Raw genomic sequence first — 139,361 nt, forward strand, 5'->3', positions numbered from 1 at the left:
GAACCACCTGCCAGGCAGGTCAACAGGACAGGTTATGGGAGGCAGGGGTGGCTGTGAGTGACAAGGCCCCCGGGCAGCCCCCCTGGGTAGCATTCTGGGCGCCCACTGGGGAGCTTGGCCTGCTCTCTCAGAGGCAGAAGAGAAGTGAAACCCGAGCTGGAAACACCCTTGCACCCAACCCCTGGCCCCACCCCAAGCTAGTCCCCAGAAAGGGGAAGCAGATGGTCCACTGAGGGGGCCAAGGGGGCTGTTGGTGCTCTCTGCCCTTGGATGCTCTTGAGGTGGTGGGCCCCTGCCCTTGCTGGAGATGGAAAGAAAAGGACTTTCCATTTTAAAGAGGAGAAAAGTAAGGTTCAGGGGGCTCAGCCAACCAGTCCAAGGTCACACAGCTGGGAAGTGGACAGGCCTTGTCGAGTGCTCTTTTCTGGGGAGAAAGGGTCCTTGGGGGAGTAGGGGTGAGGTGCAGTTTATTCCCGGGCTGGGGCTGCTTTGGAGCCAGAGAAGTCACAGTGTGTGATTGCGGGTGTGTGCACACTTGCACAGGCAAATGCAGGTGCGGCCCTAAGCCGGTGGGCGGGGCTACACCCTTGAGTCTGGAGAAGCTTCCAGGCCATCCTCAGGGAGGGGGCCACCTTGAGGGGGGACCAGAGTGCATAGAGTGCCGCTCTCCCACTGGACCGGCTAGCAGGAAAGGGGGGATGGGGGAAGGGCACTGGAAGTCACCACGCAGAAACCCTCCCTGGGTAGTAAGGAGGGGNGGGATAGACTGGTGATGGGTAGTAAGGAGGGCACGTATTGCATGGTGCACTGGGTGTTATACGCAACTAATGAAGCATCAAACTTTACATCGCTGGGGATGTACTGTATGGTGATTAACATAATATAATAAAATAAAATTAAAAAAAAAAAAAGAAACCCTCCCTGGCACCCTCCCCCTACTCCAGGCTCCCGCAGAACGTTACACCCCAGAGACCAACCGGCCCAGCAAGTGTAAACCTCTCCACCAAGGACCCTGGATTTGGAAGTGTTCTCTCTGTTTTGTTGTCTATAAAACATTTTACAAGGCATGGAGGAATTAATATTTTTTTTTCCTGTATGCATCGTCATGGGACTCCGTGTCCTGCGTGGCTCACGGGGCAGTTTCTCCTTCCAACCAGAGCGCTCCAGTCCACCTTGTCCCTGGGAACTCCCCACACGCCCGTTTGTCCAGCCTCGCTGGGTCGACCCACGACCCACGGTGTAGGGCGGAACCCCGACCCACACTGGCAGGAGCTGGGGACAATGCGCTCACCCTGGCCGGGGGGCCACCACAGCTGCCACAGGCCTCAGCCTCACCCTTCATCACACGCCACCTGTCCGGACCACCCTGGCTTCTGCAAACCAGGCTCTAGGGTGGGCACCTTGACTCTCCCATTGGTCCCGCTCTCCCTGGCACTTGGGGATCTTGGCTTTGAGACTCCCAACTTCCAGCAAGAAACCCCTCCTCCCCCTTCCCCTCCCCATCCTCCTGTTACTGTCCCACCTGCGGTTCCACCTGTGGCCAACGAGCTGAGGGGCAAGAGCTGACAGCGTTGGGCTTTCCGCAGCACAGCTCGAGGGCCAGGACCAGGTGGTGGAGCCCCTGAGGCTGAGCTGGCCAGAGCATTCCATTCCAGCCCCAACTCCCTCCCTCATTCGTCCTGCCCTGCGGTCCAGTCTGTTCACCACTGGTCCGGGCACCATCCAGCCAGGCCATTCGTTCATCTGGCACAGATGAAGACTGAGCCATCCCTCCTTCACCACCACCCCCTCTCCCCCGTCCATCCAGAGCCTACATAGACACCTACCACACAGGTGAACATCAAGGGCCCACCAGAGAGCGGAGTCATGCCGCAAGGACCACAGAGGCCCCTCCGTCTCCCTCCTCCCTGCCACAGTCCACCGGAGAAGAAAGGGACCCAGAGGACAGAGCTAAGGGGTGGGGTGGGAGGAAGGAGCAGGCACTCCACCCCCCACGTCCCTCCAGCAAGGCCCCGAAGTAACCAAGTAACCAAGTAGCCAAGGGGCAGGAAGGTAGGCAGGGGATGTGAAACCAGAGGAGAAGGAGCTTGGGACGGGACTCTGTCATGTGTGAAAGTGACCAGAAAGTTAACCAAACTTCCTGAGGCATCACAAAGGCTGCAGGTGGGAGGCCGGGCCTGGTGGATGGCAGCGGTTGGAGAAAACGAACCGATGCCACCTTTGGGTTTGGGAATGATGACTTCGGGTGTGTAAGCTTGCGGGTGGGAGGCTGGCGAGAGTGGAACTGCTCTGCCTGTGACAGGGAATCCTGGGTTTCCGAAGCCCCCTGCAAGAGGGGAGGGGAAGCCCCTGGGTGACCGGAGGGGGGTGCAGGGAGGGAACAGGGTATCCCCAAAAGGTTTGGAAGAACAGACTGATCGCGGTGGCCACGTGAAACTGTCTCTGTGACCTCAGGATCTTTAGTAAATCCTCTGCTCACAAGTATTTGTCAAGAGCAGGATTTTGTAACTGAAGAAGAGGTGAAGTTTCACATGAGTCAGCACAGGACCCGCAGAATCACTGAGGAAGCAGCAGGAGCCGTGGGGGCAGGGGAAGTGGCGAAAACATCAACGTCCAGGATCTGAGAGATCTTCAGAGGGCTTCGGACTTGGACTTGGAGTGAAGCAATGGGATTAAAGCATCAACTCTGCCCTCCCCGCAACGCCGTCTCACACGCAGCCGAATAAATAACAGAAGACTAATCTGACACCCCCCCCAAACCCCAACACACACATCCCTAAAACCCGGCACTTGCTCTCAGGTTAGAGACCCACTGCCTGGCCTGGCCTCCCAAGCCTCAGCAGTGGGGAGGGGTGTGTCTACACCCTGCCACATTCCAGATCTCAGCACCCTACACACAACAGACTGGCTTTCACACCTCAAACGGTTCACACCCTGACCACAGGGCCTTTGCACATACTGTTCCCTCTAGAACTGCTCTAGCTACCCCCAGTTAACTAACTCACCCTTTAGGACTCAGCTCAAGACAAGTCACTTCAAACCCCCTGACCATGTCATTCCCTCATCTCGGAATTCACCTCCGGGCCTGCACTGGCAAAGAGGAATGGCATTACCACAAGACAGCTTAGAGTCCACGCCTTAGACCAATCCTGATTCATGCCCTGGCCCTGGGCCCACCTTCCCTGAGCACGTTTTCATCTGAATCCTGAACAACTTGGGAGTCTGTCATCAAGGGGCAGGGGGGAGGCTGTGGAGTAGACACGCAACATATCCCCGGGTTACCATACACTACGTACTCTCCTACTCCTTACAGAGGTGGAGGGGGCTTTTCAACATTTCTGGAAGGCGAGGCATGGGCAGAAGCATGAGTGAACTTGCCACGTCTGGGGGCTGGACCCAGACTGGCCTGACGAGACTGGGGGATATGTGAGATATAATGGAGCCTCATTATTGGGCAGCTTGTTTTTAACGCAGGTAAACTACAGGTCAAATCATGTCCCCTGGGACACACACACAAAAAAACCCATGCGGCAAAACTTCTCACCTCAGTTAGCAACAGGTAAGGCTTTTTTGTCTCGCCCTCCAAGAGAAACCTGGTAAGGACGAGTGCACAGTCAGACTGGTGGTGCCATCCTGCTAATCAAGTCCGGTCTTTGCTTGCATGCCTCCATTGATGGGACACTCACCACCTCCCATGGGAACCCATTTCACACACGCTGACCCATCAGTTAAGCCTTAAACTCTGACATATTGTTCAGTGTGTACTGGGTCTCAGTGTGGGGTGATGGAAAAAGTACAGGAGCCGGATGGTGGTGCTGGTCACACAACAGTATCGATGTCCTTAATGCCACTGAATGGCATGCTTAAAGGCACAGCGGTTAAGCGTCTGCCTTCGGCTCAGGGCGTGATCCCAGCGTTACGGGATCGAGCCCCACATCAGGCTCTTCCGCTATGAGCCTGCTTCTTCCTCTCCCACTCCCCCTGCTTGTGTTCCCTCTCTCGCTGGCTGTCTCTATCTCTGTCGAATAAATAAATCTTTTTAAAAAAATGATTAAAACGCTCGATTTTATGTTATGTGTATTTTACCACAATGAGAAAAAAAAAAGCACCGCCTCTGGGCTTCACAATCTACAAGCTGTGTGGCTTTGATTACTTTTTAAGTAACCTTTTTAAAGGTCACTTTAAAAAAAAATCGAACTGGTGGTTAAGGCAAACAGACACACCGCCACCCTCTTTGATCCTGATTTCCCTTCCTTGGTCCTGTTCCCTCAGCTCAGAAGGCGGGGCTCAGTATTCCCAGCCTCCGTCCTCCCTCTGCCCCTGTGACCCTGCCGGGCTCTGGGCTAGGCTCTGAGGACTGAGCTAGAAGCCAGCCACAGCCTTTGTCTTCCCAGACACACAGGGAATGAGCAGATTTTTCTTTCCTTTTCCTCTTTAGTCGAACCAGGGCGCCAGTCTCCATGAAACCCAGACCAGCCACTAAACTCCCCAGGGACTGGACCATGATGACCCGTCCCTGAAGACCTTGCTTGGGTGGAATGATGACAATAGCACAGATGAGCGCTCAGCACACATGGTGTTGGCGGGATGAAGTCTGTGGCCCCCCGGGGAAGGCCAGGTGACACAGGGCAGCTTGGGGACGTGCCAAAAACACAGGAGGCAGGAATGACCATCTCCGAAATCCCCTCCTGGGTCAGCCCCACCTAACCCCCCAGGAATCACAGACCAATCAAACAGAGAAGCATCTGGAAAGCAGGAGGGAACCCAAAACCCAGAGCTCTCAAACTGGCCGCCCAACAAGGGCTGTGTGACGTCCCCTAGTGATTTTTTTTTTAATGGAGTTTATTGCCAGTGTTTGAAAAACAATGTGAAATCTCTCATTTCTCTTTAAAAAAAAAAAAAAAGAAAGAAAAGAGGATGTCTCACATGGCCAAGAGTTGGCTGGAGCTGAGTTCCCACTGCCCCTGATTTGGGGCATGTGGGGCCCCAACTGGCTTTACTCACTCACACTGCCCCTCAGGCCCCTGGAGGCCTCCGAGGTGTCCCTCATCACAGAGGCCCTTGAGGCAGCCCAGAGGGGCAGTGACTTTCCCAGTAAGTAACTCATCGGGGGGCCACCAGCACCCACTCCAGGCCTCCAGAGAACCTCTGAGGCAGCTTTCATGGGGGGCAAGGTGGGTTCACCCATGTGGCTCGCTGGGAAGCCCAAGGAGACGGCCAGGCCAGTCCGGCAGGGGGTGGGGGGCACCCTGGTCAGCCCCACACACGCTCCCCTGCAGGGGGGACACAGTGAGCCACAGTCTTCATCCCTTGCCACCATCCTGCCTCCCCTGGTCTAATCCTGATCCCGGTCTCTCCTCGTCCACTCTGTGGACCCCAGTTCTCCATCTGTAAAATGGGGGTACCCCTGCGGCAGGCAGAACCGAGGCCCCTCCCCGGTAGGTCTGGAAGCAGCAGGCAGCCGGTTTGGTGGCCAGGGGGGCAGGGTGAGAGGCATCTGGGGAGGGGCGTGGGGAGGAGGTGGGCTGGTGCAGGTGCAGAGGGGTGGGGGAGCGGAGGCTGCCCTCTGAGGGGGAAAGGTGGGAAGGCAGAGCTCAGTTGAGCCACAAGCAGGTGGGCGCCGTGATGCCGAGGTCATAAACAAGCCCCCCTCTACTCCAATAACAAAGCGATTCTTTTTGTTTTCCCTCCCAGTTTTATTGAGATGTAATTGACCTATAACTTTGTACTAGTTTAAGGTGTGCAACGTGATGATTTCATACATGCGGACATTGCGAAATGACCACAAGTGTAGTTAACATTCATCACCTCACAGTTACACATCTTTTTTTCTTGTGTAGAGAATTGCTTTTTGAAGATTTATTTGTCAGAGAGAGAGAGAGCAAGCACAAGCAGGGAGAGCGGCAGGCTAGGGAGAAGCAGGCTCCCCACCGAGCGAGGAGCCCAATGCGGGGTTTGATCCCAGGTCCCTGAGATCGAGACCTGAGCCGAAGGCAGTCGCTTAACCCACTGAGCCCCCCAGGCGTCCCTGTGATAAGAATTTTAAAGATCTGCTCTCTTAGCGACTTCCGAATAAACAAGACAGACCGGCTAACTGGAGTCATTGTGCTGGACACAACACCCCCAGAAAGGGTGGTTTTCCGTGCACAGGCGTGTCCATGGCGGGCTGGCAGGGAGAGGCACTCGGGGACCCAGGTAGGAGAAGAAGCCATCACCCAAACACTGCCCGTTCCAAGCCAGAGGACAAGACCTGTGCGGGGTCTCACACTGGCCACAGGAAGCTCAGGCCTGAAATTTGACATGAGTCCTCCTCCCCCAGGGGAGGCAGGACGTACAACCCCATCCTTTACCGGGGGTACATGGAGAATGACCCCCCCCAGGGCCTCTGAGGAAAGAGGCTGCTCTTCAGGCACCACTCACAGGGTCCACGGCGTGGACAACGCCCCTGGAGTCATGCACCCCAGAGTCCTGGGCCCCGTGGAGAATCCTGGGACACTCAGGCTTCGGGCCACGTCCTTCCTCCCAGGGCTCACTCCGGTTCAAGCTTCGGCCTGCCCACTCTTAGCCTCCTCTGCCTGCCTCCCGCTCCCTCCCTTCAGGGCGTGGGGAAGCAGGGAAGTGGTAAGGCCCGGGCACTTTTATTTGTCAGTAATTAGAATTATTAAAACACATCCATGAGAATAATTACTTTTCACTGAGCCATTAATTACAAGCCAGGCACCACGCTAAGTATTTGACATGGATAATTCCATGTCACACAAGCCTAGGAGGTAGGTACCATTACTATCCCCATTTCACAGATAAGGAAACCGGGGCCCAGAGAGGTTAAAAGACTTATTCAGGTCACGTGACTGATTACTAATGAGATTCAAAGCTGTGTCTTACGTGTTTAACCACCAGGCTTTACAAGGAAGAACAGCATTGCTTATATTAATAGATCCTGTTTTCCTTTGTTTAATGAACACCCCCCCACTTGACACAAAGGCGCTTTTCCTGTCCTACACAATCAGTCACAGGCCTGATAAAGGCAAGTGACAAATCTGGTACTGAAGGGCGCCTGGGTGGCTCAGTCCGTTAGGTGTCTGCCTTCGGCTGCGGTCACGATCTCAGGGTCCTGGGATTGAGTCCCACGTCGTCATCGGGCTCCTTGCTCGGCGGGGAGTCTGCTTGTCCCTCTCCCTGTGCCCCTCCATCCCCCAACACTTGCACTCGTGCTCTCTCAAATAAATAAATAAAATCTTAAAAAAAAAAAAAATCTGGTACTGAAATGCAGCTAAACCCTGCCACCGACTAGCTGGGCTTCAGTCTCCTTGGCTCTTCCTGAGATGTAACATGACCTTATGGCACTCCGGCCAGGAATGTTCCACCAGAATCTAACCACGAGAAAAAAAAAGACAAATCCAAAACATGGGGCATCTTCAAGGCAACCGACCTGTCTCTTCCAAACAATTCTTCCAGAGTCAATGCCACGAGAGACCTAAGATGACATGACAGCAAAAAGGAGGGCATGAACCTTGACCGGATTCTGCAGGTCCTCCAACGGCCTGTTTCGGGGGGATCCCTGGGAAAGTGTGACTGTGTGCTGACAGTAAAGGACGTTAAGGCGTCAGCATTATGTCTTTCCTGTGATGAGGACAACACAGACGAGTCCTTGCTCCTACAGGCGAAGTGTCAGGATGTCCGCAGCGTGCTCTCAGAGGTTCTGGAAAAGTGACAAAGAGAAACGGAGAAAGAAACACAAAAGCAGCCAATCGCCGACAAGGTGTGACCCAAGGGAAAGGTGTGTGGCGTGCAGTGTGCTGCCTGTGCCGGCTTTTTAGGAGATCTGGCATTTTTTTCAAAATACAAAGGGAGAGAGGAGAGGAGACTGTCACAGTGAAAAGGACTGGGGGTTAGGGCTTCCACACGTGAATTTGGGGAGGGACACAAGTCTGCCTCTCACAGACCCTAAGGCTCCCCGCAACTTTACCCCAAACTCTACAGGGGCACAAAGAGGCCTTTTCGGGAAATCACACTTCTCCCCACAGAGCACGGAGGCTGAGCTCCCGGCAGGAGGGGCTGCTGCAGGCACCTGCCGGGGGTGGGGAACACGCAAGCTTCCTTCACCTTTGACACCACCACCATCACCAAGCTTCTCACCCATTCCTGCCACCTCTCCCCACCCCCGCCTCCACCCCTCCCCACCCCACGCACACACCCCACATACACGCAACTGCCCAGTCAGCTGCTCAGGGGCAAAGTCATGCCGACCAACCTGTGACAGGGCTCCTCCCAGCCCTGGGTGCAGGGTAACAGCCCTCCTCCTGAAGCCCCAGTGTCCGTTCTCCCTGCCTTGGGGGGGGGGTCCCCAGACCCCTCGGTGCCTTCACGCCCAGCCAAACAGCACCCCATCCTGCAGAATGCTGGGGCGGGCCTTCCTCCCGGCTGTCACTCGAACTGAAGCAAACTGTCCCCCGCCTGAGCCCCAATGGCAAAAGTCATATTTACTTGCTGAGTTTGAGACGATTCCTTTTCTGGAACTCTTTGTTTTGCTCCCAGCCCACCTAATTTGACTCTTGTCATGCTCCTAGGAGGCTGGGGGCTTTATGTGAATCCCAATCAGTCACAGTTGTTGGCAGAAACAGCCTGGTGGAGAATGATAGTGTCGTGGTTTTTCATGTATAAAAAGATGTATGTGATCAACAGAGAATAAAATTTCCTTTTGTCAAAAAAAAAAGTCATATTTACTATAGAAACGTGAGAAATAAAGTTATAAAAAGCAATCGTTTGCTTTTGCCTATAATTAGGTAAAAGGCTCTAAAAGCCTTTCTCTTGGAGGGGGTGGATGCTTGGATGGCTCAGTTGGCTGAGTGTCTGACTCTTGATTTCAGCTCAGGCCATGATGCTAGGGGTCCTGGGATCGAGCCCCACATCAGGCTCCCTGCTCACCGTGGAGTCTGCTTCTCCCTCTCCCTCTGCTCCTCCCCCTGCTCCCTCTCTCTCCTTCTCTCTCTCAAATAAAATCTTTTTTTTAAGAGTCTTTTTTTTTTAAGATTTTATTTTTAAGTAATCTCTATACCTAATGTGGGGCTCAAACTCACAACCCCGACATTAAGAATCACATGCTCCACTGACTGAGCCACCCAGGTGCCCCAAAACTCCAAAAGCCTTAAAAACAGTTTTATGCTTCAAAAAGGGGGGGTGCCTGGGTGGCTCAGTCGTTAGAAGTCTGGTTCAGGGTCCTGGGATCAAGCCCCATGTTGGGTTTCCTGGCTTCTCCCTCTCCCACTCCCCCTGCTTGTGTTCCCTCTCCCGAGGTCTCTCTCTCTGTCAAATACATAAATTAAAAAGTTAAAAAAAATAGTTCTATGCTTGGCCCAGTAATTCTGCTCTTGGGTTTCCATCTAAACCCATAATCAAAATGCAGGAAACACTTTGCCTGAAGATCTTCCTTTTGCTGTTATTTACAACAATTTATAACCCAGTGTGTGCTTCCATGGTACCCCAAATTCTAGGTGTTCCCTTTAATTAGGAAAAAGGGAAAAATCCCTTTTTCCTAATTCCCAGGAAAGGTCCCAGCCGCACCCACCCGCCAGGGCACCTCTTGTCGGGGGAAGTCACTGTCCTGAGAGTTCCCCTCTTGTTCCCCTTGCCTGCCTCAGATCCCTCCTCCATCTCTTCTCTGGGGGCCTATTCCTTCATTCCCACGCGGAAAGCATCGGAGCCCTTGTGAATGGTAGATGTGACTGAGGACCACGGCCGTGCACACTGCCCAGGCAGCGGGAGCTGGCATTAGCCACGCCTGCCCGCAAGCCTAGGGGCCATTTCTCACCCCTGGCCTTTTCTCACTGCTCACTTGCTCACCCTAGACCCCAGCTTACCAGTAAGGATGCATTCTGACTTTCATGGGCCCAAGGCACCTTTGTCTTTGAGAGCCCTCTCCTCCATTAAAAAATAATAACAATAATTAAAATTATTTGAATTTGAATTTAAGGACTGCAATAGTATAAAGATGAATATATTCCAGACTGGATTCATTATTCTGTATTTGTTATTATTGTATTCTTTGTTTTCTTCTGATTTTATTTTATTTTTTATTATCTAGTTTTTTAAAGATTTTCTTTATTTGAGAGGGTGGGCGTGCACACAGGGGGAGGGGCAGAAGGAGAGGGAGAAGCAGACTTCCTGCTGAGCAGGGAGCCCCACTTGGGGCTCAATCCCAGGATGCTTGAGATCATGACCGGAGCAGAAACCAAGAGTCAAATGCTCCACAGACTGAACCACCCAGGCTCCCTTGTTTTCTTCTGATTTTAAAAGAAATTCAAATTAAAACATTTCTGCTCGCCCCCAAAGCAAGCCCTTAGGTAAGCCTCAGGGAGAAGTCAGCTTACCGGCTTTCCAGCATCTGTTGAAGGTCCTGGTCTCAGAAGTCCCGCACCGCCCACCCGTCTTCCTCCTTTGTTTTTTTTTACCTTTCCTTCCAGATCTCGGGGAAGAGGGGGAAGCAAGCAACATCTGTTCAAAAATAAAAAAAGACAATTCTCTGATATGAAAGAAGCCCTTCCCCTAGTATGCGAAAGCCACTGAGATTGTTTTAAATACTCCTTATCTTTCTCCTTCAATGGGAAAAAAAAAAAATCGGAAACAGCCCAAAGGTTTAACAGTAGGCCCCAGGCACTCAGGATACTGTGTTGAATGAATGAATACGTCTCCTGAATGGATTTTTGTGAGGCCTTTGAGATAATGCTTACAAGGGCCTTGTCATAATTTGGGAAAACAAGCAAAAGGAAGACAAAGGTTTACCACAGACATTATGATCACAGCCATACAGAATTTGCATAGAAAAACAGCTATTTCATAAGCTACCTCCCATTATCACTGTTCCTTACCCAGAATCATACTGTACAATATACCCCTTTGTCAGCATGGTAGAGTTGATTACTTCTTTAATCCTCCAAAATACACTAGAATGTGAACAATGGTCGTCTGCATGTTGGGGGTCATAGACGTCCACCCAGGACAGTGGCCAGGCAGCATATTCTCACTAATTAGGGGATAAAAATGGATTATTTAAAATACAAACACACACCCACGGAATGCCATCAAGTGAAGGGAGCTTCTCTCTGCCCCTCCGTTTGAAGATGGGGACACTGAGGCTCCGCCGGGCAGAAGGAAATAGTGGGATCATTCAGTGGTCCGAGGACCCTCCCAGGCCGCTACAGCCGTGGGAGTGGCGGCGTCACCGGCTCTAGGTCACCTGCTCCCTGAAGCCCGGCCGCGCTGGCGGCTGCTGGCGCTCAGCTGGGTTCCGGGGACAGGGGTCCGGGCGGGGACGGCCCCCCGCTGAGTCACCCTCTGCCCGGCAACCCTGCCGCCCTTTCCTGCTGAGTCACGCTGGCAGGCTCTGCGCGGAGTCACGGTCGCCGGTCTGTTTTCTCTGAGTCACGGTCCCGAGGTCCGCTTTCGCTGAGTCACGGTCCCGAGGTCCGCTTTCGCTGAGTCACGGTTCAGAGGCTCCGGCTCCCTCCCCGGGGAAAAGTCCGGGCTGCGGCGGCGACTGCGCAGGCCCGCAGGTCCGGCCGCGCCCGCGTCCCCCACCCCGCTACGGGGGTCCTCGCCGGCCTCCCCAGCCTCATTTTAGGGACCCGACCTGCTCAGCGCCTCCGAGGGCCAGGGCTGCAAACGGCCAGCCCAACAGGGTGGGCGTGTGATCCCACCAAGGATGTCTTCGAACAGGGGGTCCAGCGCAAACCAGCCCCTTCCTAGCCTCCCAGCAGCAAGCTCGTTGTCACCAGCACGCTAGGACAGACACGAGTGGTGGCCTTCCACGATGTCAGCTTTATGGGGTCATCAAGCAACATTACCATCATTACAGAGCCGGTTCAGGATTCCAAACTCAGTGGCATTGGAGGACGTGATTGACTTGGCACACAAAGCGGGACACGGGACAAGTCACACAATAAACAAGATAACCAGGCATGGTCCGTCTGTGGGCGTGCAAGAGAGATAAGGCCTGGGTGGCGCCTGGGTCCGTGCTGGGCACCTGCTGCTTGTGATGTTCAAGCAGTGGAGGGTGTCCGCTCTGTTTGGAGATCAATCTGGCAGGGCCTTCAGGGACGGGTGCCTTTTTTAAGTGGTTGGGGGGGGGGGTGTCACGTCTGAGGGGTCTGACCCTGTGCTGCCAATCTCCTCCCTTTCTAGACGGATTTCAGCAGTCCCGGGCCCCTGTAGACCCACTGTCCTTCTCCCTGCTATCAGTTCTGGGTGTCAGCTGATCTGGTCTGGGGATTTCTCATAGCTGCGGTACCCTTAGCGGCTTGTGTGGTTGCTAGGCACAGGCCCCTGCTAGATGTGAGTGACTCCATCTTGCTCTCTATAGAAGCAGGGGGGCTGTGGACGGGAGAGGAGCGGGGGGGCTCAATGCAATGCAGGGTCTGGACTGGAACCCAGGCTGTGGAAAGAACAGTTGGGGGGCAATTGATGACGTTTGAATGTAGGCTTTCTATAATGTATTTGTGCTGAAGTTAGAACCCCTGATGTTTAATAACCATACTAATTGTACTGTGGTTACAAGAGGCTGTACTCGGGTTTAATACATGCTAAAGAATTTGGGGGCAAAGGCGCAACTTAATCTCTAATAAGCCAAAAATACATGTATATATGTATATGCGTGTGTAAGTGTATATATACACACACACATACATATGTTATAGTTTATATATGCATATAAAAGAGTGCATGTATCTATAATCGAGAGAGAGAATGAATGATAAAACCAATGTGGGGCGCCTGGGTGGCTCAGTCGTTAAGTGTCTGCCTTCGGCTCAGGGCGTGATCCCGGATCCCTGGGATCGAGCCCCCGCATGAGGCTCCTCGGCTAGGAGCCTGCTTCTTCCTCTCCCACTCCCCCTGCTTGTGTTCCCCCTCTCGCTGGCTGTCTCTCTCTCTGTCAAATAAAATAAATAAAGTCTTTTTTTTTTTTAAAGATTTTATTCATTTATGTGACAGAGAGACAGCCAGCGAGAGAGGGAACACAGCAGGGGAGAGGGAACACAGCAGGGGAGAGGGAGAGGAAGAAGCAGGCTCCCAGCCGAGGAGCCCGATGTGNCGGAACCCCGGGATCACGCCCTGAGCCGAAGGCAGTCGCTTTAACGACTGCGCTACCCAGGCGCCCCATAAATAAAGTCTTTTTAAAAAAATAAAATAGGGGCGCCTGGGTGGCACAGCGGTTAAGCATCTGCCTTCTGCTCAGGGCGTGATCCCAGCATTGTGGGATCGAGCCCCACATCAGGCTCCTCTGCTATGAGCCTGTTTCTTCCTCTCCCACTCCCCCTGCTTGTGTTCCCTCTCTCACTGGCTGTCTCTCTCTCTGTCAAATAAATAAATAAAATCTTTAAAAAAATAAAATAAAATAAAATAAAATAAAATAAAATAAAATAAAATAAAATAAAACCACTGTGACAAAATGTTAACACCTGCTGAATCCAGGTGAGGAATCCTGTGTACTATCCTTGCAACTTTTCTGGACATTTGAAATTATTTCAAGGAAGTTTACTTATTGAGGAAGAAATTAAGATGGAGACCCCAAGGTTCTGGTGGGGTTTTGTTTGTTTGTTTTTGAGAAAGTGAGCAGCAGGTAGGGGTGGAGGGAGAGGGAGAGAAAGAATCCCAAGCAGAGCAGAGATTGGAGCTGAGCATGAAGCCCCAGGCCAGACTCGATCTTAGGACCTGGAGAGAGTGAACTGAGCCAAAATCAAGAATCAGATGCTTAACCGACTGAGCCACCCAGGCTCCCCAAGGACCCTGAGGTTCTAAACTCCCACATGAGAGCAAGGTTTGTGAGATTTTAGGGACCCCAACCCTACTCAGAACCATCCAGAAGTTTCTAGGTTCCTAGGCTCTGGGGGAATCCTGAAAGGGGAACTGGATGCCATTCTCTGACCAAACAGAACAGGGAATGCTTAGTGAGGGCTTCCTCTTCCCCGGGCCCCATTCTGGGCCTCTTACATATGTTTAAACTAATTTAATCCTGACCACATCCCCTGGAGCTGATGCTGTTATTACTTATCAATTTGTCCTATGGGGAAATAAAGCTTAGAGGGTTGACGTGCACTCATGCACTCCGTGTGCTAAGTCCTGGATCCTGGACTTGATGCAATCTCTTTCAGAGTTCATTGCTTAACCCCGTCTATGCCACCTGGAAGTGCCTTGGTCCTGCCAACCAGGTTGAACCAGGTCGTGGAGCCAGAGTCAGGCTCCATATTGGCCAAGCTGTCCTCACAGCCTGAACTCTCCAGAATCAAGACGGCTGCCTGGTCTGGTCACCGGTCCTCAGTCACTGGATCTGCGCAAATAGAAGCTGGACGACGCCTAAGAAAGAGGTTGCTCGTTCTACACCCTTCCCTGCGCCAGGCCCAGGGTCTCCAGACAGCAGCTTGCTATAGAACTTGAGTGTGCTTGAAGGTGAAGGGGAGCAATATGTGTCACCCCAAAATATGCCACTTCGGCATACTGATTATTTTGAATTAAAGTTACTTAAGAAACAGCCAGTGCCAAGAACCCTCTGAATCCCCTTTGTCCCCCTGAAAGCAGGAAATAGATCTCCCGTGTGAAAGGTGCCCTCCCTGTACCGAGAGGGTGGAAGGCATCCTTATCGCCAGAGATAGGGCATTCGAGGCGGAGAAGACTGTTAAACAAAGCTTGTTACTTCCCCCAAGTAACTACTCCAAACCCCGACTTCCTTGGCTTGTCGATTGTTCACAAATTTATTGTTTCTTTGTCTGAAAGGTAGGAAAGCTGCCTGATTTGGTCATTTCTTTCTTGTTTTAAAGATTTATTTATTTATTTTAGAGAGAAAGAGAGGGAGAGAACGTGAGCATGAGAGCGTGTGTGTTGGGGGAAGAGAGGTAGAGGGGAGAGAGTCCCAAGCAGACTCCACGTGCCGCACAGAGCCCAACACGGGGCTCGAACCCGTGACCCTGAGACCACGACCTGAGCCAAAACCAAGAGTCAGACGCTCAGCTGACTGTGCCCCCAGGCGCCCCTGACTTGGTCATTTCTTAGAGTCCCGTATTTTTATAGGCTCTCGTGTGTATAAAATTAAATTTGTTTTTCTCCAGCTGATCTGTTTTATGCCCATTTAATTATCAAACCAGCCTAAAAACCTAGAAGGAAATGTTTTTCTCCCCTACAAGAGATGGTTACACCTGGCCTCAAGTCCCAGGTGAGCTGTGTGACTGCAGGTGGGGAGTTCAACCCTGCTAAGCCTCGTTCGTTAAATCCGCAGCATCTGCCTGCCGAATGCTGGGCCCTGGGCCAGTCCTTGTCACCTTCGTGGGGCTCACAGTTGGAGTGGGGGGCAGCTGGGACACAGGAAGCTCCAGGAGGGGCCTTATAAGGTGAGGGGGAAGGGGTGCCTGGGTGGCTCAGTCGTTAAGCGTCTGCCTTCGGCTCAGGGTGTGATCCTGGAGTTCTGGGATCGAGCCCCACATCAGGCTCCTCTGCTGGGAACCTGCTTCTTCCTCTCCCGTTCCCCCTGCTTGTGTTCCCTCTCTCCCTGGCTGTCTCTCTCTGTCAAATAAATAAATAATATCTTAAAAAAAAAATAAGGTGAGGGGGAAAACTTCCGGGAAGCCTGGGCTCAGTCTGTTTGGTACAACTTTATCATTTTTTTAAATTATTGACATGTACTTGACACAAACCCTACATAGGTAAAGTATATAATTTCATGAGTTTTGACGTAAGTATACCCGCCAAGCCATCTCCACCACCAAGATAATGATTGTATTCGCTACTCCCAGAAGTTTCCTTGTGGTCCTTTGTTTTTTGTTGTTGTTTTGTTTTTAAAGGTTTTATTTATTGAGAGAGAGAGTGAGTGAGTGTGTGTGTGTGTGTGTGTGTGTGTGTGTGTGTGTGTGCAGGAGCAGGGGGAGGAGCAGAGGGACACAGAGAACTCAAGCAGACTCCAGGCTGAGCCCTGAGCCCGACCTCATGGTCCTTTGTAATCCCCCACTCCAACTAGGTAACCACCAATCTGATTAGATGAGCTTGCATTTTCCAAAATTTTGTAAAATCCTGTATTCATTTTATATATAATTTTACATAAATGTAATTAGAATTATTTTCTTTTAATCTAGCTTCTGTTACTCAATATTACGATTTCGAGATGCATTTGTCTCGTTGCACAGAACAATGGATCTTCCTCTTCATTGCTGGGAATCCAGTGTATGTTTATACCACAGTTGTTTCTCCATTCACCTGTTGATGGACATACGGGTTGTTTCCAGTTTGGGACTATTAGCAATAAAGCCACCGTGAACACGGGTATACAAATCTTTGTGTGGAAACACACTTTTATTTCTCGAGGGGAAATACCTAGGGGTGGAATGGCTGGGTTGTATGGCAAGTGTTTGGTCTCTTAAGAAATTGCCAACTCTTTTCAGAGTTTGTAGGAGAGGTAGTTTCCTCTACTCTCCCAGGTTTTGGAGCCGGGGTCTTAGAAATTAAAATGACAAAGACAAATTAACAAGCCACAGTTTTTTAACGCACGTAGCACACATGCGCAGGGGAGAAACCGTGATGAGTAACTGAAAGGAGCCCAGGAACCGGGGTTTATATAACAACTTAACAAAGAACAATGCAGCTGGGGCACGGGGACACCCCACACAGCTGAAAATCCGTGATAACTTTGGACTTCCCCAAAACGTAACTACTCCTAGCCTCCTGTGGACCAGAAGCCTTGCTGGTAACACAAACCATCGACGAACACACATCTTGTATGTTATATGTTAAAGTAAGCTAGAGAGAAGAAAATGTTATTAAGATAATCATAAGGAAGGGGCACCTGGCTGGCTCAGTGGGTAGAGTGTGCCACGCTTGATTTCAGGGTTGTAAGTTCAAGTCCCACATCGGGAGTAGCAATTACTTAAAAATAAGTAGCGCAGTCGTTAAGCATCTGCCTTCGGCTCAGGGCGTGATCCCGGTGTTCTGGGATCGAGCCCCACATCGGGCTCCTCCGCTGGGAGCCTGCTTCTTCCTCTCCCACTCCCCCTGCTGTGTTCCCTCTCTCGCTGGCTGTCTCTCTGTCACATAAATAAAAATAAAATCTTTAAAAAAAATTTAAATAAATAAATAAAAATAAAGAAAACCTTATGCAAGAGAAAATACATTTACAGTACTGTACTGTATTTTTCAGGGAAAAAAATCCCCGTATAGGGGGGCCACCTGCACAGTTCCAACCCGTGTGGTTCAAGGGTCAACCTTACAGTACATTTGCAGAGAAGTGAGCAGGCAAAGGAAAAGGGGTTGAGGTTTTTAGGGGCAGCAAGCAGCAGGTGTGGGTGAATACTTGGGGGAATTTTAGGAAAGATAAGGGTTAATACACTAAGCCTTATTGTTTTGATTCCTCTGGGTGCCATCTCTGAGTTGTTGAGTCTGGCTTCATCTCAGGTGATGATGAGTCTAAGCCTGCTTTTAGACAAATAAGGCTCAAGACAGATTACTTTTTTTTTTGGCATTTGCTGTTTCTCAATTGTCTTTAGCTCAAAATAACCCTCATGCAAAGTGGCATATTCTGACCCCTACGGGTATCATTTTAAGATCCCCTCCTCACCCCCGCAGAAAGGGAAGGTTCTGGTTGCTTTACACTCAAAACAGCGGGTGTGTGTGTGTGGGGGGTAGTCTGTCTTTTTATTTTTAGCCATTCAAATAGGTGTGGAGTGCTATCTCATTGTAATTTAAATTTCCCCGATGACTCGAACATGAACTTGAACATCTCGCCATGCACTTAGTTGGCACCCATATATCTCCTTTGATGAATTGCCTGTTCAAACTTTTTACCCATTTAAAAAAAATGGCCTGTTTGCCTTCTTAATATTGAACCGTAGAAGTTCTTTACATATTCTTGAGACGTGGCCCTTGTCGGATATGTGTTTGTAAATAATTTCTGCTAGTCTCTAGCTCGCCTCTTATATTTTATTTTATTTTTATTTTTATTTTTTTAAAGATTTTATTTATTTATTTGACAGAGATAGAGACAGCCAGAGAGAGAGGGAACACGCAGGGGGAGTGGGAGAGGAAGAAGCAGGCTCACAGCAGAAGAGCCTGATGTGGGGCTCGATCCCATAATGCCGGGATCAGGCCCTGAGCCGAAGGCAGACGCTTAACCGCTGTGCCACCCAGGCGCCCCTCGCCTCTTATATTTTATAACAGTGTCATTTAAAGAGCAAAAGTCCATTTTGATAAGGTCCCGCTGATTAATACTTTTTCTTTTACATTTTGTGCTTTTTGTGTCGTATTTGAGAAATCTGCCAAATCTAAGGTCCCTGAGGTTTGCCTTTGTAATATATTCTATGTTTTTATAGGCTCAGTCTTTTGTTGAGGTCTGTAATCTGTTTCTGTGCTGGGTCTTGAGAAAGGAATGACTTCGCAAAGGAGTGCAAGAGGGGGGTGTGTATTCTAGGTGGGAGGGACCACTCTGAGCAAAGGGCCAGAGGGATGTGTTCCTGGATAGTTGCAAGGGGGTATTTCTGAGAGTGGCATGCAAGGTGTGACGGAGCAGGTGGGGTGAGGCTCTCCTTGGGGACAGGCGGCCAGGGCCAAGGGCGGAGGACCAGGTGTGCCAGGCGAAGGAGCTTGCATGTTACTCCAAGGGCAATGGGAGCTACTGAAGGGTGTTGACCAGAGAGGGGTGATGTGGTCACAGTCGCCTTCTCTGCAAAATCCGGGGCCAGAGGAGCGAAGGAGATAAGGAGCGGAAAAGTGTTCCAGGGGCAGGTTGGAACCTGCCGTTGGCTTCCCAGCCCTCTCAGGAGGCTGTGATAAGCACCCTGAATTAAATGTTAACATTTCCTGGTGACTATGTGTCCTACTGCTTTGGGGAGCTCTTTTATGACTGTCAAAAACCAAAATTCAATGGAGTACCTTTCAAGATCAAATTGGCTTTATTCAGTGATTTGGGAATCAGGCAGCATCCCATCTAGCAAACAGGAAGGAGCTCTGAAGGGTTTTTATAGGCAGAATGGGGGAGGGGCAGTGAAACAAGGCATGGATTGTTTCAGGCGAGGTCACCTTCCTTTAGCAGAAGGTGTGGTGAGGGGGATCTACCAGGCTGATCACCTCACTGGTCCAACCAGGGGACTCCAGACCGACTGGGTAAAAGTAACATTCCTGGAAGAGGCAGAAACTGAAATGAGGTCAGACGTTAGCCTTGGTTTGCTGACTCGGGGCTTAGCGCAAGTGACTCCATTTGGGGCCTGTCTTTCTTCTTTAACATTAGGAACGTTCAATCTCTTGTCTGTGACATGTGTGGCATTTTCTCCCAGTGTGTCGTGGGGTTTCAGCCTTGCGTATTGGGGCGCTCGTAACCCAGAAAGCGTCTGTGTTTTGCAGTCCTGTCTGAGAATGTTTTTATGGTTGGGGCTTGTCTGCCTTGCTGAGAAAGGCCACCCCTCCCCGCTGGGCTCCCTCTCCCGGCCGACCCCTCCGCTGGGTCAAGGGCATGTCCTCTTGGGTCTTTGTGGATTAGGGGGCCGTCAGGACACCCTGTGTCACCTTGTTAACTTGGGATGCCTCCTGCCTGAGGACATCCGGGAGGGTCTCCTGCTTCTCCCTGAACACCATCCGGCCCAGGCCAGACACCCCGTGTCCCCCAACCTCAGCTGGGGTCTCACCTCTGTTTTTCACCATTAGAGCCTTGGGAGACGGCCGGCCCGCCCTCTGTCCAAAACCACTTCTGTTTTCCAAGCGAGCTGAGCTGCGGGCGGTGCCCACAGAGTGCTGAGTCGAGATTTCCACATTCCCCTTGAGCAGCTGCGTTTCTGCTGAGTCACTGTTGGGAGGGGGGCCCTCGGAGCAGAGGGAAGGCGGATTTTGCTGAGTCACCGGCTGCTTCCTTGGCCTCCCTCGGAGCCGTCTTGGTGAAAGGGCAGCTGTCACAGCAGTCCGAAAGAAGTGAAGCTCCCAGAAAAGAGCAGAAGCCTCCAATTTCTTTCTAGTCTTTGCATGTTGTTTGCAAAGCCCTGTCCCAGGCATCTCAAAGGTGTTTTGTCCCAGATTCAGCTGCCGATTGGCCCTCGTGGCAGTAAAAGGGCAAGTCCAAGTCCTCCGGAACTCCTCTCCATCCTCACATCCCACTTCCTATTCTTCTGACATTCTGGATGGCTCTGCCTTTAGAATGCGGAGGTCCTTGGCTGCTTCTCAGCCTGTCCTGTGCCAACCCTGGATTACGGTGCTGGGCAGCCTTCTGCCCTCAGCATCCGCAGAGATCCATCCCAGGGGAGACCTGTCACTCCCCCTGCAAACCCTGCAGCCTCGCCTACCTACAGAAGGTCCTTGCAACAGCCCGCAGACCCCGCGGGGCTCTGTCCCCGGCTCCCCCAGCTCAGCTCTCCTGCCTGCCCCTCCCTCTCTCTGCTGCCTGATTTGTCCCCCCAGTGGGCCTCGGTCCTGCCTCTCCCCTGCTGCCCTGAACAACTTTCCTCCCGCACCTCCCAGCCTGTGAGTCGGCCCTGACCTGACCCTGATTGAACACTGCGATCCCCGAGTCCTTCTGACCCTTCATCAGACTTCTCCTACCCTGTCTCTTCTGCCTCCAGGCAGGGAAAGCTCTCAACCTTCAGGATCCCAGAGAATCCAGCAGGTTTGCCCGGACTGTGAAGTCTGTAACCTTGAGGACAAGTGCAGAGGGCAACGAGCCTATTCCACCAGTCACATAACATAGTCCCAGGTTCCAGGTAGGATTGCACGGGCATCTCTGGGGGGCTGTGATTCTGCACACCGCAGAGGAACGCCCACCTCCTGGGTTTGGTGAGGTTGAAATGAGACCATGCTTGGAAGAATGCTTGGCTGACGGCAGACCTCTGGATTTCTTTCCAGTTGCTACCCACGTTGGTCTCCCGGGCCCCCGGCCCCCATTCCGGATCATTTTCTCTTGGTCCCAGGCTTCTTCCATTAGCACCCTGAGCTCACAGGCTCTGTCGAGGTGGGCTTCCAGCCTCTTCAGCCTTGCATCTCTAGCGCTCCTAGGAAACCGGCCCATTCCAGCCGCTCAAGCATTTGACCCCGAGGGGAAGGCGTGGACACGAGAGGATGGGTTCTCCGAGGAAATCAAACTCTGATGGTGAAATGCTGCATGTCCTGCTGGGAGATGACAGAAAGGAGCCGCTGAAGGGGACCCCCCAGGGTCGCTCTGTCCATCTGTGTCCGGCTTCCCGAAGCTGAGCCTCTGTTCCCTAGATGAGGAAGACAGGCCTTGAGGGGGGCCACCCTCCTTTCCTGTTGCTGTTGTAAAAATTCTTGCAAATGTAGTGTCATAAAGCGACACATGTTTATTGTCTAGAGAACCGGAGGCCAGAAGTCCTGAAATGGGTCAACAGGGCTGTGTTTCTTCTGGAGTTCTAGGGGGAAGACTTCCTCACCTTTCCCAGCTTCTAGAGGCCTCCTGCCCTCCTTGGCTCATGGGCCCTGACTCCATGTTCGACCCCAGCATCTTCCAGTCTTGGTGTCCTGTTTCTCTTTTCATGTCCCGTTCTGTACTGTGACCCTTCAGCCTCCCCCTCAGAAGGATTTCTGTGATTACATTAGGCCCATGAGGATAATCCTGGATAATCTCCCCATCTCAAGATCCTTAAATTAACCACATCTGCAAAATCCTTGTTGCCATGTAATGTAACATATTCAAAGGTTCTGGGGATTCGGATGCGGACATCCTTGGGGTGGGGGGAAGGCGGTGGATTATTCAGTTTACCACAGGAGGAGAGAGAATACTATTTGGAACATTCCAGTTGCTTGAGGACAGGGAAGGGGAAGTCAGGAAGCTGAATCAGCACACAGAAGGACCACAAACTCAACACTGGGACAGAGGAAAGAGCCAGATCAGCTCTGCCCCGGCCTCCTCTGCCCTGGGGTTGTCGGTGTGGGGGTCTGTTCAGGCCAAGTCCAGGGCTCTTAGAACAGCAGTTAGAATGAGAAGCAAGCCTGGACTGGGAGCCAGGAACCTGTGGTCACTGAAAGCTCTGTGTTGTCACAGCCTGGGCAAATGGTCCCCACTTGGGGCCTGTGCTCCCCCATGTTAAATAAGAAGGAATCAGATCACACAAGCGTTACTTTCTGGGGTTCCTGAATTGACAAGCTCTGGATGTGCTGAAGGGAAGTTCTCAGACCTTGACACTCTTATCCCCCAAACTGCGGGGGCACGGATGTGCCCCTCTGTGACGGGGCATGTGACGAGGGGGTCAGGAGCAGGGGCTCTGGCTTCAAAGCACCGTGGGTGGAATCCCAGCTCTGCTGTCACTAGTTGTGTGACTTGGGAAAGCTACTAACCTCTCTGCGCCTTCGTGTCTACGTGGACGAAATGGAGATGAAACCGACAATAACCTGGAAGGCCGATGCCAGGATTAAATGAGATCCTGCACGTAAAGCCTCTGCCCATGGAAAGTGCTCCCTAAAATTGGTTAAGATTGCAGTTTGTAACTTGATTCCAGCCCTTTCGGGGCAGCCTAGTAATATTATCATGTTTACAGAAAGACCTTGTGGTTTATCTATTCATTCTTTCCAATCAATCAGTGCTGACCGTATGCTACCTGCCAGGCATTGTTCCAGACTCCCGGATTTACAGAACAAAGCAAAGTCCCTGCCCTCCAGGAAACTTGCATTCTAATGAGGCCGTTGGTTTCTAATAGCCCTCATTTCTAGACAATTCTTGGCCACAATTTCTACAATTTCTTTTTTTTAAGATTTTATTTATTTATTTGAAAGAGCGAGCGAGCGGGCACACACAAGTAGGGGGGAGGGGCAAAGAGAGAGAGGGAGAAGCAGACTTGGGGCTGGATCCCAGGACCCTGGGATCATGACCTGAGCTGAAGGCAGACGCTTAACCAACTGAGTCACCCAGGTGCCCATTGACAACTTCTTTTTTTGTTGTTTAATCTTCTAGTAGCTATGGCTCTACTTCTGACCTCTGTGAATCTTGTCCTCTCTCGGAGAGGACACCTCACCTTCAAGGTTTGAAATCTTTGTCACAGACTGCCTGGGTTCAAAACCTTAACTTCTGTGCCTTGGTTTTCTCATTTGTAAAATGGGAAGAATAATACCAACCTTATGGGGTAATTGTGAGGACTAAATGAGCTAATGTATGTGTTTAGAGTGTCGCTGGTGCACAGTCTGTACAGGCTCGGTGAATATTAGCTATTAGTATGGTGACTACTGTTCATAGAATCAGAGGTGGTTCAATAGTTTATAGACTAGACTCTTTGACATAGCCCCTCTTTCTGGAAGCTCAGCAACTTCCCGATCGCCGGATTGATTTGGTGACTGACACTCAGGTAACTGACCCTGGAAGAGGGGGCTCATGGGCCAGAACTCTGACCTCGGATTAGAGGCACCCACTGCCCACTTCTCGATGACTGTGTCCAAGCATCAGGGCCTCCTAGACATGCACGGATGGAGGGAACAGCAGGACTCAGCCACCGCAGTCCCCCGGGGGGGAATCCATGCTGACAGGCCATGCTCAAGCCTGACTTGCATTTTTTCAGATGTGGGGCGCTTGCTACCTCCATTTCCAAACAGCATCCCTGTCCTGAGCCAAAGTCACCTTTTTATCATTGGTTTTCTGTTTGTGTTTTTGTTTTTTCATTTGGAACCCAGAGTGGTGGCACTGGGACAGGACTTCTGGAATCATCCCGTTTTTCTCACCGGGGCTCACCACGTGACCTGCTCTCCCCCGGACTGAAGCGATCCATCTCCTGCAGACCTAGTTCCACAGCAGCTCTGATGGGGCTGGCCCTGCGAAGAGAGGAGTCAGCTGTGCCAAGTTCTGGAAGCACGCCCTAGGCACGCAAGCAGGGATGTAGTTTGTGTGACGGGCATGGCTCTCAGGTTGCATGTGTAGCAAGTGCTAAGACAGCTTGGAGGAGGAGGGCAGACTTCGACACACTCCCAGGTTTGGGTCCCAGTTTCCTGCTTTATGTGTGACCCTGGGAACGCCATTTCATTACCCCCTGCCTCAGTTTCCCTGTCCGTAGAGGAGTGGTGATCTACCCCACAGAATAGTTGTAGGGATGAACCATAAACACAGTACAGTCTCTAACACTTAGTAGGGCTCAAAAAAAAAAGGCCCTAAATAAAGTGAGAATGAGGAGGCAGGCTGTCAGCAGAGGGTCCCCTGGGGAGAGGTGACATCTAGGGAGAGCAGGCTCCCAGCACGGGGCGGGGAGGAGACAGCAGGCAGGGTCTGGGGCTGTTAAGTCCCGGCCATTGCCCACTAGCCTCCTACTCTGAGATGCACGCCTCCCAGCTTTCTGGACCTTTCAGAATCCTAGGGTGCGCAAGCAAGTCCCATCCGGGCTTGGGGGACGCAATCACAGGGCTGCTCATTTTTCCAGAAGAGTGGTGTTTTCTTTGTGTTTTGTTTTTTTTAAGCGTCCTGTTTTAAATTGCTTTGTTTTCCTTGGGTCATATGACCGCTCCCCCTCCACCCCCGCTGGCCTAGGGCGGGCGTGGCGCGGGTGTTGCAACGTCGGGCTGAATGTGGGGATCAGCTGCTGGCCGCCGCCACGTGACCCGCTCCCGGGGATAAATGGACGGCGCGGCCGCGCTCGGCACCGTCACTCTCTCGCACGTCCTCTTGCGCGTCTGGAGACGTCGGAGCCAGCACCGAGCGCCGCAGCATGGAGCGCCCGCAGCCCGCCAGGCAAGCGCGGGGCGCAGGGAGCCACCGGGGCGCGGGGGGCCAGCCTCTCCCGGGCGTCTCCAGTCCCTCCCTGAGACAGAGCGGAGAAGCCTCTTCGCTGAGTCCCTTGGGCTTTGGACTGAGGGAGGAGCCGGGTTTCCGTCTCGTCCGGTGGGGTCGTTGGAGGGATGAAAGGTGATATACACGTCCAGCTCCCTGGCACCGGGTGGGTGACCAGATGGGAGTGTCTCTATGGTATCCATGTTTTTATTATTATTAATTATTATTATTATTTTATTATTATTATTATTTTGGACTTTTTAATATCCTTGGAGGTGCTCTCTGCTTAATCTAGAATCCCCGGGGCTGCCGAGGAGCCTGGGTGACAGTGGCTGGCTCTCTTACCAGAGCCCCCTGGTGGCCACGTCTTCCTCCTACTAGCGGTCCAGTATCTGAACAAGACACCACCGTGGCTGTCCTGCCCCCATTTTACAGATGAGGCCTGCACAGTGCAGGGAGGCAAGAAGCCCAAGGGCCCCCGGCTAGCAGGTGTCGGTGCTGGGATTGGAACCACAGTCTGTCCACCTCCAAGTCTGGCTCCTTCCCTTCTCCCAACAGTTGAATGAGCATGTGCAGAGCAGGGGTGATGTTTCTGGAAAGGGTGCAGGAGAGAAAGGAGAAATGACAATTCCGTGGGAGGTGGAAACAGACATAGGGCAGAAACACTCCCACAAAGGGACTTTTTCTTTGAGTAAAACAGAGTTTTGCAGAGTTTTTTTTTTTTTTTACTCAAACGATTTATGATGAGCATAACATGATAACGGATTTATATCTGAAATGTCAACAGAGTAAATGAATTAAATCTTGGGTCTAAAGCCAATCAAAGCAATTATGATGTGAAATATGAATGTTCATATTGCCAGGGCTACTTCTCGCTTGGCGTTGCAAGCTCTCCTCCCCCCCCCAACAATAACTGGTACCAGGATTTCCCAGTTGGTCGAATGACTTGGAGCGGGTTGATGGGGCTGCGTCCTAAGGCAGTTGGGAATGTAGCCTGTGTAGATGGCAGGCTGGACTGACTTCTTTTTTTTTTTTTTTTTTTAAAGATTTGGTAAGCTTCTTTTATTATTATTATTATTTTTTTTAAGATTTTTTTATTTTTATTTATTTGACAGAGATAGAGACAGCCAGCGAGAGAGGGGACACAAGCAGGGGGAGTGGGAGAGGAAGAAGCAGGCTCATAGCGGAGGAGCCTGATGTGGGGCTCGATCCCATAACGCCGGGATCACGCCCTGAGCCGAAGGCAGACGCTTAACTGCTGTGCCACCCAGGCGCCCCTGGACTGACTTCTGCAGAGAAGCCTGATACCGCTGGAAGGCCTGCTGATAGGGCAGGCAGCACCCTCAGGAGCTCAGCGTTGGGAGGACCTCTGCTCAGAGCCACGCTTGTTCACCCTCCCTCCCTCCCCTCTGCAGCATGCCCGAGGATTTGTCAGAGGCCCTGAAGGAGGCCACCAAGGAGGTGCATGTCCAGGCGGAGAATGCCGAGTTCATGAAGAACTTCCAGAAGGGCCAGGTGACCCGAAAAGGCTTTAAGGTACGTGGCCCGGTGGGACCAGCCCTGCTGGAGGGTGTGACGGGTGTGAGTGTGTCCGAGGCGCTCAGGCCAGTGGTTTAAATGGGGATTGGGACCACGGATGCTGAGGGACCAGATGGGCATGTCCAAGGGAATCGTTTTGCAGAGGACATTGAGGCTTCAAGAGGGCAGGTGACCTACTCAAGGTCACACAGCGAATTCACAGGCTGCTAGGTAGGGCCGTGGAGGGGCTGGGACCCTAGAGCCATCAACTGCGCACCTGTTCTGGGCTGGGCATTTTAGGCACTTCATGTCTAATCTGTGCCTCAGCTCTGGGTAAGGAAGAGGAGGAAGGGCAGGCCCAGAGAGGTGAAGTCGCTGGCGGGAGTCTATGGGAAAGGCTGACATCCAGCTGACGCTGCTCTCCCATCAGACCCGGGGCTCCAATTCTGATGTGCCTCTGAAGGCACGGGGTGGCATGGGTTCGAGCCCGAGCACAACCTCTTCCTCGCAGTAAGATTGCGGGCATCTCCTCCGTGAAGTGGGATTGTGACCGTGGGCCCTTGTTAAGCACCCGCTCCCTGCTAGGCACGGATTTTGCTGTTTCCCAGCACGACTGAGGAATTCATGCAAATAGAAGGCAGGCATTTGAAGAATCAGGCAGGTGTCGCGCGTTCAGACATCGTGTGAGGAGAGGTGTGTTCAGATGGACCAGAGGGTGCTGGGGTGGGGAGCTCGATCCCCCGACTCCTCACACCTCTCCGTTTTGCAATCTGCACCCTCCCCCTGCTTCCAACCGGAGACATGCTTCCGTGACACGTGTCATGCCTTTCTAGGGGGTCGGGCCCTCGGCTACCTCCTGTGACTTCTGCGTCTAGTCTTGGCTCCCTCTCCCCGTCCTCCTCCTCCCTCTCTCACAGAGATGGCATACACCCAGTTGTTGCGCTGTGGCTGGGGGCAGCCAGGGAGGTGGCTGCCGGGGTATCCCATCCCCAGCCACTGGGACTTTGGATCTTGCCTCTAAGCCACTGAGTTCAAAGTAGGCACGAAGATCCGGGCGAGAACCCAGCGCTCACATAGATACTGCTGATGGAGGGGACATTTATCACCGCGCCCTTGGAACTGAGGGCCAAGGGCCAGCCTGTGTCTACTGCTTGGCCTTGGGTGTCACATCAGCCCCCTTTAGGACATCATTGTCCCCTTTGGCAGGGAGGGGACCAAGGCTTGACTTGACACTCAGCCCTTCAATCACCTGGAGAGGGTGAGTGGCTTACCCAAGTCACATAGCCCACGATTGGCTGAGCCGAGGTTAGAGCCGGGTGGGCACACTCTATAACCCAGGCTGTCTTGTGTCAGGCTGCCTGTCTTTCTGTCCCATTGAGAAGGTCGATGGCTCAGAAATAACTCGGAAACCTCAACTGGAACATCTAAACTTTGTCCTCCTTCAAACTCAGACTAGAGGATTAATGTGTAACGGGAGATCCGCAAGCCAGGGTGTGCTGGGCCGGTCCCCCCAGCCCAGCCTCTGGCGGTGGTGGAGTTCAGAGTGGGTCTCTGGGAAGGAGAATCATCCCCACAGATAGTTACCCAGAGGTCAAAGTCCAGAGGCACTGGGAGGCTCCCGTGAATGCTTTCTTTCAGATCTTCCCTTGCTCCAGAGCTCTGCTGGCTCCTAGCAACGCCTGGGCCTGACTCCAGTTTCATTTCTTGCTAGCTGTGAGGTCTCACCATCTGCTATCCTCTCCAAGCTTTAGTTTCCTTTTCTGTAAAGCGGGGATAGCATCTCCTCCTTTGGGTTTTTATAAGGAGTAAGTTAGGCTGCGTGCTCATCCAGTGGAATAAAAGGCTTTTAGGTTCAGCAAGTGCATGGTCGAATGTTCCCCTGACCCGCCCTCTGTCTGCAGTGCACAGAGGGTACGGAGGCCCAGCAGGAGGTGGGAGCCCCGCCTGGGGAGGTCCCGAGGGTTCTGGCCAAGGCAGCAGCGAAGGGGCTGGATGGGGTTCTCACACACGGCCAGCAGCCTGACCTGCCCGTCTGACCGTTCCAGCTGGTGATGGCCTCTCTGTACCACATTTACGTGGCCCTGGAGGAGGAGATCGAGCGCAACAAGGACAACCCGGTCTACGCCCCCCTTTACTTCCCGGAGGAGCTGCACCGCAAGGCCGCCCTGGAGTGGGACATGGTCTTCTGGTACGGCCCCCGCTGGCAGGAGGCCATCCCCTACACGCAGGCCACGCGGCGCTACGTGCAGCGACTCCGGGAGGTGGGGCGCGAGGAGCCAGAGCTGCTGGTGGCCCACGCCTACACCCGCTACCTCGGCGACCTGTCGGGGGGCCAGGTCCTCAAGAAGATCGCGCAGAAAGCCCTGGACCTGCCCGCCTCCGGGGAGGGCGTGGACTTCTTCTCCTTCCCCAGCATCGCCAGCGCCACCAAGTTCAAGCAGCTCTACCGCTCCCGCATGAACACTCTGGAGATGACCCCCGAGGTCAGGCAGAGGGTCCTCGAAGAGGCCAAGACTGCGTTTCTGCTCAACATTCAGGTGAGGGGCTGGTGGCCTGCAGCGGCCGCTGTCTCCCCCCCCATCCCCCCGCCCCGGGGCTCGTGCTCCTCCACGGCGGGGGGGAGGGGGGGCTGCGGGCTGTGGGTAAGCGCGTGGCCTCCAGTCCTGCCACCGACTAGCAGGGGGAGCTTACCTCAGCGGCCCCACCTGTAAAACTGAGGATCTCCTAGGACCCACCTCTTCGAGTTGTCGGGAGGGTCCAGTGAGTTTCCGCCGATCCAGTCCCGATGGCAGGAGCCGGCACAGAGCCAGCCCGGTCATGTTCATCGTGTTCTCTGGGGATATGACGGGCACAGTTGTACGACACTGACGTCGTGTGTGCACGGGTGTGTGGCCCGGTGGGCACCGTGGGGGTCCCAGGTGGCGCAGGTGTGGCCAGGACACGGGAGAAGGGCATGATGCATAGGGTGTCCTCGCGGCAGGATGCTGGCTACCTGCGAGCACGTGGGGGAGCCGCCAGGTGGCGCAAATGCACCTGTCGCAGTTTCTCTTCAAAGCCGGGTGACAGGAATGGGACGGCTCAAGGTTTTTCTTAACGATTTCGTGAAGGCCTCAGCCTTTCCTAGCACAACTTAAAATGCCACCTTGGGCCAGGGCCTGGCGCCCTCTCTCACCGGGGCGGGCTTGCGCGTGTTCTGTCTCTCAGCTGTTCGAGGAGTTGCAGGAGCTGCTGAGCCGGGACGCCGAGGACCGGAGCCCCTCGCAGGCCCCGGGGCTGCGCCGGCGGGTTGGCAGCAGGGCGCAAGGTGAGCCCCCCACCCCACCCCGGGGATGGGCTCTGCGGGAGGGGAGCCCGGGGCCCAGCTCTCTGTGCCAGTACCTCTTGGCTGTCCCGTCTTCTGAGTGTTCTAAATGAGAAGGAAGGCGTGGGGGCCCGGGGCTGTCCTTCCGAGTGTGGCTCAGGCCCAGCTCTGCGGCCTCTCCACACCTCAGTCCTTCCCCATCTCTAAAATCAAGGGGGTCGCCAAGTTCTAGTTCACTGGCTAGAAGTACAGACGTGCCCACAAAGGACCCGCAGAGGTCATGGGCAGAGCCTCTGTGTGTGTGTGTGTGTGTGTGGAGCCCGACGTGGGGCTTGAACTCGCGACCCTGAGGTCGTGGCCCGGGCTGAGATCAAGAGTCAGATGCTCAACTGACTGAGCCACCCAGGCACCCTATGAGCAAAGCCTCTTAATTTAGGTTCTTTTCTCGGCCCCATCCTTGTTCCTGAGCAGACCCCCTGATGTGGGGTGGGGTGTCTGGGACCAGTTCTAGCTATTACCGTGGCATGGGGCACTGGGAAGACAAGGAAAGCCAGGATCTTACTACGTGTCAGTCCCTCCCTCATGTGCCTCAGAGAGGGATATGTGCTGAGAGAACATCTGGAAAACTTCCAGAAAGACCAAAGTGCTCCAGGAAATGTACTCTCGCCGAACCTGACACACGTGTGGGTGGGATGGGGGCTTTGGGGGTGGCAGAACAGAGAGGGGAAGCCTAGCCGCCTGCTTGGCAGGTTACTGAGGACTTTGCTCCTGGAGCCACCCTCCCCCACCTGCCCTGTGGCTTCCCCACCTGAGTCGGGACCATGTGGAACCCCCTGTTGGTGGTGGAATTGTGCCTGGGAACGTGGGCATGAGGCCGGTCCTGACGGGATGGGCTACTTGGTAGGGAGAGGGGTCTTTACCCTCCTGCAGCAGTTCTCAGAGCAGGCTCCCCTCGTGCCCCTGGAGGGGGTGTTCTCACAATGTGGGCTGGCTGAAAATGGAAAAGTGGACAGCTTGGAGAAGTAGTGAGCTCCCTGTCTTTGAAGGTATCCAAGCAGTGGCCAGAGGGCTCCTTGAGGTCCTTTTGCTGTGTGTTTCTGTGACCTCCCACACCCCCCACCTCTGTCCCCCTGTTGGTGACATTGCCCCCCCTCTTTCTTTCAGACTCAACTCCCACGGAGGCTCCCAGAGGGAAGCCCCAGCCCAGCCTTCTGTCCCAGGCACCGCTTCTCCGATGGGTCCTTACGCTCAGCTTTCTGGTGGCAACGGTTGCTGTGGGGCTTTATGTCATGTGAATGCAAGGGTGCTGGCTCTTTACGCTGTGAACTGTGTCCAACTGAGGGGCCTCCTTCTGGAGAGGGAATGTCTCTCGGCTGGCTTCCTTACCTTAGGCATGGGGGGCTGTCTGTGCCCCCCGCCCTGTCCCTGCATCCCTCTCTTTGGAAGGGGGGTCTGTGGCATCCTGCCCAACCAAAAGCGCATCCAGCTCACTGATGTGAACTTGCAGAGTGGGGTCAGGCATCCTGCCTGGCCCCTGAGCACTCCAGTTCCTGCAGCAGAGCCCAGAAGACGTGGCCAGAAGTGGCAGCTGTCTTGAACCTCTCAGTGCCCTGGGTTCACGGTCTCTGTGACGTGCCATGACCGCTTTCTCTGTGGGCCGTGGCGAGTTTTATATAAACGTGCAAAGATGTTGTGTCTTGTGTCTGTCTTGTTTTTGTTGGAGCCACTCTTTGTTCCTGACTCCACCTGAACTGTGGTATTTTGTTATGTTCTGTTTTTATAGCAGAGATGGGGTGAGTTTTCGGGGGGGGTGGGTGGGGAGGGGGAGGTGTTTAACAACACTGTGGCCTTGGTCTCTAACTTTCGTGTGAAATAATAAACTCCAGTGCCTCATAGTAACTTGAAGTGTTTTTCTTGGGCTCGGTTACCCTTGGGGCGCTGAACTTGTCCCCGCTTGTGTCTTGAATCCCTGGTGGGGAGAAGGGGTGAAGGTGGGGGGGGTGGAAGGGACCAGTCTCGGGTGTTGGTCTCTGTTCTGAGATTGTGGGGGCTGAGCTTTAGGCAGGTGGCGTGTGAATCTTTGTGTTGAACCTTGTGTGATGCAAGACTCAGTCTTAGGGAGGACGGCATTGCCCTGGTAGGCTGAAATGAGCCAATTCTGGGATAAAATTGACCTAGTTGGTACAGTGCATCTTTGGGACTCCATTGAGATCCCTGGGTTCCAAACCCTGCAGCCCCTCTGCTTTGTAGCTCCGCCTTTGAAGTTAGTTATTAACCTCTCTGGGGCTCAGTTCTGTCACCTGTAACATGAATACAGGGAGACTCCCCTCACCTGCCTGTCTTTTGAGAAGTGAATGCGATGTGGGTAAAATGCCACTTCTTACCACATTAGCTCCTATTATGACATGAGGGCGATCCCGGCTCTGTGATGTCTGCTAAATGATTTTTGTGTTGTGCGTGTGAGTCACTTCCCCTGTGTCCCCCTCATTTAATCCTGGCAGCAAACCTGTGAGGGGTGTTACCATTCCGGGGGGTAGGAAGGATTTAAACCAGGTCTGTGCAGCTCTAAAACCCACATTTCCCCTCCCCACCCTCCACAGGCCTAAGTCGGGAGAGCCACTGAAATATTAATAGTGCGGCTTCCCAATTTGGGAAAACGAAAACCCCTCCCTGAAGGTGTAGTTGGGAAAGCAGAAGACAAAGCGTCTGTCTTTTTTTTTTTTTTTTTAAGATTTTATTTATTTATTCGACAGAGATAGAGACAGCCAGCGAGAGAGGGAACACAAGCAGGGGGAGTGGGAGAGGAAGAAGCAGGCTCCTAGCGGAGGAGCCTGATGTGGGGCTCGATCCCAGAACGCCGGGATCACGCCCTGAGCCGAAGGCAGCCGCCCAGGCGCCCCAAGCATCTGTCTCCTTAACACCGCGAGTACCTGAGGACAGGGAGTCAGGAGAGCTTTGTGCCCAGTCCTGGCTTTGTCACCAAGCCTGGAACCTTGGACGAGTCGCTCGTCTCCTTTTGTTCACCTAACACACCTACGTCCCACAGCTGGTGGAGGGCCTAGGGGTGTCTAAATGCCAGTGTGTGGACGGTGGCGTCAGAATCACCAGGCGACCTTGGGCCCCACCAGAGAGTTTCTGAGTCTGCAGACCTGGGGCAGGACTCTGGAATTGTGTTTGTGAAAAGTTCCCGGAGAGATTCCGAAATGCGACCAGGCCCAGGAGCCACGGTTTATGAGATTATGTTTGCCAAGAGCAGTCTTCAAACAGCCTCTGTAGCTCTTCCCACCCTAGGCCCACTTCCCAGCTTTCTGTGAAAGGGACATGGATGTTCATTATTTGTAGTGATAAAGGGAAAGGAGGGAGGGGAGAGACAGAAGCAAAGCACTTTGATTCTACTGGTAGTAAAATGCCAAATAGTCTGTATTCTATTCACACTATGGAGACTCAGTAGCTGTTAAAGAGGATGAGTTGGGCGCCTGGCTGGCCTGTCTCCAAACCATGCAACTCTTAATGTCGGGATCCTGAGTTCGAGTCCCACACTGGGTATAGAGATTACCAAAATAAATAAATAAATAAATAAATAAATAAATAAATAAATAAATAAATAAATAAAATAAATTGAACGAGTTAAATCTGTTCTGTCCTCAGAGGAACCTCCACCAAGTATTAATGAGAAAAGCAAGTGTTAGATTCATTTGTTGATTTTTTTTTTTTAAGATTTTATTTATTCGACAGAGATAGAGACAGCCAGCGAGAGAGGGAACACAAGCAGGGGGAGTGGGAGAGGAAGAAGCAGGCTCATAGCGGAGGAGCCTGATGTGGGGCTCGATCCCATAACGCCGGGATCACGCCCATAACGCCGGGATCATGCCCACAGCTGAAGGCAGACGCTTAACCGCTGTGCCACCCAGGCGCCCCCATTTGTTGATTTTTTTTAATACACTGTAAAAGTGCACGTATTTTACACACTGCGCGTGCATGTTTCCGTGACTGTGGCAAAAGGAATAAATTATTTCCAGTTGTTCATCCTGGACGGTGGGACTGGACAAGAAGGGAAGAGAGAAGACGCTGCCGTCCTTGCTGCTGGAGAGTTTTGCCACATCTTGCCGTTTTTCAAGCTAGCCTGGGTATCTGATCGGGAATTTTCGCGAATCGTAAGCATTGCCAAGTAATGACAAGTCTTCTACAACGAAAAAAGGTATCACCCTTTGGGTCTAAGAAAACATCCCTGAGTCCCAAGGTTGGGACGATTTCGGGCCCAGAGGTGACTTATTTCTGAGTCCTCTCCGACATTCTGCGCGCGTGTGACAGGGAGGGCTCGGCGCAATGGGCAGCAATGGCTTCTGAACCCCCAGGTCTCCCAGCCCCTGGCTCTGCGGGCGGTCATTTTCTCAGGAGACTTGTAAAAAGGCCCGAGTGTAAACGGGAAGCCCTCACACACGCGCGCAGCTCGGGGCCGAAGGCCGCCCCTCCGCCATCTTTGCGCCCGCGCCGCGCCGAGCCGCCCCTTCCCCCCGGGTCAGAAGTTTCGCGCCAAATTGTCCCGCCTGCAAAATGGAGCCCGGAAGGAGGCCTGGGACATGACGTCATGCGCCCCGCAGCCAATCGGCTCCGGGGGCCGGTTCCGGGAGGCGGTGCTCGCGGGCGCAGAGCGGCCCAATCGCTGGCTGCGGGACCCCGGCCAGCCAATCGGGGCGCAGCGGCCGCGGCGTCCGAACGCCGTGTCTTGTTTTTCCCGCGAAACTCGGCGGCGGAGCGTGGAGGTTCCTGTGTACCGGGGTCCGGGAAGTGCGGGCAAGGGGAGGTGAGACCGGCGGGGCTGGGGGCGGGGGCGGGGGAAGGGGAGTATGCAGGCGTCCGCACTTGAGGGCGCAGCAGGGTGGGCAGGGTCTCTCCTGGGAGGGCCGGGGTCTCCCCGCCCCGCGTTCGGAGTCGAGCCTCCGGGCATGCGAGCCGAGGCTGCGCGCCGCCGCCCCGCTCCAGCTGTTTGTCCCCGCGCCAGGCGCAGTCATGTCGGGCTTCGACGACCCCGGCATCTTCTACAGCGACAGCTTCGGGGGGGACGCCGCGGCCGACGAGGGGCAGGCCCGCAAATCGCAGCTGCAGAGGCGCTTCAAGGAGTTCCTGCGGCAGTACCGAGTGGGTACCGACCGCACCGGCTTCACCTTCAAATACAGGTGCGGGATGGGGCGGGCGGAGAGGAGGGGTGGGCACGCACACCCCCCAGTGGGGAGCAGACGCGTCTGCACTCAGAGTCTTTTAGTGTTCTAGAGCACGGATGGGGACAGGGGACCAGCGAGGGGAAGGAGCCTGTCCCAGGTCTGAGGATTTGGGTTCCAGCCGAGCTTCATCCCTGCCGCACTCGTGTGGCATTTGGTTTTGTATCTTTTATACCCGAAGTTAACTTTTGAGTGGCCACCTGTTGAGTGGGCCCCTAACGACCATCTAGAATTTCTTGGGCCCTTCTTTATCCAGGACTTGTTGCGGTTCACTTGCTTCTTGTTGGTTTCCTGTGTCATGTCTCTTATGCCTCCTAAACTCAAGTTCTCTGTGTGTGCAAAAGGTGAAGATGGTTGGCAGGATTTATTTCACTTATGCATTCGTTCCAATCTTGCAACTTCTGTTGATCAGCACCTGCTGTGTGCCGGGCACTCTTCAGGGGCTGGCAACCCACCCAACCCGCTCTTCGTCATTGTCTAACCGAGGCATCGTGCCAAATCCTTGTAGGCCCAGCCTCTATCCCTCCCACCTTAAAATGCAGAGAAGGTGAATTTGTGGGTCCAGGCTTGGGCGTGACCACTTATTAGCTGAGTGACTTTCAAGTGGCCGACTCTCTGTGTCATCAGTAAATGGATGTCAGCAATTCTGCCTTCCATTTATTCATGTACCAGACAACATCAACCATGTGTGTGCCAGGCGTTGTGCTAGGCACTGAGATATGAAGATGAAAAGAGAGGGTCATAGGTCAGAGAAGCTCCTAAGTCAGTAGAGGCTAGGCATAGAGGTCAACAGATAAATTACAAGGTGACAGTTCTCCCAAAGGAGGAACATAAAAGAGGAGTGAGGGAGGGCTTCCAGCGGAGCCTGAGTTGACCCTTGGCTGAGAGAAGAGTTTCAGGTGTGGAGGGCATTTCCTATAGGAGCAGTTACATGTCTGGGTGGAGGGGTATGGGTGGCCTGTTAGAGCAAGGTGTTTTCTGGTTTGGGTCAGTGGTCCCTAAGTGGTTTTGGGACAAGAGTCCCTTGTGATGCTCCGTAAAAAGTCCGTTTGGTGGTTGATAAGACAGACACAGTCTTTGTTATCTGTGGTCTCCAGATTTGAGCTTTGTGCTTTGTTAGTCTCCGGGAGAAAGTAAAAGGCTCCAGGGGGTCCTGCAGGGAAAGAAGGGAGTCTCCCAAACTGACCTGTGGGGACAGCCCTGTCTCTTGAGTGTTGGAATCTCCCGCAGCCATCTTGTGGGCTGTTTCTACGGAGCTGTTTTTGGAGCATGTCTCTGTGGGCTGCAGGGAGCCTCTGCAGGGCTATGTCCCAGAGCCACCTGGAACTTCATAGGTGTTTGGGAAAAGGAGTGGGGGCAGATTGGGGGTACAGGCGCCCCTCAGCCATGTTTGATTTCCTCTTCTCTGCACTCCGCCCCCACCCTGCCACCTGCCCACACCAGGGATGAGCTCAAGCGCCATTACAATCTGGGGGAGTACTGGGTCGAAGTGGAGATGGAGGACCTGGCCAGCTTCGACGAGGACCTGGCTGACTACTTGTACAAGCAGCCGGCTGAGCACTTGCAGCTGGTGAGTGGGACCCCGTCCCTGAGTCCCCCAGGGCTGGTCCTGCTCTGGTCACCAACAGCTGTCACCTCCCTCTTCTCCAGCTCGAGGAAGCTGCCAAGGAGGTGGCTGATGAGGTGACCCGGCCCCGGCCTACAGGCGAGGAGGTGCTCCAGGACATCCAGGTCATGCTCAAGTCGGATGCCAGCCCGTCCAGCATTCGTAGCCTCAAGGTGGGTCCACTTAGGCCAGTGGGAGGGTGACAGTGGCTGCTGCACGGTGCATAGGAGCTTCAGACACAGGCAGACCTGAGTGCCAGCTGTGTGACCCTCAGCTCACTCAATCTCTGAGCCCGTTTTTTCCTCTGTAAAATTAACTCATTGGACAAGTGAGCTCCTCCTGTGGGCAAGGCATTGAGTTGGGTCATGGAGAAACAATGTTGAACTAAACGACTGCTCCTGTTCCTGTGGACTTTATATCGCCCCCCCCCCGAGGGGTGGGTGTGTGTGTGTGTGTGTGTGTGTGTGTGTGTGTGTGGAGGGCACCCGAGTAAACCAGTGAATGTCACTTGTAATGGTTGTGGATGACTGTAAGTGCAGTGGAAGAAATCAGGGGGGTGGCTCCCTGGGAGAGACAGAGAAGGCTTCCTTGGTGGAGAACAACCTGAGCGGGCAGATAGCTGGGAGAGCATTCAGGGAGGCCGGGTATAGCCCATGAATGGCCTCAGTGGCAAGGAAGGCGTGGTATACGTTCAAGGCCATGTTGAAGGACAGCCAGCGTGGCTAAAGAGTGGTTGGGAAGCAGGAGCACTTGGCAGAGCCAGTCTGTCATCCAGGTGTTTGTTTTCTTGAAGATTTTATTTATTTATTTGAGAGAGTGCGCAAGCAAGCTTGAGCGCAGGGGATGGAGCAAGGGACAGGGACAAGCGGACTCCCCACACAGCATGAAGCCCGAAGTGGGGCGGGTCATGACCTGAGCCAAAACCAGGAGTCGGTTATCCAGCCAGCCGAGCCACCCAGGGGTGCTCTGGGTATTTATTTGTTTTAGTCAACAAATACTGAAGGCTGGTACGCTCCAGGTGCTGGGCTAGACCCTGACTATTAACAGACAGGACTTGATTCTCACGGAGCTTATGGTGGGAGAGACAGATAAGGGACATTGAGATGGCTTCAGGAGCCGTGTATAGTCGTGAAGAAAAGAGAAGAACAAGGTAAACATGACAGTGGCCGAGGGACGTGGATGGCAGTCAGTAGAGGCCTCTGAGGAAGTGACGTTGGAGTGCGTCTGAGTGATGCAGCATCAGCCTCGTGACAGCCCAAGGGAAGAGCGTTCCAGGCTCAAGGAGAAGCAGGTACAAAGGCACTGAGGTGGGGACAGCGGCATGTTCCAAGGAATAAGAAGCCAGTGTGGCCAGATCCCAGTGAGCGTGAGGGCTGGGGGAAAGGAAGGGGGGGGAAGAGGCCAGAGGGCCAGGGCCTTTCCAGCCATGGGAAGGAGCTTGGATTCTGTAGGAAGCACAGTAGGAAAGCAGAGATGTTCAAGTAGAATAGGCTGAATCCATTTGCAAACCATCCCTCTGGCTGCCAGGTGGAGAACTGGTAGAATAGCGGGAGAGCGGTGAGCAGGAAGTGACGATGGTCAGGACGCTGGTGGTTGTCATAGGGCTGTTGTTAGAGTCTGGGGAAGTGATGTGCGTGCCTGTGCTCGGCCCACTCTGCAGTGGGGCCCGAGTGTCACCCATTTGGCTAATGGCACCTCCTGGTCACGCGTTGCCCCCACAGGGCCGTGCTCTGGTCTTTGCTTGCATCCCCACATCCTGCAGCTCTCTTGGGGCCCCTGTCAAGCCTCCTGTGGCTCGCACGGTGGCAGGTCTGTTCCAGAAGCAGGGCAGTGGGTTCTGGAACTTGTCAGCTTTATCTCTGTATTCCCAGCAGCAGGGAGGGGCTCCATGCTGATGTTTGGAATCAAGCTCAGTGTCACGTGTTTGTTTCTCTCTGGAAGTGGCGCTAGATCTGTTTTGTGGGGGCAGCTGTTTCATGAGGGAGCCAAGCTTCAGCTCCCCCCAGGGACACGCTTCCTACTCTCAGACTTGTGGGAGGACACAGTGAATGGCCTGCTTTAGGTGATGGGTTTCCTGTGATGGGGAGGAGCCCTCTCTAGAAGGATCACTTGTCAGGATGGCTTGGCGGGGCTGAGGCAGCCCCCGTCCCTCTTTGGGATTCTGGAGTGCCAGGATACCTGCAGCTTTGTAGCTCGTGTTCCAAAACACGTGCTCCCTGGTGGCCCCAGCAGTTCAGTGTCCCCGGGTCATGGTGGGCACATGTGCCCCTACGTACCACAGGGGGGCCAGCCTCCTTCCTTCTCCACCCCCCATGTCCCAGGCTGCGGAGGGGGTGCCGGCGTGAACCCGTAGCCTGCCCGTCCCAGAGGAGCCACTGGGAACCGGAAGAAAGTGATGAAAGGAACTTCTCTTGTTTTTTGTTTTGGCTTATGGAAAATTACACACGGAGATAGAATAGTGTAATGAATTTCATGTACCTTCACCTGGGTTTAAAGGTTAACATCTCGGGGGCGCCTGGGTAGCGCAGTCGTTAAGCGTCTGCCTTCGGCTCAGGGCGTGATCCCGGCGTTCTGGGATCGAGTCCCACATCAGGCTCCTCCGCTGGAAGCCTGCTTCTTCCTCTCCCACTCACCCCGCTTGTGTTCCCTCTCTCGCTGGCTGTCTCTCTCTGTCAAATAAATAAATAAAATCTTAAAAAAAAAAATAAAAATAAAGGTTAACATTTTGGCTTTTTTGCTATTTCTTTTCCTTCCTTCCTTTCCTTCCTCTCTCTTCTCTTCCTTTCCTTTCCTTTCCTTTCCTTTNCCCTGTCCTGTCCCTGTCCTTTCCCTCCCTTATTTGAGAGAGGGAGAGCAAGAAGCAGACTTTCTGCTGAGCAGAGAGCCTGATGTGGGACTCGATCCCAGGACCCTGAGCTCATGACCCAAGCCGAAGGCAGGATGCTCAACTGACTGAGTCACCCAGGCACCCTGCTATTTTTTTTCTTTTTCTTTTCCTTTTTTTTTGGGGGGGGGTAGTTAAGTATTTTATTTTCATTTTTTTAAAAGATTTTGTTTATGTGAGAGAAAGAGTGCACATGCACGAACAGGGGAAGGGGCAGAGGGAGAGGGAGAAGCAGACTCTCTCTGACATGCATGGAGCCTGATGTGGGGCTCGATCCCAGGACCCCGAGATCATGGCCTGAGTCGAAGTCAGACACTTAACTGACTGAGCCTCCCAGGCACCCTTGCTAAGTTTTAAGTAAATTGCAGAAGTGCCACGTTGTCCCTAAATACATTAGCATGCATTAGAAAAAGATTTTCTAGAAAGTATTTTGTTTTCTTAATTAAGTAGACTCCATGCCCAGTGTGGGGCTTGAACACAAGACCTGGAGATCAAGAGTCACATGCTCTTCGACTGAGCCAGCCAGGAGCCCCAGAAAAAGATTTTTATCCCAATCTCCGCTATGTCTGTGTCCCTTTAACCAACCACCGTCTCGATGGCTTTGTTGCAGTCAGACATGATGTCGCACCTGGTGAAGATCCCTGGCATCATCATCTCGGCGTCCGGGGTCCGCGCCAAGGCCACCCGCATCTCCATCCAGTGCCGGAGCTGCCGTAACACGGTCAGCAACATCGCCATGCGCCCAGGCCTGGAGGGCTATGCCCTGCCTCGGAAGTGCAACACGTGAGTGGGCCTTGCCGCTGGGCCGGGGGTGAGGTGGGGGAAGACGGGAAGGGTGAGGACCAGCCGGTGCGCCGGGGCTCCAGGGTGGTGTTCTCCATTGGCGAGCTCTGTCCCTGCCAGTACGCCTAGACAGGCTTTGGAGAACCTGGGGTTGGGAGGGAAAAGCCATACAGGGGAATGAGTCTGTCTGGAGTCTTCTGAAGCCACCTGGCTTGCTGGAGCAGCTGGCCTGGGAACACGGCACGCTCGTGCATTTACACACTGTCGCTGACCGCATTTGCAGTGCAAGGGCAGAGAGTCTTTGGCCTCTTGGCCCCTAAAACTGAATGTTTACTCTCTGGCCCCTTACAGGAAATGATCTCCACCCCTGATCTGAAGGGCCCGCCCCCTCTCTCAGGCTGCTCCTTGGCCTCTGCTGGTCCCCCTCGGCTTCCTGACCTAAATGTTGCAGTTCCTGGGGCTTAGCTCTGGTGTTGCTTTTCTGCATTCGCTCCCTGGGTGATCTTAGGCTTTCAGTACGGTCCATGTGCAGAGGACTCTCCCACGTGCGTCTCCCCTGAGCTCTAGGGTCGGATCCGGCTGCCGGCTGGATGTCCCCATGTAGGTGTCCAGTGGATGTTGCAGATTGAACGTGCCCCACACAGACTTGACCTCCGTCGCACCCCCAGATCTGCCCTTCTGCAGCCCCTCCCCTGCACCCCAGACGGAAGTGCCATCTTTTCAGGTGCTCAGGCCCAAGTCCTTGGTCTCAGTGTTTCCTCCTCCTTGCATCTGGACAACCGGGAAGTCCTGTTGGCTCTGCTCCTAGGCATGCACGTAGAGAATCCGACCCTTTCTTAGCACCTGGCACTGCTGCCTTGCTCCATGCTGGTGTTCTCTCTCACCTGGAGTGGTGCTCCCCCGAGCCCACCCTCGTCCCCTAGTCTGTTCTCCACCCACAGCCGGTGGAGAGGACTCTTTGCCCTGCAGGTGCCCTTCATGTCACCGAAAGTCAGGTGCTGTCCTGGCCTGCACGGCCTTCCATGGTCCTCCTCCCTCTCTCTAGGCTCAGCCTCACTGCCTCCCTCCTGTTCCTGGGATCGCTGAGCACACTTCTGGCATAGGGCGTTTGAACGTGCTGTTTCCTCTGCCCTCCACAGTCCTCGGTCTCACTTCTGTCAGTTTTCTCTTATGTCACCTCCCAAAGGTTCCTCCACCTTACACTCCGTGCACGCGTACCCGGCTACTCTTCCCCACCTGCCCGACAGCACGGGGCACTGCCGTCATTCTGTCATGCAGCCGTTTGCCAGCTGGCTTTTTCAGTCTCGCCTGACCCCTGACTTGAACGTGAGCTCTGTAAGAGCAGGGACTTCTGTTCCCTGCCGTGTCCGGGCCTGTAGGATGGTGTTGGGCACGTGGGTGCTTTGCAGGAGCACAGCTGTGATGGTTGAACTATGACTTCATTACGTGGAAGTAAAAAGAGGCCTAGACCCTGAGAACGGTCTCTAGGTGCCCAGACCCTCACTGAGAGATCCTGGGATTTGAGTGGGTGTTTCGTAAGGTCATTGGTGATTTGGTCCCTCTACCTGTGGGGACACTGAGACCCTCCTGGGGGTTGAGAGTATGACTTGTCTCGTCCCATAAGTTAATGGAGGAGCCAGGCCTGGAGCAGACCTCCCCACTCCTGATCTGGTTCATGGTCCCCCCCAGAGCTGTACTCCTTTTAAGGGCCTTGTCCAGCTTGTCCTGGAGACCCTCAACTGGCTGCTGGCCAGATCTTGTCCCCGACTGCTTGGATGGACTCCCTGGGCTTTGGGTTCTCGGGGGAGCTCTGGTGACCCTTTCTCCTCCCACCATGCAGGGATCAGGCCGGGCGCCCCAAATGCCCACTGGACCCATATTTTATCATGCCTGACAAGTGCAAGTGTGTGGACTTCCAGACCCTCAAGCTGCAGGAGCTGCCTGACGCGGTGCCTCATGGCGAGATGCCGAGACACATGCAGCTCTACTGCGACAGGTGAGGCGGGCTGGGGGTGGGCATCCACGCGGGAGGGTGGCCCTGGCTGAGGCCCGGTGAGCGTGGTGGGAGAGAGGATGGCTTGTTCTGGAACACTTGTTCCCTGGAACGCTCGTGCTTTCCATACATTTTTGCTTGCTCCGTCTTTCCGGAATCTGCAAAGGCTTGTGTCCCCCGCTGTGCAGTTCCGGAGTCCCCTGGAGCTCTGAGAGGCTGACTGGCTTCGTGTGCTTTGAGCCCGGGCCCTTCCTGGAGAGTCCCTGCAGCTCGGAGAGCCTCTGCCAGCCCCCCTGCCCTGCCCGTGCCCTGGGCTTTCTTTTTTTTTTTTTTTTTTTTTAAAGAATGTTATTTATTTATTCGACAGATAGAGAGCCAGCGAGAGAGGGAACACAAGCAGGGGGAGTGGGAGAGGAAGAAGCAGGCTCCTAGCAGAGGAGCCTGACGTGGGGCTCGATCCCATAACGCCGGGATCACGCCCTGAGCCGAAGGCAGACGCTTAACCACTGTGCCACCCAGGCGCCCCTGGGCTTTCTGATAACGTTCTTCCTTGGAACAGTTGGGAAGGAGGAGAGGTGCTCAGCTAGAGTCTGGCTCCCTCAAGATGTGAGCTGGAGATGTGAGCTGCGTTCCTCACTTGGGCTTGCACACCTGGGTGTGCATGCAGGTGTTCTGTGCTGCGAGTTTTTCTGAGGGGTGGATCCATAGGTTTTGTTAACTTGGTCAGTGACGGTGGAAATGTGTAGGAGGCCGACTGGAGCAAGTTACGTGAGCTGGTGAAGGCTCAGTTTGTTCAGCAGTAAAATGGGCGTAATGACTGTCCTTAATTTCTAGTCAGGCTGCTGGGAGATGTTAATTGGAAAATGAATGTGTTTTGTACAGGTCCTTAAAGATTTTGTTTATTTATTTGAGAGAGATGGAGAGAGAGAATGAGCGATAGGGAGGGGCAGAGGGAGAGAGAAAAGCAGACTCCCCGCTGAGCGGGAAGCCGGACATGGGCCCAATCCCAGGACCCAGAGATCAAGACCTGAGTCGAAGGCAGACGCTTAACCGACTGAGGCATCCAGGCGCCCCTGTATAAATTAAGTATTTGGTGTGGTGTCCATTCGGTTATTCTCCAGGCATTCTGATCCAGACTTAAGAGGTGGTGCTTTTGGAAAGTGCGTCCGGGAGGCTCAGTCAGTTAGTTAAGTGATTGACTCATGATCTCAGGATCGTGAGATTGAGTCCCGCATTGGGCTCCGTGCTGGGCATGGAGCCTGCTTAAGATATTCTCCTTCCCTCTCTCTCCAAAATAAAGAAGAAAAAAAAAGCAGTGCATAGAAAGGGGCCCCCTAGAATGCTCTCAAGGCCATGACTGTGACTCTGCTTTGTGGGATGTGACTCTGGCACGTAAGGCACGTTTGGGTCTGTTTCCTCACTTGATCCCATGACAGTTGAGCAGGTCCGATCACTTTATCACTGCCCCCCGCTTTCGCCAAACTTCTGAGTTTGACTTCACTGAGGTCACGCAGCTTCTAAGTGGTAGAGTGCAGATATATGTCCCCGTGTCCCCCTGCACCGCACTGGTTCTCACTGGAGCGACTCCTTGTTTCAGTGTCTTAGTTTTGAAAAGGGGACGTGGACGTCCAGGGGCAGGAGGTGCCCAAGCTTGTGGAGCTCTGAAGAGGCAGAAATGGGGGGGAGGCCTTTGCAGAGAGGCTGGGGGCCTGAGGAAGGCTTCCCCCAAGGTGGCCGAGAGGAGCCCCGTGGCGAGTCTGGCAGCAGATAAGATGGCAGTGGGGCTTCTGAAGCCTGGGATGGGCTAGCCTCCCCTGTGGCCCCAGCCAGCAAAGCAAATGAACCCTTGAGGGCAGGGAAGGGTCAGGCCACCACCACGACCAAGGGTGCTCAGCGCCGTCTGTCCTGCGGGCAGCTGAGCCCTGCGTGCTTGGAGTGGGGGCCCTGAGGGAAGGAGAGGTCTGGAGTACCAATGCTCAGGTGGACCGTGAGTGTGACGGTGGGTAAGAGGGTCGGGGACTCACTCTCCTCTCTGTCTCTCCTTCCCCCCAATCTCCTCAGGTACCTGTGTGACAAGGTCGTCCCGGGGAACAGGGTCACCATCATGGGCATCTACTCCATCAAGAAGTTTGGCCTGACCTCCAGCAGGGGCCGTGACAGGGTGGGTGTGGGCATCCGGAGCTCCTACATCCGTGTGCTGGGCATCCAGGTGGACACAGATGGCTCTGGTGAGTTGGCGTTGGGGCCCTAGCTGTGCCGTACCCTGGACCAAGCCCCTGCCATCTCGCCCCAAAGTGATGGTTGGGCCTCCTGCTGTCCCTGTCCCCACCCTTCCCGCTGGTCCCCAAGGGCCTCTGTCGTCTGGCACTCTAGCTCCTCAGACGCGCCTTCCCCTCGCTCACTGGAGTGCAAGCACAGGCCCACTCCCGACGGGGGGTCCTGGGGTGTCTCTCCTCAGGCTTATGCCCTCCAGGCTCTGAGGTCCTTCCCTGCAGGGGTCCCTGACTGGGCTGGCCAGGGTCGGCCTCACACAGCACTCACATCCTCTCCCTCCCTTCCCCACCCAGGCCGCAGCTTTGCCGGGGCCGTGACCCCCCAGGAAGAGGAGGAGTTCCGGCGCCTGGCCGCCCTCCCCAATGTCTACGAGGTCATCTCCAAGAGCATCGCTCCGTCCATCTTCGGGGGCACAGACATGAAGAAGGCCATTGCCTGCCTGCTGTTTGGGGGTTCCCGGAAGAGGTGGGGGTCCAGTCCCGCCATACCTGGGGAGGGGACGGGTGACTTGGCCAGCAGGAGGATAGCCGTCGATGGTCAGGATTTGAATGTTCTCATTTTCCTGGGTCCCTCAGCCTTGCCTGCTACTCCCAGGCCCCTTCGCCAGCTCCCAGGCTTGCTGTCAGCTGGCTAGTGGCTAATCCATGCTCTCCTACCTGGAGGGATCCCCTCACTCGGGCTGGGGTGGACTGAGGGAGAGGGGCTAGCAGGTGTAGTGGGGAGAGCTCTGGGCTTGGGATCTGGAGACCAGAGATTAAATCTACTTTGGTGCTTATTTCCTGTGTGACCTTGGGTGAGAGACCCCATCTCTCTGGACCCAAGTTTCCATGGGAACAGGACAGGTGAGAACCCAGCCCTTGCAGGACAGCACGTGTCCTCTTGAAACTAGAAAGTAGCAGAGCTAGGGAAGATAACATTACCAGCAGCTACCACTTAACTGGGGTCTCACCGTATACCTGGCTTTCTTGCAAGCGCTTTCGTGTGTCTGACACCTGGCCAGTCCTCACAGTCACCCTCAGAGGAAGCTCTGACCAAGCCCACTTTGGAGGTGAAGAAGTTGAGGCACGAAGAGCTAAAGGGACTTGCTGAGAGACACATCAGCAGGGCCCGGATCCTGTCCATCCAGTGTCTGTCACACTGTGCTGCCCCTGGGCTGCTGGGGGCCCCCCTTTCCTTTCCAGCCATGAGGTCTGTCTGATCAGACACTTACCATGTGTGCACCTGCCCTTAGTACTGTGTTGTGTCCTTGGCTGTCCCTGGCCTGGAGGTAAGCGCTCTCCTCCATCGTTACCACGGGTGAGGCTAGTGGACATGGCTGCGAATGAGGGTCTCACCCCAGAGCCCCTGCCTGTCTGCGGCTCAGGGTCGCGATGCAGGTTGTGAGGCTGACTGCCAGCTCGCCCTGTGACCAGCCTGAGTCCCAGCCTGGCCCACCTGCCCGTCCTCCCCCAGGCTCCCTGATGGACTCACCCGCCGAGGAGACATCAACCTGCTGATGCTGGGGGACCCGGGGACAGCCAAGTCCCAGCTGTTGAAGTTTGTGGAGAAGTGCTCTCCCATCGGGGTGAGTGCCTGGGACACGCTGCTCTGCTTGGCCGCTGCCTTAGGAAGGCAGCTGTAGACAGGGCCACCTGGTGCCTGGGCCTTCCTTGGCAGACCAGCTCACCAGAATCTCTTCCTTGTGCCTCTTGGCTGCGGTCAGGACAGCACAGAGTGGAGGAAGGGACTGATGGGGGGGCGGTTTGGGGTGGCAGGTGCAGTGTGGCCAGAGAGGCAGCATGGGCTTTCGGTCTCAGCCTGGCCGGTAGCTAGCTGGCCGTGGACCTTGAGCAAGTTGCCTCGTCTCCCTGAGACTCCGTTTATCCACCCACTAAGTCGTGACATTGGTCATCACGCGAAGATCAAGGGCCAGGCACTGTTCACAGCTCGTTGTGTAGATTTACTGGCCTCGTGGTCTGCTGCCTATGCAGTGGGTGCTGTGACCCCTTTTAAGGAGGAGGAAACTGGGGTACAGAATAGCTCAGTCTTGCCCAGGGTCCCACAGTGAGTAAGTGGGAGCGCAGGGATTTGACCCCGAGTGTGTGGTAGGCGGGGTCCTCTGTGCAGTGATCAGTAGGGTCTGGGGGCTCAGAGTGGGGGAAGATGACCCGCGGGACAGGGTTGTGCGGGGGGAGGTGTGGTCTGGGGGGAGATCGGAAGTGCCAGACGTTGATGCCACAGCCACGTGATAGAAACACACGTGTGCTACTGTCTGAGCCACGGGGGTGGTTTCCAGTTTTCTGGTAGCCCTGGTAAAAACTTAAAGGAGCAGATGAATTTAATTTTAATATTTTTATCCAAAGTGTTACTGTTTTAGCCTGTGGCTTAATATAAAAAACACCACGGTATGCTTCACGTTCACTTCCGTTAAGCACTTAAGTTTGAAAGCTTGTGTATTTTACATTCTCAAGCTGACCTCACACCGGACCTGCCACTGTGGCAGCTTGTGGCACGCGGATCTGTACAAAGATGACGGGACTGGGGAGGGGGAAGCTTTTTCTTAGCAGTCAAGAGTCCCCATCCCAGCCTTGAGACCTCCTGGATGTGTGGCATTCCTCTCCTCTGGGCCTCAGTTTGCTCATCTGTGAGCTGGGCCCCCAAGTGCTGCTTCTTAGGGCTGTGGTGGGGCTCAGGTGGCCGTGGCCGTGGACACCCCCCTGGTGGAGAACCTCCTGGCCAGACTGGTGCTGGGGCAGCCTTCCGACGCAAACGGAAGAGCATGAGTTCTGTTCTGAGCTCTGCAGCTAGCTTTGATGCGTGACCTTGGGCGAGCCCCGTCAGTCCGGGCCCTGGAGTCCGTGGGGTCAGGGCCTGGAGCTGGGTCATGTCCTGATGGCTCCCCCACCCCCAGGTGTACACCTCTGGGAAAGGCAGCAGTGCGGCCGGCCTGACAGCCTCGGTGATGAGGGACCCCTCGTCCCGGAACTTCATCATGGAAGGCGGAGCCATGGTGCTGGCTGATGGTGGGGTCGTCTGTATTGACGAGTTCGACAAGGTGGGTCTGATGGGGAGGTGGTGGCCAAAAGGTTGGTGGCACCTCGTGTTTGTGGGGCTGGAGGCGTGGCAGAAACCACCTCTGACTCGGACACTGGTGTTAGGTCCTGGGCCTGTCACTAGAGAGAAGTAGTTGAACCTCTCTGAGCCTTAGTTTCCCCATCTGGAGAGTGGGGACAGGAGAGTCAAGCTCACATGGCTCACTGTCACCAGGGCGAGAGGCCGCCTACTCCTGCCGTGGGCCGGGTGGAGTCGGGACTTGGGACTGGTCGGCACTGTAGTTTTCCTGCTGCCTCGCTTCCTCGCCTGGGTCTCACAGACGTTTCTGCCCCACACAGATGCGGGAAGACGACCGAGTGGCAATCCACGAGGCCATGGAGCAGCAGACCATCTCTATAGCCAAGGTGAGCAGCTGCCGTCCAGCCTGGCCCAGCCACGCGGAGGGTGCTGGCCCGGGGCTGCGATCTGGCCCCAGCCTCAGGCTGCTTGGAGCAGCCCGGGCTGGGGCTCGTTTGCCCGTTTGCCTGGTCTCTGCTGGCGGCAGCAGCCGGCCTGTGCGTGTGTATGCACAGGGGAGACACGTGCCCGGGTTCTCATCTCTGCCGTCTGCTCCCCTCCTCCTGCCTCTCAGGCTGGGATCACCACCACCCTCAACTCCCGCTGCTCCGTCCTGGCTGCCGCCAACTCGGTGTTCGGTCGCTGGGATGAGACGAAGGGCGAGGACAACATCGATTTTATGCCCACCATTTTGTCCCGCTTTGACATGATCTTCATCGTCAAGGATGAGCACAACGAGGAGAGGGATGTGGTGCGTCAGGAGCTGGCTGGGGCCATGGGAGCCAGGCCTGTGGTTCTGGGGGAGGGTAAACAAGGGGCTTGGCCCAAAGTCCTGCCCGTCAGACTTGCCTGTAGGCAGGCAGCCCCAGGGGTGTGGGGTGGCTGCGGCCTGCAGAGAATGCTGGACTAGGGGTCTGGAGTCTTGCCTCCTGCTGGGGCTGTCCTGTACAGTTGGGTAAATCATTCTCTCCCTGGGCTCAGCGCCTTGTATACGAGACAAGGGAGTTGACCTTTGCAAGTGATAGAATCCCAGCTCTGGTCAGAACGTCTCTGGAAGGAATGGAACGGCTTATATAATGGACAAGTCTAGAGGTGTGAGGCCCATCGGATCCGGGGCTCGCTGTCACCAGAGCCCTCTGTTTCTGCCCCTCTGCTCGGCCTCCTTTGCCAGAGGCTTGTTCTTAGGCAGCTGCAGATTAGGCCCCGGCAGCTGTGGGATTTTGTCTAATCAGCTCATAGCTCACAAGGAAAGAGGCGGCCGCCTCCTTTCCATGAGTTCTGGCCCTGCCTGCTCCCCCCTCCCTGCCTGTCGGCTTCGTTGTTGGTACCCAGGCTCGGGAGAGACTGTGGGCTGACCCAGGGTCCCCTTTGTCCCCTCAGATGCTGGCCAAACACGTCATCACTCTGCATGTGAGTGCACTGACCCAGACCCAGGCCGTGGAGGGTGAGGTCGACCTGGCCAAGCTGAAAAAGTTCATTGCCTACTGCCGAGCGTGAGTCCTGCACGCGGGCCCTGTGGAAGTGGGGTGGCCTGGCTTTCCTGGGGTGGGAGAGAACCCTGAAGCCTGGGCCTGCTTCTCACTCAGGGTGCCTGAGATGAGGCCCTTCTTAGGGTTTTGGCTTTGCTCCTTTCTGACCTTGCACAGGTCACTCTGTGGCTCTTGGCCTCAGTTTCACCATTACTAAAACGAGGGTGTAGGACCTAGAAGGTCTTGCAGACCTCTGGGACTCTCCCGTGCGGGGAGACAGTGCAGTGCGGGCATCGTGGACATGGGCTCTGGGTAATGTCCACCGCCACTGTGTGACCTAGGGCAAGTCGGTTGACCTCTGAGCCTCGCTTTCCCTGGACTGGTGTGGCCTAGGGTTTTCGTGAGGACTGCACAGGTGATTGAGAGCTTGGCAGAGCCCTGCACCGAGGAGACATTCAGGAAATGGCAGCTGTGCCTTCTAGTCTTGTTTCTCTCACAGAAAGCCAATAATAGTCATCACGTGTATAGTCACTGCTCTGTGCCAGGCGTTCCTGAGTGTTTCATGTGCAAATGAGCTTTCGCCCTGTCCCGATCGATGCCTTTGCGGGTGCTGTAGTAAGCAGCAGGTGGGACTGAGGCAGAGAAGCGGAGGGAAAGTAGGGTTAGGTGACGCGTCCAAGGTCCTAAGTGGGAGGTAGCAGAGCGAGGATTTGAACTCAAGTACCTGGCTCTAGGGGCTGTGCTGTTAAGTCTGGTGCTAAGAACCTGCACGTGGCCTCAGTTTCTCTTGGAGGTAAAACCTGAGAGCGGGGGAGTCTTCGCGGGCCCCTCCATGGGGAAGGGAGGCGCTGTAGTCAGATGGGTCTCGAACTCACCCCTCCATTGGTGTGCTGAGCAGTGCAGTGCCCAGCAGTCCTGGGTCCTCGTCACGGTTCTGAGCTCCTTCTGGCCCCGTCGTCCGGGGCTTGGCCCCAGGTGTGTCTTGCCCCACCTCGATGCCAGGTCCTGGGCGGCCTTGGGGAGTAGCTTCCCTCCTCTGGCCTCTGTCCTCTCATCCTCAGGATGAGGGTGAGATTAGGTGATACAAGCATTTCCCTGAATCAAAGACTGTCTCTCGGCCGGGGGACACAGTGGGTGCCCCCAGATTCCTTCCTGGCCTCACGCCAGCTGCTCCTTACCGTCCTGCAGGAGATGTGGCCCCCGGCTGTCGGCAGAGGCTGCAGAGAAGCTGAAGAACCGGTATATCATCATGCGGAGCGGAGCCCGTCAGCATGAGAGGGACAGCGACCGCCGCTCCAACATCCCCATCACCGTGCGGTGAGCGGGCGCGGGAGGGCCGGGCGCGGGAGGGCCGGACGGGCTTCGGTTTACAAAGCAGGGTGTGCCCAGCCAGCCCGGGCCCAGGGTCGCCCCTTGCTGACCACAGTGCAGGCCCGTAGTATGGGCTATTAGTCAGGGAGGCTTTTGGGAGTAGAAACAGTGGCCTCCCTGATTCTGTGTATTTCTTGGCTCGTTTTAAGGTTGGGAAAACTTGGAATCCTGTTTTGTGAATTTTGTCTGGCTTCCCTCATTGCAGGGAAGGCTGCGAGTGCAGGAAGGGTCCAGTCATGGGAGTTTACGAGACCTGGGTCCTAGACTCTGGCCCACTGTGTGACTGCAGGGAAATTGCTTTCCTTCTCTGGGCCTCCACTTTTCAGAGTTCTTATCTCCTCATTCTTGTGAGTTTATACAGTGGAGAATAGTGATTAGGGGCTTGGCCCTACCTGGGCTGCCTCCTGCCTCTAGCACTGAGGAGTTAGAAGTGAATTTGGCTGTGTGTAATGGAAAACCCAAATAAAGTAGAGTAAGCAAATTGGGAGTTTATTTCTCTCTCATGTAAAAATGTTTGAGGGTAGGTGGTCCAGGACTGATGTGACGGCTCCTCAGTCATTGGCAACTCAGGCTCATCCTCATAGTCCAAGATGGCTGCTGGAACTTCAGCCCTCACCTCTGCATTCCAGGTGACAGGAGAGGAAGGAGAAGGAGGGCCTCTCTTTGTAGGACATTTCCTGAAATCCCCACAAAACATTTGAGCTTAGACCTAAGGCCACACCTTAGTCGCATAGACACATCTAGATGTAGGAGAGGCTGGGAAATGCCTTTAGCTGGGTGCCACATGCTGGAGCCAACATCGGTTCCATGACTGAGGAGTAAAGGGAGGTGGATCGTGGGGACCGCAGGCAGTCTCCCCCGTGGCTTTCCTACGTTGGGCAGGCACCTCCCTGACATGGCGCGGGGCGGGACGTGAGCTGAGGCCGCCCCATCGGCCCCATGCAGGCAGCTGGAGGCCATCGTGCGCATCGCGGAGGCCCTCAGCAAGATGAGGCTGCAGCCCTTCGCCACGGAGGCCGATGTGGAGGAGGCTCTGCGGCTCTTCCAGGTGTCTACGCTGGACGCGGCCTTGTCCGGTACTCTGTCAGGTAAGCATGCGCGGGCACGTGGGCTTGGTGGGCTGAGGGGCCCGGCAGCATCCCGGAGGCCTGGAGCGTTCGTCGCTTCTGTGCGGTTGTGCGGCGTCTCTGAGCTTCCTCTGGGCGGTCAGCCGCCTTCCCCGTTCTCCCTGCCCAGCCATCTTCCTCGCAGATGAGAACCAGCAGCTTCTCTTCCAGAGGCTCGAACACAGCCCTCGTGACCCCATTAATTGTTAAGGACTGTAACTTTGTCATTGTCTGTGAACGGTAGCACTCCTGCTTGTGAGCTCAGCCATTCTGAGCTCTTCCAAAGCTCTTTCCCTCATGGACTTCCAGCTGCCGTCCAGAAGCCAGCTGGGCCTTTAGAAATAAGACGGACACTCAGAGGCCTTCTCGTGGTGCCAGCCTGGCCGGTCGCGTAGCTGGAATGCAGTTCTCTTGACCCGTAGCCACTGTGGGTCATACTGCTGTCAGTCCCACTGCCTGTTTCAGCCTCAGTCCTCCAGCAGATTGTTCTGGAGCACAGACTGTGTGCCAGGGTCTCCTGGGATAGATTCATTCCTTCCCCCGGTGGGGTGTGGTATTTACCAGATGCTGTTCCAGGTGTTGGGGTGTAAGAGGGAACAGATTTCCCTGTCCCTGCCTTGTGGGCCTCTCCTAAGTGGGGGGAGACAGCAAAGGCAGGTAGATCAGGTTTAGGCAGTCAAAAGTCGGGGGGGCGGCAGGGGGATTCTGGCAGGCCCGATATATTGGAGGATAGGATGCCTCCCCACTGGGGGTGGTCAGGACGGCCTCTCTGAGGAGGTGACATTATAGAGGCAGCGGTGTGAGAGAACATAAGGCTCTGTGTGTTGGGGAGGTGGTGGTAGAGAACTCTCTAGGTAGAGGGAAGGCTCAGTGCCGTGCCTCTAAGGAGGGAGCAGGTTTGGCGGGTTCGAGGGCCAGTGGGGCTGGTACCTGGGGTGGTGGAAGGGGCCTGATCACCCCCACCCTCCCTTTGGCGAAGGCCGTCTCTGCCTAGGAGGGGATTTCTGTCCCGTGAGACATTTGCTAATGGAGAGCTCTCTGGGATGCTGATGCATGGAGGTCAGGTGTGATTTGGGACAGTGGAATTGGAGTTGGGCCTTGTAGGCTGTGTAGACCCCTTTCAACCTGGAGCCTTGAAAGCCGTCCCAGTGGCTTTGCTGACCATGCCCCACCCTCTCCTTAGCTGAAACCCCAAGGCATCTGTGGGCCTTGGTCTGCAGGAGAGACTCACCCGGCAATAGGAGGGGAAAGTCAGGAGCCTCCCGCTTGCCTGGCTTCCCTCCTACGTCGCTGGTGGCTTCAGCTCTCTGAGCTCTGCTTCTCCTGGAACTTTGTCCCTGCTGCCTGACCAGCCAGATGGGGTCCACGTGTAACCGGTGTTCTCACAAAGTCAGCTTCTGTCCCTCCTCAGAGCCCTCCATGGGCCTCTCCTCCAGAATCAAAGCAAAACTCGTGCCATGGCCTGCGGCTCTGACCTGACCCCTGGTCTCTGGCCTGGCCACGTCCCTAGCCCCTGGGCTGGGTTTTGAGCGAAGTCGGGTTTCTACCTCAACGCCTTTGCACCTGCCATTCCCTCTGGCTGGAGCATCCTTCCACACAGGTGTGCCTCGGCCCCTGGCTTCAGGGCTCTGCTGAGCCATCCCCTCAGGCCTGCACTGTCCCCGCATGCTGTTCCCCTTCTTCGGGCTGTTTCTTCTTCTTCTTTTTTTCTTTTTTTTTTTTAAGTTTTTCTGGTCCATCTTCCTTGGCTCAGGGGCCTTGTCTGCCCATCCCTCCGTCCCACCAAGGGCAGACTGAGATCCTTGGCACCCTGTTCCCACCCAGCTGTCCCCCTCTGCCCACAGGGGTGGAGGGCTTTACCAGCCAGGAGGACCAGGAGCTGCTGAGCCGCATCGAGAAGCAGCTGAAACGCCGCTTTGCCATCGGCTCCCAGGTGTCCGAGCACAGCATCATCCAGGACTTCACCAAGCAGGTGGGCCTTCCCTGGGGCCTGGCAGCAGGGCCGGGGGCGCTCTTGCTGGCTCCCGTAGCCTGCTTCCCACGCGCCCGGCAGCTGTGGCCTGTGGCTCAGCAGACGGGCCTGGAAAGGGGACGGGGCAGCTGTTCCTTGTCCTGGACCTGTTCCTGTCATTTGTCCCCTAGGGACTGCCTCAATCTGGGGAGGGGGTGGTTTTCTGTCCCGTTAGGGGAGAGGACGGGGGGGGGGGGGGGGGTGTTTGGTGTTCTGGTAGAACCACAGCCAGGCTCCCCCAGCCCTTACCATTGATCCCTTCCCCCACTGCCTGGCTTTTATAGGGTTGGGGGCGGGGGCGGAGCCAGGAGGCTGAGTCGTCCTGCTCATGGAGGACAATGCTCTTGACAGGGAGGATAGGAGGGCCGGGCGGGTGAGCCAGCGGGGTGCTCTGGGGTCCCCTCAGGAGGCGTGCTCCTGCATCTGGCATTCTGTCTGCAGAAATACCCGGAGCACGCCATCCACAAGGTCCTGCAGCTCATGTTACGGCGGGGCGAGATCCAGCACCGCATGCAGCGCAAGGTCCTGTACCGCCTCAAGTGACGCGCCCGGGGCCTTTTGCGCCTCCCGCCCTGCACTCTGCCGTGCCCCCCCCCCCCCCCCGCCTCACTGCCTCCGGGCATCTGCTTCTGCTCTGGGGCCAGGAAATGTGCTTTGGAGGATTGGGGAAATAATAAAGCCGTGGTGTGTGTGTGTACGCTGTGGCTCTGTGCTGGGGAGTCTGCCGCCGCCCCCCAGTCTTGCTGTCACAGCAGAGCAGGTGTGGGGACAGGACCAGCCTTGCAGCCGGATGGAGCGGGGCTTTTGACCTGCAGCTGCCACTTGGGCTCTTGGGCGAGGCGCTTACGTTCCGGGCTCCAGGTTCTCGAATTGGTCGGTGGGGACAGTATGGCCAGTTTCTCGCCCCCGACGGTGAGAATGCCGGTGCACCCGGCATGCGTGGAAGGGCCCTGGAGAGCATGGAAGGTTGGCCGCCTCCGCTGTGCCTCAGGGGCCTGGTCAGGGGGGGCAGGGGCTGTGGATTTGCCTTGGACTTGCTGATTCAGCAAACCTTTCTGTGCCTCGGTTTCCCGATCCATAAAGGGACGGGGCTCCTGCTTTACAAGGTTGTGTTTAGGATAAGTGGCAGCAAAGTGCCCAGGAAGGACGGGGCAGAGTGGTGAGACTCCGGTGGCGTGTGGGATTTGGGGCATGCATTCCCCCAGGCCTTCGAGCAAAGTCGCTAAGAGCGAAGGTTCTGGGATTCTGTGGACCGGTTTGCTCCTGTGGGCCACCCACAGCTGGGTGGCCTTCGCTCCGGCACTAGACAGACTTCTCTGGGCTTGAGGATAGGCCTTCGTTTGTTTTGCTGTTTCCTTTTTTTTTTTTTTTTTTGGTCTAGTTAACATCCGTCAGCAGTTTTTTTCCTTGCGATAGGAACTTTTAAGTTTCTCTTAGCAACTTTCCAATATTCAGTACAGTATTATGAACCATAGTCACCACGTGGGGCGTTGCATGCCCACGGCTGACGTATCTAACGGCAAGGGTGCACCTTCTGACCCCCTTCACCCACTTTGCCCACTCCCCACCCCCACCCGGCAACCGCCCATGTGTTTCTATCTGTTGAGGGTTGTTTTCTTTTCTTTTTTTAAGATTCCATATGTAAGTGAGATCATAAGATATTTTTCTTCCTCTGACGTGTTTCATTTTTTTTCAAAGATTTATTTATTTATTTGAGAATGAGCGAGAGCACAGTGGGGGAGGGTGAGAGCAAGAGGAGGAAGCAGGGTCCCCGCCGGGCAGGGGGGCCGACGCAGGGCTCCATCCCTGGACCCTGGGATTGTGACCTGAGCCAGAGGCAGATGCCCCCCCAGACTGAGCCACCAGGCGCCCTCTGACCTATGTCAGCACCTTGCCCTCCAGCTGTACCTGTGTTGTAAGTGGCAGGCTTTCTTTTTCTATAGCTGGATAATATCTATGTGTGTGTCTCTCAGTTTCTTTATCCATTTATCCCTCATGGATGCTTAGGTGGTTTCCATGTCTTGTAAATAATGTTGCAGCGAATCTGCTAGTGCCTGGTTTCTTTTCAAATTAGCGTCTTCATTTTCTTTGCGGAAATACCGAGACCCTAGAAGGGGAGTTGCCAGGTCACATGGTAGTTGTATTTCTCGTTATTCGAGGCCCCTCTGTGCTGTCTTCTGCTGCGGCTGCACCAGCTTGCACTCCAACACTGCACGAGGCTCCCTTTTCTCCCTGTCCCCACCGACACCTGTTCCTTCTTGTCTTTTCGATACTAGCCGTTCTGATGGTGTGAGGTGGTAGCTCATGGTAGTTTTGATTTGATTTCCCTGGTGGTGAGCGGTGGTGAGCATCTTTTCACATGTCTGTTGGCCGACTGTAGGCCTCTGGAGAAATGTCTCTTCCCATCCCCTGCTCATATTTTAATTGTATTGCTGTCTTGTGGTTCAGTTACATGAGTTCATTTATTTTGGATATCAGCCCCTTGTTACTATGTGGTTTGCGAATACTTTCTCCCCTTCTGTGGGCTGGCTTTCATTTTGTTGATGGTTCCCTTTTCTGTGCAGAAGCTTTTTATTTTGAGGTAGTCCCTTTGCTTGTTTGTGTTCCCTTTTTGCCTTTGGTGTCAGATTCAAAAAGTCGCTGCCCAGACCCATGTCCAGGAGTTTTCCCCCCGTTTTCTTCTAGGGGTTTTATGGTTTGAGGTCTTACGTTCGTCTCTGATCCATTTTGAGTTTTTGTGTACGGTGTGAGGTTGTGGTCCAGTTTCTTTTGCATGTGGCTCTCCAGCTTTTCAGCACCACTTACTGGAGAGACTGGCCTGTCCCCAGTGCGTATTTTCATCTCCCGGGTCGTAAATTAATTATCATATACATGCATGGGTTTATTTCTGGGCTCTGTTCTGTCCCGTTGATCTGTGGGCATGTGAGTTTATCATCAGCAAGCTGGATGTTGTGGCATTTAGCGCCATAGGTCACAAGGTTCAAGTGGTAGGAAGTGCTAGTAATGGCAGTATCAGAGAAAATCAGGAGTACTGTTTTTTGTCATGGTTTTGCCTAATATTTTTTTTAAAGGTTTTTAATTTTTATTTATTTGAGAGAGAGAGCAGAGCAAGTGAGAACACGGGTGGTTGGGGGGGGGGCAAAGGGAGAGGGAGAAGCCAACTCCGGGCTGAGCCGGGAGCCCGACGACACAGGGCTGAAGCCCAGGATCCTGGGATCATGGCCTGAGCCAAAGGCAGAGGCTTAACCAACTGAGCCACCCAGACGCCCCTCTTTTGCCTAATGTGAAATACCAGTATGGGGGTAGAATTCATAAAATTAAAGAAAAGTCAGTGAAATAAAATATTTGGTGTTTAAGGTGCATTTAGAAATACAGAAGCTCAAGCAAAACATGAGCATTCAGACGAATGTATTAAACATTTTATTCCAATAAATTATGAGCAAAGTGTTTATAAATAACCACCACGTAAAAATGAAGCCAGCCACGACCTCAGCGTGAGCTTCTGTGATCTTCCTCCAAATGCTGGCAGGAAACCCGGGTGCATGAGTGCAGTCACTGTTGTCACAAGAGTATGTGTGCGTGGCAATTTCCAGCTACTTCAAGCTCTTTCCGACTCCCCGGTTCCAGGAAATGGAGACACGAGAGGAGATGAATCAGTTTTCCTCTGATGCACTCATGCTCAAAGTCCTTTCTTCTTCGGTCATTTGGAGAAGTTTGGAACAGCTCTTGGTGGCCTTGTCTGGCTGCGCGTCTCCCCGAGAGCGTCGTGAGCCCTTCTGGACCCTCTGCACCTTTCATCTCGTGCAGGCGGAGATGTGAGCGGCGGCCGTGTCCGCTGCAGGCCGGGCTTTCTGTGCCTCTGTTTGGGGGGTGCTGGAAGGAGAGGGAGCTTGAACCCCGCAGCCGAGCTGGCGTGTCTTGAAGGCGGAGAGGGGATCTTTCTCCAGGGAGTGTGTTCACCTGAGGTCGTATCTGCGATGGTTGGTGCCCCACCTGTGGAGACTGCAAAACGGTGGCTCGTCTTCCCACATCCCACCAGCTGGGATGTACTTAACACTCCAGCAATCGTCGGTGTGCGGCCTGCGGTCACCTCCATTTTACAGATGGGGAATGAGGCTCAGAGAGGCACGTGCCACAGTGAGTGGAGGCCAGGGTCCGGATTAAAACCTGGTTGTGCTCTGAACCCCCATGCCCTCTGCCTCCTGCAGCATGCTCCCACCAGGCAGGCGCTGTGCTCTGGCTGAGCTGGCTGCTGGGGTAGACGCCTGTCCGGCCTGGGAGGAGGTGCTGGTGCAGTGGGAAGACTGCCCTGGCATCGTCCCTGTCTCCCCAGGTAGCTGGTGCTGTTGGCAGGCCCACTGTGGAGGGACCAGAGGGGCACTTGTTTGGCTGTGACTGGTGAGGGCGGGAGCAGGGCTCACAGCAGAGGCCACTGCACTCGGGCGGGTGAGCACCGAGGGCCTTCCCGCAGAGGGAGCAGCAGGGCCTGGCGCCGTGAGAATACTCTGGCATCTGGGGGCCCACTGAACCTCCACAAAGACCATGCGAAGAGCAAGAGGGAGGCCGCCCAGCCTTTTCTGCGGCCTGGAAAGGAGCGCCTGGGCTGGGAATCGGTGGGGTGAGGCCGGGCTTCATGAGCTTCTAGGAGAAGTATCCTAAGCTGGGTGGCGGTTCAGCTCCCACCTGCTGCTGTGGGTGTGGCCTGCTGCACACTGCTCTGTGGACCCGCCCTGTGTGGTGCAAGTGGCTTCAGCTCCCTTTTCTGCTTCCCTTTTCTCATCCGTGGAAAGGAGATGCCAGTAGCGCTTCCCCCCTGCCCCCCTGCCCCAGGAAGGCTCCAGGGTAGTGGAGGCGATAGGTGTCCAGGCAGCCCCTTCGGCCCCGGGCACTGAGCCCCTCCTGGGAAGGCCAAGCTTGTCTGTATTCTCACTGTTCACCTTTCCCACCCAGGGGACTCCAGGCCTCTCCGGACGCCCGTCCCCCATCTCCATGTAGGGAGACTAGGTGAGCTTGCTCCTCGTTTAGCCCTTCTGCCTGTTGGTTTGGACACTTACACCGTTTTCATTGTCCTTAGGCACGTGTGGTTGAGTTTCTATCCACAGTGGGCCGGGGGCTCCGACAGGAGGCCAGGCAGCCCGGCTCGGGGGACCCGAGGTCCTCGAAGGCCGCCTTCACCAGGCCCGCCCCATTGCGCCCCCAGAGCAGAAGTCTCAGGGAACCCATGTATTGAAAAACCCAGTATTACAAAGAAAGGTGTCGTGAGAATGGTACAAGGTTGGGTTTTTATTCATTGGAAACAAAGATGACCCACACTTGAAGTGGGTTATTTCGGAGAAGGGCCTGCAGATAGCTGCCTAAAGCCCGTTCTCTTGTGTGAAAGAAACAAAACCACAAAACTCTGAATTTAAAAAATGCAGAAGATAAGCTTTCCAAATGTCAGCTCACAAAAGAAGAAGTTTTTATAGTTTTGGGTGTCGTAACAACTATTTTTCATCTATATTTGAGCACGAATGTAAAAATAGATTGGACAAGCACTGAAGTGAACGGAAGCTTCAAGTCTGGATGAGCAGAGCTAGACGTTTGTTTCCCAGCAGTTTGGTGAGGCCAAAGGTACGTCATGATGATTTCGAACACAACTTTTGGTAATGTGCGGTTCAAAAATAAGCACTTTTCACTTAAAATATGAGGCAATCCAGCGCGGTGGTTAAGCGCATCGTCTCAGAGCCAGATGGCCGTGGTTCCAACTGCAGCCCGCTGCTCTCCAGCTTAGGCCCTGGGGCAGCTCATCCCCCCTCTCTGTGTCTTCATTTCCTCCCCTGGAAAGTAGGGATCATAGAGCCCATCTCATAAGGAGGGATGTGAGGGCGACATGGGTTAATGTTTATAAATCAATAAGGAGGGATGTGAGGGCGACATGGGTTAATGTTTATAAGTCACAGTAGGCGTGTGCTGGGTACATCGCGTTCTGAGCGAGTGCTCGTGCTGAAGTCCTAACCGGTGTTTCAAGGGCTCAGAACTCTGGGTGCCTGTTCTTTTGAGTCAAGAAAGCAGGGCTGGGGGCGGGGGGCGGTGTGGCAGGCCCCAGGGCCAGGGGTCCAGCTACCTGGTCTGAGCGGTTAGAACACCCAGCACAAAGCATTGGTGGACAAAGGTGTTTGGAGACCGAATTCTTTGCAAGAGGCAATTTATGATCCCCCCCCTGCATTTTTGGGAGTTTTTAGAACTATTTTAGTGGGAAGTTGAAATTGGCTGGGGGTAGTAGACTGGTAACCTTCTACCAGAATTCAGCAAAGGCCAGTTTGGATGAGCCTGCAGTGTGCCCTTTGGATTTAGGGGGTAGGGGGGTCCTCTGCTCGGGCCGTCATAACAGAGTACTTCAGGTTGCGGGGCTTGGACAGCAGACCTTCATGTCCTCCTAGCTCTGGAAGCTGGAGGTCCCAGATCCGGGCGTCGGCAAGGTTGGTTTCCTCTGAGGCCTCTGTCCGAGTCCTCACGAGGTCGTTCTATGTGTGTCCCGATCTCTTAAAAGAACACCAATTTTATTGGATCAGGGCCTGTCCCAACATAATCCTCTTTCAAGGGCTTATCTCCACACAGTGGCATTCTGAGGTCCTGGTGGTTAAGGCTCCGACAGGATTCTCAGGTGGGGGACACAACTGAGCCCACCACAAAGGGGATGTGAGTGGGGGAAGAGAATGGAGACCATCCCGTTTCCCTGCGGTGTGTTCTCATGGGTGCCGCAGTGGCATGAGGCCAGTGGGGGGCCTCCTGGGTGGTCCCCACCCTTCTTCCTTCATGAGGGAAGGGGGAAGAAGGGAAGGCCTTGCAGACAGAGGGAGCCGTGGGGCATTGTGTTCAAGGGAGAGCCAAGTCCCCTGTTACAGCACAAGGGACTGGGGAGTTGGGGGGAGGTTTGGAGACCAGGATGAAGGGCTTTTGGGGAACAGATTGCATGCGGAGTGCCAGGGCCTTCTGGGGCTTTCGTTTGCTCTAGGCTGCCCCCTCACAGTTCATGGGCAGGTTGAGTCGAGTTCCCCAGCCCAGTGCTTGGCGGACGGATGGATGGAAGAAGGATGGATGGTAATGGCACTGGTACATTCTGTGATTTCCTTCCATAAGATCCCGAGGTAGTGGTTTATTACCCTCATGTTAGCGATGAGGAAACAGCACAGAGTAGGTACCATCCCTAAGGTCACACAGCGAGTGAACAGTAGTGGTGGGATCAGAGAAAGGACTCTGACTCTCAGGGACAAATCAGGGGCCCAGAAGGGGGTGAGAGTCTGGTGTTTACATCTTCCATAATGTCTGAAGATCCCCACTCCTGGGACCTTTGCTGGGGTTTCTTCTCAAACAGGCCCCTGTGCTCTGGGGAGGACTGTGTCCTGGCTTTCACCCTTCTTTGGGGGCATAGATGGGGTGTGAGGCCCTTGGGGCCAGGAGGACCTCCAACTGGAGGGGCCTGGAGCCACTGCTCCCAGGAAGGCCTGAACCTCAGCTTGCCCTCAAGGAAAATGCCTCCTGGGTCCCTGTGGAGAGGGGTGGGTGGGCTGGGAGCGAAGGTACTAAGGGGGAGGCTGCTCACAGCCAGGCCCCACCTCCTAAGGGAGCCCTGGGGGCAGGAAGGTGCTGCTAGGGCTGGGGTGGGGGTGGGGGAGGTGAGCCAGTTGAATCTTCCCCTGAGGAAGCGGATCAGGAATCCAGGGGGCCGGGTAAGGGAGAGGCGGATGGAGGGTGGGGTCTGCATCTGAAATCAGTTGGAAAGCTTCTTAGGGAGAGGCGGATGGAGGGTGGGGTCTGCATCTGAAATCAGTTGGAAAGCTGCTTCTGTGCTGGCGGAGTATTCCAGCCCATCCTCCTGTCCAGATGTGGAGGGTGACAGCAAGGAATAAAAGGAATTAGTATGTTGAAAGCACTCAGGACGGTGCCCTCCAGAGAGAAGAGGCTTATTACAAAATGTTCGCAGGCAAGTTACAGACAGGAGCTGTGCACATTGGCTTGTGCTAAACGGATGCGTCCTGGGAGGTCGTAAGCTCCCTGTCTCTATAGGCAATCAAGCATCATTGGCAGGCTTGGTCTTCCAGGTCTGGAGAGTCTAGGATTCTCCCTGGCTACTCTTCAGGGCTTACCACCAGCCATTAATTATGCACGTTATTATGTTAAGCTTCTCTCTCTAATGCCAGGCCCATGGTAGGTATTAGGAAATGCTGCTTGAACGGATGAACTTATTGTCCCAGTTCACAGCTGAGGAATTGAGGCTCAGAGATTTTAAGGGACTGACTCAATGTCAGTCCACAAGTGGAGGATCCAGGTTACCAACCCAGGGTGGTCTTATCAGGAGACACTCTTAGAACCTCCAGGAGAGCCTGGCTTCTCCTCTCCTACCATTTCTTCCCTCTGCTTCCGGCCTTTTGTTCTGTTCTTCCGGATGGAGCCCACTCAGCTGTCGTGTTTCAGCCCAGTTGACCTGTCCCATTCCAGGGCCAGACTTCCAACCTCGGAGCGTGACAGCTGTGTGATCTGTCACTCCTGCTGAATCTCAGTTTCCTAGTCTGTAAAACGGGTAGGGCGATTCTGGTGTTAATGATCAGTCCTGGGAAAACCAGGACAGTTGGTCACCGTAAAAGGGGAAACACAAACCCATTTTGCGGACTTGTGGCCAGAGTCGGAGGACACATACGAAAAGCCATCAGATCGGGACCCATCACAGGACCCACACTTGGGAAGTGGAAGGGGCAGTTACTGACCCTTACAGAGTGAGTCTGAGTCTGAATTCCAAGGGCCTCCTTCCTGGCTGTGTGCCCTGAGTTCAGAGTTCAGTTTATCTCCCTGGGCGTCCGTTTGTTTCCCCAGGTTTCAAAAGGGGTTAATAGTAGTGCAGACTGAGAGCGGTGTGGGGAGGGCAAGGTGAAATAATGCGGGTAGATCATGTCATTCAGAGTGGGCACCAAGCCCGCTTGGCACGTGTGCCCGTGGCTAGTGACGGGGTCACTAAGGCATGGGGAGGGCTGCTGCACGTTTACCAGGCGCTGTACCCCCCGGGGTCCAAAGCAGCCAGTGGGCCTCTTGGTCCTGAGCCTTCTTGGTGGTTTTTTTTAACCTCGAGCAATCGGGAGATTTTAAAAAGAAAAGTTCAGGGCGTGTGAGGAGGAGAGTGTCCACGAGGGGGCGCCAGAGCGCCAGCCAAGGCAGCCGCCGTCCGCCGCCTCCCTCCCTGCAGGGGCCGGGCGTGCCTGGCTGCCCCGCGGGGCTCTTGCCGGGGGCTTCCCAGGGACCTCCTGCCCCGACCCCGGGAATCTGGAAATTCCCTGGCTCAGACTCAGCCTGGAGAATCCTGTAGGCTCTGGGTATTCACCACTTGTTTGGTTAGACAAAGCTTTGGCAGGTACCAGACCCTGGGGGACGCCTGAAGTGGATATCCGTGGTGATCACAGACGGGAAACTGAGGCACTGAGGGATCAAGTCACACAGCAATGGGGAAAGCCTGGATCCAAACTCGGGGACATCTGACCTGCAAATCTTTGCCAACAGCCTCTGAGAATCACAGAATCTTAGTAATAGAAGGATCTTACAGACTTAGAGGCTTAAAAGGCTAGACTCAAATTTTGATTTGTCAAATATTTTATCTATTTTAATAATATTTATTATTATTATTATTATTTGCACTTAAGTTGCCTGGGAGGCAACCACAGTTAGTTTCTGATTTCCCCCAGATACAGACTGATCAAATATTAGAATTAGATGGCATTTCTGGGAGACCCAGCTGCTTGTAGCCCCTGTCACCCTCAGGCTCCTGCTGGTGTCACTGTTGCAGGCTGCCTGAGTTTGAGGATCTTAATTGGCTCTTGGGGTCCCCCACCTTCAAGCCCACCTGTCCCTGCACTGGGTTTGGTGGCACTAAAATGGGTGTCCCCTTCAGTGTAGGGGGGGCCTGTGTTTCCTCTGGGCATGCCCTCCTGTGGGGGGCCCTGGTCTCAGAAAGGGGAGAGTGGAAGTGCCACCACTCGTGGGGTGGGCGTCGAGTGCTGAGGGAGACCCCTTTCCCCGTGGAAGGCCTCCCCTCTCTCCACCTGGGAGGGCAAGGGCCCCCAAACCCTGGGTTTTGGCCCCTAAACCCTTCCTCCGCTGGCAGATCTCCTTTTTCAGAAGCCCTTCCTGTTCTCTTGGGCCAGGTCAGGGGGCCTCCGAGCACCCCTCTCCTCTGGGGGAGTTCTGATCTGCCTGGATTGTACTCTTGTTCTCTTCATCTGTTTCCCTGTGAGAAGGTGCACTCTGGAAGGACAAGGCTCTGCTGAATTTTGTATTGCTTTCTCAGTGCTCAGCCCAGAGCATCCACTCGGTAAATGACTCAGTGAACCCTATATTCCCACCCACATCCACAGTTCCTGCTTCTGGGCCTGCCATAGACGACACATCTCTGCCCCTTGAGTTAGCCATGTGACACAGGAGCTAAAGTGACATGTCTGTTCTAGGTAGGAACCTTGTGCGGCTGTCACCAGCTCCTGTCATCCTGAGCAGCGGCTGGGGAAATGGCAGGCAGGTTCCTCTGTGGGGACACCGGGGAGCAGAGCCCTCTCCCCGCCCCCCAAGTTGTTGTGTTGCTTGAGTGCGAAAGAAACCTTGGCCGTGTTAAGCCACTGAGATTCAGAGATTGTTCGTTACGCAGCCTCATCTTTCCTCTCCTGGCTGCTACAGAGCAGGAAAACGGGGATGGTGGCAGAATTTTTGCTCCTTCTACCTGCCTGGGGAGGTGTGATCATCAAAGATGGAGGTGGTAGGGAACTGGGTATCGCTCCCCTCGCACCTTCTCAGGCTTCATAACCTGTGAGGTCGGCTATCCCAGGTCAACACCTTCTCCTGAAAGAATGCCGTTCACTCAGTCACCCGTGTTGCGGAGATGTTCATGGGACCTCAGTGTAGGGTTGCGGTGAGGTTGGAAGGCGTCAGTGTGCGCAGAGTTCCTGGGCAAGTCCTTGGCACATGGTCCGTGCTATGGAAGTGTTTCTGTTACTATTCGTGATTTTTTCTATTTCATTCAACTACATTTCCTGGGCATCCACTATGTTTCCTAGACACCAGGAATATGGAGAACAAAGCTTGTTTCTTCCTGCCTCGGGGCAGAAAGGCCCAGAGGAGAATGTCTGGGCAGTGCAGAGGACCTCATTTGAGGACATTGGTGCTGTGGCACCTTCCAAGAGGAGGGACTCCACTGTGGGGGGTGGAGCAGTGGGTGGCCTTGTGCCTTGAGGTGGAGTCGGAGGGGAGGCGGCTGGGGTGGGGGTGACGACCACCAGTTATGTAAGCCCCCAGCCTGCGAGCCAGACGCGGCTTTGACGGCCCTGTTCACAGCCCCCTACGAGGACCCTGCCCTCTGAAGCAGAGCTGGGGTGTGGAGGGGAGGGGAGTCCCCCACCCTGAGAGCAGCTGCTCCGCGTCTGGAAGCATCTTTCTTCACTTTCCTTGGGGAGGAAGACAAGAGGCCAGTCTCCAGTGCCAACACCTGGTGACAGGTGAACGGCCTGTGGCTTCTGTCTAGTCCCTGGCTCTTGACATCTACTATGCCTCGTCCTCAAGCCCAGTCCGGCCTCCTTGGCTCTGTGTGGGGAGGGGCTGGGGGTCGGGGACTGGCTGGGCTGCAGGGGCACAGAGATGGCAGGTCAGGAGGGAGACCCAGGAATCAGGTGCTGGGCAGAGGGCGGGGGTGGGGGCTGCTGGGGCAGGTGCCCCAGGGGCAGGTGATGGAGGCCCCGGCCAAGCCCTCAGGTTGCCTCCATCCAGCTGAGATCCGCTTTGTGCAGAGGAGAACTTTGACCTTTGGAGTACAAGAGGACCTTGGCAATATCAGACCACCCTTCTGTGTTATAGCTGGAGGTGCTGGGGCTCAGAGAGGCCTGTGGCTGTGCTCACAGACACAGCCAGTTAGGGGCTTGCCCAGGGCCGGAACCCGGACCTCTTTGCTCTTGGTTCAGTGCTCCTGCGGGACATCATGCTGCCTTTTGGGGCCTTAGAGTCTCGTGTTCTACTGGCAAAGTCTGACTGACCTAAGGGGAGGCCCCGCTGCTGCCATTGCTGAGGTGCAAAACCCGCCCTCCTTCGTCCTCCCCCGACTCCAGGGGGCTGGCCTTGCTGGGGAAGGGCAGTGGCCAAGGGTGGCTTCACTGCAGCCTCTCCACCTGCAGGACCCAGGGCTGGCGCGTTGGGTGCAAAGGAGCTGGAGGACAGCCGCCCCTACTGGCCCAGCCCACTCCTCTTCTCACAGCCTGGGGGTGGGATCCGGTGGCCCGCGGTCACTCAGAGGGCCACGAATGACCCCTCCTCCTGGGAGAGATTCTCTTGCATCATCCTCTCCCCTTGAGTGCGGGCTGATTTTGAGACTTGAATCTAGTAGCTAAAATACAGCAGAAGTGATGGGATGTCCCTTCTGAGATCTGTGGGTCTGTGTCCTGGGGGCTCCCTCTCTCTGCTCCCTTTGCTTGCTAGAAAGCCAGCTGCTGTGTTGTGAGCTGTCAGCCTCTGGCCCACAGCCAGCTAGGACCTGCAGCCAACCAACAGTCATGACAGTGAGCTTGGGAGAGAAAACCCCCCCCCCCAGATGAGGCTTCAGATCAGACCACAGCCCTGGCCGATTCCGCTGCCAGCAACGCACGACAGAGCCTGAGCCAGAGAACGCATAGACTGAGATCACGGATGTCTGTCGTTTGAAGCCACTAAGTTTTGGGGAAATGTGTTTTCCAGCCACAGATAACTTAATATAACCCACCACCAGCTCCTCCTGGAGCCATGCCCCCTCCCCCGGCTCCCCCTGTCCCCCACTCCCCTGAGACCTCTGGAGGAAGTCCCAGGCTTATGTCCTAGTCTTCTGCATTTTATTGCCTGAAGGCCTGACCTGGGGGAAGGCATTTCACCCTCTTTGGGTTCCTCTTCCTCTTGGTTAAGGCCACTTTCCCAGGTGCACAGGTCTTTCTCACTATTCTTTCACCTTGACCTTCATAATCGCTCAGAGATGTATTTGGGACAGGTCCCCACGTCCCCCAGTGACAGCAGAACAGATGTGGGGCAGTTTTGGACTTTGTGACAGCATCATCTAGGATGGCAGTGATGACAGTGAGGGTCAGGCTGTCTGTGGCTCGTGCCTTGCTGGCACAGCCTGCACGTAGCTCGCCTCCTGTGCTGCAGAAGCCGAGGGACCCAACAACTGTTTCCCCGGACTCGCCTGCAGCTGGCCATTCGCGGGCCACATCAGGCCCCCACGAAGAGCACTCACGTGGGCGCGAATTTGGAACCGGGTTTCAGGGGGAGAGAGACAGTGCACTGAGCACACATGTCGCCATGTGGATCGGAGCCGAGCAGGCGGGGTTCTGGGGCTGGCAGCCGAGCGCTGACCTCCCAATTCCTTCCCCAGCTTTCTGATGGAGGCAGGAGCCATGGGGGCCCTGGGTGGTCTTCGTTCGGAATCTGCTCCTGGACGTTCTGCTTAGTATGCTTAAAAAATCGTTTAAAATTAATTAACTAATTATTTAAGATTTAGAATAGATTCTGTTGTTGGTCACTGAAGCTTGTCTGATACACCTTCTCCAGAGCGTTCGGGACAAAGTCCCAGGAGGTCTCGTCTCAGCATCCTCCTCCTGGTGGCCGTGGCCGTGGCATCAGTTCCCTGGGAGTAATCCGGTTGGTTCTGGTGGGTCAGCCCCCAGAGAGATGGGGAGTGAATGACGGGGTCATTTCCTACCACGGCAGCCAGGGCTGGGGGGGGGCGCGTGGACAGGGCCAGTCTCTCGAAGAGGGGCTGAGAAGGTGTGGAGCGCCGCGCAGAGAGCACGGGCTGCCGCGTCTGTGTGACATGACCCGCCACGGGGAAGTGCTATTAGCGATTCCCACGAGAGACAGCAGTAATGAAGCCCAGAGCACGGGAGATTATTACAGGAGTCCCAAGGCCCTGGCTTGTGGGGGATCATGCCTGTCTCCCAACCCTACCGCCACGGAGGATGCAGAACCCCCCATCTGCCCCTGACAGTGGGGAGGGGGACGTGGAGGCTCGGAAGGGCCGGGGTGCCTGGGAGGCTGGGAGACACGGGGGAGATGGGGGTTCGGATCTAGGCCTTCTGATGACCATGACTGTGGCGGGCCTCTGTGGGACGGTGTGTTGGAAAAGTGCTAACACCCCTGCCCCCGGGGGCCTGGCCCCAGGAGGCACCTCCTGGAGGTGGTGACAGGCCGGAGTGCTTGGTTCGGCTTCTGCAGGGCAGCTTTCCCGTTGCCATGGTGACAGACTCCTGGGGAGCTGGGCTTCGATTAGAACTTGGTCCACACACAGCAGCAGCTGTATCCCCAGGCCCTCCTGTTCTGTGAGCCTGTCCCCTGGCACCGGGGCCAGAACGGGCAAGCCAAGGGAGAGGGGGAGCCCACCAGGCCTCTCCACCTTGGTCCTCCCTGCTCCCTCTGCCATCTGCCAGCCTCCCTCCCTGGACTCGACCTCTCTGGCCTGGCCTGAAGGCTGAGGTCTGGGTTCAAGTCCTGCCTCTGTTACCTCCTGGAGAGTGACGAGGGGCTTGGGTTTCGGCTCAGCTTCCCAAAATGGAAGGAAAATATTGAGCACCTACGTGGGCCGGATGTCGACTGGGCCCCCGGCCTTGCAGATCCTGACACCAGCTCCACCAGCTTCCACTCCCCAAGGGCCTGTGGTCCTCCAGCCTCGGGCCCTTGCTCCTTTTCCCGGTGTTCCTCCAGCTCACGTGGGTCTTCTGCCCAGCGTGACGCCAGCTTGGGTGTGGAATCCAGCCCCTCCCTCAGTTTCCACAAAACCCCTGTCTCCTGCGTGGTGCAGTGGAATGTAGTGAATGGTGGGGGGTGACCCCAAACCCACGGCTTCACGTTCTCTCTGGAAGCGCCTGGCCTTCTGTCTTGCTCTTTCCCCCACGCCTGCACGACCCCCTTCTCTCCCTGATGCAGAGCCAGCCCTGACTGACTGTGGCCCCCGCCCCCTCTCCTGTCCCCCTCCCAACCCAGCGGGGCAGAAGCACAGGCCTGTGTGTATCCCCGCTTCTTGCAATCTTCACAAACAAAAGAGATCTGGGGAACCGCCCTGCAGATTGTGGGGTGCAGGGAAGACTCCCATCTCTGGGAACTAGCAGCTGGATCTCTGTCTCGCTGGAGAGGGTCCTTCTGCAAGCACCAAGGGCAACTTCCACAGCCAGACGGGAGGTGGCCCAAGACTGGGCACTGAGCCAGTGTCACTAGCACCACCTCCTCTTCAGGATGTACAAAGGCGGTCTGCTTGTATCTGCTGGAAGTTTCCTGAAACTGCCACAGCCCCGACTCCCAGACATGTGATTGCTAAGGGACAGCAGTTTTGAGTGATCATGTCACCTGACACCTGTTCACGCAGGTCAACCCCTGGAGGACGCTAGGCTATCCTGTCCACTTCCACAAAGTCTCTGTGGCTAGGCTTCAGCCAGGGCCATATGCAGAGGAAATGGGGAGCACAGCAGACATACTGTTTTTCTGCCTTGATGGACTGGCTTGGGTCATGTGACTCTGGCTGGCCAATCAGAAAGCCTCATCCCCTGGCAGAGCGATTGGTTCATGGTGGGCACGTGACTCAGGCAGAGCCAATCAGAGTCTTCCCTGAGATTTGATGCATGGACACCAAAGGCAGAGGGTCTCTTGCTTTCTCCTGGCTTGGGGGATGACATGAATGGGGTGGAGTGGCCAGGAGCCATTGCCCTGCCACGTAGAGACAGAGCCTACCAGAAAATAAAACCAACACACTGAGGAAATAAGAACTTCTGAAAGATGACGTGATGAACCTTGAAGATGTTTGAGTTCCTGGATCCATCTGGGCCTGAAGGCAGCCCCACTTATGAATTTATTTGCTGAATTATGTCAGCAAATAAATTCCCTACAGCTGCTGTGGATTGTTTTTGACATTGTAATTGAAAGGATCCTGACTATCAGAAAGGGGAGATGGGAAGATAAAGAGGGAGATTACAGGAAAGTTGATGGGTCAGAGGGTGTCCCAACTGGGACCACAGAGATCTTTTAGTCCCTCATCCCCAAATCTGACCTATTGTGAGGTCACCTGGGCGGTCTGTTAAAGTAGATGCTGGTTCAGTAGGCTGGGGACCTGGGACCTGCATTTCCACAAGCTTCCCAGGGAATTCTGGTATCAGTCAGGTGGGAAACTGCTGACCTAGTCCTATCCTAGTCCTATCCCCTCACTTTGTCATTAGGGAAACTGAGGCCAGAGCGAGAAGCACACAGCAAGTTAGTGGTAATTCCCCATCTGTTCTTTACCCTCTTTCCTGCCTTCCTGTTCCCTGCTCCTGCAGTGAGGGCAAGGAAGGGGAAGGTTTAAGACCCTCCACAGAGGGGGCCCGGCTCACACCATTCTTGTTCCCCCACCTCTCAGTCAGAAGCCGAGAGACTGTACAGAAATGACCGTGCTGTTAGTCTCAGAACTGCTGCTTGCCCGACGTCCATCCGTCCATCCATCTACCCATCCAGTACTAAGCACTNACTAAGCACTGTGTGTGCCCAGGACAAACCAGTGAATGTAGCCTATGTAGGTTATTTTTGCCTTCCCTCCCTCCCCCCTCCCCTCTATCCTCCCCTCCTTCCTCCCCCTCTCCTTCCTCCCCCTCACCTCCCTCCCCTTTTTCCTCCCTCCCTCCCTCAGTCCTATCTTCCCTGACTCTCCAACTCTCCCCCTTTAGGGGAAGAGCGCTAGACTTGGTATTAGAAGTCACATTCAGTAGCTACGTGAACTAGGCACTCAATTTCTTGAAACCTCTCGGCACCCCACCTTTCTCATTTTGAGAAGCGGGGATGACAGAACTTTCCAGGATCGTTGTAGCCATACAGCCGAACTGTGGGAGTGGGCTCTGTGGGGACTTTGGTGGCACCGTCCTTCCTTATGCCTTGATTTCAGAGCCACGTGGAAATGTTAAAATGAAAAGGAAGGAAGAAAACAGAAGCCCTAGAATCCCAGCCATCTTCGTAGGTTGCCCACCGTCAATGTTGCACGTCTCCCTCCAGGCCTGACTGCACGCAGACGTTGTCCTCATGCAGTTGTGATCAGCCTGGGGATGCAGTCTGGGGTCCTGGCTCTTCCCCTCACACCCCGTCGCAGTGCTTAGATAGCTCAGAGTCTTTGACAAGGCCCCGTGATAAAGGATGTTAGTGAAAAAAGTCGTGAGAAAGGGGGATTTGGCTTGGGGCAGGAGCCTGAGTGAGATAAACAGGCCCCACTGGGGATGAGAGAAGCATGCAGAGGGCCCCTTGGGGAGTCACACTGGAAATGGCTGTGAACCAGCCATGTGAGCTCTCNCAAGGAAGGGGAAGGTTTAAGACCCTCCACAGAGGGGGCCCGGCTCACACCATTCTTGTTCCCCCACCTCTCAGTCAGAAGCCGAGAGACTGTACAGAAATGACCGTGCTGTTAGTCTCAGAACTGCTGCTTGCCCGACGTCCATCCGTCCATCCATCTACCCATCCAGTACTAAGCACTGTGTGTGCCCAGGACAAACCAGTGAATGTAGCCTATGTAGGTTATTTTTGCCTTCCCTCCCTCCCCCCTCCCCTCTTTCCTCCCCTGCCTNCACTAGGGGGGATAAGATGGGAGGAAGCGTGGGCCCTGCCCTTGGCGACCTTACAGTCCAGTTGGAGGCACAGAGCCAGGCCGCAAAACCCAATTCAAGAACCATCGTTCAAGAATTATATGAAAGAAAAGTCGGGGCGCCTGGGTGGCACAGCGGTTGGGCGTCTGCCTTCGGCTCAGGGCGTGATCCCGGCGTCGTGGGGTCGAGCCCCACATCAGGCTCTTCCTCTATGGGCCTGCTTCTTCCTCTCCCACTCCCCCTGCTTGTGTTCCCTCTCTCGCTGGCTGTCTCTATCTCTGTCGAATAAAGAAATTAAAAAAATCTTTAAAAAAAAAAAAGAATTATATGAAAGAAAAGTATAGAATTTCAATCACAGCAGCACAAACAGCTTGAACTTGATCTTGTCCCAGGTGCTGGGAGAAGGACTCCTGCTTCCAGAGGCTCTGAGGAAGGCAAGAGCTGCTTTGGAGGCAGGGATGGCCCCAGCACAAAGCAGGGGCCCAGGGAGCACTGACGAGGGGACCTTGGATCTGAGAGAGCCCTCCCCTGGAATGTGCTAGGGAAAGGGCTGTGCAGAAGGGCCTGGANATCTTCGTAGGTTGCCCACCGTCAATGTTGCACGTCTCCCTCCAGGCCTGACTGCACGCAGACGTTGTCCTCATGCAGTTGTGATCAGCCTGGGGATGCAGTCTGGGGTCCTGGCTCTTCCCCTCACACCCCGTCGCAGTGCTTAGATAGCTCAGAGTCTTTGACAAGGCCCCGTGATAAAGGATGTTAGTGAAAAAAGTCGTGAGAAAGGGGGATTTGGCTTGGGGCAGGAGCCTGAGTGAGATAAACAGGCCCCACTCGGGCTGAGAGAAGCATGCAGAGGGCCCCTTGGGGAGTCACACTGGAAATGGCTGTGAACCAGCCATGTGAGCTCTCTGGACCTCAGCTCCCCCATCTGTGAAATGGGAGCATTGAGCTGGCTGGTCCCTGGGACCCCTTGAAGCTCTGAGTTTCTGGGCGCCTGTGACACACGAACTGACTGGAGTATTTTTGGCACACTAGGCACTAGGGGGGATAAGATGGGAGGAAGCGTGGGCCCTGCCCTTGGCGACCTTACAGTCCAGTTGGAGGCACAGAGCCAGGCCGCAAAACCCAATTCAAGAACCATCGTTCAAGAATTATATGAAAGAAAAGTCGGGGCGCCTGGGTGGCACAGCGGTTGGGCGTCTGCCTTCGGCTCAGGGCGTGATCCCGGCGTCGTGGGGTCGAGCCCCACATCAGGCTCTTCCTCTATGGGCCTGCTTCTTCCTCTCCCACTCCCCCTGCTTGTGTTCCCTCTCTCGCTGGCTGTCTCTATCTCTGTCGAATAAAGAAATTAAAAAAATCTTTAAAAAAAAAAAAGAATTATATGAAAGAAAAGTATAGAATTTCAATCACAGCAGCACAAACAGCTTGAACTTGATCTTGTCCCAGGTGCTGGGAGAAGGACTCCTGCTTCCAGAGGCTCCGAGGAAGGCAAGAGCTGCTTTGGAGGCAGGGATGGCCCCAGCACAAAGCAGGGGCCCAGGGAGCACTGACGAGGGGACCTTGGATCTGAGAGAGCCCTCCCCTGGAATGTGCTAGGGAAAGGGCTGTGCAGAAGGGCCTGGAAACCTCACTGTGGGAGGGGTGGGGGGAGGGACTGGGCTGCTTGGTCAGGAGGCAGGAAAGCTCAGGGGACTGATCCCTGCCTTCAGATATTCACAGGCGCATGTGGACGATGGGCTGGATGTGTGCTGGTGGCCCTGGGGGGCAGGGCTGGTGCCAGGGGTAGCAGGGAGGACTCCCTCCGTTCGGGAGATATGACAGCACCGGCTCACGCCCGCTGGCTGCTTACCACGCGCCTACAGGCCCTGCGCCAAGTGAGCTCTGCACGTAGCTGTTTATTTCCCGTTACAACCCTGCCAAGTAGTTGGTGCTGCAGTCCTCAGTTTATAGATGAGGACATCGAGGCACAGAGAGGGTAAGTCACGTGCCAGGAAGGGGAGGGAGGGAGATTTGAACTCAGGCGGTGGGCTCCCTGGCAGTGGGGATGTGTGAGCAGAGGCGAAGAAGGTTGGAAGAGAGCAGGGCAAGGGCTGGGTAAGATGGCTCCCGAGGCCACTATGGCTTCCGAGGCCCATCAGGGAGGGCTCTCTGGAAGAGGTGCCCTTGAACTGAAATGGAAGTCTGGGAACGCTCACTGGAGAGGAGTGTCAGGCCAGGGAAGTGGTCAGTGCAAAGGCATGGAGGGCGGAAGGGGGTGTGGTGTGAAGGTGGGGAGGGGGACCCATGGGCGTGGCCAGGACTGTGCAAAGCAGACCCAAAGCCACACGCTGGGCCCCTTGCTTGTGTCTGGAGGGCCCTTCTGGTTGGCTGGCCAGCGTATCCCAGCAGCATCCTCTGCCTTTCCAGCCTCCCCACTTCTGTCCAGTCCCTCAGAGGTCTGGTTAACCTACACCGGATCAAGCTGCTCCCTGTGCAGAAGCTCCCATGGCTCCCCACGGCCTGAGCGCAGAGTCCAAGCTCCAACCCTCTGGTGATGTTTCAAGGCCTCTCCGGCAACCCCCTCCCCCCACGCCTGGTTAGTGGCCTTTTCCCTTCCGGTCCTGCAGCCACCAGCACAGCGGTGGCCAGAGGGGGTGCCCATGTCCGAGCCATGGAGCCCTTGCTGCTGGACAGTGAACTCAAGAGCAGCCACTGCTCTCTGTTCGGGCCCGTGTCCCTGGTCCCTTGAGCCCAGCGCAGGCCCTCTGGGAGAGCACCAGGCCACAGACTTAGAGGCGGAGAAGCCAGAACACCGGGGCTTGAATCCCTGCTCTGCTGTTACTAGGCCAGCAGTGAAGGATCAGTGTGAGTTAGTATCAGTGCCCTGCTCATTGCTGGGGACTCCAGGAATGTTGGGTGGATGTCCTAGAACCAGGAGACAGGAGGGAGGGAGAGAGAGAGGGAGAGGGAGAAAGAGGGGGAGAGAGGGAGACAGAGAGAAAGGGAGATGAGGGTGGGGGGAGAGGGAGAAAGAGAGGGAGGGAGGAAGAGGTAGAGAGGGGTAGGAGAGGGAGAGGGAAAGAGATGGGGAGAAGAAGGTTGGGGAGGGGGTTATGGGTGGAAGAGAGGAAGGGGGGCATGAGGTTGGGAGAGAAGGCTGCCGGGTGGAGGGGGGAGGCAAAGAGAGAGCAGAGGGCATCAGCCAGGGTCTGTCTGGCTCAAGTGAGAGCTGCTCCATCACGAGGTGCCACCTGCCAGCCAGCTGCTCTCAAAATAGCTGTCCCTGCTGGGGCCGCGCCGGTGGAGGGCGGGGCTGGGAGCCCCGTCTGGACGTGTGCTGGGGCCCGTGGCTCTTGTGGTCTCCAGCCTGGCAAGAAGCCTCTGCGACCTGTGTCTTGAGGGGCTGCGGCGGGGGCTCAGGGGTCCCCTCCTGTGGGTCTGTGTGCGCGTGCGTGTCTGGTGGCCTGGGGTCGGGGCTGGAGGGTGTGCTGGCGACGGGCAGGGAATGGCCAGACTGGTAGAAATGATAATCATTATAGGGGTCATCATCCCCATCATAAAAAATGATGCAAAGTTGCCCTCTTCGCCCTTTGGCAAGGACCCAAGGACGTTTGGGTGGGCCAGTGGATGCACCCACCTCCCAGACTCCCTTGCAGCTAGACCGACCAGGGCACTTCTGGCCGCTGAGATGTAAGGGCGAGTCGGCAAGGAGGGCCCCGAGAAGGCTGTTGTGCTCCTGTGCTCCCACCTCGTGGCCCGTCTCTGAGCTGGCCTCCTTCCCTCCAGCTGCACACAGCCCTTCCCCAGCAGGCGAGAAGCCCTGGCTGGGAGCGCCCAGGCTGCTGGGAAGAACATCGACCCTTGCCCCACACTGAGTATGCGTCATGGCTGGGCCGTCGCCCAGATGCGTGCCCTTCCTCGGCCTCGGTCATCTCAGCTGTGAGATGGGAAGAAGAGAGAGTGACCAGTGCTGAGACCCTGCGGTGTCTCCCAGGCGTGTCACACCTGGGCCACCNCCTGGGCCACCAGGGGACAATGCAATACTTACGTACATGCATTTGAACGTGTGCTGGACATGTTTTTGGCATTTGGTCCAGTCCAGTTTGGCAGATACTTTTTTTTTTTTTTTTAAGATTTATTTATTTGAGAGAGAGATTGCGGGGGCGGGGTGGCAGAGGGGGAATCTTANGGGCCACCAGAGGACAATGCAATACTTACGTACATGCATTTGAACGTGTGCTGGACCTGTTTTTGGCATTTGGTCCAGTCCAGTTTGGCAGATACTTTTTTTTTTTTTTAAGATTTATTTATTTGAGAGAGAGATTGCGGGGGCGGGGTGGCAGAGGGGGAATCTTAGGTAGACTCATGCTGAGTGTGGAGCCTGCCGCGGGGCTCGGTCTCACGCCCCTGAGATCACGACCTGAGCGGCAACCAAGAGTCAGCCGCTCAACCCACTGCTCCACCCAGGCGCCCCCAGTTTGGCAGATACTGTAACGATCGCTGCTTCTTGGACAATTGGGGTGACCTCACAGCAGGTGTTTCTTCATTGCCTTGTGTGGCCACCGTCTGCTCTGTGCCCGTGGAGGCCGGTGACGGGGTGTCTGGCTCATTTTCAGCTCCTGGGGGCCGGGCCCGGCCCGGTGCCTGGCACACTGCAGCCAACCCCTGGGATCTCTGCCGAATGAAGGAAGGCATCCGTGACCACTCAGCAAGAACTTCCACGGTGACTTTTGGGGGGGGGTGGTGCCAGGCTCTGTACTAGGCACGGGACCAAATAAAACCAAGGACAAGCTAGGCGTCCCTGATGGACGAGGACCGTGTGTTCGCCTTCGGTGGGTGGACCAGAGTGTAACAGGAAGCAACATCTGGAGCAAAAGGAAGAGGGTCCTGGCTGTGGCAGGAGAGGAGGTGGGCCATGGAAACGAGTTCTTGGCTGGAACATTCTAGCCTCTGGACTCCGCGGCGAGAAAGCCAGGTGTCCCGTGTGGGGCCAAAGGAAAGCCCTCCCTCCTGACCCTCGTTCTGCCTCTCCCACCAGCCGTGCATGAGACCTTGTCCCTCACTCCTGTTGCTCTACCACCAGCACCCAGAACCCCCCGGACACTACCATGTGTGCAGAAGAGGGTCCAAGGAGGGGGTGGCTGCTGGTCTGAGGGAGGAGGAAGAAGTCAGGAGCCTGAGGCTTCTCTGGGCTCTGCCGGTGGAATTTTCCAGACTGGCTTCTCCTCCGGTCCCAGCCTGAGCAGCTCTGTGGCACGGCACGACCTCAGCCCTCCCCTTCCTCACCTCACTTCACTGAGCATCTCCGTCAGCCACATTCTTTCTGACAGTCTTTCTGCACGTGAGTTTCATTCTAAGGATTCTGGCTCCTTCCGTGGGCACAAATCCGTGGGGGCACCGACCTCCCACCCGGTGAGTCCCCAGGCCTCTGCGTGGGCCGATCCCACACCCTGGTGACGTCAGCCTGGTTCACACCTCCAAGTCCTAGACATGACCCCTGCATCACTCGGGGGGCAGAGCAAGCAGGGGGTGGCTGTTAGCCCGGGGTCCCATCCAGCTCCGGTCCCTCCAGGTGTGTGTGCTGGGAAGTCAGCAAGCCTCCGTCGGGTCCTGCGAGGCTGCCACGGGGATCAGCCATGGGAAAGTGCTTTGTAAACTGCAATGAGCAGGCAGATGTGAGGGGTCCCAACCGCACCTCCCCCCACCAGCTGGGGGTTCCACCCAGAGGAGTTTGGGGGCCCGCACAGAGACTCCCTCCTCCTGGGTTGGTCTCCTGGCCTCTCACCGGGGCCTGAGGTTCTGTCACTAAGGCGTTCTCTCTCTGCTTTGTCTCTAACCCCAGCTGAAGCGTGTGGGTGGTCCATACATGGGTCATTAACTCTGGGATGAACCATCCACCTAGTCTTCCCAGGGTGGGGCAAGCAAGCGAGAGGGACCGGGGAAAGCCTATAGTCTGCTGAAGCTCCCTCTCCGTGTTCGCAGATCCTGCCTCCCGCCCCCCGTCCCCAGGGTAAAGGGGGCCTGGGGGGGGCCTGACTTGTGAGCCCAATACACAATCCAAAGCATGACCCAGGGGCTTGAATTAAATGGCAAAAAGCAGGGGGCGCCTGGGTGGCACAGCGGTTAAGCGGCTGCCTTTGGCTCAGGGCGTGACCCTGGCGTTCTGGGATCGAGCCCCACATCAGGCTCTTCCGCTATGAGCCTGCTTCTTCCTCTCCCACTCTCCCTGCTTGTGTTCCCTCTCTCGCTGGCTGTCTCTCTGTCGAATAAATAAATAAAATCTTTAAAAAAAAAATAAATGGCAAAAAGCAGCCACACACTTTCCCTGGGATCCCCCGGTGGTGAGCCATCCCCTCCTCCCACATGTGCTGGGGGTGAATTTCTCTGCCCCCTCATGCCACGGGTATCTCCGAACACCCCGATGTTGCTCTGAAATGTGAGACTGGAACGCAAGGGTGTGGTGGAGGGGGTCGGCGTGAGGACCCCAGGGCTGGGCTGCCTCGATTGGCAGCCATTGCTCACTCGCTGCATGACCTGGGAAGGTTATGACCCTCTCTGTGCCTCGGTTTCTTCTTCTTGAAAACGGGGATGATCACAGTATCCACCCCATGTGGTGGTTTGAGGATTTAACAAAGTGGGGTGTAGGGAGAGCCTGGCCTGCAGAACAGGCTGAATCGGCCTCAGCTTTCTGGTCACTCATCCCAGGTCTGTCGGCTTCTCTGTTCTTTCTGGAGTCCTGGCCACCTGCGTCTCCTTCTGGACCACCGAGCTTCCTCACTGGATCTCCTGCCAGTGCCACCCCCCCACCAGAGTCTGTTTCCTCCCACAGCAGCCAGCAGCCAGCTGTCTTCCTCACCCACAGGTCTGCTCCCACCCCTCCCATGCTTCCGACCCTTTAAGACACTATATCCATTCATTCACTGGCTCAACGCATCTTCCACGTTCTCTAGCCGTCAGCCCCTGTCCGGTACCGCCTACAGTAGGTGGGGAGGGCCCTGGCCTCCTGGAGCCCGTGGGCTAGCGTGTGCCGAGACCATGGTGACTGCCCAGGGAGATAAATGAGAGCATGTTGAGTTCTGCAGGCCAGTCATCGGTCGTCAGCATCACGCCACCTGACAAGCCCAAACCTGGGGGCTTCCACAACAATCATTCGTTCTCGCTCACAAGTCTGCAGATCGGCTGGGGATCGTGGATCCAGCTGGGCTGCTCAACAGGCCACTCATCCTTGGACTTCTGGGACGTGTGTGTCCCGTGGGGACGGCAGGGGGCCAGGGTGCAAAGAGAAAGCTGTCTTAGTGCTTCTGGAAAATCAGACTTGCCGAAGCTTGTCTCGCAGTCAAGTCCACCATCAGCGTGCTGGGAAACTATACCCCACCTGCAGGGGGACACCCTGCAAAGCCACAGGATGGAAGGTGTGCATTCAGGGCTGGCTGGATAACTGAGATCAGGAAAGCCACCTATCACCCGCTCCCTCTGCAGGAAACAGAGGGTGCTATGCAGATGATCCCTGAGTGTCTGCTCCTGAGGGCTGCTCAGGGTCGGCCTCTCTGTACAGCCCACACTCATGCTTAGATCCGAAGGAGGAGGAGAGCAGGGAAGAGCTTTCTAGGCAAAGGGAACAAGCGTAAAAACTCAGAAGTGGACGTGAATTGCTGTGTCGCTGGAACAGACAGGAGGCAGGTGGGACAGGTGTGGCCCGCGCGCTCCATCTCCAGCCTCAGCAAAGGCTCAGGCTCCCCTGCTTGCCCACTTCCACACTCTGGTCCATGCTGAGCGCCCCCCTCAGGCCCTCTGCCTGAGCTGCAGTCCCCTGTCCCCGTGCCCCCTGCGTCTGGGCCCCGCGGTGGCCCAACAGGTACATCGTGTGATGCCAGGTGGAGTTAAATACGAGGGTGACAGGAGAGAGACAGGTGGAGGGAATGTTGATTTTTATTTATTTATTTGAGAGAGAGAGTGCTTGAGTTGGGGGGAGGGGCACAGGGAGAGGGACAAGCAGACTTGGATCACAGAGCCTGATGCAGGACTCAAACTCACACCCCTGAGATCAGGACCTGAGCTGAAATCAAGAGTGGGACGCTTAACGCACTGAGCCACCCAGGTGCCTTGGGAATGTTGATTGTATAATTCATTATTTAGGGGCGCCTGGCAGGACATGCCGCTGAAGGTCTGCTGCCAGGGGCTGCACGGCCGCATGCGGGGAGAGGAGGAGAATCCCCAGAAACAGAAGTGGCCCCTCGGCAGCCACGGGTCCACAGGTCTGGTCTGGGGCTCAGATCTGCCTGTCCTTCGGTCATTGTGAGCCTTGGATGCGTCACTTAACATTTCTTTTTTTTTTTTTTAANGAGAGAGGGAACACAAGCAGGGGGAGTGGGAGAGGAAGAAGCAGGCTCATAGCAGAGGAGCCCGATGTGGGGCTCGATCCCACAACGCCGGGATCACGCCCCGAGCTGAAGGCAGACGCCCAACCGCTGTGCCACCCAGGCGCCCCATCATTTAACATTTCTGAACTTTGGTTTCCTCCTCTGGAAGCGGGGGAGACACAACTCCGCACCTCCCAGGGTCACCTCCTCCTTGTCCCCTCCCCCATCTATGGTCCTCACTCTTTCAAGGGGCGTCTGGTATTGGCAATGCTGGTGAAGGAGCAGGAAACGGAGCTGTCCTGTCCCAGCTGCCTGCCTGGTCTCCCAGCCTGTTGTCCACCCTCCATGTGGCCACAGGACCTCGGTGGGTCCTCCACTGCCCCTACCAATCCTGCACCCTGACCAGTGGCCATGCCCAGGTCCTGGAGAAGTGGGTGTTGGAGGTTGAGGGTAGAGCAGAAGTAATGGATTTCTGTTGGTTCCCCGCCTGTCCCCCTTCCCAGGGGTGACTTCGCCGGGACAGCAGGGCGCAGACTCTGGCCCCAGGTCTGGGCGTTTGGGTGGAGGGGTTGGGGAGCAGCATGGAGGAGCTCTGTGATGTCAGGTGAGCTGCCTAACCTCGTTTAGCTCCGCGTTCTGCATCAGCGAGCAGGATAATGGAATCCGCCTCCTAGGACGCGGTGAGGATTTTCTGAGGGGTTTTGGAAGGAACGCGGCCCACGGGTGAATTCTGAATCAACTTGCTTACTCTCTGGGTGACCTCACTCCACCTCTCTGAGCCTCAGTTTCCTAATCTGCTAAAGAGAGGGAAAGAGAACAGCCTCATGGGGTCGCTGGGAGACGGGGAGACGGTGCCTAGAAGCCCTGGCAGGGAGGCCTCCTGGAATGTCACCCGCTTCCCTCCCCCGGCCTCCCCCACTTTCTTCTTGGGGGGACCTCAGGGGAGGAGGCAGGTGAGGACCTTCCCAGCCTGGCCCAGTCCCAGTTTCCACACTGTCCCCCCAGCTTCCCCTGGGGAGCAGCGCCCCCCCACCCCACTGGAGAAGTCCCCGGATGGGAGCGGGGGCAGGGCAGCTGCCCACACGGACCTGAGGAGTGGGAGGCCTGTTTCAGCACGTGGTTATGGGGGGACTCAGGTGCTTTGCTGCTCACAGTACCTTCTGAAGCAGGTTCGAGTCTAAGGCTGTCACAGATAAATGAGGAGAGTCAGGAATCTGAATGAACATCCATGTCTGTCTGACTCCAAAGCCAGTACTCTTTCTGTTCCTGCTTTTCCATGTGGGCTGAGCGTGTGTGTGTGTGTGTGTGCGTGTGTGTGTATGCGTGTGTGCGTGCGTGTGTGTGTGTGTGGGGGGGTCCTGCATCCGCCCAAGCCTGCAGGAAACAAGAGTCAGAAAACAGAACAGAGGCTCGTGTGGTAGAGTGTGTAGGTGAGCGAATGAATGAATGAATGACTTACAGACCAGTGAAGGAGGGAATGAATGAGTGCCTTTGTGGCGGCCCATCGTCCTCTTTTTCTGGACCCCCCTTCCCCGCCATGTTCTACCCCAAACTTATTCACCTCACCCCACCCCATTGCCCGGGACCCCTCCTCTGCCCACCGGCAGAGGGCCCCCCAGAGACAGGTCCCCGCCCCCACCCGCAGCCCACCTGCACCCTCAGGGTGCTTTAAGGGAGTTGCCTTGGCAACCATGCGTAAGTTTCCAGTTGAAGAAAAAAGTTGCAACCAGGGTTTGCTGCGATGGAGAATGACATGGGGAGGACCAGTGGAGAAGGTTGCCATGGCAACCGAATATTTAAGTCAAACTTCCTCGTGGGTCTCAGTGTGGGGAGATTACTCTCAGCAAGTCAGACTCGGCCCCCTCGCCAGGCAGTTCTGCCAAAGCCAAGCCGCGGCTGATGGGGAGGGAGGCGGCCCAGCCTGCTTCTGCGCTGTGTGCTAAGCCCCAGGCGTCTTCACGCAGTGCAGACTCCAGGCCAACAGCTTTTGTGTCCTTCGTTCATCTCCGTGCTGGGTTGTGCTTTTTGTCACCGAGTCACTTTGCACCCCCCCCACCACGCTTTTGTTAATCAGGCTGTCCTTTGTCCCCCTGCAGAAGCCCGGAGGGCTCTGGGCACTGGTGAAAGCGGCTCCCGGCTTTGTCGGTAGCAGTTGCGGTGTGGGATGAAAGAATGAGCGCCTCTCTCTCGGGAGGAGTGAGGCTGCTTGAAGGGAATGGCCCGTTGGCTTCCTTGGACGTCCCCTTTCAGGGACAGGGCCATCGGGAGGGGCTGGCTGAGCAGGGGTCTGCCCTCTGCCTCTCCCACCTGCCCTGATCCAGCTTCAACCCTTGCATAAGGACCGCGGCGACTCCCATCACGGTGAGCCCGGCACCTGCCTGACTCACGGGGGCCCTGGAGGGGGGGGCGCATTTCACCCTGCCCCGCCACAGTCCCCTGGGCTCCAGGTGCCCCTCTCCCTGGACCCCACCGCCCTCCTCCCTGAGTTGTGCGGAGAGTGAGAAGGAAGTGCCTGGAGTAGACGCCGGACTGGGCTTCCCAGTTTGTGCTTAGTCCTGTGTGTGTTTGCGTTAAAGAGTAACTCCCGCCCCGCCCTCTGGGCCTGCGGTGCCGGCATGGCTAGCTCTTGTGCAAATAAGACGTCTTTAAACTGTTCTGCCACTCGTGGGAGGGATTCATTCTCTCTCGGCAAATGTTTATGTGTGATTTCTCCCCTCCTGTTCGCTTTCCTTCACGGCCTCTCCTGCCCCCCTCTGCGCCGCCTTGGGGGCTGGGGTGACCTCACCTCCGTCCAGGACCGGCCTTCCTACCACTCTTGATGGGTAAATATTTACACCTGCAGCGTGTCCTGGGGAATGTTGTTACCCTCCTTCTTTCAACAAGCAGATATCACTGAAGGAAAAAAGGGTCCCCTGAGCCTCTCCCTTCTCCCCCCTCCTCTTTACTGCCTCAGCCTAGAGCAGGGTGCGGGGCCACAGGAGCCGAGGGGTCTCGTCTGCTGCCTGAGCAAGGCCCCTTCCCCATCCACTCAGTCCTCACAAGGACCTGAAGGCCTTGGTGTTATGGCTCCTTTGGAGCTCAGAGAAGGTGAACAGTTCGGCCAGAGCAGCACAGCTCGTCATGGTAGAGATGTAACTTGAACTCGGGTCTGCCGGTCACACTTGAATGGATGTTCTTTCTTGGAAACCAGGTTGGGGCATAGGACAGAGAGAGGCTGGACAGACAGCGGCTGCCCGCGGGACAGTGAGCCCCAGGAACCGTGAACAATTCATGAGCAGGTATTGGGTGCCTAAGGAGACACCCATCGGAGGCTCTGGGTTCTTCTATCAATGTGGGCAGTCTGCCCACCCCTCTCATATTCTGGAGGGGAGTGGTAGCCACCCTGTCCTGACGGCAGCTCGTTCCAGGGCTTTGTATGTGGGAGGGAGAAGACAACGCCAGGGCCATGCCAGCAGACCTGGGGAGCGGGGGCTGGGTGGTACCCCTTGAACCAGGATTCTGGTCTCCTTGGAGAAGGTGTCCAGTGGCAGCCACGAGCCCTCTGTTGCAGGAAACCATGGCACGGTAGCAGGGACCGGGGAAGGCCCTGGAGCTCTTGTGCTGAGCAAAGTGAGTCAAGCTCGCTGTTTCATGTGATCCAAATCTTATCCACCAGAGAAACTAGCTCCTTCGACCCATCCATACATGAAAGGGGGCTTCAGATACTCCTTGGGAACATGGAGAATTGGAACCAGGAGTCCAAAGATTGAACTCCCATGGTGCCCTTGTCTCGTTCTGTGACTTGGGGGCGGCGAGCACATCCCTTCTCTCAACCTGTTTCCCCGCCTGTACAGTGGGGTGAACATGATGTACCCGACAGGTCACTAGACTCCACGTGGTCCAGCCTTGCCTTGGGGACACATGCAGAGAATCACAGACGAGCCACCAGGGCGTAATAAAAGGAACTTTAAGTCTTTACTTTGGCCTTTCCCCAAAGCGGGCAGGAGGCTTGGGGTCAGGGAGAAGTTTATTCCTAATTCATAGCACAATTTTGGAGTCTCCCCTCTCCAGTATTCTCCACAAAACTGTAGCTGCTTCTTCCCTCCCTGCCCCCCCACTCCTATCCAAACTCCCCCAGACTCGGAGACCAAACCACCTGTCAGCGTCTCTCCTCTTGGATTTTAACATGTTGATCCAAACGAGTTTCTCCTTTATGATTCTTCTCACACCAGGGAGGGCAGGGAAGCTGACTGGACCCTCAGAGAATGTGGGGGGCGGTGGAGAGGGAGGGAGGCGAGGAGGGTCCCACATCTGTGCTGACCTGTCCCTGCTTCTGGTCACAGGTCACGATGCTGGAGCTAATGTTTATGGCATGTGTCCCAGGCACTGCGCAAATCTAACAACGACCCCAAAGGGGAGACGTGATGGCCCCCATTGCACGGTGAGGGGTCTGAGGCCCTGGGAGATCACCTTGCCCAGGACTTCACAGCCAGTGGGTGAGGAGGGCCGAGTTTCGAGCTGAGGCCCTCTGACTTCAGAGCCCACACTTGGAAGCATCCTGCATGCCAGTATCTGCCTCCTCCAGTGTGTGGACCACAGAGTCCAAAGGGTCTGTGAAAGCGTGTTCAGAGGCTGGGACGTGGAGCGCAGTAGAACTTGACTGACGAACCCACTAGCTGAATGACGTACTTTATAAACCATGGAGTGCTTTTTTGGTGATATCTTTGAAAAGCCAAACTTTTCTATGCAATATTTTTGTTCTTAGAGCGGAGGGCGCCCACGGGCAAGGTGGGGGCTCAGATCCGATGAGGAAAGCCTGGGTGCCAGGGCCTTCATCTGCAAGGGGTTCCCGTAGGTGCTGAGCCCAGCTGCGTGCACCCCCACATACGCCTTCCCCCATAATCTGCGGAAGGTAGACACGTCAGAAGGGCCCTCCCTGCCTCTGAGAGCACTCAGGGGAGTCTCGTGAGGAGTCCTGGCAAGACCTCTTTCAAGCTGTGTGATTTAGGACAAGTTCCCTAACCTTTCTGAGCCTGGATTCTGTCTTCTGGATGTTAATGTTACCTTGCAAAGTCCTCGCAAGGTGGACAGCTCCTGATACAAGATCTCTAGAACTGGCCTAGGACACGGTGAGCATGTGAGTGACAGGCTTTCTCAGGCTCGGCCCTACTGGCATCGGAGGTGGGATAATTCTCCATCGTGGGCTTGTCCCATGCATGGTCCATGCACTCAGCACCATCCCTGGCCTCTACCCACTAGGTGCCAGCAGCTCCTTCCAGTTACCACAACCCCACATGTCTCCAGACCTTGACAAATGTCCCTTGGGGACAAAATCAACCCTGCTTGAGAACCACTAGAATAATCCTAACCGTTTTTTCTTAATTTGAAGGTCTAATTGGCTTTATTAAGCGATTCACGAATCGGGTAGCCTCCCAGCTAGCGAGGAGAGGGCAGCTCCAGGAGTAACCGTAGCTACTGTGACCAATGATAAGAATGATTTCTTTTTTTTAAGGGCCGTGATGAAGACAGCCCCATCCCTGGGGTGCTGCTGACCGCTGGTGTGCATTGCCGGGCCCTACTTATAGAATGATTAGGGGCATGCGGAATCCAGATGGCGGTTGGAATGTTTCAATCTGGAGAAGCTGGAGAAGCTAGAATGTGGGAAGAGGGCTAGTATCAGTCTTCGTACAGGTGATGATGCTGCCTCCCGGGGGGTGAGGGACAGGGGACTCACACTGTGACCAGCATCCCTCGCCTCCCACGATAAGCCCTGAGGCTGGCTTCTGGTACTTTCGGTGGGGGAGGGGGGTTCAGACTCACCGAAGGGCCCGGGAACCGGGTGATTTTGGCCCCTGGAGTGGTTTTCTCTGTCTGGGTGTGTTGCTTCCTACGGCTGCTGGAACACATCACCACTCACTTAGTGGCTCCAACAGTCCCCGTTTATTGACGTACCACTCTGCGGGTCAGAAGTCTCCTGCGGATGTTGCGGGGCAGGGCTGGTTCCGTGTTCGCTCCGAGGCTCTGGGGACAGTCTGTTTCCCTGCCTTTTGCAGCCTCCCATCTTCCTTGGCACCCAGCCTCTCCCGTCTGCAGAGCCAGCAGGGCAGTCAGGACCTTCTTGGCCTCCCTCTTCCCTGTGAGTACGCTGCCCACACCCCAGATAATCCAGGATCGTCTCCCTATTTTAAGGTCAGCTGATGGGTAAACTCAATTCCCTTTTGTCGTGGGACAATGTATATCTGCTGGTTCCAGGGGTTAGGGTTTCTCTGGGGAGCCATCATTTGGCCTGTTGCACAGGGAGTCAGAGCCATGGAGAAGGTTTCTCAGGGGAGGGGGTGGCAGATCAGTTCATCTGGAGCTGAGGGTCTGTAAAGGGAGGAAGGAGAGATCAGATACTATAGGCGAGAAGAGCCGGATGCTCGAGAGGCATTTTGTGCCTGGCTGGGGATTTCTGAGTCAATTCTTAGAAGTAATGGGGAGCCATGGCAGGTTCTTGAGCAAGGTTAGACCTGAAACACAAGGCAAGCTTTTGGTGGGAGAAGCACGTCTGCAGATGGGTCAGGGATGGAGCAATGTGGAGGGAGGTGGGGACAAGACGCCACCTAGGTGAGGGGGCAGGAAACCCAGAAGCCAAGAGGGGTTAGAGGAGGGGACAACTGGAGGACACGGAGGCCTTGTGCAGTAAAGGTACCGAGCAACGGCTTTGCAGGTTGGATGTGTAGTTCTGCTCATTCCTAGCTGTGTGCACGGGGCACGCTGAGCTTTACTTTTCCAAACCTCCGGTTCCTTCTGGAAACAGAGACCATGGGCATGAGAGTCCCTCTGGGCAGGAGCTTGTGGGCACAGTCCTGCCACTCTGCTCCTTCCCCGTGCTCATGTGACACAGGCATCTTCAGATGCCTTGACATCAGCATTGTGCTCTCTGCGCCCACAGTGTCACTGAGTGTGGGCGCTGGGGGGGTGCAGGGTGCTGGAGGGCGCACAGGGCGGGTCACAAAAGAAGCAAGTGACAGTGCCTGTCCCGGGACCGAGAGGGGGGCTCCTTACCGTCTCTCCCAAGCTCCTTTGATCATTGTCTCAGCGGCCCTCGCCCTCAGGGGGGCTCCTTCCAACCTCAGCCCCCAGAGTGCAGACACTGGAGTTTAGGGACCTGTTAGTCCCAGGGGTCAACCAGTTCTCCTAATGAGGTTAGAGTGAGCTTCTGCCAGCTGCAAGAGTCCTGAGGCTGCAGGAGGTAAGGAAGGGAGGAGGGGGAGGGAGGGCAAGGAGGCTGAGGAAGGTGCTTCATGGTATGTAACCCTCGTGGAGGTGTTCCGACGGAAGGATGCGTCCTGGCCAGGCCTTCATATTTTTTTTTTAAGATTTTATTTATTTATTTGAGAGAGAGAGGGTAGAGCAAGAGAGAGAGGGAGAGAGAGAGTGTGAGTGCAGAAGCAGGGGCAGGGGCAGAGGCAGAGGGAGAAGCAGACTCCCCACTGAGCAGGGAGCCCTGGATCCCAGGACCTCCGGATCTTAACCTGAGCGGAAGGCAGACGCTTCACTGACTGAGCCCCCCAGGCGCCCCTTGGCCTTTGTATTTTGAAGGCAGCATGACAGCTTCTTTGCTCTCCTGGGCTGACAAAGAGAGGCTGTCGCAGAAGGTGGTTACCCCGAAGGCCTTGTTGTCGGAGGCCTAGGCTATGGAGGGACTGAGCGGGATTGTTCAGTGGGGGTGGAGGATGTGGGGAGCTTGATGCTTCCAGGGTTGAGGGGAGGCCCCGACTCCAGGACAGGCAGGGGGCAGAGGGGCTGTGGCTCCCTTCAGGCCTGGGGCACAACCAAGGGTGAGGGGCTGGGAAGGGGACGGCCAGGGCTCAGGACCCTCTGGGCCAGAGCTGGTCCTCCTGTGGCCGCACTTGGTGGCGGGGATCGAAGGTGCTGGTGGAGGGAGCCGCGGTCCTGTAGGAGACCGCCGGGGTCGTGCAGCAGGGAAATACCCCATGCTGGGCTCACACACCAGAAAGGAGGCTGGGGGTCTGAAATCACGTTGCGGGGGGGGGGGGGTGGGAAAAAAAAAAAAAAAAAAAAAGGGGGGGGGGTTAGTTTCTTCAGAGGCCCATCTCCTGGCTGGTAGAGGGCCGTCTTCTCCCTGCGTCCTCACGTGGCCTTCTCTCTGTGCGTGAGCTGGCGCCTGTCTGTGGCCATGTCCCCTCTTCTTAGAGGGACACCAGTCTTATTGGACTAGGGTCCCCCCTTAAGACCTCATTTTCACCTGACTCACCTCTCTCAAGCCCCGTCTCCAAACACAGTCACATTCTGAGGTGCTGGGGTTAGGACTTCAACAGATGAATTCTGGGGGCGGGGGCACAATTCAGCCCACGGAAGTGCCAGAGCCACCTCCATGTCTGGGGGACGCGGTGACCTTGTTCCTGTGGAGTCCAGGGGAAGGAGAAGCACCTGTAGGGGCTGCCACGGAGGACTTCCCACCAGTCTGGGGGCGGGCGGTGCTGGATTTAATTCCCTTTGTTGTTTATTATTATTATTATTTTCTCTTTCAATACATAGTGCCCAGGGGTATGCAGAGGAACATTCTCCACCTTCCTGCACCACCCCCTCAGGCCCCCTTGGGCCTCTGGCCACCAGGTTGCCCTCCCCAAAGGCACTGCCCACTGTGACCAGTTCTGGGGCTCTGTCACAGTCCCTGCCTAACTCCCACGCATCTGCTCAGACCCGAGCTGCTCCGTTCCGGCTGCACACCAGCCGGGGCCGCACATCCAGGAGACCTGTCTCTGGGGGCAGGCCCTGCACTGGTCCGAGATGCCTCCCGCTGATTCCTGAGCAAGCAGGGCGGAGAAACACAGCTCTGCCCACACCTGGACTCGGTGGGCACCTCGTGGTCCATCTGGGGTGGGTAGAGGGAGGAAGGGAAGACGCCGGCCCTGTCTGGGTACCAGACCCCCTCACATGCGCTCTAGCTTCCTCATCGTGACCTCCCCGCTAGGCAGCATCCTGGTCGCCCCTGTTTTACAGGTGAGGAAGGTGACACTCAGAGGGGCCACCCAGCCCTTGGAGGTCCTCCAGCTGGGGATGGGGAGCAGGATCCTGGCTCGGGGGGGCCCTGCTCCGACGTCTTCTCTCCCAGGGCAGAGCTAATAGAAGGCTAATAAGGAAGCCGCTGCCGGGATGCGGGATGTAGTGAGACTGAGCTGGCTGATGGAGAGGAAGGGTTCGGGGAGTCACAGGCTGACAGTGACTCAGGGGGCGCACTGCCCCAATTGCCTTTCCTTTGATCAAGTTCTTTTTTTTTTTTAAAGATTTTATTTATTTATTTGACAGAGACAGAGACAGCCAGCGAGAGAGGAAACACAAGCAGGGGGAGTGGGAGAGGAAGGAGCAGGCTCCTAGCAGAAGAGCCTGATGTGGGGCTCGATCCCACAACGCCGGGATTACGCCCTGAGCCGAAGGCAGACGCTTAACCGCTGTGCCACCCAGGCGCCCTGTGATCAAGTTCTTCCTCCACCTCCAACTTTGGTTTTGCTCCCCCATTTCTTCTCCACCTGAGAAACAGTTTTCTGTCCTTTCACAGACCTTTATTCCAGCTGCTCCGCCCCGACCCCTCATCCCCTGCTCCGCCCCGACCCCTCATCCCCTGCTCCCTAGCTCCTGTCACCTTTATCTTCTGTCACATCTTGTTCTTTAGTCTGCTCTCTCCTTGCCTGGGTTGCTCAGGGACTGACTCACTGATCGTAGGGATCAAGTTTCCTGACGGGACCACAAGCTCTCAACCCTGAGGAGCAGGAGAGGAGACGAGTGGTTTCCCTGAGCCCCACCCCCAGCCTTTACTGGGTTTTTGCCCCATCTACCCATCCGCTCATCCATCCATCCATCTATCCATCCATCCATCCACTCGTCCACTTGTCCATCCATCCATCCACCCATCCACCCATCCACTTGTCCATCCATCTATCCATCTATCAATCAATCCATCCACCCATCCATCTACCTACCGATCCATCCATCCATCCCCCCGCCCATCCACCCACCCACCCGTCCATCCATCCTCACTTGCCATGTAGATACAGCCGTGAACAAGAGAAACACAGACTCTCTCCTCATTCCAACTGGAAGTTGGCCATTAAATATTGCACTAAACCAAATGCTGCAGGACGACACTCTGCTCTGGAGAACGTAATAATAATGCCTTTGTAATAATGCTCATGGTCAAGGAGAAGACAGACGCTGTTTTAGCCCAGCACGAGACCAGTGATGGAGCGGCAAGTCTGGCTGTCTTAGAGGGAAACCACCCTGGGAGCTGACGTTGGTGCTGGCCTTGCTGCCTCCCCTTCCCCAGCTGCAGGGTCTGAAGTCTCCCAGCCCTCCCCTCCCTCATCCGTCTAGCGGCAGAAGAAATGGACGGACAGACAGCACAAAGGAGGAGCGCCGAGACGGATGTGGGGTGGTTGTCACAGGTGAGACCCAGGGTCTGGCTCTGAGACCCTGCCTTTTTAATGGGGACAAGTTGACAAGACAAGAACAATGCCCTCTCCCTGTGGGGAGGAACCATCGCTGGGGCCTACAGGGTGGGCAAACATTCCTTGGGATTCTGCTGCAGTTGGACCATGTTGTTTTGGTCTGTACCTTCCCTCCTTTGCGCCGTAATGAAAGTGCTAGTGGGGGCACACGGGGTAACCCTTCTGGAGCTGTGTGTGCGTGTGCACGCATCAGAGGCTCACGGCAGCCTGTGGGGGTGGTGCTACCATCGTCCCCTAAACATGGAGGCCCCAGGCGCAGAGGGGTGAGGCGACTTCCTAATGTCACAGGTCACAGCGCCGAGGCAGACCAAGTGCGGTGCGTCCAGTGGGGCCCATGCCGGAGGAGCCACGGGACAGTGCTGTCCAGAGCTGCTATGTGGCACCTGCCCTGGGACTGCGCCAAGGCCCGCCCCCCATCAGCCGGGCTCCTAGCAGAAGGCGCCTGGGGCCAGGGTGCACCAGCAAGGACGGGGACAGCTCCGAGCGCGCACTATAGGGGACAGGGGCAAGGGAGAGGATGCCCACCGTCTTCGGGGGAAGAGAGAATGGTGGCAACGGTGGGGGAGGGGGCTGGTCCTTGGGGCCACTCTCTCGGGTTCGAGCTCCAGGGATTTTTCTCCTTTCGAAATCACAAGTCTATTCTTGTGTTTGTATTCGTGCCTGTGACTTTTGGTCAGGTTTCGTGAGGTGTAGTCTGCTTTCTGTACAGGCCAGCCTTGGTAGTGCGCAGTCCTGCGAGTTTGGACCAGCGCCCCCCCCCCGCCCCCTGTTGTGTTACCACTGCAACCCAAAACGCGGACCATTACTCCCAGGTTCTGGAATCTGTTCTGGAATCTCAGCCTCCAAGCGTCTGTACATGCTGAACTTAAGAAGCGAACATTCCAGGCCCCTGGAGCAGCCTGAGGCCGGCTGCTTCCTCCCCGGTTGACCCTCCGGCTGCTGCGGGGGGATGCGGGGCCTGCAGCCTCCACAGGGACCGGGCATGTTCCTGGGCCTGGTCTTGCTGCCTCTTCGAACATGGCCTTCGCGTATCTAGGGGTACTCCGCGGATCCGGGCACGGCCTTGGGCTGCTGGGCAACTGAGCCAGCTCAGGAACGCAGTGCTCTGCCTCACCTAGGGCCCGGGGGTGCCCATGAACACCATTTGTAATGAAGGAGGCAGGTGGAAAGGAGCCAGCTGCAGCTACTTTGTGCTTTGAAGAGCCCTACCGGGCCGGCCTGACTCCGCTCGTGGGCGCTGAATGAATGCTGCTAGGGTCCTAGCATCGGATACTTCAGGGTCAAGGCATTCGGTGAATGTGCTGGACGCCGGGGCCAGAACTCCTTGGGTTCAAATCCTCACTTTACCACTGACAGGCTCTGTGGCGTTGGGAAAATTATTTATCCTCTCTGGGCTTCAGTTCTCTCATCTGTAAGTGGGGCTTAGTCTTCTTGTGCTCCCTTCCCTCCCTCCTCCCAGACCATGTTTTAGAAACTGAGATGGAAAATATGTGAATTGGAATCTTGGTTTCACATCTGTTATTATTTATGCAGTATTGGGCAAATCCCCAGGCTATGCTGTGCCTCCATGGATTAAGAAAAAAGCCAATTATACTCTGACACCCAATGATTATTATAAGATACATCTTGATTTCAAAGATGTAACAATGTGAAAATATGTTGTATCTTAGAGTTGCTAAATTTTGCTATCCCGAGTGCCTGCTTTTTAGCCTGTGCTTTATCACCTCATGGTCTCAGAATAGCTGCCAAGCATCATGCCCTCACACCAATATCCCCACAAGGAAGGGTAAAGAGGGCCAGCCAGCAGTGGCTAGGTGGGGTGTGGGGAGGACACAAGATCTTTTCTAGAAGCTGCTTAGCAGACCTGCTCTTGCATGCTGTCAGCCAGAAGTCGGTCATATGGCTACTACTACTGCAAAGCAAGTTGGGAAAGGGTCTGGCAAAACAGAATGGGAGAGTCATCAGTGGCCGAGAACAATCCTTTCTGGCCCCTGTTTTGGGCATTTTGATGTTCCCTCCTGCATGGGAGTTCTGTTAGCAAGGCCAAAGTAAGTCATATGTTGGTCAGGCAAATCCCAGTCTCGGCTGCAGATGGGGCCTTAAAACTCAGCTAACACCACTTGCCACCCAGCCCTCTGATCGATTTGTTTTTCCAGCATCCTTAATAGACGATCATCCAGCCTCAACTCAAACCCCCCTTACAGGGGACCCACTTCATGAGCTAGCTCCCAGGCTTTCCAGCCGCTGAACTGTTGAAATGTTCTTGCTTAAACTGAGCCAAATGGGTCCCCTCCAATGATCCTGGCTTTGCCCCTCGGGGTGCCCAGGTCCGGTTGGTTTCCTCTTCCCGGTGAGTGCCTCCCAGGTTTTGAAGACCGAGCTCATCCTCTCCCACTGCCCCCCAGTCCCCATGAACCTTCAGCAGCCCCAACCCTATCAATTTCTTTTTTTACATCCTTCCTGACATTATTCTTGGAGGTATCAGTCTTTTGTCATAGAGCTTCCAGTTTGACAAATCATTTCAGCTGTTCTTTCTTGAGAGTTCACTTTTGCTGGGCATAGTCCTCGATCCCAGGGAGATAGCAGTGAACAAGAGAGACCTTCCTCTGTCTGAGCCCACTGAAGAGCCACTTTATATGTGCCCTCCTCCAGGAAGATTTCCCTGATTTCTGGTTAGGCTAGGTTCCCTCCTTTAGGCTCCCATAGCCCCCCAGGCCCCTCTGCCATGACACTCGGTGTACACTGGGCCGGCCTCTGTCTCCTGCTCTGGACCATGAGCCCCGGGAGGGCAGGGGTGGTGCTGGGCATGATGGTTATGCCTGTCTCACAGCCGGCACATGGTAAGTGCCGGATGCATGCAGTTTCCTCCATGAATGGGCAGTTACAAAGGTGGTTGTAGAACCAGGAGGAAGGGGACCTCTTTGCCATTTCTGGGAGTGAGAATGGCTCACGGGATTAGCCTCTGCTTATGATGGGCTCCATCCTCTCCAGCCTTAAGTGTCCTTCTTGCTCCCCATCTCGGTGTTGAGAATAGCGGACGTCAGACTGACTTGGAATCTTGGCTCAGCCACTCACTGACCCTCTTACTGACTTGGGCAAGTGACTTAACTTCTCTGAGCCTCAGTTTCCTTACTTATAGAATGAAAATATTAACCTTCCTCATTGGGTTATTGTGAGGGTGAAGGACTTGACACCTGCCAAGAACCAGGCACACAGCCCATGGCAGGTGCGCCACGAACTTCGGTTCTTGCTTCCCACCAAATGGGACACTGCCAGCCTTTGCCTTTGCCTTGGGGTTGTAGGACAGGGTGGGGGAGGGGGTGGGACGTGTCAGCTAGCTTGGATGTGGCCTTGAAGAAAGTTGGGCTTGGCATTCCCATGCAGCAAGTCCCAGGGGACGGGGAGAAATCTGGGAAGTGACCTGCGTGGGGACCCAGGACAACCATCCCCGACCACAAGGCTTGGTTTCCCAGGCCAGATGGGTAAGTGATGATTGATCAGCCTCTCCCTCTCCCCTCAAACTACACACAACACAAGATGAAACTGACGGCCAGAGAGGTCAGGTGACCGGTCCAAGGTCACACAGCAGCTAGTCCCAGATCTCCAGATTCATGGCCCAGGTTTTTTTTTTTTTTTTCTTCCTTTTTCTTCTTTCTCTCCTCCTTGCCCAGGAATGTCTGCCTAATGGTTTCTCCTTGGAGATGACCAGGCCACGAGTCACTTCTTTATTTCCCTCGTGAAACCGAGCTGCTACCTCTGGCCAGTTCCCTAAGCTGCATTGGACGAATCTGGGAGAGGGTAAGGAGGCCTGTAGGGGACAGACACGCCAGAAAGGGGATGTCCTTTCTCCGTGCCATGCTCTGCCTCTGTACCCCTGCACACACAATCCGTCTCTGCTGCTAAGCGGGTTGGCGTTTCCTGCCTGTTACCGCCAGCTCCTGGAGGGCAAGCACACTGTTGTCACTAACATCGTCTTGAGAGGGCCCCCGCCGTGCCAGCCGCTGTGTTCAGTGCCACGAAGCGACGTGAGGACTGTACCCATTTAACAGGTGGAGGAATACCGTTGCCGGCTGGGTCGGCTGTGCCCTACCTCCTGGTTAGCTGAGCTGAGAATGAAGCCTGGCCCAGCCCCTGGTGCCCACCATCAAGGACCAGCGCTTACCGTGTTCCAGGCATGTTTCAGACACACTTCCAAGCACTTCGTATGTCCTAACTTCTTTCCTTGGCACAACCGCCCTATGTAGGAGGGCCTGCTATCGTCCCCATCTGCCTGATGGAACACTGAGGCCAAGGGAACGGCCAGTTCTTGCCTGAGGTCATGTAGACGAGAGGCAGGGGATGAAGCATGTGCCATAGGGGCTGCTCTGTTCCTGTCACGCTGTGAGCATCCCTTGGGGATGCTGATGTGGAGGCCTATGGTGCGCCGGCAGGTGAGGAGGGGAGAGGCAGGGGTCAGCGTCGGGACTCACAGGCAAGGCCTGGGCAGGGTGCAAGCTCTGGGGTGGGACAGGACAACATTTGCTCCTCATTTGGTCCTGCCCGGGCTCAAGAGAAAGTAAAGGCATGGGGTGGAAGGGAGACACAAGAATCTTCCTTTCCACCTGGCACAAGCCCAGATCTAGACTTTCTTTCTCTTTGAGGTTTTCAAGAAGCCTGGGTGGTGGAGGGCAAGACAGAAGGCAGATGGCTCCCCTGACGGCCGCCACTCCCACGTGCCCACCACCGCTGCCCAGCAGTGCAGGGGAAGCAGAAGGGAGCGCGCAGTCTGGGATCAGGGACCGGGTCTCCACCGGCTGTCCCCTCCGTGGCTGGGCCGGGAGCCCACAGTGGTGAGGAGTGTGGGCTCTGGAGTCTGACTGTCTTGCTTTCAATCCTAGTTCTGCCACATGCGCAAGTGGACCCAGTGGAGAGGAGGCCCCGGGTGCTAGTGAGGGGGACTTAGAGCCATCCGGGGAAGGACGGAGGGAAGGGAGCTGGGCTGTGAGTCCAGGGGGAAGTGGGGCTGGATGGGGGCAGGAGGAGGTCTTGAAAGCCTGTGTGCCAAGGCCGGGTTGTCTGACCTTGTCCTTTGGGTGGGAGGAGGGGTTGGTGGAAGGCTGGTTGGATTACATCCAATCCCCATAGACTCTGCCATGTGACTTCAAACAAGTGTACCCTCCTCTCCTCTATCCAACAAGGCAAAAATAAAATAATACGAAGACAGAGAGGGAGACAAACCATAAGAGACTCTTCACTCTAGGAAACAGAGGGTTGCTGGAGGGGAAGTGGGTGGGGGGATGCTATAACCGGGTGATGGGCATTAAGGAGGGCACGTGATGTGATGAGCACTGGGTGTTATATGCAACTAATGAATCTCTAAATTCTACCCCGAAACTAATCATACACTACATGTTAATTAAATTGTATTTATTCTATTTTTCTAAGATTTTATTTATTTAAGAGAGAGAGAGAGGGAGAGAAAGCCAAAGCAGGGCAGAGGGAGAGGGAGTGGCAGACTCCCTGCTGAACAGGGAGCCCGACGTGGGGCTCCATCCAGGACCTGGGATCATGACCTGAGCCGAAGGCAGACGCTTAACAGGCTGAGCCACCCAGGTGCCCCTAATTAAATTGAGTTTAAATTAAAAAAAAAAAAACTGGAAAAAAACCCAAAATTACGACGCAGCTGGCCTTGTAAGTTCTGGGGTTCCATTGAATTCCCGTGTTGGGTTAGGGTGCGGAGCCTGGACATGGGGTTGGCAGAACCGCCAGTCACCTCGGAGGGATCTCGTGGGCACAGGAAGGCCCTGGTCCCCAAATCACTCCCAATGCAGTCTCCACAGGGCCTGCCGAGAAGGTGCCGAGCCGGTGTGGACCTCACCTTGACCAGTCTCCTTCATTCCCAGCCACGCTCTGGCCTCTCTGGTCTGCGTCAGTCCTGCGGCCGCATGATTCTTCGTGCAGAGGGAACAGCCTCTGCTGAGTGCTTGTGGAGACCATGGGGTGGCAGGTCTGGGGTGCAGCGGGACAGAGGGGCCTGAGGGGAGGGGCTGCTCTGGGAAGATGTCTCTACTGTTAGCCCCAGAGGGAGGGGCAGAGAGAGAGGACAGGAGAGGGACAGTGGCAGGAGACCAGAGTTGGGGGTGGGGAGGATTTTTTTTAAAAACTTCATGAAAATATGTGTTTGACCCATATTACTCTTTTTTCCCTTCAAAAATAATAAGCGTGTAATTCGGTGGCCATACTTAATTGAAAGTAAGAGAAAACCCATCCAGAAAGATAGAGAAACTTATCAAGCTGTTTTCGTTAGTGTAGAGTGGTTGAGGGCATACTGTGTAGGATGGTTGTAAATTCACGCAAATACCCAAGTGACTGAACTTGACAATGGAGCATGATTTTGCAAACAAGGTGGAAGAGAGACGTGCCCTTAGCTTTTCTGTTGCCTGGCCACCCGAGTCTCTGCGCACCGCTGCAAAACCCCCGGGCACCACGCACGCCCCTCCTAAGCCCCCTCAGGTTCAAAATCGCCAGCAGGGGTCATGTTCTTTCTCCCTGCGGCAGGAAGGGGAGTATTTGCTGGGCATTACGCGGGTATCTCGGCAAGATGCATTTTTAATTTTTGTGGTGATTTGATGTTTCCTTATGGGAATTACCAACTGTAACCAGAGGTAGAACGGGGAGTGGACAGGAAGGGGGAGGCTTTTGTGCTGCGATGGCATTTAGCCGGGGGGGTCTCTGGGATCACAAACCCCTGGGCCGTTGGAGCTCCTGGTGGCCCCTCACGGGATAGAGAAGGGAACTGAGGCCTGGCAGGGCACCCATCTTGCTCGAAGCCATGTACTGAATCAGCCAGGGGCTGTTCCCTGCCTGGTGTCCATGCGGTGTTTAAGGAGCTCCTGCTGTATACACAGAGCTACCAGACACCCCGGGTGTCGCAGAATACTGGGTAGGGGGCAGGGGACACAGGCACTCTGGGAAGGGTGGGAAGGTCCTTGGTGCAGCATCTCCAGCTGCCTGCCCCCCAGGAGTGGCTTGGGGACCCCAAGGCCTGCTCCCGACCCCGGGCATCCCCTGGGAGCACTCCAGGGCAGCTGAGGGGTTCTTGGGGAGGGTTTGCCTGGACCATGAGCCCCACTGCGAAGCCAGCACTGTTCCTTTTCTCTCTCACACAAACACACGTTCTGTGTTGCTTTTTCCTTAAATTCTCTGCTCCCTCCTCTCCCCTCCCTTTCAACCACACACACTCATCTCCCCGCCTCTTTCCTCACCACTCCCCTCCTTCTAGCTCATAAATTCTCCCCCTGGGGCCTTTTGCCAAGGGGTTGAATAAACAGGAAGGGAAAGAGGAAATAAATCACAGCTGAGTCTCCACAGGCTCTGGGAAGGTCTCTGGCTCTGGGGAACGTCAGGAAGGAGCCAGGAGGCCTCCGCCTTGGAACCACAGCCTGAGTCTGGGGGGCTGAGGAGAAGGGGCTGCTGAGCAGTGGGGATCAGTGTTATGTGGGGTCAGTATCGGGCTTGGGATCGACCCCATAGTCCTCGGAGTGAGGGAGGATAGAGCCCAGGCTGGGAGACCGGTTCTGCTGTGTGTCTCTGGGCAAATCTCCTCCCCTCTCTGAGCCTCAATCACCCCATCTGGAAGGTGGGGCAGGACTGGATGGACAGGAGAAGCCCTTCCAGCTCTGATGCTGTAAGTTTCTGAGGCTCCAATTTGTACACAATGTGGGGGGTCTGGGGGCGGGGCCTCGCTGAGCTGCCCGGATGGTGGAGCGCACGCAGACCCCCAGCTTCCCCTCCACCCCCAGAGGGCTTCTGTCAGAGCACCTAGCTGCCCCAGGACATCCTTGGGTCAGGGAGGGATGAGGGTCGGAGGAGGTGGCCCTAGCCGGAGGCCCTCAGTTTGGAGCCGGCTCTGGGTGAAACCCCACCCCATGGCCTCCTCACCTCCCCTCCAGGTGAGCTGGGACGCCAAGACCCTAGGCTGGGAACAGAAGTTTTGGCTTCTGGTTGTCACTAGGAGCTGACAACATCCCCCCTTATTCAAGTGACAACTGGGGACTTTGGGAGAACAGCCACAATGTGTGAGTGGTAGAGGGAGAGAGAGGATGAGAAGGGCGGAGAAGGCGGTGGGCTCCAGGAGGGGGCCTGGGGGCCTGGGGCATGAACGGCCTGGAGTGTACGTTCATGTGTATGTGTGCTTACGTGCTCGCGTGAGCTTAGCTTCTCAGCACACACGTGAAGGGGGGACATATTCGCTCATGCATCTGTCTGTGGTTTCCGTCTGCGTGTCCCTGGAGAGAGGGTGCGAGCTGCGTGGCAGCTCGGTCCCTCGATAGCGCATCTCCGAAGACGGTGAAGGAAAGTCCTTGCAGCCGTCCAGTCTTGGTGAGCTCAGTGACACGGCAGCAGCCCGGAAGCCAGGGTCCCGGCCTTGGACCGTCCCCAGACTCACTGCCAGCCTTGGGAAGCCACCGCCTGCCTCTGGCTCCAGGAGGCTCAGTGGTGAATGACGATGGCAGACCAACTCATCTTGAGCATTTCCCGCGTGGCAGGCCCCCTTCGGAGCACGTTACCAGGCCGAGTTATCCAAGGCATGTTCTTTTATCCTTCCCATTTTACAGATGTGGAAATGGACACATCGAGTCAGCGGAGGGGCTGAGATTCCGGAGGGAGGCTGGCTGGGAGCACTGAGACCCAGGGACCCCGCGCTGGAGGCAGAGGGTCCAACCAAGGGTGGTGGTGAGTCAGATCTCGGAGATTCTGGTGCAGCCCGAGGCCCTCCCTTCCCCTCTCTTGCTGGGCCAGGGTGTCTGGCGGGAGTGTGACTCCTAACCCTCGGGTGTTGGGCAGCCCGGCCTGATCTCTAAGGGTTCTTGGTGTTCCAGGATGCTAAGACTTGGCGTCTGAAACGTACAGTCCACAGCAATAAATGTCACAGGAGGAAGGATGTGACCAAGCTGCAGAGGGTAGAGACCTAAGACGTTCTGAGCCAATTCCCTCCCTTCTCCCCCTGCCTCTCTCCCCTCCTCCTGCCTTGCCTCTCCCTCTCCAATCTCTCTCTCTATCTCTCTCTGCCCCAAGAGCTGATTCACCCCAAGAGTTCCAAAACCAGCACCCACCTGTCCTCTGAGGGCAGGGGCCACGAGCTGCTGACGGGGACTCAGCCCCGCCGGGTGGTGGAGTCGCCACGTCCGGAAAAGCCCGAGGGCTGCTGGTGATGTGGGGGACTTTCGACGTCGCTTTAACATGCCCCCTTTCTGCCCTCCTCTCCTCTGCCCCCGGCCAGCCAGACTCAGCCACAGGAGGAGGAGAGGAGCCAGGAGGCAGCCAGGGCCAGGAAGAAGTCCAGCGTGGTGACATTAACAGGGAGATGGAACCGCCTGGCTTTTTGGTCCCTGGACACGGGCACCATCACACACCTGAGCGAAGCCCCATCTCCTGCTGTCCCCGCCGGTCCCGCCCCCCGCCTGCTGCATGAGCTGTTTCCTACCTCAGGACCTTCGGCAGGGTCATGGCACGGCCCGGGCACCTCCTGGCCCTGCTTAAATATCGCCTCCCCCAAAGCGCCTTCCTTGACGATTCTACCCAAGAGGGTCACCCTGACATTATCTATTTCAGCACCGCACTGTTGAATACATAAAATTCACCGCGATTTATAATCAATCCGATGGTCTATCTCATTATCATGTATTTCACTACTGTTCGTTGTAATAACGGCCCTCCTGCTACAGTGTCACCTAAAACCGAGCAGGGGCCATGTGGGTGCTCCACAGACGTTTGCTGATGGTCATCAAACATTTCTGGAAAAACCACATGAAGGAGAGAATGGTTCACCTGGCTTTGGGAGGAGGAGAAGGAACTAGAAAGGTGAAAGGACGTGTTCATCTGTATCAGCAGAAAACTCAACTGTCCGTAGCTGAACTTGTAAGGACAGCTGTGGCTGACTTAGCCAGGTGTCTGGATGGCGGATGGCCTGAGCATAATGATGTCAGCTGGCGCCCCAGTTCCTTCCATCTCTCCTGGTCAGATTGGGCTTCTATCACAGAGTGCCACAGACTGGGTGGCCAGAAGCCAGAAGTCCAAGACCGGGGTGCCAGCGTGGTCGGGAACCCGCCTCCGGGTTGCACACTGTCCACTTCTTGTATCCTGTCATGGCAGAAAGAGTGTGAGAGACTTTTGGGTGCCCCCATTTTTTTGGAGGGGGGAGGGGCAGAGGCAGAGGGAAAGAAAGAATCTTAAGCAGGCTCCATGGCCAGCTCGGAGCCTGATTCAGGGCTCAATCCCTCAACACTGAGATCATGACCTGAGCCAAAATCAAGAGTCCGACGCTTAACTGACTGAACCATCCAGGTGCCCCTTGGGTCCCTTTTGTATGGGCATAAATCCCATCCAAGAGGGCTCTGCCTTTGTGACCTAATGACCTCCCAAAGGCCACACCTGCCCACACCATGACCCTGAGGGTTAGGATTCCAACATGTGGAAGCTGGGGGGACACAAACATTCAGTCCACCGCACCATCTACCACTTTAGTACTCTCAGCAGGTTGGTCCTTATTCTTAGGCTTGAGGTCTCATGGTCACAAGATGGCTGCCACAGTTCCAGGCATCACAGCCTCACACAACAGTGTCCAAAATAGGAAGGGAGGGAAGGGAGCAAAGGAACCATCTCCTGTGGTTTTCTCTTCCATCGGAGAGGAAAATCTTTACCTTGAAGCATAGTGTCACTTACCAGGCCCTCCAGAGTTTCCTCCTTATGTTGTTATCACTCTAAAAGGGACCACATGTCCACCCAAGACTCATGAGTGGCAAAGCACACAGACTGCCACGATTACCTTAGACCAGCTGAGATTCATCCTGCAATCATCTGCGTTATACATAATTCACCAAGAACTTTCTGTAGCAGGGAGGAGAGCAGACAATGGCAGTGCCCCATTCACTGTCTCTTAGGAGCCTCCCAGTGTCCTATGGGATAGACAAGGTGACTCTTCCTGGTCTCTAGGACATTGTCCTCCTGGTCATTTGGGAAAGCAGGGCTCAGGGAGGTTACGGAGGGTGCTCAGCGGGCGCCTGGGTGGCTCAGACAGTGAAGCATCTGCCTTCGGCTCAGGTCATGATCTCAGGGTCCTGGGATCGAGCCTCACATCGGGCTCCCTGCTTAGTGGGGAGCCTGCTTCTCCCTCCACCATTCTCCCTGCTTGTGCTTTCTCACTCTCTATCAAATAAATAAAATATTAAAAGAAAAAAAGGACTGTCCTCAACATCACACAGAAAACAAGAAGGGAATGGAATTCAGCTCCCATCTCACCCTCTTCCCAGAAGCTGGGGTCCCCCCGGAGCACCTGTGCTGCCCCTCAGTCCCTTTCCACCCTTCAGTGCTGTTGCTTGTTTGGCTGGCATCTTTCCCACTAGACTGCAAACGCCCTAAGAGCAGGGCCCTTGGATCCGCCCGCCACCATGTCCCTGGCGCCTGGAACAGAGCCTGGCGCCTGGAACAGAGCCTGGCACTACAGACTGAGCGTCTGTAATAGTAAGCTCCCTTACCCACGCTGGAACATTCCTGGCAGCAAGCACTCCGCCCTCAGCGGCCACGGGGTGGTAAGGCTGATGGCGAGCCTCACCTGGGGAACTATGCCCCGTGGATGAGAGCAAGCGGACACGGAGGGCACAGCCGGCCCCGCAAGGGATAGAAGTTCCTAAGAAGGACTTCAGCTCTTAGAGATTTAAAAGCAGAACTGGCTGCTTTGTGAGGGGGTCCCCTCAGCTTTCAGAGGCAATAAACATCTCTTGTGCATGTTCTAGAAGAATCACCCACAGGGAGGAGTGAGGGAGAATAGAAAACCCCTTCAAGACTCCATAGCTTTCGATGGGGCAGTAACAGCATTCGCAGAGTCCTCACAACAATCCTTTGATGTTACGGCAGAGGAAGGTGAGAAACAGAGAAGTTAAGAAGCTTGCCCAAGGCCATACAGCTCATCCGCGGTGGAGACAGGATTGGAACCTGGGCGTGGAAGTACTAGCTCCTTCTCTTACGTGCTGAGCCAACCGCCTCTTTGTGTCCCTCAGAGACCCAAGGTGCTGAGACCCTAAGAATGTTGACCCTGGCACGGCAAGAGCGGGCTTCTGTAAGGTTCCATAAGCCGGAGCTGACTGTGGGACTCGAAGATGCTCTGCTCCCTGCAGAGCGCCCGTGCTGCTGCTCTGGGTGGCCGAGCGTGGCTCCTCTCATGGTCTGTCAAGTCTGGTTTCTTTAAAAAATGATTGGCTTGCTTGGATTTCTTTGATCCTTTGTGTGGAAATAAAAACCTGAACCCGCAGCCTCCGGCCCTGCCCCCCGCCTGCAGGCTTGCCAGCCATCCTGCACCTGGTGGCCAGCAGCCCGCTCAGGGTCTTCAGAGCCCCTCGGCCGCAGCGTTGTGAGGGACCTGCTGGGCCGTGAGCGAGGAGGGGTGCTGCTGGGCTGGTGAGGAAGGGGGCAGGAGGGAGAGGCCCGGAATAAGCAGGTCCAGAATAACGGAGGGGAGCTGGGGGGGTCCCTGGCAGGCCTCCCGGGAACCTCCTGGGCAGAAGCCCCCTTCACGTGCCTCCCAGGCAGCAGATGGACAACAGACGAATCCAGAAGCTTCTACGTGCCAGCACTGGGCCCCGTCCTTTACAAATATTGATCGTTCTTATTTTTTTAAAGATTTTATTTATTTGACACAGAGAGAGAGAAAGAGCGCACAAGCAGGGGGAGCGGGAGAGAGAGAGAAGCAGGCTTCCCGCTGAGCAGGGAGCCCGATGCGGGACTCGATCCCAGGACCCTGGGATCATGACCTGAGCCAAAGGCAGACGCTTCACCAACTGAGCCACCCAGGCGCCCCCAAATATTGATTATGTTAATCCACTGTCGTATTTCTAGGGTGGCAGGGCCCCATCCTCCCCCCTCCCTGCAAGGTAGCGGGGCCTCCACTCTACCCCGGGCGGCCCCCTCTGCCTCCTGCATCTTCAGCCCCCCCTTCTCTATGGGATGGTTCTCCCAGCACACTTAGGAGATCTACTCTCCCCCAGGGAGAGAGACAGAGTCAGGCAGAGACCTCTCGCCCTCAAGCTCCCCAGAGACTGCCCACCTTGTCCCCCGGCTTCTCGGCAACACGGCCCAGCAGCCCTACGACCCACCTCCTCACCTCCTCTCTCCAGCCTCTGCCCCTCGGGCGCGAGTGTCTGTGGGTCATCAGTGAGCTCCCGCTGTGGAATCCCGTGGCTCCTGTGGAAACAGCACCGAATGAGCCTCCTCTGCCCTCAAATACTTCCCTCTGTTGACTCGGGGGACCCCCTGCACCCTGGCTCGGTTCCCTCTCGGTCTCTCCCCCAGGGCCTCCTCCTCTGGTCGACCACTATGACCTCTACATGGGGGTGTTGCAGCGGCTCTGCTCCCCTCCGCCCTACACGCCCTCCCTTGGCGATTTCAGGCATCCTCATCTAAGCCGATGCTCTCACACTCCTGGCCCAGCCCAGCCCCCCGGGTTCCCAGTGTGGGGCGTGCAGCCGAGGACTTGCCATCTGCACCCTGGTGTCTCCCTGGCACCCCCAGCTCGGCTCGTGCAAGCCTGGGCCCCCGCTGCCCCCCAGCATCCACATCACACTGAATCCGTGTGCCGGCCAACCTGTCTGGAGACGGCAGCCGGAGGCCTCCCAACCTTAAGGAGACTCTTTTCTCAAGCGTTGGGATTAAAAGTAAAGCTTTAATGGAAAGCATCACTGAGCCAGCGACCTGCCGGTGTTATCCTATTATTATTTTTCTCCGTTAATGAATACTTGAGGTGGAACTGTTATCACGTGGGGGTCCATAAAGTCCTTTAAAATAATAAAGCGTTCTAAAACTGGAAACCTCTGGAAACAGCTCACCCCACCACTCACAGGTTCATTCGTTCACTAACTATTGATTGGTTCAAGTGCCAGCGTGGGGCCAGTGGTGAGCTGGTGAGCAAACTGGCTCAGCCCTGCCCTCCCAGAGCCCACAGCCCAGTGCCCAGACGGACAGTGGATGTCGATTAAGCTCCCCCAAGGACCAAGTGCTTTACTTCATGAAGCCGTTTCTCTCTCACAGCAGTGCCTCCACGTCCTCTTATTGGCCCATTGTACAGATGAAGAAACCGAGTGCAGAGAAGTGAAGTCGCTGGGCCAAGGCCACACAGCAGGTGCAAGGTAAATCCTCTTTGTAAGCTCAGGCGGTCACTCCTGGCCACAGCTCTCTAGAGGGAAGATGTGCGATGGTGAACTGTGGTAAGTGCTATGGGAGAAAAGCTGAGGATGCTGGGGGCACAAAGAGGGGACGCTCAGCCTCGTCAGAGGGGCCCGGGAGGCATCTTTGAGGAAGTGATGCTTTGGTGGAGACCGAGAGAATGAGTGGACATAATCCAGGCCAAGAGTTGAGGAGGGGGCATCACAGGCAAAGAATAAAGCCTGTGCAAAGGCCCTGTGGCAGGAGAGCTCAGGACAGGGTGGACAGTTGAAGCCAGTGTATCAAAAATAAAATAAAAGCATATGTGTGTGGTGGGCAGTGGGGGGCTTTGGGGAGCAGGGAGACCTGGGGAAGATGGGGCTGGAGCTGGTGGGCACCAGGATTTAGACTTTATCCATCCCACAGCAGGATCGGTTTATAGCAGGCCAGGGGCCAGGCGATAACCCGTGCCATGCCCCCGGGGGACACTGGCAGCTGCTAGCAGGGTAGGATGTAGGGGGCTTGTGGAGCCCCAGCTGGTCGACAGACACGTACATCTCTTTCTCACTCTCTGTCATTTGTTCTGGAAGCCCAGCCCTGCTGATTCTGTTCTTGGGGTTGCGAAAAGCAATTCCCGACTTCCAGTCTCCTGTGGAAAGTCAGACATCTCTGAGAGCAGGAAAGCCCGGAGCCTTTGTTGGCTGCTACCTCGCGACCCGCTTCTCCCTCAAAAATAAGCCCCTGCTCCGGCCAGACACCCTGCCAGTCACAGAGGCCCCGGGGGGCGGGTTTTGTCAGGATTTTTGTTCTCTTGACTGCACTGCATGGTGGGCAGGTGGCCAAGGGATCCTGTGCCGCTGGAGGCAGGCTGTGATCCAGGGGTGACTGGGTTCTAAGGGTGTTCCAGATTGGGGGTGATATGCCCCATGTGGAAACGTGAGGGTCGGGGAGGGCTTGCCAGTGGAGGTGCTGTTTGCACTGGAGCCCAGAGCTCCCCAGGTGACATGTCCGGAAGGCATGATAGCTAGAAGGCACAGCACAGGGAGGGCAATGCAAGAAAACCACAAGGTTCTGTATGCCCCAGAGACCCTGACCCAGGCATGGATCTGGGGACGTGGGCTTCTGAATCCCGGAGAGGACTCAGATCATCATCCCCATTTAACAGATGGGGAAAGTGAGCTGAGTTAACTCATTTTCCCAAGGGTCCTCTGAGTGGCAGAGCTGGGACTCAAACTCGGGTCCCCTGGCTCCGGAACTCCGAACCTCCAAGCTACACTGCTCCCCAGGTTATTGCAAACACCCCTGAGGAGCTGGACAGGTTTTGACAAGGCAGTGAAAGGGCGTTAGCTGGGGGAAATTGAAGGTTCTAGCCCCCAAACGGCTACTCTCTCTGTAGGTCTCTTCCCTGCTCAGGACCTCAGGTTGCTCGTCTGCAAACAGACCTCTGTTTCTCCACTGCAGGTTGCTGTGAGGGGCCGAGGGGACGACAGAGGCAGCAGGCCTTTGGGATGGAAATGGGCAGCACCCGGGAAGGCTGGCTCCTGTGCCCGGGAAGCCAGACTGGGTGGGCTGAAGGCTGAGACGGATGGGTGACTGCTGCTTTCCTGCCCCTGCCCCACCCCCGCCCTGGCCCGCCCACCAGGCCTGTGTAATCAGGGCTCTCCATCACCCTCTCTGGGGTGTTGGCAGCCTTCTCAGCAGCGACCGACCGTGCCAGCTCCTCCATATTTTATCAGCCGGAGAGAGAGGAGCGAGGGACCCAGGGAGGGGGAGACGAAGCCAAGGGGCACGTGTCATCCGCCAAAGCAGCCCCTTCACTCCCACCAGCCCCCCAACACAGACTCGGTCAACAGGCTCTGGCCACAGGCCAGGCACCCTTACTGGAGGCTCTGTAGTGTGGCTCAGGCAGATGAGGGGCAGGAGAAATAATGATGAGGTGATGATGGTGATGGTGGTGATGATGGTGATGATGGTGATGATGGTGGTGATGATGGTGATGGTGATGATGGTGATGGTGATGATGGTGGTGATGATGATGGTGATGATGGTGGTGATGATGGTGATGATGGTGATGGTGGTGGTGATGATGGTGATGGTGGTGATGGTGGTGATGATGGTGATGGTGATGATGGTGATGATGATGGTGGTGATGATGGTGGTGATGATGGTGATGGTGATGATGGTGATGGTGATGATGGTGGTGATGATGGTGATGGTGATGATGGTGATGGTGATGATGGTGGTGATGATGGTGATGATGATGGTGGTGGTGGTGATGATGATGGTGATGATGGTGATGATGGTGGTGGTGATGATGATGATGATGATGATGGTGATGACGGTGATGACAATGGTGGTGATGATGATGGTAATGGTGACGGTGACGATGGTGACGATTTGTTAACACTTTGGAGCCCTTGCCAGGTGCTAGGCACTGTGTAAGCCCTTATGTGCCTTGCATTGGCTCTGTCATCACCCCCGTGTCAGAGATGAGGACCCCGAGGTCCAGAGTGGTAAGGAGCCTGCCTGAGGTTCAGCTGAGATATGGCCAAGATGAAGTCTGGCTCTCGGGCATGCTTGCTCTGACCCCAACCACGACACTCCCTTGTGCGGGTTCAGAATCAGCAGACCTGGATTTGAATCCTGAGCCCGCCACTTGCGTGCAGAGCACCTGGGACCATAATTTGACCCTCTAAGCCTCATCTGTGAAAAAGCTGCCTCTCAGGGCTGCCGTGAGCTTCATGTAGATTCCTACAGCTCAGAGTCGGCCCCCCAAAGTCTGCCAAATCTTTGTTTCAGTGTCACCTTCTCAGCCAGGCCTGGCCTGATCACTCTATTTGTGATGGCAGCCACCCCGCTCCTCTTGCCCTGCGCTACTTTGTCCTGTCCTCTAGATCCCGTGTCCCCTTCTCGTCGATCCCATTCGTTGTCCATCTCTTTCACTGGCGTGCAAGCTCTGGTAGGCAGAGAGCCCTGCTCCTTTGTCTTCCAGAACAGTTCCAGAGTGGGCAGCTAACGTGTGCTGTCTGAGGGACTGAATACATGGGTGGGTGTTCTTGTCCCCTGTCTCAGGTACCCCGCGGAAGCAGGAGGACCCAGGGAATGAGCACTAGCTGGCAGTGTTGGGATGGGCTGGAGAGGCTGGGGGGAAGCTGTTCACAGAGCGTGAAAGAAAGCACATGGGATTCTGGGTCTGGACGACAGGCAGGCAGGGAGGGAGGCCCAGGGAGAGATGGGCTTCTCAGGGTGGGGGGTTGCCATTTCACATTTGTCTCCTGGTCACCCCATCCCCGCCGTGGCCCCTAAGCCCGGATTGGCTGGTCCAGAGCATGCCTCTACCTTCCTCCAGACTCCCCATTCCCTCCTCTCCTGGGGGTCCCGAGGCCACAAAGACAGGGCCCTTCCTGCCCCACACCCTGGCGTCCCCCTGGCCTCACACTCAGCCCCGCCCAGGGCCAGCACCCACACGCTCCTCAGTAACGGTACTGAGGAAAGGTCATTCCAACCCCGAGTCATAAATGTCAGAACTTCATGGACTTTTGGAGATTCCTATCCTTTGAGGAGGGAACAACGAGCTCAGAAAGGAAAAGTTATCGCTCAAATCAGACAGCAAGGTCAGCCAAATCCTCTGTTCCGGAGTGAGTGGATGAGAAGTCCTGTATACCACCCACACCACTCCCCTGCCCCCGCCCCAGATCCCGTCTTCTGTAAATGCAGCCTGGCCTACAAGCCTCTGTGAGAGGCCCCCCTCCGTGGTCTCCAGCCCCGACCCCCTCCCTGCCCCAGGAGAGCTCCCTGCCTCAGCTCTACCCTCTGTTCCAGCTATACTGTGCCCCAAGCGGTGCTCAGGAGCTCACTCTGCCCCTGGGCCTTTGCACATGTGATTTATCTGCCTGGGATGCCTGCTCTCCTCCAGCCAATTGTCACCCCGTTCCTAGGACCCAGAATGAGTCCCCACCTCCTTCAAGAAGCTTTTGCATCTGCTTTGTGGTTGAGCCTGCCAGCTTTGATTTACAGGACACTGCCTACTGCGTGTTTTCAGATCTCCTCTGAGTCTTAAGGGATCAGGAAGGGATGGAGAAGGAGACAATAGTTGGGCTTATATCTTCCTTCCTGTTCCTCCAAAGCTCTATGACCTTCGATCAGTGACTTGTCTCCTCTACGCTTCTAGAAGATGAGTCTAATCAGGGCGCCCTTCCCTGGCTAACTCACGGGCCCATGGGGAAGGGCTGGATACATGAGGAAGGACAGGGCACACGTGAGGGCTAGCCTCATTCTCGGGGGTCAGGGGCTGCAGTGTACCCCCGTGAGCCTCCAGCAGGGAGATAAGCCCCTTGGTTGGGTCCCGTGTCCTCCATCATCTCCCCTTGGGGCCTGGCCCTGGGCTGCACTCAGCTCATTGTACTGGCATCATCCCTAAAACTCTCTGTCCCCCACAGCCTGCACCCTCCTTGAGGGACCACACCTGCTTGGCTTCCTCTCCTCAGTGGCCGGCACTGGGCCGGGATGGAGCAGGCTCTGTGTTTCTGACCCTAGAATGAAAGAGCAGATTTGTTCGATGCTGGGAGCATTCTCCAAACCAGGACACGGCCTTAGAGATCATCTCACCAAACATCATTGTTGTACGGATGGGGAAACTGAGGCCCAGGAAGGGGGGAGGGACATGCTGAGCTCTGGTAGTGACACCTACTTTGGGGAGAGAGGAATCCGGGTTTGGATCAGTTCTTCAGCTTGCCGGGAGGGGGACCTTAGGCAAGTTACTTGTCTCTCTGGGCTTTGGTTTTCCCATGTGGACGTGGGGCTGATAGTGAGGGCTGTCGTGGGGATAAGGCGGGGTGGCGTCTCTGCCGGTGTGTGCACAGTGCCCCACGTGGGGCTAGACCTCCAGGAAGGTGTGTTCTTTCCTCTTGCCCACTGTCCTGCACCTTCAAGCAGATCTTGGTGGGGGTGGGGAGCAGAGCCAGGTCACCTGTTGCCCCCTCCACTTATTTTGCACCTGCTTCGATGAGAAGAAGCTGGCGGGTTTCCCTCCCTGGCCCGGCCCAGGCAGCCAATACCTGATCCCACCCCACTCAGCTTATCTATGGAAAGGCTCTCCTGGATCTTCCCAGGAGGTTCTCAGCAATGCAGCTACAGACAGCTCCTGCCAAGGTCTAGCTCTGGTTGCCACACCTTCTCCATTACACTGACTCTAGTCCTACCTCTCAAGTTGTTTCCAGCGCCGGAACTCTGCTCATTGACGATCAGGTCACCTCCCCACCCAAGGNGTGCTTGCTCTGACCCCAACCACGACACTCCCTTGTGCGGGTTCAGAATCAGCAGACCTGGATTCGAATCCTGAGCCCGCCACTTGCGTGCAGAGCACCTGGGACCATAATTTGACCCTCTAAGCGTCATCTGTGAAAAAGCTGCCTCTCGGGGCTGCCGTGAGCTTCATGTAGATTCCTACAGCTCAGAGTCGGCCCCCCAAAGTCTGCCAAATCTTTGTTTCAGTGTCACCTTCTCAGCCAGGCCTGGCCTGATCACTCTATTTGTGATGGCAGCCACCCCGCTCCTCTTGCCCTGCGCTACTTTGTCCTGTCCTCTAGATCCCATGTCCCCTTCTCGTCGATCCCATTCGTTGTCCATCTCTTTCACTGGCGTGCAAGCTCTGGTAGGCAGAGAGCCCTGCTCCTTTGTCTTCCAGAACAGTTCCAGAGTGGGCAGCTAACGTGTGCTGTCTGAGGGACTGAATACATGGGTGGGTGTTCTTGTCCCCTGTCTCAGGTACCCCGCGGAAGCAGGAGGACCCAGGGAATGAGCACTAGCTGGCAGTGTTGGGATGGGCTGGAGAGGCTGGGGGGAAGCTGTTCACAGAGCGTGAAAGAAAGCACATGGGATTCTGGGTCTGGACGACAGGCAGGCAGGGAGGGAGGCCCAGGGAGAGATGGGCTTCTCAGGGTGGGGGGTTGCCATTTCACATTTGTCTCCTGGTCACCCCATCCCCGCCGTGGCCCCTAAGCCCGGATTGGCTGGTCCAGAGCATGCCTCTACCTTCCTCCAGACTCCCCATTCCCTCCTCTCCTGGGGGTCCCGAGGCCACAAAGACAGGGCCCTTCCTGCCCCACACCCTGGCGTCCCCCTGGCCTCACACTCAGCCCCGCCCAGGGCCAGCACCCACACGCTCCTCAGTAACGGTACTGAGGAAAGGTCATTCCAACCCCGAGTCATAAATGTCAGAACTTCATGGACTTTTGGAGATTCCTATCCTTTGAGGAGGGAACAACGAGCTCAGAAAGGAAAAGTTATCGCTCAAATCAGACAGCAAGGTCAGCCAAATCCTCTGTTCCGGAGTGAGTGGATGAGAAGTCCTGTATACCACCCACACCACTCCCCTGCCCCCGCCCCAGATCCCGTCTTCTGTAAATGCAGCCTGGCCTACAAGCCTCTGTGAGAGGCCCCCCTCCGTGGTCTCCAGCCCCGACCCCCTCCCTGCCCCAGGAGAGCTCCCTGCCTCAGCTCTACCCTCTGTTCCAGCTATACTGTGCCCCAAGCGGTGCTCAGGAGCTCACTCTGCCCCTGGGCCTTTGCACATGTGATTTATCTGCCTGGGATGCCTGCTCTCCTCCAGCCAATTGTCACCCCGTTCCTAGGACCCAGAATGAGTCCCCACCTCCTTCAAGAAGCTTTTGCATCTGCTTTGTGGTTGAGCCTGCCAGCTTTGATTTACAGGACACTGCCTACTGCGTGTTTTCAGATCTCCTCTGAGTCTTAAGGGATCAGGAAGGGATGGAGAAGGAGACAATAGTTGGGCTTATATCTTCCTTCCTGTTCCTCCAAAGCTCTATGACCTTCGATCAGTGACTTGTCTCCTCTACGCTTCTAGAAGATGAGTCTAATCAGGGCGCCCTTCCCTGGCTAACTCACGGGCCCATGGGGAAGGGCTGGATACATGAGGAAGGACAGGGCACACGTGAGGGCTAGCCTCATTCTCGGGGGTCAGGGGCTGCAGTGCACCCCCGTGAGCCTCCAGCAGGGAGATAAGCCCCTTGGTTGGGTCCCGTGTCCTCCATCATCTCCCCTTGGGGCCTGGCCCTGGGCTGCACTCAGCTCATTGTACTGGCATCATCCCTAAAACTCTCTGTCCCCCACAGCCTGCACCCTCCTTGAGGGACCACACCTGCTTGGCTTCCTCTCCTCAGTGGCCGGCACTGGGCCGGGATGGAGCAGGCTCTGTGTTTCTGACCCTAGAACGAAAGAGCAGATTTGTTCGATGCTGGGAGCATTCTCCAAACCAGGACACGGCCTTAGAGATCATCTCACCAAACATCATTGTTGTACGGATGGGGAAACTGAGGCCCAGGAAGGGGGGAGGGACATGCTGAGCTCTGGTAGTGACACCTACTTTGGGGAGAGAGGAATCCGGGTTTGGATCAGTTCTTCAGCTTGCCGGGAGGGGGACCTTAGGCAAGTTACTTGTCTCTCTGGGCTTTGGTTTTCCCATGTGGATGTGGGGCTGATAGTGAGGGCTGTCGTGGGGATAAGGCGGGGTGGCGTCTCTGCCGGTGTGTGCACAGTGCCCCACGTGGGCTAGACCTCCAGGAAGGTGTGTTCTTTCCTCTTGCCCACTGTCCTGCACCTTCAAGCAGATCTTGGTGGGGGTGGGGAGCAGAGCCAGGTCACCTGTTGCCCCCTCCGCTTATTTTGCACCTGCTTCGATGAGAAGAAGCTGGCGGGTTTCCCTCCCTGGCCCGGCCCAGGCAGCCAATACCTAATCCCACCCCATGCAGCTTATCTATGGAAAGGCTCTCCTGGATCTTCCCAGGAGGTTCTCAGCAATGCAGCTACAGACAGCTCCTGCCAAGGTCTAGCTCTGGTTGCCACACCTTCTCCATTACACTGACTCTAGTCCTACCTCTCAAGTTGTTTCCAGCGCCGGAACTCTGCTCATTGACGATCAGGTCACCTCCCCACCCAAGGCAAATGGTTCCCTTCTCCCCTCCTTCCCAGAGAGGCCCCCTTCCCCTCTAGGCATCCCGGGAGGGGGAAGAGATACATTCCAGGGACCACAACTAGACCAGTCGATCCCAGAGGACAGTACCCAGCAGCGGACGCCACCTTCCGTGGGAGTGGCAATGTGGTGGGAGGGGCAGATGCTTTGCAGCCAGACAGACCTGGGTTCGAACCCGGGCTCTGCCCCTCACTGACTGCATCACCCCAAGCCAGTCACTCTGCCTCCCCCTGAATAGAGACCAGAATTTCTACTTTGTACTCTCGTAGAAAGGGCCAGCCTACACCTTCTTTCCTTTCAACGGCTTCTGTTTGGTATTTGGCAGCCCCACTCTCCTTCAAGGAGGTCCCCATTCCCTGGGCCCCATTCTCTCTGGCTGCCCCAGGCCCTACCTATACCAACTGCCTCCCCCTGCCTTTCCCATCCTATGTCCAAGCCCTCCAGGGCTGGGACTCCCCAGCACAGCGTCCTCCTCCCAGTGCTACAGCAACTCATTTAATTCTCACGGCAACCCTGTGAGAGTGGTGTTAGTATTATCATCCCCATTTTACAGATGGGAAATACTGAGGCATGGAGGGGTCAAATCACTTGCTCAAGGTCACACCATTAGTAGGAGGTAGAGCTGGGATTCCAATGCAAGCACGTGGCAGTTCCCACTGCCCCCACACTGTTCCCAAGCCTCCCACCACGCATCTCTCTCGTTGCCTGCTTATGCACCCCTCCTTCCATCGCGCCGTGGACACAGCCACCCATCTACCCACCCCATCATCAGTTACCCGTCTCTCCATCCATGCTTCCCTTGCTGACCACGACACTGCCACCTGATTTTTGCACTGACGGCCGTGGCTATGGTAGTGGCCACGGTCCTGCTCTCATGCACAACAATTCGGTTGGGAAGACCGACGGGTATTCAGATGAGGACAACTCATTGCAAGGAGTGTTGTAAAGGGCCTCGGACTCTGTGGGAGCACGAAGAGGCCCCTGATCCAGGCTGGGTGTCCAGAGAAGGTAACTGCTGGCTTGAGTCCTGAGGAGAGGGGTGCGGAGAGAGGAAGAGCATCCCTGAGAAGAGAAGGGCAAGTGCAGTCTTGGCCTCCCAGGAGATTGTGGGACATGACGGAAGCTTCCAGTAAGCCCTTGTGGCTAAAGATAGGGTTCCAGAAGCCAAAGACGAGGCTGGAAGGGAGGTTGAGGCGAGGTGATGCCGGGTGGTGACAACAGGCCAGCATATGGTAGGTGGTGACGGGACTCGCTGGAGGGTTTAAGTGGGGAATGATGTGGCCATAGGGCATCGATGGGTCCCTGAGCCTTCTGGCCACTGCAGGGTAAGGACAATGAGGGCCAGAGGCAGAGGGAGGGGGGAGCGGGCTGTTGTGGTGACCCAGTCCCTGATGTGATGAGCCCTGGACCAAGACGGCGGCCAATGAGGAGGAGAGAAGTGGGTGGATTAGAGGCATGTTCAGGACTTAGTCCCAATGGCCAAAGTGGTAGATTGGGTGTGAGGGCAGGGATGTCACCTCTTTAGAGATGACCCTCACTTCTTCCGGAGCTTCTTCAGTGGCCACCCTTTGGGGTTTATATCCCCAGGATTTGCACAGGCCACTCGTCCTGCCTAGGAGGCCCCGACTCTGACTCAAGTGAAAAATTTTAAGTTAGCCGGCAGGTAACCAGGAGCCAAGTTCAGCCTACAAGCAGGAGAGTGGCATGGTCAGGTGGGGGTGTTCGAGACACTTTGGCCCCAGAGGAGGCTCAGCACTGGGGATGGTCAGAGTCGGGTGGGGGAGGGAGGGGTGTGGGGTTGTGGGTGTCAGGCCTCCACAGAGCCATCCCTTCCTCAGAGCAGCCTTCTCTGACCCGCTCACCCCTCAAACTAAGCCAGGCCTTGCTCTTATAACCAATTTTTCCACTCTGGTTCCACAATTTGCAGTTTTATATTTACATGCATGATTATTTAGTTAATGTATATATTTCACTCTAAACTCTATGCTCTGTGAATATAGGGACATTATCTCCCTGTTTTCATTATATTCCAGCATCTAGCACAGTCCTTGGCACATTCTAGGTGCTTAGTAAACACTGAGCGGGTAACGCATAAAGGATCCTAGCTGGAGATAGGTCAGCACATCGGATCATTCGCTGCAAGGCTAAGAGGAAGGAGCTGCCAATCCGTGGGGCTTGAAAGCCAGGTTTAGCTGTTTAGATCAGAACCCCAACTTCCCGACACCAACACCGAGAAATATCCACAGCAGGATTATTTTTAGGAATTCTAAAATACTAAATGGGCTGAAAAAGACGTCCCAGAGGGAAGCTGGCAGGGCTCAGGGTCTGCCCATTTTTTGAAATTACTCATCCGGGCGCCGGCTCTTCATTGGCACAAAGAATTGAGCCACCGTCCTGGCTGTTTTGTACACAGGGCCTGGATCTGAACCACGGACTAAATAAAGGCTGGAACAAAATGTACCACATTTCCAACCCCGAACGCATCTCAGAGCTGACGATAATATATATATTTTTTTATTTTTTTATTTTTACCGAACTACAAAGTGCACATGATTTTCTCTTGAACACCCGGTGAAGCAGCTGAAACTCGAAGGCAGACGTCAGGGACAGAGCTCCGATCCAGAGTGGGGCTCGCGGGCATACTGGCTTCCCAGCGGCCGGCTCTGGGACCACGGGTCACTACGCTCTGCGAACCTCCGTTTTCTCACCAGTAAAACGAGGTGGGGCTGTCGGGTGTGAAAATGCATGGCAAACTGAATGGCATTGGATAAGCGGGAGGTATGGCTAAATTAGCCAAACCGAATCTCCTTCCAAAAGCTAGGAAACAGAAGCATCCACCTGTCCTTCCAACGTTTGTGGCGCGTGGGAACGCATCGCTGTTCCTGCTCCCATTCGCAGGGAATCTGGTGGCCCAGCTCAGCTTTTCGCCCCCGGCCAATGCGCCGGCTGCTTCTGTGTGGGCGCCCGACTCTCCTCCAATCAGCTGCGGCCGAGGGCTCACGCGACACGCAGGCAGCCGTGCTGTCTAACACGCCATTCAGCAGTCCTGGGCAGGTGCCGCTATTACGCCCATTTTACAGATGAGGAGGCTGAGGCACAGAGAGGTAACTTGGCCGGTGACCAAGAGCTAGTAAAATGCAGAATCATGGTTCGAATGCTGGGCTTTAAACCATTTCATTCCATCATCTTGTTCATCTCTGTATCTTCGGGGCTTAGCAGAGTGCCTGGCACATAATAAGCATTCTGCATGTTTGCCAAGTGAAAGTTTAGGAATAATAACGTTTATTCTACAGGCTTATTATGAAAATTAAGAAAGTTAGTATCAGTGAAAGCATCTGGCACAGACCCTGGGACTGAGTGGTGGTGAATAAATATTGGTTTAACTCATTCGTGGACCATTCATTCTTTCTCCCTTGTAGGCTGGGGCCACTGCTCCTGGCAAACGTGGGAAGAAGGTAAACCCTGTCTTCCCTCCGTCAGCCCTGCATTCTGCAGACCGCCAGGCCTTTAGAGACCTGGTGCTTTCTTCCCCTCTTTTCCCTCTGCCTCCCTCCTCTCCCAGGGGGTCTTCCCCGCCCCACCCCACCCCCCAACCACAGGGCTCACTCATCTTTCCCTCTCCTGTGTTTTGCTCACATCTGGCCCCGCTCCTGGTAGGCTTCCTGTCCAGCTTTCAAGGATCTTTTCTTCCAACCAGAAATCACCTCTCCCACTCACTACCCACCCCCGGGGGAGACTTTGTGCATCTCTCCTCAGTCACTTTGCACCGGGTGTGCTACGGATTGTCCTCAAAAGCGCATGGATGCTGGGGTGGGCAGGTGCGGCTGGGAGAGTCCTCACTGGCTGTGTGCTTGGCAAGTCAGGGATCCTCCACGAGCCCCTGTTTCCTGCACGCTAGGTGGTGAACCATCGCCACTTCTCAGGGCTGCTGTGAAGGTGAAATCAAATGATTTAAGTTAGAACAAATGAAAACCATTAGTTCCCTTCTACATATGGTGTCGAAAGTCAGGCCTGAAGGGGACTTTAAAGGAATACCGGATCCAGTGCTTTTCAAACTGCTGTTTCCCTAAGTGGAACCACCATTTCCCACCGGTAGCAGAAGGGCAGTGTTATACGCAACTAATGAATCATGGAACTTTACATCGGAAACCGGGGATGTACTGTATGGTGACTAATATAATAAAAAAAATTAAAAAAAAAAAAGAAGGGCTGTGTATAGAAACACGACAACCCCGGGGGCTCTGGGGGCGGGGCCTAGAGCTCCACACACCCGGCTCCTCCCTCAAGCCCCACCCCCAAAGGCCCCAAGGCAGCCCCAGAACCTCTCCTGGAGCGGTCACCTAATCACCTAATCACCGTGACAGTGGAGAGCTAGAACATTTCCATTTCCTTAGAAATTCTCTCACGCCCCTCTTCCCACCCCCAGGCCCTGGAAACCAGCAGTTTGAAGGAAGGTTTTGATTCCTGCCCCTATGGTTCTCTCTTCCAGAATGTCACAGGCAGACAATGGAGCGGTGATCAGCCTTTCACTTAACCCACTGTGTCTGGCACCAACCGTGTCGCCACGTGTGTCCCTGTTTGTTCCTGTGGATTGCCGGATACTAGTCCACCGTGTGGACACGCCACACGCGGAATTTATCTATCCGTTCGCCACTTGATGGACATTTGGGCTGTTTTCAGGGTTTGGTTGTTCCAAAGAAAGCTGCTCCGAACCTTCACACAAAAGTCCGTGTGGCGACCCCGTGCCGTTGCTCGGACACAAGCCCCCGAGTGTGCGCGTGTTGGGTCAGACGGCGAGTCTGTGTCTAACTTTATAACAAGAGGCCACACTGGACTCGCCTTTTGGTTAGTGAACCGTGTTCCTTTGTCTGTGGCCACGTGACTCACAGCTTTAGGAGGGTTGCTTTGTACTTTTGCTGAGTGAATTATAGCTTCCCGCGTTGTCTCTCTCAAGGACGTTTGCCTTTGAACCAAAAGTCAACTGTTCCGTTGAACAAACACTCCCCCAAAACCCTAACTCAAAGGATTAGCTTCTTCCTCCAGGAGGACATGTTTCCGTGAGCTAGCAGGTCAGATGCGATCACCCTAGGCCAGGGGAGGTGGGGCTGCCCCGTGGGACACCCGTGAACTGTGTGTCTGCAGGTGGGTCCCCTGTGTATCTGACTTCCAGAATTCTGCCGAGCAGGGTGACCAGTGTGGAAAACGTGCCAGAGAGAAGGGGGCTGCAGGATTGGACCTCCCCTCCTACACCATTCCTTGCTTTTATGCTCGGCTCCCAAGGTTCTCCCCCTCCGACTCTGCTCCTGCCACCAGGTACAAAAGGCCCAGCTTTTAGACAAAGGAGTGATGGAGGAGGGCTCCCCAGGGACGGGCTCTCCCAGTTCAGAGTCTCCTCTTCCCTTCGAACACTGACAGAATCAGAACAAGACGGGCTGTAGAAAGAATTCAGTTTTGCTCTGTGCACGTCTTTGAACTCCATCCCCTTCTCTGCACCTGCACAGCCCCGTTGCCGGCTCCCAGACGATGACTCACTGACCTGCTGACGTCTCCTCTTAGCCCATCGGCTCCTTTTTCCACAGCAGCTGGAGGAGCCGCTTTATTCGTGGAGTTTTGCTCTGTCTAGCCATCGATCTCTCTCCCTAAATCAAGAAACACATGGTTCAAAATGTAGAAGGCACAAAGGGTGTGCTGAGAAGTCTCCTTCCCGCCTCTTCCCTCTCGGGAGACAGCTCGAGCACATGTTCCTTAAGAATCGTTCCAGAGTGTTCTGTGAGTATATGACAATGCATACATGTACGTATTTATTCTCTTCCTGCTGTGTTTCACACAGATGGCAATTAAAATGAAAAACTTTTGAAAAATTTGAAAAATAAATAAAAAATAAAAATAAACCCTGTTTACCATGGGAGGCTTCCTGGAGGCAGTGGTTTTTAGGCCAAGAGCTGAAGGATGAGGGGGGGTTCACCAGGTGAAGTGGGGGGACATTTCAGGCGAAAGGAGCAGCCTTGTACAAACTGTGAAGTGGGTAAGCGAGCAGAGCTGAGAAACTTCAGGAAGGCCTGGGGGTCCGCACCCCTGAGTGAGGATGAGGATTCCCAGGGCCCGGGAGCGGTGCAGACCAGGCCTGAGCCTGAGGCCACATTGACTTGCTGGTATTTTATCCTCAGAGAAACGGGAAGCCACTAAACGGCTCTCGTCAGGCGAATAAGATGATCGCCGTGGCATTGTGAGAAGAAATCTCTCCAAATATTGGAGGCAACTTGGATATCCATCGATGAGGGACCAAGTAAGTAAATTACGGTACATCCATACAATGGAAAACTTAACGCTAGTTTTATTTTATTTATTTATGTATTTATGTATGTATGTATGTATTTATTTATTTACGGAGAGGGTGGGCAGAGGGAGAGGGAGAGAGGATCTGAAGCAGGCCCCATGCCCAGCTTGGAGTCCTGAGACCCTCACCTGAGCCGAAATCAAGAGTCTGCTGCTTAACCGACTGAGCCACCCAAGCGCCCTGTCTTACGCTATTTTTAAAAAGAGCAAGGGAGGGGCGCCTGGGTGGCTCAGTCCTTAAGCGTCTGCCTTCCGCTCAGGGCGTGATCCCGGTGTTCTGGGATCAAGCCCCGTATCAGGCTCCTCCTCTGGGAGCCTGCTGCTTCCTCTCCCACTCCCCCTGCTTGTGTTCCCTCTGTCGCTGGCTGTCTCTATCTCTGTCGAATAAATAAATAAAATCTTAAAAAAAAAAAGAGCAAGGGAACAATCTTCCTGCTCTGCCACCCCCCGAGCACCCCCGAGCACCCCTGAGTTGCAGGTGCAGCCCACGAAGGAAGCCACATCTCCACTCCCCGCGCCCCCCACCTTTCCAGTCCTTCACATTTTCCTCGTCTTCCCTTCAGCTCTGAAGCTTCTGTGTGATTCTGGGAGTTTCCTCCTTGGATTTATTCTACCAAAGAAGCTTTGTCTGTGTTAAGCACAAATGTCTCTTAGCAACATCTTGTAGCTCGTCTCTTCATGGAAGGTATTTCTCTGATGATCAGAGGTCTATTTTTACAGACCTTTTCCTTCTCAGGATTGCAAGAATAATGTTCCTGTCTCCTATCAGGGTTTTTACTCACTGTAGCCCACAGAAGCCTGTGGCAGCTAGGAAATATCCCCATTTTACAAATGAGGAACTACAGAGACCGCCCCTCAGGGGTGAATCCTGATTACCCAAACCAAGCCTGATGCGCTCATTCCCCTTTCCCAGTGACTGGTGTAGGGGTGCACATGGACCTGGTTCTGGCCGATGAGATGTACAAAAAGGGGTTTCCTTCCTCATTGAAGAGAGGGCTACCCCTGGAGAAGGCAAGCCTTTTTTAAAAAAATAATTTTAATTTTTTAAAATTTTCAGAAGTTTAAAATTTTTATTCCAGTGTAGTTAACATACCATGTTATATTAGTTTCGGGAGCACAGCATAGCGATTCCACACTTCCATTCATCATCGGGTGGGCATCACCGCAAACGCACTCTTAATCCCCAGCACCTGTTTCACGCCCCCCCCCCCACTGCCCTCTGGTGACCATCAGTCTGTTCTCTATAGTTAAGAGTCTGTTTCTTGGTTTGCTTCTCTCTCTCTCTCTTTTTTCCCCTTTGCTCATTTGTTTTGTTCCTTAAATTGCCCGTATGAATGACATCATATGGTATTTGTCTTTCTCTGACTTACTTCGCTTAGCATGATACTCTCCAGCTCCACCCATGTCGTTGCAAATGGCAAGATTCCATTCTTTTTTATGGCTGAATAGTATTCTGTTGTGTATATATAACACAGCTTCTTTATCCATTCACCTTGGGCTACTTCCATAGTCTGGCTATTGTAAATAACGCTGCGGTAAACATAGGGTGCATGTATCCTTTTGAAATAGTATTTTTGTGGCAGCCTTTAAAAATTTATTTATTTAAAAAATTTTTATTGGTGGCTCCTTCTAGCTTCGAATACATTTATGAGGACTTGATATCCTGAGCTGTGGCAACCATTTTGTGGCGTGAGGCAGTAAGCTTGAGGATGAAGTCCAAATGCCGTGAATGGCAGAGCGGAGAGCCAGGATCCTTGTTGACATGGCTGAGTCAGGGGCCCAGCCCCCTTGGTCTACCCCCTTAACTTTACTTACTCATTAGGTAAACACTAATGTCCCTACAACTGAGCAGTCACACTCCTTGGTTTTCTGTAACTTGAAACTGAAAGCATTCTTTACTGAGGCCTTCCCTGACCCCTCTGAAATGCCCGTGCCTTAGGGTGCGCCACGGGAATCGCAGACACAAGGCACAGGGCAGAAGCACCGACTTGGGAGCGAGCCAGAGCGTGAGCCCCAGGCCCTGCTCCACCACTAATTAGCAGTGTAGCTCAGGGCAAAGTCACCCCCTTCTTCCTCTCTTGTTCTGTCCTCAGTAAAGCGAGGGGTTGTGTTACATCCCAGGCATCTCCTAACAGCAACTCATGAGCCCTCGGAGCCACCCAGGCTTGCTTGAGCTTTTACTGCCCACGGTGATGAGTGGCTGGGGTCCATGCTCGGCTCAGTGGTGAGTGTTTGGAGGTGATTCTGAGGAGTCAGACGGCCTCAGAGTCTTTTCCTCATTCCTCTTCCTCATTTGTCAGCGATCCTTCATCGTGCCCCAGTTTCAGGGTGTATTTTTAGTGGAAATAAACTTGAACAGCTCAGGATGACACAATTTATTCAGGGGCTTTGGCATCATCCGCTCGCGGAGCCAAGCTGGGGAGCGGGGCATGTGGAGGTGGCGAGGCCCACTGACCCAGCAGGTCAGGCCGGTGGCTCATTAGGGAAATCATCAAATGGTGCCATAAAAATAAAGCCTCCAGGGGCTGCAAGCCTGGGTGAAGTGAGTGTCTTTGGCCTGGGACCCAGAACCAAGCCTGCAAGGTATTTACCATCTCGTGATGGCAACAGAGCTGCTATTTGAAACCCTGTTTGCTTCTAAATTCGGGGCTGGATCTTGCTTGTGTTTTGCTGAGCATGTTGATAAGTTTGGAAAAGCGTGTTTGGGAGTGGGCAACTGGGGGGAGTTTAAATCCTCCGCCTAAATAAGGGAGGAAGATTTAGTTTCTAGAGCCATGGAGAAGGCACAGGGTCATAGACATGTTGGTGACCTGCCCAGACCCCCTTTGCAGGACTGGTTTGCCCAGGTCCCTCCTGCCCTGGATGTTGACTATACCCTTCAGCTGAGAACCACCTCCCACCCTCAGAAGCCCGGGAGGCCACCCCACCTGCCCGCAGCCTAGGAATGACCAAAACCAGGGTCTAAAAGCCACCTTGCCCACCCCCAGCTCAAAGTAGGGTAAATCTGTGGCACCCTTCTCTCCAGGGGTCGGGTGAGGCTAAGCTTCCACTGAACCCCATTCTGAGTAACCTCTTCTCCCCCATTCTGCTTCCCTCTTTCCCTTACATGGTCCTTTGGCAGGTGCTCCCTCAACAGGGCATTTGCACAAAGTTGCTTGTCTCAGACTCTGCTCTACCAAACCAGAAAGGGCTGAACGAAGCCCCTCCAATGGGACAAAATGGCGAAAGTCCAAAGCCTCTTTTACATGAATATTTAACGTTCCGTTTGAACTGCTACTTATTAGATGGGCGGACACAGGAAGTGTTTTTAAATCTCTTGCTGCGATGTAACCTCTTAATCCATTCCCTTCAATCTTGAGTATAGCCTGACACACAGGAATGCCTTGCAAGTGTGTGTGTGTGTGTGTGTGTGTGTGTGAGCACGAAACACAGGGTAAGGTGTTGGGCTCCCTGGCTGGATTGACCTGAGACAGAGACAGAAGCGCAGCACAAGTAGGTGATTAAGAAATGGAATTAACTCGGCAGAAACAGGAGCCAGAGGTGGCCATGAGAGTGTAAATTCTCTGGGAATTTGCATAAATGTTGGGAAGGGCTTGGGACTTCCTTGGGGGAATAGAATGGACCAGATCTTAAGTACCAGAAAGACTCCAGGCGGGGTGGAGGATACTACCAGTTATATACACAACATGCATTCTCTTTTCCTTCCTTGATAACAGAGCATTGGTTTACCCTGGACAACCATGTGCCCAGTTAAAGGAATAAATTTTTCTAGAGCAGCTGGGTGGCCAATGGGATGAAGAAAAAAATTTTTTTGAGTCGAACCGCTCAGAAGTATCCTTAGAAAGAGAACAGCATGGGCTCTTTTTGTCTTTTCCTTCTTCCTCCTCCTTCTTGCCTGGAACATAGTTGTGATGACTGGATTTCCAGCAGCCTTCTGGAGCCATGATTTGACCCTGAGGGTATAAGCCATACATTGAGGAGAGCAGAGCAGAAAAATCCAAGATTCCTGAGTCTCTGAAGACCTCATGAAGGTGTCATGCCAGCCCCTTTTGGTTTAAACTACTGAAGTTGGAACTCTAGTATTCGTGGCTGCACCCGGTTCCTGAGGAATGTAGGCTTTCATCCATAGAGTACCTTTGCCAGGTACTTTTCTCAGAATTATCGTTATTCATTACCATGTTCTCCTTGGAAGCAACTTTGGGAAGCAGCCTCGTGAAAGGGATAGAGCACGAGCTGTGCAGTCAGACCGAGCTGGGTTTGGATGTCATGTCTCCTGCTTCCCACCTGCATGCCTTTTGACGTCAGTCTCCTTGATTGTCATTTCATCCTGTAAAATGGGTATAATAGAGTTTTCACATGTCCCCAGATTTCTGTTCATTAAATGGAACTGCAGGTTTGCTGTAGGGATCATAGGGGATTGAATATGTAGAAAGCACTGAGCTTATGGTCTGGCACATAGTAGGTGCTCAAAAATGTTAGGTAACTTGACTCTATGGGTCCTTCCATCAGTCTGCCTTGACGAAGTTTGAATGAAACAGACTGACAGCCCTGAATGAAAACAGTGTCCAGACCATGGGGCTTGGGGTTAGAGTTGGGTTAAGCAGAGTGCTTTTTAAGACCCCTTTGGTTCTAACGTGATGAGAACCACACCTGTAGGGTGGAGTGGGGGAAAGAAGGTGGGACTGATGTTCCTCCCTTCACATCGTAAATATGGCTCCTGGCTTTACTTGTTCAGGGGCTGAAGCCACAGTAAATGGAGAATTCTCCCTCTTGGCTCCAGGTGTCTGGGCCACAAACACATGGCCCTTCCGCTGACCGTGCCCTGAGTGTGCTGATGTAAAGTGGGGAGGGGGCGCCCTTCTCCAGGGAAGTGGGGTGAGAAGCCCAAGGGTTGTAGCCACCCCTTGGGTTTAGTCTAAGTCTGGCCGGGCTCAGGTGATCCTCATGTGTTCCCCAACTCTTGAATTGGTAACAGCAGGGCGGGACCATATCAAACCCTTATACGAAAATGAGAGGAAGATTTACCTGTAGTGCTAGACACACACGATGCTTTATAAGTATTAATTCATTTAATCCACGATAATCCTATGCAATAGGCTCTGCCATTTTATAAGGGGGTCAGTCGATTAAGAGTGGCTGTGACTCACCCAAGGTCAGCAGCTCTGAGTGCTGCAGCCGGCTCCCTTCTTCCGGGCCCCGTGCCGTCCTCTCGCAGAGCTGGAAGGGGCGCTCTGGAGAGTACGCACGTTAGGCATGGGGAGAGCTGGCTGAATGAGTCTCCCTTCTCAGGTAACTTGCTCAGGTAAGAAACTCAGCAAAAGGTCAGACTTAGGAATAGTCAGATGGCCCTTGCCATTTCTTTAGGCTGTTGCTCGGCGGCCGCAGAGACTGTCTCCCATCGGACCAGCATGGCCCGTTTCTCTCCTGTGCCGGCCCTGATACCCATCCTTCACCTCTGTCCAGAGGGAGGAGCTGCTGTGTGTTTAGGGTCCCTGGAAAACATGGGCCTTGAAAGCCTGGGTTGCAGCCAGGAGGGGCACAGAAGCAGAGATGCAGGGGTGGGTGGTGATGGTTGCGGTGGGGGTGGTGAGGGGGGGATGCTCACTCACCTGGGGGGAGTTCTTGGTTGCAGGAGGGGCTGTGGCCTTTGAGGCGGGCAGCTCTTAGTTTGGCTGCTCCCACCCCCTATGTGGCAGTAACACCCTCTCATGGGACAACACAGATGTCCTCACATACTTCTAACTGTGCCCTGGGGCTGGGAGTTCGGGCAGAGGACCAGCGAGCTGGGACCTCTGCTCGTTGAATGACATGGGGCAGAATTGCCAGGAATTGTGATCTTTCCCCCTCTCTGTCTCCCTTTTTGCCCATAGGGTTAAGTGTTATAACTCCATCCAACCTTGGGGATGCCTGCTGTGAGCTCCACATACAATAAAAAGGAACATTTATCTTCCTTTCCAAGGACTAATTTGTACCTCTTGTTTGTGCAGTTTTTATAATATTTTTATTTTAAAATTTGTTCTTCCTTAAGGAAGAACCCTTCCGAATGTTGAAGAGAACAGCAGGTTACTTCACACAATTCCACACATACTCCATGTGGGTCTTTGGTCCACGTGTCATTCGTCATGCTGAGAATTAATTCTATACCAGCATTTGGGATGGGACATTAGTGCCCCCAAACAAAGTACTGTCACCCGTCGAGTTCGAAGCCAATAACCTGAACTGTGTAGGTCTCAAACATGAGCGTGCATCCGAATCAGCCGGGGATTCGTCAGCACACAGACTGCTGCCCACCCCCCCACGGCTCCGGATTCTGCAGGTCCGAGGGGGCGCCTGTGAATCTGCATTTCTAACAAGCTTCCGAGGGATGCTGCTGGTCTGGGGACCACATCACCCTCCCAACCTCCGCACTACCCTGACGATAAAGTCTCTTTCCTGTCAATACTTTTAAAACTGGGTACTTAATACGTGTATTCATTTTAGTGCAATTCATTCGTTCACTGGGCAAGTAATGGTGGAACAGCTACTGGGTGCCAAGGTCTAGGCACTGGGGCCTCAGCCGTGGAGAAACCAAAGCCCACTGACATCAACGAGGAAGCTAACATCCCAGCGGGGAGAGGATGGCGAGTCAAAGCACCACTTAGAAACATAACAAAGTGGCTGGCAGTGATGAGCGCTGGGAAGAAAAATAAAACAGGGAAAGAAGGGGGAGCGTGATGGCAAGTGCTGCTTTAGAGAGAATGGCCAGCAAAGCACTTTGTAAAGAGGGGGCATTTGCAAAGTACTCAAATGAAAAGAATGTGAGCCACGTGGACATCTAGGGGAAGGACATTCCACCAAGTACAGAGGCCTGGATGGGGGGGTGGAGAGACAGGTTTGTTGTGTTGGGAGACCAGCTGGGACATCTGCAGGGCTGGAAGAAAGGAGCAAGGAGGGAAGAGGGAGACAAGAGGGCAGAAAGGTAGGTGGGGCCGACACACGGAGGGGCTGCTAGGGCACAGTAGGGACTTGAGGATTTAGCTGATGGAGAAAGGAAGCCAGTGGAGAGTGTGACACAATCTGATTTCTGTTTTAAAAGGAGTGCTCTGACTGCAGTCAGGGAGAGAGAATGTAGAATGTCAAGGGCAGAGGCAGGGAAACCAGATAGGATGTTACTACTGTCACCCAGGCAAGAAATGATGGTGGCTAGGCGAGGACAGGAGGTGGCTAGGCAATGGAGGTGGTGGCGAGTGGACAGATTTGGGGAGGGTTTAGGTGGACAGAGCCAGTGGGGTTTGCTAACAACTCGGACATATGGAAGGAGAGGCAGATTAAGGGCCACTCGTAGGTTTTTAGCTTGCGAAGCCAGGTAAATATGGGTTTTTTTCAGCAATGCTTTACCAGTGGGGCTGGTGCCTGGAAAGGCACCCAGGAAAGAGACGATGAAGACGTGACGTCCGGCCTCGATATTGTACATCTAGTAAGATACTCCATAAACATCGAGGGTCTGGGTGAGATGAATCCCCAGAGCAAGGGCCGTTCCATTTGGGCCCCTTTGGTCAGTTTATCGGATTGGCGATGTCCCTTTCCAGGCTCTGCTGTGGAGCAGGGGTCATGAGAGGAGCTGCCCTGACAGCTGGTTGGGCAGCCCCGTAGGTTAGAGACGTCTGGTTTATAAACTTGCTGGACTTAGAAAGAACCAGGGAAATGAGTTGAGGAGAATCCAAGCATATAGGTTCCCTCAAAGCCCTCAGCGCGTGCAGGACTGATGACACAGGTATGGTTCGCTCTAACAGATTCGTACTCCGCCAGCCACGGGCAGCCGGAAGTGATGTTTCAGTCTTGATGTTTCCTCGGGGGCTAGCTGGCAGGAAAAAGGATGGGGACCTCAGATTTTCTTGGCATTTTTTCTAGTAGTCGATTATTTCTAGGTAATTCAAATAGCAGATGGAGCCTTCCTATCCCCTGAGAGCTTCAAAGATAGCAGTTTGGACTCCCCAGTTTCACGGCCTGTGGAAGTCAAAAATCACAATTTCTGCAAACTTGAGGGAAAGGTAGAGACTCCTGTCATCAAAATCACTGCGATCTCCGGGCTCTTGTGTCCCCTAGTATCTGTCTTTGTCTCACCCCAAACCGGTGAGACAGGAAGCTCATTTCTCCTCCCTTGTTTCCCACTGTAACCCGATGATAAGTGAGGGTCCCATACTGCCTGGTCTTGGCGTGGACCTGTATCCAGGATGCCCAGGTCCCCCAAGCAAAGGTAGTTAAAAAGTAACTCCAACCCCAGTTTTCCTCTTTCCAATCAAACTGAAAAGGATCTCAGGCAGATGTCAGAATTTCATTTCTCGAGACTCTACTTGGCCTTGGAGGTTCCGATGCACTTTTCCATGTGCTTGTATGCTTTGTCACCTGCCAAACTTCCCCAGCTTCTCCCATGTCCTCCCCCTGCCCTTTGACAGCCAGAGTCCCTGTTCCTTTATTTCTGACCATTCTTCAAATGAAGCCTTGCAGAGGGCCTTACAATAGGATGCTTTAGGGGGTGAGCACACGTGTGCCTGTGTGTGTGGGAGAGGCAAACTTTATTAATGGTTTTTATACCCACCCCCTTTTCCCTAATCTGCCCACTGAAGCACTAAAGACAGTTTTCTCCATGCACTTAACCTCTCCCCTCTCCTGCCACACTCACACAAAGCAGTCATTAGTGTGGAACACTTCACTGGAGATTTCGGGAGAGAAGGGAACGAGCAGAAAGTGAGGGTTTCCATCACAGAAATGCAAATACCTTTAAAATCGCATTAGGCTTCTGGGCTCTTCGCAGACCTTCCGGCCACCTGCCACTGGAGGTTTGCCCCACATTAGCCTGTCTCGGCCCACTGTGGTGGCGTCTCTGTATCACCTGTCTACACTGACCTCCCATGTCTCTCCTCCCATGGATTTCCACCCCTCCTCTTTTGTGAAACAGTTCAGCCTGTTGGCAAAGGGGTTGAAAGCATGGGCACCGGAGTCAGTCTGCCTGGGTCTGAATCTCGCCTCTGGAAAGAGCTTCATAACGACTCACTCGCCCTTAGTTTTTTCATCTCCCAGATGAAACTAGCGCCCTCACCTTCCTCGGGGTTGTTGGCAGGACCAACTTGAGTCATCGATCTTAAAGTACTTGGGAAACACCCGGGGGGGGGGGCAGGTACCCACGAAGCTCCCTCTCTTGTGACTTTGTTTTCTGGTCCTTGGGCTCATGTGTCACTTTTCAACAGAGAGACTTGTCGAAGTCTTTTCCAAACAAAGGCCATTTCCTCCCCACGAGATTTCGGTGCCATCTCTTACGGCTGTTTTGCCTTGTCGCCTTTGTAAAGGGCTTTGGGTTCGAATCCTGACTCTTCGGTTTTCTAGTTTTGTGGCCTTGGGCAGATCCTTTAACCTCTGTGAGTCTCGGTTTCCTCATATTTAAAATGGGAATAACAGTGGTACCTATTTGCTGGGATTGTTGGGATTAAAGGAGTATGTATGGGAAGCTTCTATGATAAGAATGGTCTATCGAGTATTGTCTGGGTCCTGGGTGCTTTTCTGTGTATTAATTCTCAGCACAATGAATGGTACCCAGGACACGGTCAAGTGTTCTTGCAGTTAGCTCCGAAGAGCTGTGGAATGGTGGTTCTGTAGAAGGACAGGTGCTCCCAGGTAACATAGTTAGAGCTGGGAGCAAGGAACAAGGTGAACTCGGGGGAGGGCAAGATCCCTGGGGGCTGGGAAGGTTCCCCAAGGGACAGGGACGGAGTCCTTGAGTTGGGCCTCATGACCAAGGGAGGATTCGAACAGGAGAAAATGTGGAAGGACCTTCAGAGGGGCGGTGCTGAGCTCGAGTGCGATGCTGGCCCCCTGGGACCACCGCGCCCTTCTGATCCAGCTAGTGTCACAGCCAGGGAGCTGTGCCAAAGGTTCTCGTGGTGGCGTGTGAGAGACAAGAGCCAAACAGAGGGCTGCAGAAGGTGCCCTGCCAGGGAGAGGTGTTGGGACTTTGATGTTATAATTAATAATAATAACGAAGCCGTAAGAATGAGCATCATTCATTGTGCTCTGAGATACCAAGCTCTGCGCCCTGGGACTGGGTTCTCTTCTTTCTCCCATTTTCTGGATGAATCAACACAAGCCCAGACAGAGGCCACGTGTCAAATCATTGCCAGGGTGTGGACTGATACTCAGGTCTGCCTGACCCCTGGGGTTAAGCCCTAGGCTGCACATCCTGGTGTCCCCAGCAGCCTGTGTGCTGACAGGGGCCAGTCTTTACAGACAGTCTTCTCCCAGGATGGAGGTGTGCGTGAGTCTTGCCTCCTCACCTTTCCCCTCCCTTTCTCTCCCCAACTCCTTCTGTGCATCCTCAGGCCATCCTCAGCCCCTGGTGGGTCTGTCATCCTAAGGGTAGAGTTTAATGGCCTTTGTGGGTCCAAGTGTCCCAGGGCCCCTCCCCCCAATTTCCCTGTCTGGATGGGACCAAGCAAGGTGGAGATGGTGGGGGTGGGAGAGGGAGGAGAGCCGCCTCTCCAGTGAGGGAGGGGGCTGCACCTCTCCAACCCTGGTTTGGCATTTTCTGTGCGGGGAATGAGAAACCCAGCGTTGCTATGGAAACTGCCATCCCCTGCTCCCTGTGTCATTCTCTGTGGGAAGTTCCCGCGTGTAAGGGGTGGGGGAGGTGTGCAGGGGACACTCCTGCTGCACGGGGTGCTGGAATGCAGAAGGGCCAGCTCTGGGGGGGGAGGGGGGATGCAGGGGCAGATGGCAGCTGGGACAGGGGTCCCTGGGTGGCCCTGCTCCCAGGACGGGCTGCAGGGCTTCTGACTTGAGGGTGAAGGGCAGCCATGGAGCTCAGGCTGCTTCTCTGGAACCATCCCGGGGATGGTCACTCACACTTGAAAGGCAAAGAACAGTTTGCAAAACCCTATCATGTGGGCTCTGGAAAGAGCTTGGGACCAACAGTGACTGAGACTCAGGCTTGAATACCCACATAGCCGGCTTCCCCATGCCTCAGTTTCTCCACATCTACAAGATGTGCCAAGGGACAGCAACCTCATAGAGTGGTGACAGGGAGCTGTGACTCCATGCACCTGTCCCCTGCCTGGTGTCTATACTGGAGGCAGCTTCTAATTAAGTGGGGTCCCCTTCTCACTTGACCCCATTCAGGCCAGCAGTACGAGCCCCACTTTACAGATGGGGAGACCAAGGCCCAGTCAGGGGAAGGAAGGGGCTCCCAGTTCACAGGGAGTCGGGGCAGGGCCCCTTCCTGGTAGGCCCTCTAGCTCGTGGCTGCTACCTGGAGCTGATCTTAACTGCTGGGCAAGTGACCTGGAGGACTCCCTCTCCTTGAGCCACATGGTAAGCCCCAGTGCCTCCTGCCACTGTCATCAGAGGGACCAGGCCCGTGGCGAAACAACTCTTTTTTAGCTTATAATATTGAAGTAGAATAAAGGGCTTTGCTGTCTCTGTGGAAACAGACGATGGGGGTGGGGAGAAAAAGAACCCCCAAGCCCCAACATCAACACCCGACACCCCCCTCCACACAAGCACCCCTCTCAGTTCCCAGAACGGAAAGGAACCTTCCAGGTGACTTGTTAGCTCTTTCTGGGGCAGAAGAAGGTGGAAAACTAATTTTAACTTCTCGGGGATTTTTTTTTTTTTTAGCTTTTATGTTTTTCAGACCTGGGGTAGGACATCAGGTGCCCCCTAAGTTCACAGAGTCAGGGGAAGAATGAAAGAAAGTGGTAATTTTGCTTCTACCAGACAGATCCTGCAAATCGCAGTGGGTAGGGATGCCAAGAAGGTCAGGGTCCTGCGGTGCTCACCTTCTCCCCTCCCCAGAAAAGCTCCTGCTTGTTCCTCCCCCAAATCCGAGGAAAGTATCACCCAGGGAATTAGGAGGCTGAAGTCAGATGCGTGAATTTGTGAAACCCAGATTTGCTGTGTGGCCTTGGGCAAGTCACTTCCCTTCTCTGGGCCTCAATCGCCTCATCTGTTGCAAGGAGACAGTAATTGCTGTCTTGCCCGCCTCCCACGGTAGCCGTGGAGGCTCAAAGCAGTGCTGGGCTGATTTCTTGGCCCCAGCGTTGAGAAGGAAATAGCAAAACTAGGGAAGTTCCCACAATGATTGGAATGGGGCAGGGACCCCCAGTCTACCCACTGGAGAAGGAGGACCAAGAGCTCAGGCTCTATTTTATACCCAGCCCAGTGCTTGACACATGGTGGGTCTCTAATGCACTTTTATGAATGATAATCAATGAGGGTTCCCACAGGGGATGGTGAACAAGGTCAGCCTGGAGAAGAGTTTATGGGAAATTGGCTAATTGATCTCCAAGCAGGGGAAAGGCTGTCATGTGGCCTGGGGAAGAAAGGGTTAGAGGCAGATCCTGGGGACAAATGAGTAGATGCTATAAGGGGACAGATTTCAATTCCATACGAGGGCCGTGGGCTAGCAGTGGGGTAAATGAGCTCCCCTTACTCCCAAACTTTTTTTTTGGCACGCTCCCTGCCCAACTTGGGACTTGAACTCACAACCTTGAGATCAAGAGTCCCATGCTCTACAGACTGCGCTGGGAGGCGCCCCTTGGAAATGAGTTCCCATTAAGCATTTGCAATGGGTTGGGGAACTGAATAGAAATCACTAACCTTTACTGAGCCCCAGCTGGGAGGCTGTAAAAGTTCTCCTGAACTCCTGTGAGTGCTGGCACTGGGACCCCTGTAGCAGGCAGCCCCCCCTGCAGCAGCACACCCTGACCCCGCAGCAGGCACATCCCTGCAGTAGGCAACCCCTACCCCCGGGGCAGGCACACCCCTGCAGCAGGGAGGGCTCGTCACCAGGCGAGGTGGACACATCTCCCACCACTGCCACCCCCCAGCTAAAGGTAGAGGAAGCTTCTCCCCCTGGGCTGGCCTGTCTCCCACACCCTTCTGCCCCGGTCACCCCAAGAGACGGGCGTGTGTACCCAGAACGAAGCCTGGAGAGTGACCAAGCCCAGTGCTGTCCCGGCTGCAGGTGTCCGCTCCTGCTGAATAAATCATTATCGGGCCCATCAAGCATCTTACCCCAGAGGAGTGTTCTCTGCCTCCCAGATGCTATCTTCCCCCCTGGAAGCCAGGTGGCACTTACGTGCCCCTTCTTCAACAGATGGCGAGCAGGGTGAGCCTTCCACCTGGTCAGGCTTACGTTTCCCAAGCTGGAACCAGCCCTCCCAGCGATCCGGGCGAGGTCCGGCTGACTGCCGTGCTCAGAAGCCCCCGGGGCTCCCCAGCACCTGCTGAAGGGGGCCTCCCACATCTTCACTAAGCCCTGCACCTGCCGCTCCCCCAAACGAACCTCTGCTAGAGTCACCCCAGCATTCTTACACGCTCTGCGTCGGGCCACCTCCACGACTTTGCTCACGCCATCCCCTCCCGCAGCGGCCTCCCTTCCCATCTCTAAGGCACGCCCTGGTTCCCGGCCATTCTGAGGGCCGCACCGGCAGGGCTGGGTTTTGTTAGCTGAACCCCATGTGCTGACTCTAAGCCTCTCCAGGGCAGTGCCCATGTCCCCAGTGTTTCACCCAGGGTGAGCACACGGGCCCCTCCGCATGCTCCGTGCTAACTGCCCGCTCACCTGCCTTGGCCTCCCCCAGACCCAAAGTTCCAGAAGGGCAGGGATGTGTCCTTGTTGCCACCAGTGTCTAGTTCTACCTCCTTTGTATTCCCAGGATCTGGAATAGAGCCTACCCTCGCTCCAGAAAGAAAGAAAGAAAGAAAGAAAGAAAGAAAGAAAGAAAGAAAGAAAGAAAGAAAGAAAGAAAAAGAAACAAAGAAAGAAAGAATAGAGATACTATTTGTCTTGAAAGCTGGATCTCTCCAGATGCCTCCAATTCATCGAATCTCTATTTTAGAAACCCTCGAGCCGGCGTATCTTCCTATTATTATCTTATTCCACCTTTACATCAGGATCCTTGTCTAAAATGCCTTGGGAGCAGTTTTAACTCGATTCCAGAAAAGATGGTTTATACCTGACACAGACAAGTAAATAGCTCTTAGATTATCTACCGTTGCCCCCGCTTTGCGTGCTGACACAGCCATCAGGCTGACGTGGCACGGCGCCACTCCAGTAATCCCCTTTATAAGATGACCTTTGCAGGCTACGCATTTTTGGGCAGAGAAATTCAGTTCAAGTTTGTAACCGACTCTCGCTATCATGTGTCTCTGAATATTCTTCGGCCAAAAGTAACAAAATCTGAAGGGACCAGATAAGAAAGATGAAGGATTAATTACTCATCTTGGTTGAGTGCTGCTGGCGGGCTGGGCACGATTCATCCTCTGGAGAGCGAGGCAAGGAGGAGGGGGGTGGGGACAGAGGGATGCACGCGGGTCACGTTTCTGCCTTCTCTAGACTTTCAACATTCCTTGTCTCATCTAGTCCCTCGACCTCAGGGTGCAAGAGGGCAGAAAGGTCACCCGGTGCAGTCTCCAATCTGGGCATTCTCCCATTCTCCCCGAAGTTGCCCATCGGACCTGCGCTGGCCCAGGGCCGGTGACAGGCGGCAACTTGCTCCAGCCTCGATGGCACTGTGGTTAGCAGGCGTGGCCGTGGTGGAAAGCAAGCCTGTGGGCTCTGGAGCCCAATCTTGGAGTTCTGGCTCTAGGAGGCTCTGTGACTATGAGTTATTAGTACGTCTCGGCCTCTGCCCCCGGGGGCCTGGAACTGGGGGCCTGGTGGTGTGTTTCTCAGGGGGAAGATAGAACGTCACAGTGGTTAGTAGGCAGAGCAGGACTCAAGCGGGACTGCCATTTTCAAGATGGGTGACCTTGGGCCAGTCGGATGAGCCTTAGTTTTCCCATCTGGTAAAGGGGATAATAACAGCACCTCTCATAGGACCATCATGAATATTAAATGAAACCTGGGAGCTGGGGACCCAGGGAAAGTAATGATACCGGCCATCACTCACACATCACTTGACCGAACGCTTACTGCTTGCCAGGCTGTGTTCTAGAATAGATGTACGCCTGGACACATGGACATATGCCATAATCCTTGGGGCTACTCCTGAGTGAAGTAACCTTATTATCGCTAGTTCCCAGAGCCACAGAGATGGGAAGTAACTCTCCCAGCATCACACAGATGGCTAGTGGCAAGGGCAGGATTCGAACACAGGTCATGGCTCCAGACACTGGGTCCTCACCCTAACCTTTACAGCCTCTCAGCAGGGTCAGTGAGGCTGTGTCCTCGTAAGCCCAGGTTAAAAGGCCCCCCTACCACCCGGCGGACCCCTCTCCGGTGCGGTGCCCACACCTGTATGCTTACGAGTGCCTGCTGCATGCTTGCACGCCGGAGCTGGGCCGTGTTTTCATGAATCCAAATAGACTTCTTGTTTTGTTTTGTTTTTTTTAAAGATTTTATTTATTTATTCGACAGAGAAAGAGACAGCCAGCGAGAGAGGGAACACAAGCAGGGGGAGTGGGAGAGGAAGAAGCAGGCTCATAGCAGAGGAGCCTGATATGGGGCTCGATCCCATAACGCCGGGATCACGCCCTGAGCCGAAGGCAGGCGCTTAACCGCTGTGCCACCCAGGCGCCCCCCTGAATAGACTTCTTGTTAACAGGGACTAAGTACTAGTAAAACATCGTCGATAAAACATAGCCGGTGTTGGCACGCCACGCTCCCTGTTTCCAAAACCTGCTCCCATCCATAAAAATATGATCTGTTGGTCTCATCATAATCCTGGGTGGTGAAGAGGGTTCAGAGAAGGGTCACCGAACTAGCTGGTGACAGCACAAGGAGAAGTCAAATCCCCTGGAGCCAATGTTCATAGTACAGCTTGCTGAGACAAAGGTGTCTCATGATCTGCCCTTAAGGGCCGTGGCGTGCGCTCCCCCAGGCCAGCCTAGCAATTTTTAACACTTCTAACTGAATGCTAATTTTGTCTTGAAAATTGTTTTTATTTGATTTAATGGTGGGAGAGGAACCTGGGAACTCAGAAGCTAGTTAAGGGTTCAGATCAGTCACCTAATGTTATTAGACGAAGTTTGAGTTTTTACCATGCACAACAAAACCTAGCACCGCTTCCCCCTTCTCTGAATGGGGGGCCATGAAGGCTGGGGCTGGCCGCAGGCAGGCACCTCCCTAGCCCAGCCCAGCCATTCTGTTTCCCTAATGGGGATAACTTTCTTTTTTTTTTTTTTTAATCTAATCACTTTGCAGGCATGATCTCAGTGAATGGCGACCACAAACCTATTAAGTGGGTCTTAATATTATCCCCATTTTGCAGATGGGGACATTGCGGTCCAGAGAGGCTCCGTGACAACATACTTACAGTTACAAAGGCAGGAAGCGGTGGTGCTGAGATCCACGCCCAGGCTGTGTGTCCCCAGTGCCTGGGGGAGTCACCGTCCCTCTGAGGCTCTATGCGCCGCCCTCGACTCCAGCTTCTTTGCCAGCGGGGCTCCTCTTCTGCTGCCAGGACCCCAGTAGGGGAGGACCATGGAGCTGGGAAGTGGACGGGGAGGAAGGCGGAGCCCTGGCTTGCAGCAGTGGCCACCCGAGGCCAGGGCAACTGGGCGGTTAACCTGCACGGGGCTCCCCATCAGGCTGCTCCCTCCAGCTTCTCATTACAGTCCTTAATTACGGACTAGCAGCGGTTCTGAGTGGAGGGCGAGAAGGAAGGGTGGGAGAGCCGCATCCAGATGGCCCTTCTGGCGAGCGTGGGCTTCATCTGGTCTTTATGTAAGAGTCACCCTGCTTCCCAGATTGCCTTTGAGGCAGACGCTTAAACACTTGTTTTGTGTTTATGATACAGAGGAAGAAATTAAAAGGCCCCCAGAGGAAAAGGAGAAAGAAAAAAAAAAAAACCCAGGAGTGATTCTGGGGTCTTGTCAGGCAAGATGGAGAGAGAAACCAGGTCTGGGACTGGTTTCAAGAGAACAGCAAGCAGGCGGCTTCCCTGGGCGTGGGTGGTGAGATCCAGGGTTCCATGATCACGAGCAGGGAGGAGGGCGAGCACCCTTCCGGTGGCAGAACCGGGCAAGAAATGGCCCGGCATCGAGGGCCCGATGTGTGCTAAGCACTGTGGTAGACTTGATATATTCTCTCTAATTCTTTCAACACCCCTGCTTTTACAGATGCAGAAACCGAGGCCAGGGAGGCTCAGTGTCTTGGCCAACATTAGCTTGCCTGAGAGCTAGCCTTGGCCTGGGACTTCTAGAAGTTTTCCACCGGGAACACCTTCCCACACCTTCCCCCATTCCATTCTTCCTCCTGTGGAAAGCCTCCCGGGGAAACCCAGCCCAGGCGCGTGGGTCTCTCCTCCCCAAGCTTCCCATCCTCACTGCTTCTGAACTTGATCTCTAACTTCCTCTAACCTTGGGCTGCTCTGGAGCTCGGGCGCCTCGGATCTGTTGGAAGGGGCCTCAGCGGCCAGCACCCCAAACCACCATTGGGTTTTTAGATTCTCCCTGAAGCACCCCAACCTCTGCTCAAACATTTGCATGAACAGGGAGTGCACCCTTAGCACATCTTTGGACAGAGATGGTGGTTTGGCCCTTCTGCGTTATAGAATCGCCTAACGGACAGTAAGAACTGAGGCTTTTCTTGTCTACACCCTTCAGGTGGGAGATTGCAAGGATACACGATCAATCACCCATCTTTACGGATGAGGACGCTAAGGCCAGGATGCTGGGGATTCGCCCAAGGTCACACAGTGAGCTGGGGACTGAGCAGGAAGGAGAACTCAGGCCCAATCCCTAGCCTGGTGCTCCTCCCTCTGTCTGCTGAGCCTCGGTGATGAGCCAGGACCCCTGGGGAGGGGAGGGTTTGAAAGATCACAGGACTTGGTGGTGGGGGGTGAGTAGGAAAATGGAGCGGGAGGCAGAGGGAGGCATAGTTGATATGAGACTAAAAGCAACCCGATGAGAAAAATAAGGACTCCCTGGATGTTGGCTTAGAATAAGCCATTTTCTTTCTGGGATTTTATGGGCCTGTATAACCTTGCAAGACACTGTGGTCAAAATTAAGGGTTACGAGATGGAAACAAAGCAAATGGATCTATTTCTGTTGTTTTTTGTTATATAACAAACCATCCCCAAACTTGGTGGCTTAAAATAACAATGATTTTATGATTTCTTGTGCTTCTCTGGCAGGCAGGGTCACAGCTGGACATGCATGCAGCCATTCAGCTGGCGGCTAGAAGGTTCTAGAAGGGCCGCATCAGTTCCCCTCTCTGTGGCCTTTCTTACCGCCTGGCCTCTCCTTCCTGGAGGACAGCTTGGGTTTCCTTACTACATGGCGGCTGAATCTGGGGAGAGTGAGGGCGGGAGCTTCTGGGCCTCCCGAGGCCCAGGCTAGAACTGTCACTTCCGCCACGTTCTGTGGGTCAAAGTGAGTCAACGATGCACCCCTGACTCCACTGGGGAGGAAATAAACTCCATGTCTTGATGGGAGGAATCTTGGGTGGTCATATTTGCAGACAAACTCCCACGGGAAGTTGATAGGAGTCGGGGGGACGTGGAAGGGACATAAGACGGGATTTGCACAAATTTGACTTATGCACAACTTTCCAGAAGCACGGTGAAGGGAGGCTCCGCGTCCGTCTGCACGGGGCTGGAGCTGGGGTTCCTGCGCAGTCGTCTCGGCCGCTCTTGCGCTACCCTGCTCTCCTCTTCTTCAAACAACCCCATCGGCGGGAGACCACTAAAGCGAAAGTGAAACACACCAAGGCCACAGTCATTAGCATCCTGGAACATTGGATTCTATTTCTGGCAGATCTGAGGTAGTTGGCAAACCTCTACCCTCTGCCTCCCTGGCTCAGCACTCTGAGGTAATGAGCCCGCCGTATTATGTGGCCTTAGCAGAAGTGCCGGGAGCCGACCAAGAGAGGAAGCAGACTCCCCACACTCCATGAGCATCAGCATGCACCTGGCGCTTGGGGCTCCGCTCTGGGCTCAGGGGAAGGCAACTCACCTCGACTGAGTGCCCACTGTGTGCCAAGTGCTGCTTGGCACGTCTGGCCCCTGCTTTTCTTTTGAGCCTCCACTTGGACTCTTTTCCCTCTCCCTGCCTTCCGGTCAGTCTGGGTGTGTTCTAGCTTTGAACGGGCCACTCGTTCTCTTCCTGGCCTCTGTGTGTTCCGTTTCTTCTGCCTGAAACACGCTTTCCCTGGTTAACTCCAGAGAAGCTCCTCAAATCAGGATCCCTGCCTTCTCTGCTAGACTGTAGGCTCCCAGTCCAGGGTTCTTTCTCCAAGTGTTTGTTGAATGACTACATGATGGAACGAATGAGACTTCACAACAGCCCCTTTGACAGATGAGACCACTGAGGCTCAGAGAGAAGGAACTTGCCCCAGGGCAGAAAGAGGTGAGAGCCAGAGCCAGATGGTTTGGTGGCCATGCTTGTGTCCTTTCTACCACACCGGGCTCTTAAGGGCAAACGCAGGTGTGGCCAACGGTGATGAGGAGGGGCAGGGGGTGCTGGGAGAATAAGTGAGAGCCCAGGTACGTCTCTGGCCCACTGCTCACAGAGAGTAATGCCAGAGACAGGGGTGGACCCAGGAGCCAGGCTGCTGAGCTGCAGTGTTTGGCCGAACCTCTGTGGGTCTGGTCTCCCTCAATCTCTCTTGAATTGAAGGTTTACAGGCACCTTCGCTGTAGACAAGAGGTGCCAGACCAGCAACCCAGCTGGCTGTCAGAATCTGGAAAGTCGTGCTAACCCCTAGGGTCTTTGATACCCTCTGGGTAAAAGGGCCCAGGGCAGATTCCGGGTCAGCATCCGGAGGTGTTAATCCCAGAGGCCAGTCAGAATGTTGCATCGGAGATGACTTCCTACCATGGAGAGAGCACCGATTTCAGAGTCCCACACAGATTCAGGATCCCAGCTCCACCAGTAAGAGCTGAGTGACCTTGGCCCAGTTCCTTAACCTCTCTGAGCCTCACTTTCCTTGTCTGGAAAATGGGGATAATAAGATACTCTTCATAGGGTTATTGAGAAAGTTAAATGAGTTAATTGTGCAGCGTGCTTAGAACAGGGCCAGCCTCCCCAACTTGAGCCTGGCATAAAGGACGCTGTTGACAAATATTAGGTTAGAAGACCTGTTGTTCTCCCTTTGCCATTGAGCCTCTCCTGCCTTGGCTTCTCTTCCATGTAATGCTTTGCTCTGTATGCTTCCTGGGCCTGTGGGAAGAGTAAATGTGATGAAGGATGAGGAAGACCCTTGTAGAGTCCTGTCCAAAGGGCAAGGCTAAAGCAAGCTGTGCTGCCTTTGTGTCTCCATCTGGACCACACCAGGTCAAGGCCAGGGCCTGATAAACAACTGGAGAGGAGCAGAAATTTCATGGGCTTGGGAAATGGTGATGGTGATGATGGTGGTGGTGGTGGTGGTGGTGAAAAGGATGATGATGGAGATGAAGATGATGCTGGAGATAAAGATCATGATGATGGAGATGGAGATGATGATAATGATGGAGATGATGATGATGGAGATGATGACGACAATGATGATGGAGATGATGACGATGATGATGGAGATGATGACGACAATGATGATGGAGATGATGACGATGATGATGATGATGATGGAGATGATGACGATGATGATGATGATGATGGAGATGATGACGATGATGATGGAGATGATGACCACGATGTTGGATGGATAGGTGGATGGATGAGAGGGCTCATTGTAGCATATACAGGCCAAGCCTTAAGAAGACAATAGGATGTTATAAAAAGATCAAAGGACTACTTGTTCAAAGACCCATCTAGTTTTCAGCCCAGGCTCTGCCTCTTACAAGTCAAGTGACTTTGGACAAATCACTACACATCACTGGCCCTCAGTTCCATCACCTATACAACAGGAACAACACCGCCGCCCTGCTTGCTTCACAGGGAGCACGCTGGCGATCACACCATGATCGTGTTCACGCACACGAGGAGCTGCGGTTGCTGCTGCTGTATCCGAGAGGGAGCCCTACCCACAGGCAGTCATTGCCATCAAGCAAATTGACTCCAATACAAGCTCGGTTGCTTCCTTGCCCAGGTGTCTTTAAGCCAACGAGATCCCTTCCAGCCTTCTCGTCTACAAATGAGGCTAATAGTGCTACCCCAATAGGGTTGTGGCCTGGCTAA

General features: G+C 54.9%; 2 protein-coding genes and 2 long non-coding RNA genes across 5 annotated transcripts; 3 read left to right on the forward strand and 1 right to left on the reverse strand.

Moving 5' to 3' along the window:
- Positions 1 to 7,216: 7,216 nt before the first annotated feature.
- LOC117796455 lies at positions 7,217 to 10,400 on the reverse strand. Its single transcript, XR_004620980.1, has 3 exons — positions 10,371 to 10,400; positions 8,488 to 8,625; positions 7,217 to 7,702 (listed from the first exon to the last, which is right to left on the reverse strand). It is a non-coding gene; the product is annotated as an uncharacterized LOC117796455 (long non-coding RNA).
- A 14,114-nt stretch (positions 10,401 to 24,514) lies between these two features.
- On the forward strand, positions 24,515 to 31,222 carry HMOX1 (heme oxygenase 1). 2 transcript variants are annotated; one of them, XM_011232764.3, is made up of 5 exons: positions 24,515 to 24,667; positions 26,122 to 26,242; positions 28,270 to 28,761; positions 29,429 to 29,528; positions 30,690 to 31,222. In XM_011232764.3, exons 1-5 carry the CDS (start codon positions 24,645 to 24,647, stop codon positions 30,818 to 30,820), a joined length of 867 nt encoding a protein of 288 aa, XP_011231066.1. In that variant the 5' UTR covers positions 24,515 to 24,644; the 3' UTR covers positions 30,821 to 31,222. The 2 variants fall into 2 exon arrangements, with proteins under 2 accessions (XP_011231066.1, XP_034499890.1); XM_034643999.1 differs by lacking the exons at positions 24,515 to 24,667; positions 26,122 to 26,242 and adding an exon at positions 28,062 to 28,074.
- Positions 31,223 to 34,176: 2,954 nt separating this feature from the next.
- On the forward strand, positions 34,177 to 54,028 carry MCM5 (minichromosome maintenance complex component 5). The gene is made up of 17 exons (XM_034644012.1): positions 34,177 to 34,329; positions 34,528 to 34,702; positions 36,188 to 36,314; positions 36,395 to 36,523; positions 39,845 to 40,017; positions 41,858 to 42,013; positions 44,072 to 44,238; positions 44,578 to 44,749; positions 45,737 to 45,848; positions 47,175 to 47,318; positions 47,656 to 47,721; positions 47,949 to 48,125; positions 48,755 to 48,867; positions 50,032 to 50,160; positions 51,160 to 51,302; positions 53,165 to 53,292; positions 53,773 to 54,028. Exons 2-17 carry the CDS (start codon positions 34,536 to 34,538, stop codon positions 53,872 to 53,874), a joined length of 2,205 nt encoding a protein of 734 aa, XP_034499903.1. The 5' UTR covers positions 34,177 to 34,329; positions 34,528 to 34,535; the 3' UTR covers positions 53,875 to 54,028.
- Positions 54,029 to 97,079: 43,051 nt separating this feature from the next.
- LOC109490604 lies at positions 97,080 to 100,908 on the forward strand. Its single transcript, XR_002143937.2, has 3 exons — positions 97,080 to 97,435; positions 98,367 to 98,484; positions 99,032 to 100,908. It is a non-coding gene; the product is annotated as an uncharacterized LOC109490604 (long non-coding RNA).
- Positions 100,909 to 139,361: the final 38,453 nt, after the last annotated feature.

The sequence above is a fragment of the Ailuropoda melanoleuca genome, chromosome 15, assembly GCF_002007445.2.
Source record: "Ailuropoda melanoleuca isolate Jingjing chromosome 15, ASM200744v2, whole genome shotgun sequence".
In the NCBI taxonomy this organism is placed as follows: domain Eukaryota; kingdom Metazoa; phylum Chordata; class Mammalia; order Carnivora; family Ursidae; genus Ailuropoda; species Ailuropoda melanoleuca.

Excerpts from the sequence above, each read along its gene's own strand:
- HMOX1 (XM_011232764.3), top strand. The coding sequence starts at position 24,645 with ATGGAGCGCCCGCAGCCCGCCAG. Across the intron at positions 24,668-26,121 it reads GAGCGCCCGCAGCCCGCCAG|CATGCCCGAGGATTTGTCAG; the intron begins GCAAGCGCGGGG and ends TCCCCTCTGCAG. Across the intron at positions 26,243-28,269 it reads TGACCCGAAAAGGCTTTAAG|CTGGTGATGGCCTCTCTGTA; the intron begins GTACGTGGCCCG and ends TGACCGTTCCAG.
- MCM5 (XM_034644012.1), top strand. The coding sequence starts at position 34,536 with ATGTCGGGCTTCGACGACCCCGGCATCTTCTACAGCGACAGCTTCGGG. Across the intron at positions 47,722-47,948 it reads AGACCATCTCTATAGCCAAG|GCTGGGATCACCACCACCCT; the intron begins GTGAGCAGCTGC and ends CCTGCCTCTCAG. Across the intron at positions 48,868-50,031 it reads TTCATTGCCTACTGCCGAGC|GAGATGTGGCCCCCGGCTGT; the intron begins GTGAGTCCTGCA and ends ACCGTCCTGCAG.